The following is a 144,179-nucleotide window of genomic DNA, read 5'->3' on the forward strand; positions in this document are numbered from 1 at the left end:
CCTTTCATTCGGATTTTGCAACTCTAAGAAACTTCGCCTTTTTTAATTTTGCATATTCGGATCAGAAAGAAATCTCTCATCCCTCTTCACCCCCTTCTGCGACATAGGCTCCTCAAATTACTTGAGAGAGCAACTAGCGGGAAGGTTGATTATTGGTGTCGAACGGTTGAGAAGATCGCTGTTACCCGAGCGGGTTTGATTTACAAGGCCGCATCCTTCGCGTGGCCCACAGATCCGTTCGCCGTCGTAACAGTACCAATCGACGTTTTCGAAGCTTTTTGATGAAACTCTTAAAATAATGGAATTTACATTGTGTCCTCAAGGGATATCCATCGAAATGAATGAGCAAGAACAACAAGAACCTCGTATGTATTTTATAGAAAGAGCAGTATCCCTGGAATAATTGGCTGCGTGAACGGCACCCACATTAAAATCATCGCACCTAAAAACGACAAAGATTTGCATTATAACCGCAAAGGCTTCTTTAGCCTAAACGTATTGATGGTATGTAGAAAAAGATATGGATCGAAAAAGATAGATATTGCTAAAGTTGAACTGTCTTTCTATTTTAGATTTGTGATGATAAACAAAAAATATGATATGTTAACGCACGTTTTAGTGGTTCAAATCATGATGCACACATATGCGGCATTGATATTTTTTTTAAATCAAAATATGACAGTGGGAATAGAGTTTTTCGATTATTCCCGAGCCACAGAGCTGAGCGACTTCTGAAGGAAATGAGGGAAAGAGATAGCACATGAGCCTGCTTCAAACGTCATTTTGGTAGACAATGGGCCGAGACGTATGAAGCGCCTGGATGCGGGGTGGAAGAATGGTTGCCAAATTCGTATATGACGTGAAAAAAAGTAAACAAAATAGAAAAGCCCTAAAACAAACCGGTTTTTCTTATCACAACACATTGAAACCCCTTGTCTATTTAACCGATAATATTAATTTTCTTTACGTTGCAAGCACGTTTTGTGATTATGCAGCAAATATTTTGTTATATTTGTTTATTTTTAGGATATTTACGTCGTAAATAAGGTCTAACGATCACAGGCGAGACTGAAATACAAATCCGGAAAAGCAATATGGACACGTTTGGAAAATGAAGAATGAGAAGTAGAGAACGATTCAAACTAGCAAGTTCATGGTGAGTACATTTGGTGGTATAGATTTTAAAACAGTGCAATGAGGGCAATGTATTGTGCTTCAATGTGTAGTTCGTGTGTGCACACGTTTAACGGTCCAAATCCTCCAACCAATAGAGAAAACCGCTCTTTTAGGACCAGACGCAACAATATTATATTTTACCGTTTCAACTAATGCTTTCCAATGGGGTGGGGCGCGGGGTGAGAGAAGTCAGGGCCCACAACGACGGTCGTCAACGACTTAACAACATACCCGTCGTGGATTTAAGCTTCATTTGGACCGTCCCCCCGTAGCAAGGACTAATTATCCGATTGCGAGATAGTGAATAAGTCTCGGCATGTATGGCATGTCCATATAGGACGTTACGCCAAATTGAGCACGGCCCTTTCCCACCGTTGACAAAAAGTGTCTTAAACAAGTGGTCAGAATACGCGTTCTCCCAACTCTCCTCAAACTTAGTTGTTACATGGCTTAACAAAGCTCTAATCGCTCCCCCGGTCAACATCAAAGGTCCTACAATTTTGTTACCGTTAAGGACCCCTGGTACATGAAATTCTTATTTCTCATCATTTCTTACTATAAGGGTAAATGTTGAGAATATTGTAACAAACAATAACCGTGCTGTCTTGTATCCATCCATTATCCAATATTGTAACAAACAATAACCATGCTGTCTTGTATCTATCCGGCGCTACAACCGCTTTGCGGTCTTGGCCAGCCTCAGGAGTGTCCGAAACCACTTACGGTCTCGCGCCTTCGTCTGCCAGTCCGTTATCCCGGCCTTAATGGCGGACGCCTCCACGCCATCTTGCCACTTTAATTTGGGCCTACCACGACTCCTCTGTCTTTGTGGACGGCCTAAAAAGACTGTCTTGTATATAAACTTTTATTACATTAATTTATTTCTTTTACCTTTCACTGGTCAACCGGATACATCTAACATCAGTTATCACCTATGCACCTGCACATACGGACCTGACTAATTCAGCCCACAGACAACACGGCGTAGGGAACGAGACACCAGTGCATGCGTGGTACTAACGTGACCGAGCTTCCATCAGAACCAGAAAGATCTTACGATCGCATCTGCATTTTAACATCTAAATAGCTTAGCAAATATACAGAATTAGGCATAAGTTAGACACAAAACAATCAGGACATTTATGTATTCTATGTTTTGAGAAATATCATTAGATAGAGGAGTCTATTTTTATTTAGGTCCTTTAACGCACACATTTCAAGAGTAGCTAGCTAGTTAGAGAGTGCAATAGAAATAGGCAGAGAATAGCTTTATTTCGATATTTGAGTTTTTGTTTATATTTTTTTTCCTCATCAGTTGACTAGCAAATGCTAAGATACTTCATGCGTATCTTTAACTCCTATCCCAACTTCCTCGAGGTGCTAACTGGATTTTAATTGAAGCATGCAGATACATTGCTTCACAATTATTAACTAATAGAAATAGAGGAACTTTTTATTTTAATAGATTTCGTACATAAATAAATGTTGAACTTGATTTCATTGTTAGTTTAAATATTTTTTAAAAAAATTTAAATTTTAAATTTTAATAAAATATTTAAATAAATTTTTAATTTTTCAAATATTTTTTTTAATTTCCCTAATCATTATTTCAAACTAACGTTGGACTAATAAATATCTTAGCTTCTTAAGTTATGCAACTTTACGTAAAGTTTCCAAGATCCAAATAATGCGATTTTTGGATTTTTATTACCAATCCCTGACCAACATTTAGAAAAACATCTTTAGTAAACAATAGATCTATTTTTTGGTCTTCCTTTAACAAATTTTATATAATCTATCTATATTCAAAAGTGAGCTGAGCATCTCAGCCACATACGTGTTAGCTTCTAAGTTAGCATTAAATGCTTCTAATGCCTCTTCTGTATCAATGGCTGTAATGGCTGCATTGCGTGATGTTGTCCCAGTACCCATTGCGTAAAACATAATTTCGAGCCGTAGTCTGCTTCGATAGCTTAATAAGATTGTCCACTTGTTTTCGAGTTATACCACACTCATGTACACCGGATGATGAAGTATCAGGTAAAGACGGCAGACTAGTTGAGGATGACGATCCGGAAGAGGATCGCTGTCCCGGCATAGCTGACGAACCGGAAGAGAATCGCTGTCCCGGCATAGCTGACGAACCGGGCAAAGATCCATCGAAAAAGAACGTACCGGAAACATTAGTGATGGGTGGTGGTGACGATGGGACGATCAACAATGACGGTCCGGAAGAGGATCGCTGTCCCGGTATGGCCACCACCAACATCACATATGGGTGGTGGTGACGATGAGACGGTCAACAATGACAGTCCGGAAGAGGATCGCTGTCCCGGTATGGCTGACGAACTGGGCATAGATCCTTTGAACAGAAACGAACCGGACACATTAGTGATGGGAGGTGGTAACGATGGGACGGTCAACAATGACAGTCCGGAAGAGGATCGCTGTCCCGGTATGGCTGACGAATCGGACATAGATCCACCCAAAAGAAATGTACCGCACACATCACCGATGGGTAGCGTTGACGATGGGACGGTCAACATATCTGACGAAACGAATATAGGTGGTAGTGACGATGAGACAGCCAACAATGTCGAAGCAAGAATAACAGGAATAGCGGGCACGATCGATGAAACTGACGTCAGAGCAGAAAAAACCATTAGATAGGACGTAGTTCCATTATTTCGGTTGCGATGCAAATGATGCATATCCATGATCAGGATCCATGTTTTGCATTTTCCTAATAAGATAATTGTTTCGATAACCGTTGATTGATATAAGATTCAAACTTGATTCACAGCACCTCATCAACTTTCCTAGGTGTATAAGGTTCAGGACAGCCACAAAGCCGATATGGAGTGAAGTTTTCGTAAATATGCCTCTTGATAAAAGATTTTCCTAAATAAGCTTTCTTCTATTCACAGCATTGAAATGCGGCTAAGAGTCGGCACATATAGACACGTCATGCTTGATGGAGTGAATATGACGATGACTTCACGGTGGGGCCTATGTGTGCCTACTTGTGTGAAAGAGATAAAGGACGCCTCAAACATACAGAAACCAAAGTGCTCAAAAAGATGGGGGGTATGACTATGTTTTTTTTGCACTAGAGCATTTTTTATACCAACTGTCGTTTTTTTGAACTAGCGGCAGCCATGATGGAAATTGAGTGCCCAAGATGGCTTCAACTTGAATACCACTGAGTTCCCCCCGCGAAATAGCATTGCGGGGGATGTCACCGTAAAGCTGTCAAAAATCACTCATCATTGCGGCTCGGGTTAGGTATGTCGCGTATTTCAACCTGTTACGAACATAAATATAAGAAGACTTGTTCTTACAGCCGATTCTGCATATCCCACCAAGCATTAGTTAGTTACACCCACACAAGATCCAGACTTTAACACAAAACATGTGCAAGGAAGAAGGATTATGGAAAGGACAATTGGTGTCCTTAAGAATAGGTATAGATGTCTACTAGGCGCAAGACAACTTCACTATGATCCAGAGAAGTGTGGACTCATAGTAAATATCTGTTGTGCACTTCATAACATGTGTATTGCTAACATCCTAAAATTAGACGAAGATGATTATTAAAGATGTAATGTTTGAACACAACAAGAAAAAAAGATTTTTTTTATTTTTTTTTTTTTCATTTTAATCTCATCATGTGCTAAATCTATATAAAGCTCATATTAGTTCACAGTATTTATGTTTGTTGTTCTTGTCCAACGTTTCTATTAATTTGCGCATTAGATTGTTATGCGTCTGCAATGATAAAACAACGCGTTGTAATACTTCAAGTAGCTGGGTATTTTGTCAGACCAATTCTATTGAAGCTGTACTAGCTGGACTAGCTGTGCGTTTGCACGCAGGCCGTTCCCTAGAGACAGAATCCGATTTTTTTATTGAGGTAACAGGTATAGCTATCTCGTCTTCCTTCGCAGGTTCAATATTTTGTGATGTGCTTTGATGAGGTGTTGATGATGCAGATGAAATGCTTTTTGCGGTCGAGTTTGTGATTGGGTTTGGGAGGTTGTCGTCATGGAAGAGGGATTTTCTTCTGTATTGATAATGGCAGAGGATAGTGATGATTGTGGGATTCCCCAATCTCTTGTCCTGTTTCCATCCACCGGAATCTTCAAGTTAGTTAAAGCAGCTACTTTTTCTTCATTGTCTGAAAGAATTTTTAATCTGTATGGACCTCCTTCTGTTCCTGTAAGTTGCGCATGGTTTTCTCGCAGCTTTTTCTTAACGGAACATTTGTAATCGAACCACAGCTAAAAATATAATAAATTATAATTGTAATACGAACAGCAGGGAATATTCAATCCTTATTTGATTTGATATCATGTGCTATGAATGATTGTACGAATAGAAAGTCTTTCGCCATAGGCAACACTCACAATAGCGCATGTTTAACACGTTCAGCCCAATGAAAGGCCCCAGGACCTATCAATAAGCTTTTCCGTTAACGGTGGCAGGCCCTGGGGCCTGCTATTGGTCTAATGCTAAGGAAACAAGCAATATTGCGCACTAATGTACTCTGCCGAAATCAATAGCAGCCGGCGGAACGGAAAGTTGGTTAAAATCAGCGCCGGCCTGAACATGTTCAAACATGATTCAAAGGAGTAGTTTGGAAACGTTTTTAACAGTTTTCTAGAAAATTTACCCTTTTCCATGCCGCACAACCCTTGATTGGAGGACCAAGGCTGTTTAACTGCTCTTCTAAATCTTTCTATAACGCTGTCTGGTCTCCTTTGAAAAGTGCTCGTGCAATTAGAGGAGCACTTTCCATCGTTTCAACCATTTTATCCAACTGTGTTTTGTTGGTGCGAGTCTCACTGTAAAGTATAAGATAATTGTGAACACTCATGTTTTGAAACAACAAAAAGTTACTTACATGATTCCATATTAACATAAATCACTTCGAAATAACTTGGGTTGAAGCGAAATTAAATGCTAACGGTGAACCGCAAATGTGTACTTGCCATTGTTATTGAAACAATTGTATATGTTGTGAACGTCATTTTCAGGTTGCGTTTACATAAAGGATGAGGGATTCAAATTGTATTACCTTATATCGTTTCATAGAATAAAAACTAAGAAACATATGTGTCTTCTCTTTAAAAAAATGAATCAGCAAATGCACAACACAATATTTGAAAAATTTTGTTGAATCGTGTAATTTTAAAATCATAGTGGTGTTCAATAACGGAAACAGTCAAATTGAATATTAAAATGCTCAAACCGATAATGGTTAACAATAATGTTTGAGATCTAAAAATAACAATCAGGGTAATTGCTGTAAAAAACACGCCAGCCAACTAAATACAAATTGAGTAATGAGCAGGCCATCGAAGTGTATTATTCGATGGGTCTAAAACACATGTATGCAAAACTCTCTTCTTGTTTGGCACAACAACCGCTGTCGGTCAAGGCCTGCTTGAACCCACTAGTGAAGTGAGCTTGGCTTTCATTGACTTATTGTTACCATAGCAGGATAGTCAGTCCTATGTACGGGGGCACGGTCTATTCGGAACTTTAAACTTTTTAAACAATTAAATTTAACCTAACACTCACCCAAACACACAAAGCCCCCCAAACACATATGGCGCATTTTGTGTGTTGCTGGAGTCTTCTGGATCGCACACCGCCGCAGTTGTTAGTCCGATGATGTCGATGTCATCCGCGAAGCCAAGGAATTGGAAAGATCGGGTGAAAATCGTGCCCCGGATGTCGAAGCCCGCGCTTCGCAAGACACCTTCCAGAGCGATGTTGAACAGCAAAAAGGAGAGTTTGTCCCCTTGCCTGTCCCCTTGGAAGGTGGCACAGTCCAGCCTGTCGCCCTTTTTGTACACTGGGTGTATGACACCCAGTTTCCACTCGTCCGGTAGTTCTTCCTGGTCCCATATCCTCACAATCAGCCGATGAATGATGACGGCAAGCCGCTCGGGACCCATCTTGAACAGTTCGGCCACTAGACCATCGCTGCCAGCTGACTTGTTACACTCAGCTGTTTGATGGCACCAATGACTTCGTCCAAAGATGGCGGGGGCACATCGTCATCGTCATGCTGGCTGCCGTAGGGCTGCTCTCCTCTGCTTCCTGCTTGTGCTCCGGTATCTGCTCGATTCAGGTGTCCGTCGAAGTAGCACTTCCACCTGTCGATCACCTCTCGCTCGTCCGACAGGATATCTCCCTCCTCGTTGCGGCAAATAGCGGTCATGGGAGTAAAACCGCTTCGTGCCGCATTTTGCATCCTGTAGAACTTGCGAGTTTCCCCCGACTAGGATAACTGCTGCATGAGTTGCTCATCCGACTCTTCGAAGCTGCGCTTCTTGTCCTGGAAGAACCGGGTCTGCTGCCTCCTCAGTCGTCTGTAGTCTTCCACGTTTTGTCGGGTCTCGCGCTGGAGCATACGGTTACGCGCGGCGTTCTTCTCGGAGAGTGCTCGTCTGCACTCATCATCAAACCATTTCTTCCTCTGGTCACGGACCAATTGTTCGCTCGGCCGTGCTGCTGATGGCTTGCTCCATCATACGCCAGTGGTCATTGAGAGACATCTCCTCGGTAGTGGTGTCCTTCGGCAACGCTTCCCCAAGCGCGATTGCGAAGTGCCTCGCCACATCAGCTTGTCTCAGCCAGTCTGTGTTGAGCTTTGGGGTAGGCTCGTAGCGCAGTTTATTAGCCACGTATAGTTTTTGGCGTAACTTAACCATAACTAGGAAATGGTCTGAGTCGACGTTTGCTCCTCTGTAGGTCCTTACGTCGATTACATCCGAGAAGCGCCTTCCATCTGCGTGCTGGAAGAAGGTGCTGCGGATGGTCATGTGTTTGGAGGAGGCGAAGTTGACGAGCCGAAGTCCGTTGTCATTCGTCAGCTTATGGGCACTGAAACTTCCTATCGTCAGTTTAAATGCCTCCTCCTATCCGACCTGAGCATTAAAATCTTCTATGACAATTTTGATATCGTGTTGTGGGCAGCGGTCGTACTCCCTCTCAATCTGCACATCCGGTCATTGATGGGCCACCACCCGATCACTCGTTTCCGCTTCTCACCTATGACCAGGAACGCCGTACCGAGTTCATGCTTTTCAACACCGCTCTGGTATATCATGCAATCACTGCGATACGGGCGCTCCGTCACTCCTTTCCAGCGTCCTTTCCAAGTCGTGTATGACCTCATAAGACTAGAATAAAAATAACTTACGACTAAAAGGGCCCATCTACGGAACTCTGTTAAGACTACTAGTTAAAACCATTTCTAGACCTTTAAAACGTGAGGCGCAAATAAACTATCAAAATAACAACACATTGCTATGAATATGTTCTTGAGATGGCAATGAAGCATTGAATATGAAGTCATAATAATGGTTGAGAGTTATTTGCGAATTTTATGTTGTATTGATATTTTTCCTGATGAGTTCACTCGCGTATGAGCAGAAATCCATGCCAAGAAAATTTTACTGTTGAAATACATTACAATAATTTGAAAAATATTAAAGCGCTTTAATAATATGCTTCTTTTTTAATTAATATTCTATTATTTTAAAAATAAAAATTTGTTTGTAACGCCCACAATTTGCGCCAAAAGCTGTGTCAAAATAAACATGACATGAAAAGCGTTCTAAAAATTGCCATTTTTTTTCTTTGTCATGAACTAGTATGAATTTGTTTATCAAAATATCAACATGGCTGACACACAAATATTAATAAAAATGGATTCCATTGGCTTAAGATCAAGAGGAGTCTTCTGATCACATGTTCAGTCGATTTGTAGTGCTGTATGTGTGGCTAGGCCGGTCTCGTAGTACAGTCGTCAACTCGTGCGACTTAACAACATGCCCGTCATGGGTTCAATCCCCAAATCGACCGTGCCGCCATACGTAGGAATGACTATCCTGCTATGGGGGGAAATCAATAAGTCACTGACATTCGAGCCCACAAGGGGGGTATAGGCAGGCCTTGATCGACAACGGTTGTTGAGCCAAAAGATGAAGAAGAAGAAGTAGAAGAAGGATCCGGAGCGGCTTGCCGTCATCATACATCGGCTGATTGTGAGAATTTGGGATCAGGAAGAACTACCGGACGAGTGGAATCTGGGTGTTATAAACCGAGTGTACAAAAAGGGCGACAGGCTGGACTGTGCCACCTTCCGAGCCATCACAGTCCTGAATGCTGCCTACAAGATCCTGTCCCGAATACTCTTTTGCAGACTTTCGCCCCTTGCTACTGTTTTCATCGACAGCTACCAAACTGGATTTGTTGGAGGCAAATCGATCACCGACCAAATCTTTACTCCTATACCTACGATACCATAGATTGAAATGTGGTATGGAACACCATGCAGCAGTACGGATTCCCCGGAAAGCTGATACGGCTGTTGAGGACCACTATGGACGGAGTGCAGTGCAAGGTAAGAGTGACGAACATGCTTTCCGAATCGTTCGAATCTCACCGGGGTCTGAGGCAAGGGGACAAACTCTCCTTTTTGCTGTTCAACATCGCTCTGGAAGGTGTCTTGCGAAGCGCGGGCTTCGACATCCGGGGCACGATTTTCACCCGATCTTTCCAATTCCTTGGCTTCGCGGATGACATCGACATCATCGGACTTACAACTGCGGCGGTGTGCGATCCAGAAGACTCCAGCAACACACAAAATGCGCCATATATCGCACACTGATTCGTCTGGTAGTCCTCTACGGGTACGAGTCTTGGACTATACTAACGCAGAACGCCAATGCACTTGCCATTTTCGAACGGCGGGTGCTAAGGACTATTTTTGGCGGTGTGTGAGCAGGCCGTGTGGAGAAGGAGGATGAACCACGAGCTAGCTGAGCTGTTTGGCGGTGCTGATATCCTGACGGTCATCAAAGCCGGAAATATACGATGGCTGGGGCACGTGATGAGGATGCCAGACTCATGCCCCACCAGGAAGGTGCTCGTCAGCGACCCGTTCGACACGAAGCGTAGAGGAGAACAGCGAGCTCCTTGGCTGAATCAGGTGGAGTCGAATCTGTCGGAGACCGGATGCAGCCGTGGTTGGAGGACTGCAGCCCAGGACCGAGTTTCCTGGAAACGGATTGGCGATTTGGCCATGTCTACTAGACGTGCTCGTACAAGAGCAGGCCAAGAAGAAGAAGAAGAAGACGAGAGCCACGGTTAAGAAAAATAACGCGAAAACTGATATAAACAAATATGCACCAATCGTAACTACAGGGACTGATCCCAACGATGTGGAAAACAGATAAACTGTCAGAAGTGGTATTGAAAGGTTTTTAAAATATGTAAGCAGAAAAATTAGAACAACGTTGAATTTATAATATATAACCATTCATGTAAATGGAAAGTATGTAAATGGAAATCAAGCATTAGAGTTGGCTCTTCTAGAAATGTGCAAAATTGTGAAGAAATATGGAAGAAATAAGCTAGCATGGTCAGAAGAAGACCATTCATTCAAAGAATATTCCCAACAAACTATTAAGGAAATCGCCAACAGAGCCATTACCAAGTTTGAAATAATCCTGTTTACTCCAACAATATGGATAAAAACATAGATAGATAGGCTGAGAATAATTTCAGATTATCATATGACCCCTTCGGGAGGACATATAGCCCAGTACAGACTGTACCAGAAAATAAGGGAAAAATACAAATGGAAAAATATGAAAGAAGATGTCAAGAAATACGTACGAAATTGTAAAGCATGCATAGTTAATAAGACGATAAGACATACCAAACAAGACAAAGTTGTAACTACAAAACCGACAAAACCTTTTAACATAATATCAATCGACACCGTAGGACCTCTAACAAACCCTAACAAAAACCTGTTCGAGTTGTGCAATAACCATACAATGTGACTTAACAAAATACATCGTAATAATATACGTGAACAAAACAAAAATTTCGACGAAACCTTCATCGATTCGAATAGTCCAATGCAGATAAACGAGGTTTAATGCGATGATCGTACAACTTTACCTCGAGTAGCGTCGCGGTAGGTCAGTTTTTACTGACATGAGCCTAGGTGGAATAAAACATCGTTCGAGCGGACTTTTCAACACTTGATCGTCCAGGCGATCATAGAAACCTTTAGGAGGTTTCCCTTACTGGAAACTTTGGAGTTTAGAAGCCTTACCTAGGGTAGGGGGACATAACTAAACTCTTGGAATAAATTGGAAGGCGAAGTGTTAGGAAGCGTAACGTCCTATCTTGGCAGTCCGAACGAATCTGACTTGCCACGGTCGGAATTGGTTTTATTTATACTCAACAAGTTTCGTACATTTGGTTTCGGAATGTGTTTTTGTCCTAATTAAAGGTTATTGATATGAGGTGCAATTTATACATTGTATCGTAGTGAGGTGTCTGTCATTATGTGCCTATGCTGCGCTTTTAATGTTTTTCTGGAAAGTATAAACTGTTCTAGCTAAAGAACGAGTGCGTTCGTCGATCTTTGCCTACACTGCGCTTTTAGCAATAAGTTGCTATGCGTTCTCTGTTTATCCACTTTGCTGCAGTAACGCTTAAATTACTTATATTGCGCATTTCGGTTGTTTTCGATAAATGTGTCTCAATTGTTTTTTCTATGAACGGTATAGTCTGGGTATGTTGCTATGGTATGGATTGATTTGCTGATGTAATATAATGAATGTGTTGCAATAGTGTGATTTGGCTTTCCGAAGTGTGTTACAATGTCTCTATAGCTGATAGTGTGGTTTATACAGGGTTTACCAAGTCACTTTGCGATGTGAGCTGCATCATATATGAATAGAATTTTATCTTTGCTCCGCAGCAAAATTCAACCCGAAACATGAGTTATTCATTGAGTTATTAGCAGGTTTGACTGAGCAGGTTCAACTGCTTATAACTTAATGAATAATCCATTTTTCGGCTAGAATGCTACAGGTTCTACCTGAGATTCTGTTGGTGTCCCATTCCACCGCGCCCCACACGAAATAATCCATTGGATTAAGATCCGGGGTGCTGGGAGGCCACACATTCGGCGCGGTGAAGGCTCCACGGGATGCTTTAGCAAGTTGAGCAGCTTCTTGGCGTTCCCCAACCGACGCTCGCGGCCCTTCTCTGTCAACAACTGACCTCTTCGGCGCTTGTAAGAGAAGTACCGGAGGCAGCGGCGGGTCAAGCCTCTCCGAGGCCCTAGGCGTTATGGTAGACGGGGGCACCCTTCACCAAATGCATCGACGGGGGGGGGGGAGGGGGGGGCGAAATGGAGTACGAATCATACACTGCAAATTTTCTAAGTTTGCTGCAGTTACATTTTTTACTGAAAGCTATTGAGTAATACATGGTTTTGTCGTTTCACTGAATATCAGTAAAATAAATTACTGAAAATGCAGTTATTTATTCTGTCAAAACGACATGTCTGAGCCTTAAAAGAAAACATAATACGATGCCCGCTTGCTCGTGCTAAACAAAAACTTGATTTGGTAACCTCTTACAGACCCCCGATAAAATTTTAGGTGCGTAATCGGCTTGCGGGATTGACGTTTTGGTTGAGAAAAATCTTCACACCACTTTGCTGTTCTTGTTGAAATTTCGTGGTAACCGTGAGTGCATACCAAATCAACAAACTTGTTTCGACAAAATACAGTTTACATCTGTATAAAACTTTATGAAACAGAGATGAACATGAGCAGAATGGACTGCCACCCTGCGCATCTATAAAAACACCAATTTCAATTCCTGTTTTTCGCCAATTTTTAATTGATATCAATGACTAAAAAATCAGTAATATCAGAAAAGCTTTGTGGTATGTTCAAATTTTTGGGTAACGTGGATACGGTTTCGAAGCGGACTTTCGACACTTGATCGTCTAGACCAGGTATGTCAAACTGGTGGCCCACGGGCCGCATGCGGCCCGCGTCGATTCTGAATGCTGCCCGCGAGAGTATTTTGAGAATTGCTAAAAGCACTGCAAACCATAAATCTGTTATTACTATTTGTCAAAGTGTATTAAATTTTCCTGGCTCTGATAATGGCTCTGTAATGGGATGGGATCCGAAGCCCCTTTGAGGGATAATACAGGCTCTCCCATCCAACTCCTATTCCGACACGTCCTCGTCGTGCAGAGTGGTAACATGTGTCACCACATATCCAAGCTTGGGTACACGGGCTTGACCCAACCCCTTGAGCGGATGGTGTCATATGGCGAACCAGGAGGGGGGTGGGTATCCCGGGAAACTGGGTGCCTGAACGTCGGGGGGGGGCAACCCGACGCTAAACAAAACGGTCACGTGGGCGCGGGGCCAGTCACCCAGTCCCATGGATTTATAGACTACGGAAAGCACCAGGAATCATCGAAAAGGAACCAACGATACCGACCCTACGCAATGCCCCAGGACTACTCTTAAAATGGGCTCATGGAACGTACGCACTCTAAGCGAAGCCGGAGCCTTGAAAAAACTTGATGATGCCCTAGCCACACTTAGCATGGACCTCGTAGCTCTACAAGAGATTCGGTGGCTAGGGAACGGTGTGCAGAACAGGCGTGGTAAGCATTGCTACGACATTTACTACAGCTGCCACGACCGCCACCGCGTGCTCGGAACGGGTTTCGCCGTAGGTCCCCGGTTGAAACCCGCAATCATGGATTTCAAGGCTATAAACGATAGGCTATGCACCCTGCGCATGCGAGGCAAATTCTTCAATATAAGCCTCATAAACGTTCACGCCCCTACCGAAAATAAAGAGGAAGAGGAGAAGGACCTTTTTTACGGCCGCCTCGCTAGAATCGTAGATGCGTGCCCCAGGCATGATCTCATAATCATCCTGGGGGACTTTAACGCAAAAGTCGGTAGGGAGCCAATGTACCGCCAATACACTGGCTGTCACAGTCTGCATGACCACAATAACGGTAGTAATGGTAGTAGATTGGTCCAGTTCGCCGCAGCGAACAATCTGGTTGTAGGAAGTACCAAATTTGCGCGGAGGGACATCCACAAAATGACGTGGGCGCACCCGGATGGCGAATCCTTCAACCAGATCGACCACGTGTTAATAAGCCGCCGACGACAGTCGAGTCTGTTAAATGTCAGAACATATCGAGGAGCCAATATCGATTCCGATCACTACTTGGTTGGCTTAGTGATACGTTGTAGAATCGCCCGCCCCCGCGCCAATCGGGGTGGAGAAAACACGCAGCCTCGGCTCAACACGGACTCTCTAAGGGACATTACTGTCCAACAGGAATTCAAAACCGCTTTAGAAGAGTCTCTACTACCAGAAAACAGTTATGAAACTACGAGCGAGAGGTGGAACGCTCTAAAATCAAAAATAATAAACTGTGCAAGAAATATACTCCCACCACGTCGTGGCAACACCAAATCTGGCTGGTTCGACGATGAATGCAGACAAGTGACCGAACGTAAGAATACTGCATACCGAGCAATGCAGCAACGGCATAGAACGCGGGCATGCGCAGAGGAATATTCACGGCTCAGACGCAAAGAGAAAAGAGTTCACCGCTCCAAGAAGCATGCTTTGGAAGAGCAAAACATGCGGGAACTCGAGCAAACCAGAGAGGCGTACGGACCGACACGAAAGTTTTACCAAGCGATAGCAGGTCACCGAAACAACGTTGTACCTAAGGTAACCTGCTGTCGCAACAAGGATGGAGATCTGGTCAGTAACCAGCCAGAGGTCCTCTCGCGGTGGGCTCAGTACTTTGATGAACTACTCAATGACCAGTTTAGCGAACAGCTAGAAGCGCCACTAGCAGATGGTGACATGCTACTGCCACCTAGCATAGAAGAAACACGAAAGGCTATCCGTCGGCTGAAAAATAACAAGGCACCCGGAACCGACGGAATTGCAGCCGAACTGGTCAAGAATGGAGGTGCACGACTGGAAAACGAGATTCATCAAATTGTTACTGAGGTGTGGGATAGCGAATCGATGCCTTGTGATTGGAATCTCGGCATCATCTACCCCATATACAAGAAGGGAGATAGGTTGGACTGCAACAACTACAGGGGTATTACGGTGTTGAATACCGCCTATAAAATATTCTCCCTGATCCTTCAGGATCGCCTTGTCCCGCACGTCGAAGAGATAGTCGGAAACTATCAAAGAGGATTCCGAAACGGAAAATCAACCACTGATCAGATCTTCACCATGCGGCAGATCTTGGAGAAGATGGCTGAATACAGACACGACACATACCATCTCTTCATTGACTTCAAAGCCGCATATGATAGCATAGCCAGGGTAAAACTGTATGACGCTATGAGCTCTTTTGGAATCCCGGCCAAACTGATAAGGCTAGTTAGAATGACTATGACCAACGTCACATGCCAGGTGAGGGTGGATGGAAAACTCTCAGGACCTTTTGCTACCACCAAGGGTCTGCGTCAGGGGGACGGACTTGCCTGTCTCCTATTCAACTTGGCGCTAGAGAGGGCCATCCGTGACTCGAGGGTGGAGACTACGGGAACCATCTTCTATAAGTCAACCCAGATCCTGGCATACGCTGATGATATAGACATCATTGGTCTGCGGCTCTCCTATGTAGCAGAAGCCTACCAAGGGATCGAGCAGGCGGCAGAGAGCATCGGATTGCAGATAAACGAGGCAAAGACCAAACTGATGGTGGCAACATCAGCGGGCCCACCAACAAATAATCAGAATCTACGTAGGCGTGACGTGCAGATAGGTGAACGCACTTTTGAAGTCGTCCCACAATTCACCTATCTTGGGTCAAAGGTCAGCAACGACAACAGCATGGAAGCTGAGTTGCGCGCAAGGATGCTGGCTGCCAACCGGTCATTCTACAGCCTGAAAAATCAGTTCACCTCAAAGAATCTGTCGCGACGGACGAAGCTGGGACTATATAGTACCTATATAGTACCATTACTCACATACGCCTCTGAGACATGGACACTGTCCAAATCTGACGAAACCCTCTTAGCCGCGTTCGAGAGGAAGATGCTCAGAAGGATACTTGGCCCCGTATGTGTGGAAGGACAATGGAGGAGCCGCTATAATGACGAGCTATACGAGATGTACGGCGACCTCACTGTCGTACAGCGTATAAAGCTCGCCAGGCTCCGGTGGGCTGGCCATGTTATACGCATGGAAACGGACGACCCAGCCCGTAAAGTCTTTTTAGGTCGTCCACAAGGACATAGGAGGCGTGGTAGGCCCAAATTGAGGTGGCAAGATGGCGTGGAAGCGTCCGCCATTAAGGCCGGGATAACGGACTGGCAGACGAAGGCGCGAGACCGTGAGCGGTTTCGGACACTCCTGAGGCAGGCCAAGACCGCAAAGCGGTTGTAGTGCCGGATAAGTAAGTAAGTATTAAATTTGCCAGAGAAAAACAATCCTTCTGTTGGTATATTTTTCGAAGCTAACATGAATGTATCCATAGCATCTCATAAACTTATTCTACACAAACGTACATATCAATCGAGACCCTTAAGAATCATTGAATCGAATGCAAGCTCAGTCGTATTATGCTTCGATTAAATTCTGAATATTAGCATAATTTTGTGCACACTCGATTGCACATTCTGTATGGAAAAAAATTTTGCGTCAACTGTCTACAAACGAAAAAGGAATGAAAATAACTTGTTACACACACTAGGAAATTCTTCAACAACTAGTGATTGATTGTCGGAATCGCATCCACGACTCAAAACCATTTCCGATCATAGCTATTCCGACTTCAAATCCGGCCAAATCAAACCAACAGTTCCGTTCGGTGCCGTCCGAAGCCTATAGAGCCGTTTAGAGCCATTCGGAACCGTTGGAGTCATCGGTTGTCCCGCCGAATTTGACAATCTCCATGCCCCCGACTGTCGAGTAAAGGATTCATTCGGCTCCGAATGTTTTCCCACCTTAGAATGTTACATCATTGATATTCGATTGGAGCCTCTTCTGTTTCTTTGTCATAATCATGCCACCATAAATGTTAATAAAAATGATTTTAGCCAAGTTGGAATTATTTGTACCCAACATTCAGCAAGACGAATTAATGTAATTTCCAACCTCCCCAAAAATCAAAACCAAAATGATATGATTACGCTCAAGCCTAAAGGATTTAGATTAAGGATAAAAATAATCGAAATGCCTAAGCCTTGCAATACAAAGCTTATTAATAGATTAGCTCACACAGTCCTCAATTCCTCAATTCGCCAATCATCTCCCTTTAAGTGTCAAAAATAGAATTGCCGATCTGTATGGGATCACACACTACGACTCTTCGTGAGATAAAATTATCGTAATTTAAGAAAAAAGTTATTCGTAAAATGCGGGTTCTTGTTATAAGAAATGAATATATCACCAGAACACTTGGAACTTGGAAATTAGCGAAAAATAATGTTTCAACACGTGTTATTACAGTTTTTCTCTAGATCTGTCAAAAAATTGCAAGAAAATATTTTTGTTATTCATCCAGTGATGGATAGCTCGGATTGTTTGAAAAAGAATCACTGTAAGCTGCTAGACTTCTCCTACTTCAGTGACAAAGTGTGTTTGACAGATATTTTTTAGCAGAACTGCCGTAAGAGAACGCGAGTAATGAAAAATGTTCTATTTTTATAATAACATTGAAAGTACATTAAAAAAATTTCTTATATAAAAAAGAGTACATATAAAAATAATATCGCCAATTTGTACATAACAAACGATTCCAGATAAGAAGCGAGGAGTACTAAAAGACAATTTGTTTAACAATAAAAATCTAAAAAAGTATGTTACATAAACATTGGGGTATATTTTCCATTCTCAACTTTGCGGCCCGCGAAACACTGAAAATTTGTACTAGCGGCCCTCTGATGAGATGAGTTTGACACTGCTGGTCTAGGCGATCCTTTAGGACGTTGGAGTTTAGAGGGCTTACCTTGGGTAGGAGGACATAAGTAAACTCCTTAAATGAGAAATCGATAGATGATGGATGGGCTTAGTCCTATCCTGACAATCCGAACAAATCTGACCTGCCATGATCGGAGTTGGTTTTATTTATACTCAAAAGAAGTTAAAGGTCGGAAAGTTATCGTTTTCGCTAAGCTAGTTACGTTTATCTTTTATTTATTTATTTTACAAGAACGATGGTTCTAAACGATATTTTCTTTCCTACTTTACAGTTTCCAGCTCGTGTTTCATAATACGGATGATTTGATTTAAAATCGTCATCATGAGCATCACATGAAAACAATATTTTGCTTTTACGTTGGTGTTTACCTTTACAATGAATACTGAAGTACCGTCTTGCTTCGAATTGCGGCCACTTCATTTTTAATCGGTCAGAGCGATATTGCACGCGGGAAAAACAATATTTTCATTCGAAAGTAACTGGAAATACCCTGTATTGCAGTATGTTTGTCTCAAGTGATCCGCGGACCACAGGCTGGAGACCACTGCTTTAGATCAGCTGCTTTCTAAATGATCGAGAGTTGAGGGCCAGGAGAATGCATTTTTTACACATACATTATTATATTATTACAGTTAATACACAAAATAACTGGTTTATGATATTAAACAATGCGATTGGTTATATTGTTGTTTTTCTTAAAGTATTATATCATCCAAGCAAGTTTCAAATTCGTTATATTAACTTACAATTTCTAAAATTGATTGTAAAGATTCTACAATTAAGAGTCAGCAGCATAGTGTGCAAAAGTCATAAAAAGTTCCAAACAATTAAGCAAAATCGCAATATCGCTTCTCAATGTACCCTTCCTTCCATGTTGCAAATTTGTTTCAGGATATATCTGAAGATGGTACAAAAACCTTAACAGCTGAAAAATTATCGAGACAAACGTACAATCGTTCAGTACTATTATGAGGCCACGGACAAGTAAGGCAAGGTCAGACAAATTGATAGCGCATTTCCTTAAAAAATACTCCTAGAAAATCGTTGCATCCTTAAAAAGCAATAGTGTGTAACCATTGTTCTCATAAAATCAACAGTCAGGTTTTTATGGAATTATTCGTTTCTATTTTCTTATTTCTCCTCAAATTTGGCCATATTGATTGGTCCGACAATCCATGTTATGGTGATCAAATTTGGCAGAGTTCAACGATATGAATTGTCATATTAAAATATGTTCAGTTAATTTTTAATGAATAGGATCTTCCTATCTTTCAAAATCGGTTAAATATTTTCTCGGGCCGGACTTTGCCGACCGCTGCCTACAGCTTAATTAGTTCAAATTTTACGCGATCATTCATATCGATATTTCCTTTCCGTCGACCCTTCCAATTTTGACCCAAACCCTTCAACAGCTTGCCTTTCTACCATCACTTCGTCCAGTCCATAATTTTGACTGGGGCCCCAAAGGTTAGCCGGGGCACGAGTTCTTAGTTTTTGTGAGATAGGTTCCTTGAGTATTTTTATACCCTTCCCCCCTTCCTTCTAACTGAAACCTTTCCCATTTCCCCTTCTCTTCGGTCCACAAACTTGATGTGTTCGATTAGGGTCAAGAATGAAAATTTTAGTTTTTGCATTAAAAGACACACACAATCCACCATACCAGGCCAGGAATGTGAATACCATTTTTCGTGTGAAACAGCTGTCTGCTTTCGGCACACAATCGCAAAGCGGTAGCAGGGGCCCCGTATACAAGAGCAGGACGGTTCATCCCAGCCAAGAGCGCACACAATGACATCGATTTAACCATTTCTCGAATGAAACCTCAACCCACGAAGCACCGTTGACCAAACGACCTTCCTAGGCTTTTTAAAACGACGCGATCTTGGTGTCAATTTTTCCTGCTAATTTCTCCGGCTACGAGCCGGTGTATTGAAATTTTGTGTAGGGGCCTTTAAATTTTTGTCTGTGTATGATGTGTGCTTGTGGCTGTTGTAACGGGTTTTCTTTGAGGTTAAACGCAGCGTTCTGTTCTGTGTTCTGTGCGTTGGATTTTAGCAGCAAGTGTCTCCGCGTTTTTTTTGGTGAGCTCGTGCACGGGGCCCCTTATTGACGGGGCCTCCTTACCGACGGGACCCCTTCATCGAAGAGTCCACATAATCGTTGGGGCCCCGTAAACCACCTTTGAGTTTTGGCTTCAGTTTAGCTGTAACGGTTTTTTATTTTGTCTTCAAGCAAAAAGTTGTATGTAAATAGTGATAAAACATCATTTTAATATTAATATGGCCCAGTTCCTTTTTGGACATATGAATATCACCCCTTCCCGATTTCCCCTATTTGTCAGTTGACCACAAAAGTTGAGTAGGGAACCGCGTGAAAATTTAAGGTTCTGCGTTAAAAGCAGGCACGCTCCACGATCTCAGGCTTGAGATGTGAATACCATTTTTCGCGTGAAAACAGCTGTCTGTTTTCGGCACACATCTGCAAATCAAATATAGGGGCCCCCAGACAAGCACAGGCACGTTTCATCCAAGCCAAATTGAAAAGCGCACACATCGATATCGATGGAATCGTTTCTCGAATGAAACCTCTACCCACTGGAGCACAGTTGCTAGCTTGATGTTAGTCAATTTTTCCTGCTAATTTTACCAATTACGAGCCGGTGTATTGAAATTCTGTGTAGGGGCCTTTAAATTTTTGTTTTGGTGTGTTGTATGCTTGTGTTGTGTAACGGGTTTTCGGTGGAAGTTAAGCGCAGCGTTCTGTGCATTCCATTTTAGCAGCAAGTTGCTCTGGGTGGTTTTGGGTTTGGGTGTCTCGTGCACAGGCCACCCACACCAGCAAAAATTGACGGTTTCTCTCTCTGCCCAATACTTTGCGACAACGATGATGAGGTATTGATTTGAACTGTGCGCGCGTGTCGCAGCGTTCTTCGCTTGCGACTTTGGTGCAAGTATCGGCAGATTTCTTAGAACATTTAATGTGCTGCTTTGAGTAGTATGGGGCCCCGGTTTTGCAGTTCGGGACCCTCGACAAAATACAGTGAGTGAAGCGATGGGAAAAATGAATTAATTAAAAATGAGTCATTTTGAAATAGATGGTAAAAATCCCATCCAAAGGGGAGGGGGGGGGTAGAATCGATACGAAGTCGTACATCCAAAAGGGCGGGGCCCCCTAGATCGCCGGGGCCCCTGACGGCCGCCAAGTCCGCCCACCGTTTAACGCGCCACTGACCGGAGGTCGTCATTTAGGGCCATTTTCATCGTGGATGGTGCCACCTCCATCTCACGTGCCAACGGCCTAATTCCGATCCCCGGATTTTCCATCACGCGCGCCTGGAGGTCAGCCAGGAAAGCGTCGGTCCGCACGCAATCCCGCCGCTGAGAATGTGGTTTTCGTGCAGCCACCGCTTCGTCGTCGTCGCTGTTTTCGTGCTGCCACCGCTTCGTCGTCGTCGCTGTTTTCTCCCAGCTCACTCCGGATCGCCTTCACCGTGTTCAGCGAACACTGCACGCACTGCATGATGTCGCGGTTGTCGCGTCTGGCGCCGATCATCATGATGCATGTGATCCGCTTCCACAATTTACTCTTTTTTGTCATTTTTTATCACGGGATGTTTTCCTTCGTACGCATCTTGATACCGGTCGTTAGTTCAAACGGTGTTGTTGTCACATAGCGCAATACAGGTACTGAACGACCTGTATTAAACCAGAAGGATTAACGGACACGAAGCGCAATCCGATTAGGACCCGGAGTGACGAGGGAAAAGCCTATAAAAAGAGCGCAGCATAAGATTTGCACCCTTTTTCAAAGCACTCGTGAACTCTAAACACAAACTAAAAAAACTAGTTTTTCTAAACTTTAGTTTTGGCAAACTAAAAATATATCGTTTCGGCAAGAAATTATTCCGCGTTGGTTTCATTTTCCTACATTCCAAAAAATTTTGGTCTGATTTAAATTTTCTAACAATTAAACGTATCGTATTTCGTTTCGCGGATCGAAAAAAAGTAAATCGCGCGTTCGATTAAAAAAGTGTCCGTGCCCGGTTAAGTGAAGAGTGCAATGGAGCAGCGGTCTGCGCGTCGTATGCCGAGGGGGAACCAGCTACCCCAGGGGCATATCAGCAGATGGAGCACGAGAACGTTCCCAGCGGCCTCAGCGGGACGTCCACCCCAAGACCATTACGCGCGGCTGCATTCCCGTCGGAAGTAACCAACGCATGAGCCACTACCTCCTATGAGTGCGTTGAAAGTAAGGCGGCAATAATGCATCGGCACGAGCTCATCCCGTCGGAAGAAAACACCCAGAGGCGCATTCTCGAAGCAGGAAGTAAGACCCCTCATGCACCGGTGTGGAGTAAGATGGGTGAGTTGAAAGGGTACGGCACGGAGAGCACGATACGAGATAACGAAGAGACGTGGTCAGCGTCGGAAGGGGTCATGGAACGCGTCGAAGACGCTGCGATAGAAAGGGAAAGAAGACGCGTCGTGCGCGCCGCATCAGAAGGGGATATCGAACGCGTCGGGCGCGCCACGACGTCATGTGAAGAACGGCGTAGGAGGCGCCTTATTCTCGAACACGAGATGCGATTGCTCGACATTGAAGACGGTCTAGGCGGCGAAAGGCCCGTCGAGCAGCCTCTGGGAAACAGTGTACCCGCCGTCCGGCGGGAGGCCGAGTTTGAAGAGTGGGTCCGCGGTGTGGAAAATTATTTGGCCCGTCAAAAATATAGCCCTGTGGTGGGCCAATTCGCGAAGGGCCATCTCCTCTACGAGTGTAACACACGCTCACTAAAACACTCCGCAACACAACATGGTCATGCGACGTATGAGGCACCCGTACAGCAACAAGGATACACGACACAATCGAAGTACGTTACACCGTACGGACGAGTGACACAATTGGATTACGCGGCACAACCGGACTACGCGGTGCAGTCTAGATTCCGGAAACGGGAAGGATATGCGACCCATCCAGAAAACGCACTGCACTACGAGCATACGGCGCGCCATGCACACACTCCACACACGCGTTACGTTCGTATGACACACGGGGCACAGCGCAACACACACGTTTCACACGAGGGCTACGGCCACACAATGCACGGTACACAGTACAACACTCGGCCACTAATACACAGCACTACTCTGAGCCAAAGTCAGATAGCGGCCCGCCAGCCGGTACCGAAGGACTTACCAATATTCTCCGGAGTTGTAGATGACTGGCTAGTCTTTATAACGGCCTATGACCGCACAACAGCCTCTTGTGGTTATACGGACGATGAAAATATCACTGGCTACATGCACTAAAAGGTCCTGCACTCGACGCAGTAGGGCATCTGTTGTCCTTCCCAGACGAGTTGAATGAGGCTATTAAGACGCTACGTTCGCTTTACGGTAGGCCTGATTTGATCGTAGAATCCATGATCCGCAAGATCAGAGGAATGGCGGCTCCCAAGGTCGAGGACCTCTCCACTTTAGTGCAGTTTGGTTTCGCGGTGAAGCGTTTGGTTGGAGCGGTAAATGCGTCCGGGCTATTGGCCTATATGAATGACGTGACCTTGCTGAAGGAGTTGGTGAGGAAGCTGCCCCCCGTCTTATGTATCGACTGGGCACGAACAAGAAAAACGATGCATTAGGTGACGATGATTGAATTCGGAACTTGGATTGGTGAGTTAGCCAGTGATCTATGTGATGTCATCGATATGACGCCATCCCCAGAAGTGCAAAACGTAGCGCGGCGACAGCCGGAAACATCACTAAACCAACATCGGTACCAGCAGCAGCTTCAGCCCCGTCGTAGTCACCCCCAGCGGTTCCAGCCAGCGAGACCCGACCTACAGCGACCGTACGGTACAGGCCGGGTTCACCCTACCTACTGCAACGCGACGGTTCTACAAGAGGAAAGTGATGGTGTTTTGGACCCGATGAGTCAAATACAAGTGCCGACGACAGCTTGTGCAGTATGTGGTAAGAGCTGCGGATCCTTAGACCAGTGCGCCAAATTCCTCAACACCACTGTGGCTGCAAGAAGAGCCTTCGTAAATGAACGAAGAATGTGCAGGAAGTGTCTTGGTTATCATGGAGGCAGATGCAGAGCAGCACCGTGTGGCGTTAACGGCTGTAGCGTACAACACCACGAGCTACTCCACGCAAATGATGAACTTCCAGCTAGCACAATCTCGCGGGATTCCTCATGTAACAATTTGGGGATCGGGACGGGAAACGTTTTCACACATACAGGAGCAAATGATGGTGCTTTACTGAAGTACGTGCCCATATCTCTCCACGGACCTGCTAGGCGCGTAGACACGTACGCGTTCCTCGACGACGGCTCTGCATCAACTTTCATGGACCATGGGTTATTAGCAGAGCTGGGTTTATCCGGAATCCCCCCCACCCTCTGTGCCTGCAATGGACTGGAGACATAAGAAGAGAAGAGAACGAGTCAGTAAAGTTGTCGGTACGCGTATCCGCACCCGACGAGACATCTACCGTGCACGAAATGTCGGAAGTGCACATTGTGAAAGAGCTAGCGCTTCCAAAACAAACGATGTACATGACTCGTCTGGCCGCAAACTACGCTCACCTGAGAGGTCTTCCGGTGGACTCTTATGAAGAGGCCATGCCACGAGTTTTGATTGGTGTGGATAATTGCAGATTAAGCCTGCCACTGAAGAGCGTAGAGGGTAAATGCGACGAGCCGGTCGCCTCGAAGACACGCTTGGGTTGGGTCGTTTATAGCCCTTGCACCAACGTAAGATTCACTCCCGAGTCACAACGTAGCCTTCTTCACATATGTTCTTGCGATGGCTCGCCTGATGATCGACTCACAGCTGCGGTGAAGGAGTATTTTAAACTCGAATCGATCGGCATCAGCACATCGACCAACAGCCTGCAATCTAAAGACAACGAGCGCGCGTTGACCATACTGGAACGAGAAACAAAGCTAATAGACGGACGCTACGAAACGGAACTCATATGGCGCCGTGACGATCCAGATCTACCTTGTAACAAGGCTGTGGCCACGAAACGGTACGTATGCCTAAAACAAAAAATGAGTAAAGATCCTGTTCTATCCAAAGCTATCCAGGAAAAGATGCAAGAATACTTAGCTAAAGGTTATATCAGGAAGCTTGCAGACACCACCTCGATGGTACGGCAGAAGAACGATTGGTACCTTCCAATCTTTCCGGTTACCAATCCGAACAAACCCGGGAAAATCCGTATGATTTTCGACGCAGCGGCCAAGGTGCACGGAGTAAGCTTGAATTCCAGACTTCTTCCTGGACCCGACATGCTTGCTGGACTCGTGTCAGTGCTGATGAAGTTCAGAGAGAACCGTGTGGATATTGTCGGCGACATACGCGAAATGTTCCAGCAGGTGGCCATCAAGGAAACAGATTGTATGGCTGCAGTTGCTTACTTCCGTTTCGAGGAAGGAGGGGACATGCATATCGAATACACTCTGGAAGGATCGAAAACGCGTGTGACGCCGCTTAAATTTTTATCCATCCCCAGACTGGAGCTGCAGGCCGTGGTCATCGGTGCAAGGCTAGCGAAAACCATATCGCAAAATCATCGACTGTCAATCGGACGAACCATCTTCTGGACCGACTCTAAGAACGTCCTGAGTTGGCTTAACTCAGACCACAGGCGCCACAACCAATTTGTAGCATTCCGTATAGGAGAGCTGCTAGAAGGAACCATTCTGGATCAATGGCGATGGGTTCCAACCAAGCTGAACGTAGCAGACGAGGGCACAAAATGGAGCAAACGACCAGACCTGTTAGCGCAAGGGCGGTGGTTCCGTGAGCCGTCGTTCCTTTGGGAGCCGGAAAGCGCCTGGCCGAATCAAGAAGGGGTACCACAACGTACCAGTCAAGAGCTGGGGAAAGGAATAAACCATCACCTAGTACAGAAGCCGTTAATTCATTTGGTCGTTTGGCCGTTCAGATGGAACCGAGCGTTGAGGGCTATGGCGTTTGTGACGCGCTTCATAACAAACATGCGTCATCTAGTTAAGAAGGAGCTGAAAGTGAACGGGCCGCTGACGCAGGACGAGCTAGCGGAAGCGGAGCGTATATTAATACGATTCATACAGCAGAAGGCGTATCGTCGTGAGATGCAACAGCTAAGAAATCGAGAGCTGATAAAGCATCCGTGGAAGAAGAGGATCGACAAAGGCAGCAGTCTATACAAACTATCGCCCACCTTAGACGACCATGGGATTCTAAGAGTGGGGGGACGGCTAACCGAGTGCGTAGGAATCAGCGAACCTTCCCGGAATCCTATAATCCTGCCTAGGAAGGAGTACGGAACCGATCTCGTGATGCAAGCGTACCACGCCAGGTACAAACATGTGAATCACGGTACAGCTTTGGCTGCACTAAGGATGCGATACTACATCCCAAAACTCCTGGGGGAATACCATCGCATAAGGATAAGCGGCCAGAAATACAAGGAAGGCAACGCGCGCCCGGAACCGCCTTTAATGGGTGATTTACCGCTTCAGCGGGTCGCAGTTGGTCAGAATGCTTTCTCGTTCACAGGTATAGACTACTTCGGGCCCTTTCTAGTCGCCGTCGGACGACGGGTAGAAAAACGATGGGGGGCATAGCAGCATCCCTTAACACCGCCTCGTGTATCCTAGCCATCCGACGCTTCATCGCTAGACGTGGAACCCCGCTCGAAATCATCAGCGACCGAGCGACTTATTTCGTGGGTGCTTCGCGAGAGTTGGACGAAGCAGCGCAGGAGATTGACCACGACGCAATGATGACGGTATTTTGCGGACCGCAAACGAAATGGAGCTTCAACCCCCCCGGGGCTCCCCACTTTGGCGGCTGCTGGGAACGTTTAGTGCGCTCGGTGAAAAAGGTGCTGAATCAGTTCGTGTTTCCTAAAAGACCAACGGACGAAATTTTGGCATCAACCTTTGCGGAAATCGAACTGATACTGAACTCTAGGCCACTTACCTACGTGCCGCTGGATGACGAGATGACGGAGCCTATGTCGCCGAACGTATTGCTACTTGGGACTCCAGACGGAAGTAAGCCGCCGGCTGTGTTCTGCGACAGCCCCGCGGCTCTAAAATCGTCGTAGAAGATGGCACAGCACGCGGCGGATGTGTTCTGGAAGAAATGGTTGGCAGAATACTTACCGACTCTCACCCGTCGAACCAAGTGGTTCCAACCCGTACGACCACTCGAGGTAGGAGATTTAGTTGTAATTGCGGATAATAATCTCCCCAGAAACTGCTGGCCAAAGGGTCGCGTTATATCGGTAGTGGTGGCTAAAGACGGTCAGGTTAGGCAAGCTACTGTACAAACGGCGAACACTACCTACGTTCGATCCGCGCACAAATTAGCATTATTAGACATAGGAACGAAGAATCGTTTGACAGAGCAGCGCGATTGATTTTAAACAAAAGAAAAACTCTCGATTTCGCTCAAGCCGTAAAGAAACATAGACTAGATAGCACGAGGTTGCGAACAAACATAAACAAAGGCACGCGCTAAAGTGACAGGTGCGATGAGGAAGTGCTGCCACAGTTGATGTGAAAGTTGAACTGTGGAACACTTGGGGGGACAATGTTGTCACATAACGCAATACAGGTACTGAACGACCTGTATTAAACCAGAAGGATTAACGGACACGAAGCGCAATCCGATTAGGACCCGGAGTGACGAGGGAAAAGCCTATAAAAAGAGCGCAGCATAAGATTTGCGCCCTTTTTCAAACCACTTGCGGAATCTAGACAATTTTTTTGGCAAAAATATATCGTTTCGGCAAGAAATTATTCCGCGTTGGTTTCATTTTCCCGGTCTCATGGTACAGTCGTCAACTTGTACGACTTAACAACATGCCCGTCATGGGTTCAAGCCCCAAATAGACCGTGCCGCCATACGTAGGACTGACTATCCTGCTATGGGGGGAAATCAATAAGTCACTGAAAGCCAACCCCACAAGTGGGTTGGCAGGCCTTGACCGACATCGGTTGTTGAGCCAAACAAGAAGAAGGTTTCATTTTCCAGGTGTAATGTTGATTATTCTCTGCCTGCTATTGTTCAAACACTTTTGAACTCGCGCTACGTGCTTATACCATTCCTCCGGTTTCTCCATAGACAACTTCGTAAGCATTGGGATGATGATATGATGAACACGCTCAACTTGTCCATTTCCTCGTGGAACTCCTGTTGCTATCGTGTGATGCTCAATGCTTTCGTTTTCACAAAACCTGGTGAAATATCCTGATGTGAAGGCAGAACCTTGATCACTGATGGTTCGTCGTGGGTTCCCAAACGTACTCGTGATCACTTGAAGCTTCTTTACGACCTCTTCTGCAGTTGTTGATTTAGTCGTAAACAACTAAACAAATTTTGTGAAAACATCTATGACTGTAAGAATATATCCATATGACTTCTTCATCGACGGGATCGGTCCTAAGTGGCCAACGTGTAACATATCCAATGGTACGTCTCCTTTAGGTATCGGTTGCAGCTCACCTTCTGGTTTACCTCTTTTCTTTTCGCACGTTGATGCATGGAACACATGTGTCAATGCAACTCTTATTCTTTTCGTCTAATTCAACAATAAAATAATCTGCGTTGATGCGTTCTTTTGTTTTGCGGATGCCAAAATGCCCTTGTTCATGAGCAGCCCTTATTATGTCTATCTCCATTGATTTTGGAACGTATAGTCATCTTTTATCACCATCGTTTTCGTAAATAACGCCATCGTTCAAAATAAATCTGTCAACCGTATCTCCTCGTTCCAATGTTCCTTTAATAGCCATGGCTCGGTCATCCTTATTCTGAGCCATTCGTATCTTCGATAAGATGATTGTTGAAATGATCATCACATTAGCTCTTGACTGTGTCATCAGTCATTCCATCTCGAACGAATGATAATTAGCTTTCCATTTATTTGAGTTGCTGTCACAGAATTTTTCCTACAAAATACAAAAGCCTACAATCCTACAAGGCCAATCATAAAAAAGTCTATCAAAGTTACTCATCCATAAATTGTTAAAACCGCAACAACAATATCCTTTAAACTTAGGAAAGAACTCACCGCTTCGTCGTTCAGTTCAGTAAAAGGATCTTTCTTCAATAATTCTGATAACGGTCGTGCGATATCAGCAATTGATGGGATAAACTTTCGAAAATAGCTTGCCAACCCGTAGAATCGTTGCAGTTGCTTCAAGGTCGTCGGTTGTGGAAACTGCTTCATCTTTTCGATCTTCGCAGGTGCTGGTTCTATTTTTCCATCGTAAATTTTATACCCCCTGTTGCAGTCGGCCGAGACTGCAGCCTCTTTGCACACTCGATGCTTTCCGGGAACTGACAGTATTCGATGTGTAGCGGATATAGTTGTCCTTTTCTCTCTCTCTCTCTCTCGTGCATGATCCATTACGATCGGGGATCCTGCAATGTAACGAACACTCGGGATTTTATCTGCACTAGCAATAGACGTGGCTAGCGCGCGCGGCACCGTATTCCTTTCCTTTTATCATTTGATCGTTTATATTAATATGTTTTGTTAAAATAAAGCATAAGTCAACAACAACAACATAAAACCCCCAGTATTCTACCCGTGAATGTAGAAATACGCACTTTTTCCAGTTAAAAGTCAATCCAGCCTTCGCTGCTACTTCAAATACACGTTTCATCGCCCATCTTCTTCAGTTTTAGACGGAATGATTATGTCGGCAACAAACGCCAAAACTGTTCCATCTCGGATAAATTCTCGAAGCACATCGTTAATGAATCTACCAAACCCGCTTCCAGTAATGCACAGTTCAAATGGTACTCTTAAAAATTCATGCTGTCCACTATTTATTTATTTATTTATTTATTTCATACACAACCGACGGACCATCGTGTCTAATCGGAAACCTTATAATTAAATTAAGATATATACAGGGTGTTCGAGATAAATTTGACACCTGGCCTTTGGGTTTATATCTCAGGGTTGAGTTGACGTATCGAAATGATTGATATGTCATTCGATTGCTAAAAGTTCTGCGAAGAAGTGTAAAAATGTCTAGCTCCGTAAATATGTAGAACCCGTCCGAATTCTACAAGCGCGTAACGTGTGTTATGATAGTTCATGCCGGCCATACGAATGCCGAAATTCGGAAGGCGGCGATGTGTTCGGTGAATACCGTAAAAACAATACGCGTACACCTTGAGGAGTGTGGTGAAGACGTGGATAGTGATATTGCTCGCAAACAGGATTGCAGGCGGTCGGATTGTGTGCGGACCGACGCGTTCCTGGTCGGATTGCAGCAGCGGGCGACGGCCGATCCCGGCGTCGGCATCCGGGCCCTGGCGCGAGACGTTGGCGTGGCCCCGAGCACCGTCAAGGTGACGTTAAATGAGGACCTGCGGTACGCGTCGTACCGTGGTGAAGCCGTGGATTGAGACGGTGGCCAATGGGCGGCCGTACGTTTGGGAGCAGGATTCTGCACCATGCCATACGGCCGTAAAAACACGCCAATGTCTCACTGCCAATTTCGACCGATACACCAGCACCGACGTTTGGCCACCCAGCTTCCCTGACCTTTATCCTATGGATTACTTTGTGTGGGGCACAGTTGAGCGGGACACCAACAGGGCGTCCTGCAATACCAAAGCGGAGCTGGTGGTTAGAATAAAGGTCGTGTTTGCTGCCATCCCCAGAGGCATGGTTGTCCGGGCTTGCGCGCGGTTCCGGAAGCGGGTGCAGGCGGCCATCGACGTGGAGGAGGCGTACTTCGAATAAAAAATGCAGCAAACATGGCAAGCAAAACTTTGTAGAAAAATTTAATTTTTATATATTTAACATAAATTTGATAAAAATTCCTTTCCTATTCCCTCAGAAACTGTCAAATTTATCTCAAACACCCTGTATAACAATGATCATTTATAACATATAAATAGACCTCTAGTTATAAGCTAACATTAAATGTGACGTAGACGCAATTTCACCTTGAACGTAAATGTAGACATACTAAAATCAAACAAATCTAACACTTCATTGAACTCGAGGGACATACGTATAATGGGGTGTCCCTGGCTATGGTTGTTGCGGGTACGCGGTACACGGAGATGGAAATTGGATCTAAGAATCCGACAGGGAGCGAACAAATTGATGCTGGCTAGTAATGCCGTGGAATCGATCTCTCCGTTAAGGAGCCGGAATATGAAAAGGCATTGGGCGTATTTACGTCGAGAGCAGAGTGGTTCAAGTCCGAGAAGCAGACACCGCTGATGGTAGGAGGGCCGAGCGTAGTGGGATTGCCATGGAAGGAGTCGAACCGCGTACCTGGTGAGTCTCCGTTGAATGGCTTCGAGACGATTGATGTCACCAACGCCAAGCAGGCACCAGATCGGACAGCAGTACTCCAGGCACGACCTTACGATGGCACAGAAGATCGACTTGACGCACATGGGATCGGTAACCTCGCTACAGGTCCGCGTAATTGACCGAGTAGCTGATTTCCCTTCGCAACAACGCTATCAATGTGAGGGTGAAATGACATCTTCTGGTCGAGTAGCACCCCCAGATCACGGATACATGTCTTGCGAGCCAAAGCCGTGTTGAGCATAGTGTATGTAAACGAGATAGGGTAATGGGCTCTGCTGAATGATATACACTGACATTTATCAGCACACACTTGGAGAGCGGTTCTGCTGCACCAGCTGTCGAGAATCTCAAGGATCATTTGAAGACGTACACAGTCACTGTCGTTTCTAACTGGAGCGAATATTTTAACGACATCGGCGTACATTAGGTGTTGGCCTGGCGGTAAAACAAAAGATAGATCATTTATATAGATGAGGAAGAGTAGCGGTCCCAAGTTACTCCCTTGAGGCACTCCGGAGAAGCTGGTGAAGGAGTGAGAGTGATGAGATCCTATGCTTATGTAGTACGAACGACCAGTTAAGTATGAACGCAGCCAGGTGATGTGCCAGTCCAGGAAACCGAGTTTGTTTAGCTTCAAGAGTAGAATATCATGAGAGATACTATCGAACGCAGCCCTGAAGTCGATATATACTGCATCAACTTGAGTACCACGATCCATGTGGTCGAAGCAGAAACCAACAAATTCAGCATGATTTGTGGTGGAAGATCTCCTTGGGAGAAATCCATGCTGACTAGGGCTCATATAGTTTTGAACTGCTGTGAGTAGCGGATTGTATAGAATGAGCTCAAACACCTTTGCACAAGCGCATAGGCAAATAATGCCACGATAATTGTTTGCATGAAGTCGACTGCCTTTTTTATGGATAGGAACCATTCCCGCGTGTTTCCAGGACGCAGGATACGTGCCACGCATAAGGGAATCATTAAATATTTTGGCAAGAATGGGTGCGAGTGATTGACGACAGTGCTTCAAACTGTATGCGGGAATATTGTCAGGTCCAGATGATGTAGATGGTTTCATATCCCTGAGTGTGCGCGCAACTAGTGCTTCGTCAATTGTGGGTAAAATAAAGTCGATAGCATCCGATGGAGTATTGCGAGTGGCCTCAGCTAGTGTGTTAGGATTGTGAACAGGAAGGGTGAATGCATCAGCGAAACGATTGGCGAAAGTGTTGCAGATATCGGATGTATCGATACTAGTTTCGCCATTGTAGCTCATTGACGGCGGGATACTACTTATATTGCGCCGTTTGTTCCAGAAGCTCCAGATCCGTGTCGGCTTAGAAAACAGCTGCCTTTCAGTACGGCGAATGAAGGAGCAGTAGAGCACACGATTTTGTCGACGATAATTGTTCTGTGCATTGAAAAAAATTCTCCTATGCAGCGATGATCTCGTTCTACTATAATCCGCGTAGGCTTTTGATTTTATTTTTTTCAACCATCTTAAAGATACTATAGACCAATCGGGGCCAGACTTTCGTTGAGCAACAGGAACGCAGGAATTAATCGCTGAGCGCATAAAAACGCTAAAGCAATCGGTGGCTTCGTCAATAGTGGCAAAGTTGGAGCAGTCAAAATTGCGGTCAAACGACACAATAAGAGCACTCATACGTTCCACATTCGTTTTGAAGAAATTTCTATTGACTGTACTGCGAGTATGACTGTTGGTGGTGTGGAATAGTTGTACGGGATAATAAATCATCATATCCAATGAAGGATGATGAAAGTCCTCACTGAGAAGTGGAATACTACAGTGTGTTACGTATGGGAGGAAGTTCTCTAGAGCCGAAGTACCATTCACAGAGTGCAGAGGTGTGATTGAGTCGCACAAAATATTGGTTGCGGCAAGGTTTGCGAAGACCAGATCCAATTGACGCCCAGATTGATTTGCAATACCACTCAACTGAAATAATCCGGTACTATGCAACCCATCAACGAAATCGGTATTAGCCACGGAATTGCATAAAGGTGCATAATGCATGACATAATAACATGGATAGCAATCGGTGGCTTCTGATGTACTAGTCAGCTCCCATCTGATATCAGGTTTATTGAAATCTCCAAATACGTATAATAAATCGCTCTCTTTAATGCGGCTTGAAATTTCACGTACACTATCATGTAAAGCGTTCATCACTGCGGGGTCATTCGCATGACTAGGCGGAATGTAAACAACGCCGATGTAAACAGAGACACCTGGCAGTAATGTTTTGATCCAAAGTTGTTGCAGTATGGTATTAGGCGATGCGATTTCACATGTTGGTATTGAAGAGGAACATGCAATTAAAACACCCCCACCACGTTGAGCAGAGGGCACTGTTGGAAAGATTGCTAAACGCATGATAATGATCGTCAGTGAGGAGCGAAGAAGGTATGGACTGAGTAAGCCAAGTCTCAGTGAGAATGATAAAATCATATTCTGATTCTGATAGCGCCAGGCAAAGATTTGTAGTTTTCGTTCGTAGACCACGTACATTTTGGTAGTAGATAGAGAGACTGGGATGAGCTGAACGAGGTGCATCGCCGGATGCAGTGCAAGATTGCTATTCATCCGACGGGCCAGCGTCAGCAGATTCATCAGTCCGTTTAGCGTTTCCGCGTTTCGGTCTTTTTTAGGCGCGGCTAAGCATTCCGGAGGCGACCTGGTAGGTGTGGTAGTGACAAGCATTCGCTCATTAAGGTCTTGTTGTGGTTCGGTTGCAAACAAAGCTGCATCTGTTGTGGTCATATCATATGAAGTCGCAACAGGCTGCGCGGGCGGATCTGTATTGGCAGTTGGTATCGGAGAGCTCAATCCAAACCGTGGGAGAGGATTACGATGTGACGAGAGTGACAGTGTGATCGAGTGTAGGTTGAAGCATCGAATTTGTATCGGCGGCTGCGAGAGCATTAGTGTTATTATTATTGGTCCGGTAGTCACGGAACTCACGGTACGTTAGAGCGGAGGGCCATGTCTCAGGTGAGAGAGCCTTGCTGCGTAGAGTGACTGGTATGCCCACCTTAAATGAGACAAATGAGAGTGTACTGGTGTCAGCGCCAAATTTCGTCAGACGGTGAACGAACATATCCCGCTTCTCGAGTGCTAGACGTACTTGCACCATGTGTGAGATTTGCTCAGAGGTGACCGATGGGGCAAAACGTGTAAAGAATAGCCACATTCGCATGTCAGTGTGTGGAATGATATCCAATGAATCCGAGTCATGCGGCGATCCAGATCCTCTAAGTAATGGTGTTATTTATTAGGTGGTGTCATGGTAGTGTTAGATGACGGTCCGCTCGCACTTACACTAAGTGAAGCGGCCAAGGATGGAAACTGTTGTGACGATGTAATATTGTTGACCCTTGAAGTAAACAATCCTGGATTCGATGATGCTGGTTTGCGACGAATGGGTTGTTGTGACAGCAAATTAGTGGCGATGTTCGACGAAAACAGACCAGAACGGATCTCGTCCTTAAGCACTTTCAGGAGATCGCGCTTATTAACAGATTGGCTGATAAGTCCCCGGTCTGACACATGGATGGCGCCGCTAGTATTAAATGCATATTATTATTATTATTTATTTAATCTTCTTATCTTATATAGTACCAACCTTCAAATGATTCGTGTCAAAATTTGACGTCTGTATGTCAATTAGTTTGTGAGACAGAGCATCTTTTGTCAAGCAACTTTTGTCAAGGCCCCATATGAAGGAGAAAAAAGTGTTGTTTCACCAAGACAACGCACCGTGCCACAAGTCATTGAGAACAATGGCAAAAATTCATGAATTAGGCTTCGAATTGTTTCCCCACCCACCGTATTCTCCAGATCTGGCCCCCAGCGACTTTTTCTTTTTCTCAGACCTCAAAAGGATGCTCGCAGGGAAAATATTTGGCTGCAATGAAGAGGTCGCCGAAACTGAGGCCTATTTTGAGGCAAAACCGAAGGAGTACTACCAAAATGGTATCAAAAAATTGGAAGGTCGTTATAATCGTTGTATCGCTCTTGAAGGGAACTATGTTTAATAATAAAAACGAATTTTGACAAAAAATGTGTTTTTCTTTGTTAGACCGGGGACTTGTCAGCCAACCTGTTATCTGTTGTGACAACTCGCTACGCAGGCTTACTTTAAGGTCGGCTATGCTGGACAGTAGGTCGACAGAAGTGTGAGTGTGCGGAGTGGATGACCTCTACACGGCCGTAAGCGGATCCTTGTGAAACTTTACACAAGCTTTACAGGCCCAAAAAAGTTGTGCACAGGACTCTATAGTAGCGGACAGTTCCTCAGAAAGTCCGCTGCATGAGAAGTGAAAGTCAGAGTTGCACCAACCCTGACATTTCACAATGCGATCAGCAGCTACGATGTCGTTAGCGCAGGCGGAACAAATACCAGCCATTGCTTTGTGGATGAGCGATTGATTGTGATGTTGAAGCGACGTAATGATTGTGGGCCGGAAAACGTTTCCAGGCGATTGACGGAGAATAATCCAGTTGTTAAACAAAACCAGGCAATGAAGTCACCTACACCAGCAACAGGTTCAGCAAAGAAACAGGTTTTCACGGAATAATATTGAAAATAGTCGGAGCGCAGAGAATCTTCGACGAGTCACAGTGACGTTTGGAGTGATTAGTTGTGACTATTAGTTGGAGTGACTATCCGCCACGAACGCCGTATATTTCCTGCTACTTTCATCAACTGGTACGTGAAAATAGGAACTCTGCAAGTCGAGAGTGGTGTAAACTCGAGCTTCAGCGAGCTGATCGACGATCGAATTGAGCCAATCGTCGAGGGTTCTCACAAACAACATTCAAATCTGATAAAGTAATCGTCGGCTGATTTCTATCAGTCATATTCTTCTGTGACTTACTTACTTATCTTATTCTTCTGTGGCTTATAGTCTTCAATTAGCGTCATTACTTCTTCGCGGTACTTGGTTGGAAACAATAATTCATTTTCATCAATGTACCCTGTAATACGCCAAATCCATTTCGTCTTTATATCAATTGTCTCGTCTGTTCGATATTTCTTTATCATTACTCCTTCCGGAGTGATAGAATAGTCAACTGAACTTATAAATCCCATTCCAATCAACATTCATGAATCAATGGCTTCACACGGAACGACATAGAATTGAATTTCTAAAATCTCTTCGTCGATTGTTGCAGATATCGTCGTTTTATCACGTACTGAGCTTACGCCGCCTCCGTCTTCTTCTTTCGTTCTCCTTCAAGTTCGATTCATGCATCCGAATGTGGTTACTTTTCAATTCTTTAAAAAGATTAAATCTCATTAGATAAATATCGCTACCTGTATCCACAACTGCTTTGATTTTCCGTCTAAACAATTCCACCGATACACTGAGTTTTGCAATTACAGCCGCTTTCAGTACATTGATTCGAGTGTCATTGTGTTTCTTGTTCGTCTTTTGTGTTTTAGGACACTGTTTCGAAAGATGTCCAAAATCGTTGCATCTAAAGCACTTCGGACCATTGTTTTTCTTCGGACACTCTGAAGCAGCATGCGTGGTACCGCCGCAATTGAATCATTTACGTTTCAATTCACCTTTACACTTCCCTTCCAAGCATTGCCTTTCTTTCTTAACGTCAGCATTGTCATCGTGTCGATTCTTCTTAGCTACCTTGGTATTCTTTGTTGCCTTCTCAAAAGTGCTTAATTTCTCTTTCAGCCTTTGTACCGTATTGGCTTCATATAATGTGGAGCGATAAAATTCGTCGTCAGTAACGCCATCCACAATATACTCACATAAACTAGGTTCATCTAACTCAATAGGCAAAGCAATGCGCTGCTTTTCATACACGTAATCACGCATCGTCTCCGATAGCTTCTTCTTCCAATTAGCTATTGGAATTATCATTATTCCATCGTGCCGACCTAGAAATCATTTCAAGTTGTTTTAGTCATAATCGTACGTCATCACCTTCATCAGCACCAAAAGTGTCGATGCTTTCTTCCATGTCGCGGAAAGAATAAACCATCGATGCTCCATGAAATTTCCGTTCCTTCCTTGCCGCTGGGGTCGAAGTTCTGATCGCCGTTTGAAACAATAATGCCTTGTCATCATCGTCATCATCGTTGTTTTCATCGCCGTCATCGTCGGTGTAATCATCGTTGCCGCCGTCGTCGTTGTCACCAACACCATCATCATCGTATTGTTCATCGTCGTCGTTGCGTAAACATTTTGCACGCGCGCCGTCATTTTCTCGATTGTCGTTGTCGTCGTTGTGTGTGTGTAAATCGTCATTCTCACTCACACCGTCGTCGTTTTGTAGCACGGTGTTCTGTTCTCCAGCGTTCACGGCTTCACAAATTACTGAATTACTGATTCTGAAGATCACCGTCCTTCTCGTCGTTTGTGGCCATCGTCGTATGCTCAATGCGAGCATCCAAACGTGAGGTCCAAAACAGCCGAAGTCATACAAAATCATAAAAAAGTCTGCGCCCTTTTGTTCCGGTGACCTCCCAAAGTTAACCGAGCCGAACCGTTGTGTTCGATAAACACGTATCAGGAACAGTATCGGACAGAAAGATAGGACCCTGGTTTTTTCAACGCAGCATGCACTTGTTTTACTACGTTACTTGTGTGTGTGTGTGTGTGTGTGTGTGTGTGTGTGTGTGTGTGTGTGTGTGTGTGTGTGTGTGTGTTTGTGTGTGTGTGTCTGTGTGTGTGCGCGCGAGTGCGCGGGTTTTTGTCCGAAGAAACGTAGCTTGACATGGTTTCATATTGCGTTGAAAGCATTCTGATTATGTGTGTTATCATGTGAAACAGCGTGCGTTCACACTTGGATAAAAGCTAAAGTTTGCATCGATAGCAGCGAATGTTCTTCGGACGAGAATGCAGGTGTGCTGTTTCATGAATGTGATTGCGACAGCGGTGCGAAATGGAAACGCGCACAATAGCAATGAACTCGGCCTTCCCTCACAGGTGTTTCGCCAGTGCACGCCATTGAAAGGCCTGCGTGCATCTCTGCGTTGAACGTTGTGTGCGCATGGGAAACTTTGTGTGTGCATTGAGCAAGCGCGCAGGAGTTCTTTTCAATGGGCGTTTTGTTTCATGAGCGCGGCAGTATTCTGTTCTGGTTTTGAATGGGTAGATGCTCATTCGCTTACTCATTGATAGTTTTTATCCATACGCTTTTTTGCTGCTCGACAACGATGTGATTCATCTCGTATAAAAGCAGAACGCAGGCAGTGCACGGCATCAGTCGTGTCCAAGTTTTTAACCAGTGTGTTCTTGACAATCTAAGCAATCAATTTTTATTACAATGGGTCGAGGTAAACATTGTACCGATTATCAGCGCCATATCATAAAGCGAATGGCGGCTGCTGGCATTAAGCGCAGAACGATCGAGTTCGTGATGAAACGATCGCGCACTTTTGTGGCGAACGCGCTTCGGACAACCGAAACGCGCAAGTCACCCGGACGTCCTCGGAAGACCACGGCGGAGGAAGACCGTAAGATTGTGAACATATCGAAGAAACATCCGTTTAGCTCGGCACCAGAGATCCGAGGCAGACTGAAATTGGCGTGAACGCCGAGAACAGTTCAGCGAAGATTGGTCAGTGCTGGGCTACTCGCGCGAGTGCCAGTCAAAGTGCCCAATTTAACACCTGCGCATAAAAACGCACGGGTGCTATTTGCAATTGAGCACATGTTCTTCGATGAAGAGGATTGGGGCAGGGTTTTGTGGTCAGACGAGTCGAAATTCAATCGACAGGGGTCGGACGGACGCAGGTTGGTTCGGCACCCTGTGAATTGTGCTCTTGATCCGAAGTACTGCTTCAAAACTTTCAAGCATGGCGGTGGTAGTCTCATGGTGTGGGGATGCTTCTCCTACTATGGGATGGGTCCGTTGGTTCGAATCCACGGTAATTTAAATCGGTTTGGGTATCGAGACATTCTTGATACTCATTTGCTATCACATGCTATGAAAAACCTTCCTCGGTCTTGGATGTTTATGCAAGACAACGATTCTAAGCATACTTCTGGGACTGTCCAAACTTGGCTTGCTGACAACAATGTCAAAACAATGAAGTGGCCCGCCCTTAGCCCGGATCTCAATCCCATTCAGAACCTCTGGGCAATATTCAAGAAGAGGCTGGGTAAAAAAATACCGGAAGATCTGGATCAACTCTTCGATCATATGCAAGAGGTGTGGAGAAAGATTCCACCTGAAACGATCCAGAAACTGGCGATGTCGATGCGTCAACGCATGATAAATGTCATCGTGGGCGACGGCAATAAGATCAAGAACTGAGCCTATTGCATTTTTGAATAGGGATCACTGCTCGCGAGGGCGGTGGTCCTGCTAATTACAACAAAAACCTAACCCAAAACACAAAAAAATACTAACAAATCTATCCGAAACGACATACTTGTGAAACAGACACACACACCAATACACATTCAAACATGCATACACACACATATGCACACACACACACACACACACACACACACACACACACACACACACACACACACACACACACACACACACACACACATGCACACACAAACACATTCAACCCACAATAAACCAACGGGTGCATGCTGCGTTGAAAAAACCAGGGTCCTATCTTTCTGTCCGATGCTGTAGCTGAAGTTGTACTGCTTACCTGCCGTATGCCGCTGTAATACCGAGCAAAACGCATAGACAACGCGTCTAGAGAACATGTGTAGCCGTAAGGAAACTTTTCTACGTTTCTTTTGGCTTGTCCTTGCATTTAGATCCTGATGAGTGAAGTGCATACCTTTCGGGTAGGTTTGGGGTATAAGCTTATCCCTCGTACATTAATGATGAAAATATAATCGTTTGCTATCGGCTCTGCATTCGGGCATGGACAGGCCCGTGGGCGTCGTGTGGATGCTCGCAATAATCCTGTTGGCCATCTCCTGCTTACAGCCAGACGTCGCCAAGTCATGCTGTTGGGACTTGCGTGCGAGGCCGATTTTCGTAAGATTTTCGCACAGCTCTTCGATTGTCGTCATTTTCACTCTTTGTTTTTCGTCGTTTGACTTGATCACCGTACTACGCCCGATCCCGGATGAGCCCCCATGTAAGAAACAAGGAAACGAGCGGTGTAGGTGATTGAAGGAAATTCGTGTATTCAACTTCGTTCTGTTCACAGTGACGCTCGCGGTACGATTGTGGCGCCAATCGCCTGCTGTCATTCCCTCGCTATCAAACTGTCATTTAGACGTTTTCGGGGGGGGGGGGGATAATTTTGACAGTTACATTTTTGTTTATAACTCGTGATCGCGGCAACCGCGACATCATGCAGTGCATGCAGTGTTCGCTGAACACGGTGAAGGCGATCCGGAGTGAGCTGGGAGAAAACAGCGACGACGACGAAGCGGTGGCAGCACGAAAACCACATTCTCAGCGGCGGGATTGCGTGCGACCGACGCTTTCCGAAATCCGACGAAAATCCGGGGATCGGAATTCGGCCGTTGGCACGTGAGATGGAGGTGGCACCATCCACGATGAAAATGGCCCTGAATGACGACCTCCGGTACTTCTCTTACAAGCGCCGAAGAGGTCAGTTGTTGACAGAGAAGGGCCGCGAGCGTCGGTTGGGGAACGCCAAGAAGCTGCTCAACTTGCTAAAGCATCCCGTCGTGCCGAATGTGTGGCCTCCCAGCTCCCCGGATCCTAATCCAATGGATTATTTCGTGTGGGGCGCGGTAGAACGGGACACCAACAGAACCTCCAGCAACATCAAGGCGGAGCTGATGACGAAAATCAGGTCCGATTTCGCGGCCCTACCCCGCGAAACTGTTTCCCGGTTTCGGAGACGGGTGGAAGCCGTAACATAAGCCGAGGGTGGATATTTTGAATAAAATGAATAAAATACATGGCAAGCTACTATTTCTAAAACAAAACAAATTTCCCCGATGATTAATTTTGCCATTATTTTTTTTTCTTTCTCCGTAGGAAACTGTCAAAATTATTCCGAATGCCCTGTACATCATTTTAATTTCTAGGCGAACTTTCGAAGTGTAAAAAAATTCTTTTCTTTCTTTTGAGTGTGCTTTCATCACGGAAAAATGTTTGTTTTTTTTTCTAAATTTGTTTGTTTGTTTGAATTTGTTTTTGTTCTCCTAGTCTTGCCAGCTGTCTCAAAACTCGTTTATCTCTATTAACAGTTATTTTTCCGTCAGAAATTATACCTTTTTTATGGTTTCATCAAACACATTTCTTTTACTTTTAGTTTCGGTTAAGGTTAAGGTGCGACTCTAGTGCGTCGAACACAGTCGTCCTTACAACTTACCAGAAGCTACCAGGTTGATTGGTCGTAATCGATATTCGAGATCAGCTCGAAACCCAACCGCTGGTTAATTATTGCCTCCATGTGTAGACTGCCGCCGTATACTCTTCTGGTAGTTCGTATGAGATCGTTAACCAGGTTTCCTAGATGTTCGTTGGCTCCTTTTATGCACTCACGCTCGTCCACGGGAAGGTAAGGCAGCTTGGCCAGGTACTCCTCCTCTGGTGTAAGGCTCGTCGACTGCTCGACGATGTCGATCGCCTCCCAGGTTGCACGTCTTGCTACGAAAATCGCCGGGTCTTCCAAATCCGTAGGTCCGTCGAAGTCCGTGTTGGCTTCGTCGTCTATCCAGCCGTCGCTTGGGTACTTCTGACTTGACTCTTGGGGTGTCACGATATTTTTTTAAATACATTTGTTGATAACTGTTAGACGGGTTGATGTCTTCTGATGGCCTAATCGTTAATATACACTTGAAATCCCACTGCACTTTTAGTTTGTGTTATCTTGTTGCATATTATTTTAGAAACCTCGACTCAGCTGCATACAGCGTTGTCAAAATTATGCTTCGCTTCTGCTTATGAACGTTCTATCTACGCTCTCGCGGTCGCCATGTGGTAGGTTCGGCGCGCACTTTGCTTACCAGAATCGTGTGTGGTAATTCGATGCACGGATTGCAGAGGAAGAGTGAATGAATAAACGAAGCGGGGTATTTTAGCCAAAAATACTCAGGAGCGACGGGGCATCGCACAGGCAAAGGGTTTATGCTGGAACTGTCTCAATTATTCACAGCAAGTGAGATCGTGCAAATCCAAGTATTCTTGCAATTCATGCAAGAAACGCTATCATACGCTGCTTCATCAAACACCACAACAACCTACAGTCGCTTTGTCAATTCAGTCAGATGATGACATGGTGTTTTTCGAGACGACTATTGTTTTCATCGTGGACGATTATGGAGAGAAGTATGAGGCACGAGCGCTTTTGGATTCGGGCTCTATGTTCAACTTCATTTCGGATACGTTAGCTCGGAAGCTCATGACCCCTCGAGCGAAGGTATCAGTGTTTCGCATCGGAACATCAAAGCAGCAGATAGAGGGTTCGACCACAGCGATAATTCGCTCAAGGAACCTTCAATTCACCACTCCATTGGAGTTTCTGGATGTCTTCTGGATGAAACGCTAGCAGATCACGCGTATAACACCCCAGGCAAGGTCGATGTGGTCATAGGTGGCGATACGTTCTAGAAGCTTCATACCGGACGTACACAATCTCTCGGTTCGGGTCTGCCATGGTTGGTAGAAACGCAGTTTGGATGAGTGGTAACAGGGAACACAACGCATTCGTCTCAACAACATCGGGTATGCAATGTGGCAACAGGCAACAGTCCGTTGGAAGCCATAATGATGCGGTTCTGGGAGAGCGAGACCATCTTCGACGAGCCCGCTCTATCTCTGAAAGAAGACATGAGTGAAGTTCATTTCATCGCAACTATAACCAGAGATCTATCTGGCAGCTATGTCGTACGTTCACCACAAAATCCTTATTTGAGTGTAATTTTATAAGATTCGAAAGCAATCGCTGATCGTCGTCTCCTAGCGGTGGAACGGCGACTTAAGTCTATACCTGCAATGAAAGAGGAGTATAGCAAATTCATGTCGGAGTATGAGCGCTTAGGGCTCATGAAACTACTCACCGAGCCGGTGGACGATTCATATGAACACTACTATCTCCCACTGTGCAAAGCGACGGTAGAAATCATGGCGTTCGGAGAATTTTATCATGCCTTCTTTTTCCCTCCAACGGCAAATTTGTCAAGCAGCGTTTCAGAGCTACCCGTCCCTGGCTCCGCCTCATACCCCTCGCATGAGCACGCTGTCACAGGTTTAGATGTGTTGGTGCGCCACACGGCCAATCGCTGTCAACCGTCGTCCGTGCTTTTTCCCTCCATAGCGCAATTCTGGCGTGTGGTCAATGCTAATGAGTTGCTGTGACGCTTAAAAAAGCCGTTAACAAACATTGCGGCAATGCATTTGAATTTTCACAAATCAAACCAAAAAAGCGCAATGAGTTCAAATGCTGCAATGTAAAAATGACAACGGAATCGCTAGCTCACGCTGGAGGGTTTGCTGTGCAATGCGTAGAACCCTAATCTGCATTAACACATTCAACCCGGCGCTGATTTTCATCTACTTTCTGTTCCGCCGGCTTCAAGAACGCTAGGACATTGCGAAACCAGTATGCTGGTCCCTGGGGCCTGCCATCGAACTGAACGTGTTAAACATTAACCATAGCTTTGTTACCCTAAGCTTTTGCTTTCGTATGCTGTAGATTTGACGTTTAACTGTTCGGCCGCACTTTCGTCGCGCTCTGTGATTTTTCAGTAATTTTCTTGTGTTTTCTGCGTCGCATCGCATTGTTGCCTATTCTACGGACTATTAAACTGCTTCACATCATCGTTTCGTCTTGGCGAATTGTTTAGTTGCACCGCAACTCTGGTTTCCTGTTTTTTTCCTGCTCGGCTTAGCAGTGTTGTGCTGTGATTACGCGTGATTTCGCGATGGCGGCTATTTGCTTCTCGTGTGCTGAACCGCTAGAGGCCACCGGCTGCATCATCAGTTGTGCATATTGTGACGCTACGTTCCACCGCGGCTGTTGCAAACTGCCCCCCGAGCTGATTGACGCAGTACTGTCCAATGTCGACCTGCACTGGAGCTGCATTGGCTGCACTAACATTATTAAAAATCCGCGCTGCCGTTCGGTAAAAGAAATAGGCGCCCAGGTCGGTTTCCAAGCCGCCCTCACCTCAACTGTAGCAGCTATCGGCAAACTCGTTGAGCCTATTTTCGCAAAAGTTCGCAGTGGTTTTACCCTCCTTCAAACTGCATCCACGCCTCACATTCGGAATCCTGATCCTCGACCGGCTACTGGTAGAAAGCGGAGGCGCTTAATCGAGGATTCGGCATCTCCTGGTGTAAACAGAATTGTAAACAGTCGCGGTAACATCCTTTGTGCCGCGTCATCGCCAAACGCATACACCAATACCACGATTGCCGTCCAGCCGGCACCGACACAACCGCATGAACTGGTGGGAACCGATCCGTTATCATCACCGCTTCAAGCTGCACCTCGTGAGCCATTCACAGATAGGATATGGATCCGCCTATCCCGCTTATCAACGGCCGTCACTGTGGAACAAGTGGTTGCTTCTGTAAAGCGTCGCTTAGCCACCGATGACGTTATAGCGTATTGCCTGCTGAGAAGAGGGGTTAGTGTGGACAGCATGCATTGGCTTTCATTCAAAGTGAGAGTCCCGGCTATCCTTCGAGATGCGGCACTCACACCATCCACCTGGCCCGTCGGTATCGGTGTACGTGCGTTTTTTCCATCCCGTCAACACTAGTAATGAGTCAAGTACCACTTTTCACTGTGTGGTGCTGTGGTACCACGCACAGTCTACTGTGCTGTGTGTGCGTGGTAGCACACTTAATGTGTGGTCGCACAGTAGCTGTGTTCCTGCACAGTTTTTGTGCACGCACACAGCTACTGTGCGGCCGCACAGTTACTGTTTTATCGCACAGTTACTGTGTTATCGCACAATTAGTGTGCTTTGCACACTTTTTGTGCTCCGCACAGCTACCACACAGTTAGCACAGTTTGTGTGCTCCGCACGACGACACGAGCGGCTTTTAGATTTTGAATGTCTAATGAAAGTCATTTAAGTTTCATTTTGATGAAACTTATTCGATTTAATCTTACTTTACATATAAATGATGTTTTGAGTATACATATTAACATATTAACACTTTAGATTGCAAAAATAACAATGAAAACCTCGATTTATTCACTTGCACAGTTTCTGTGCTCCGCACAGTTTGTGTGCTCCGCACAGTTTGTGTGCTCCGCACAGTTTGTGTGCTCCGCAAAGTTGCATACAATAACTGTGCGTAGAACACAATAACTGTGCGGAGCACACAAACTGTGCGGAGTACACAAACTGTGCGGAGCACACAATAACTGTGCGGAGCACAATAACTGTGCGGAGCACACAAACTGTGCGGAGCACACAAACAGTGCGGAGCACAATAACTGTGCGGAGCACACAAACTGTGCGGAGCACAATAACTGTGCGGAGCACACAAACTGTGCGGAACACAATAACTGTGCGGAGCACACAAACTGTGCGGAGCACAAAAATCGTGCCGAGCACAAAAATCATGCGGAACACAAAAAAAAATGTGCGAAGTGTGGCACCACAATTTGATAAAATGTGCAATTGTGCTCGCACATTTTACTGTGCTGTGTGTGCGTGGTGGCACAGTGCTACTTGACTCATCACTAGTCAACACGACCACCAAACCTCGTCTCCTATAGCCACCCGAAACCGCTTTACAACACGCACACCAGCAACTGGTACCGATCACCGCTACACCACACGCACACCAACAACGACTCACCGTTTAGCCGCACGCACGTCTACTCCACCTGGTCCTGAAACAACATCATCACAACAGTGTCACCTCCCGGTGAATGATACCTTGGAAGCACCCAACTCTACTTGCACTTGCACCAGTCTACAATCGATCGTTTTTTTCTCAACTAGACGAAGTTCCGCTCATTGCACGCAACAAACACGCCAAGCCTCATGCTCTGACAACGCAGCTCAATTGACTTACCGTATACCCGCTTTATCCAACCGCCACAATGACAACGCTACCGCTGAGTATTTAAGCTGCTATTATCAAAACGTTAGAGGTTTGCGTACTAAAATAAAAGAATTTCACCTAGCAGTATCGGAGGCTGACTTCGACCTCATCGCCCTCACGGAAACTTGGCTTGTTGACAACATCTCATCTGCTCTTCTCTTCAACAACAACTTCTCTGTTTATCGCTGTGATCGCTCTCTCAGCGGCTCTAGCTATCGCGGTGGTGGTGTTTTGCTAGCCGTTTCTAACGCATACGAGTCGATAGAATTACCTTCCCGTGATCGTTCTCTCGAGTATATTTGTGTGCGCGTCGCCTGCAATAACGCACATCTGTACGTCATTACTTCTTACTTTAGCAACAAATAAATTTATTTCCGTTAATTTTCAACAACGGCGATTCGAACTTAATGCGCACGCTTTAAAATTTGTCCGGTCTCTCTCGTGTTTGCTTTCTAACTGCTTGCTGCTAATTGCGCCAAACTCGACCTTCTTTGACCCTTTCGCTAAGGTTTGCGACCTTAGCATGAAGCGCTAGTCATCTCGCTCTTATCACTGCCTAATCTCCTGATCGTACGCTAGCGCCAATCTGCGCTTGGTGGTGGAATCGCTCCGGTTAATCCGTTCGCTTCGCTGACAGGTGTTTGTTTACATCATACCGCGTGCCAAAACGTGTCAACACCCGACCGCGTCAATCCTGTGCGTTCGTTTAAGGGATTTACAAGATTTAAGCACGTTTTTCGCGAGTGAACTAGTAGGCCTACAACTAAAGTACTATTCCGCGGACTCGGTGATAAGCTATCTTTTCTTAAACTTCAACGTTCAGTACCGCTAATCTCACAACTGGTCTTTTTAGCCTTTTTCCTTGTGCGGTCCGCACGATGGCTTGACGTACCCTGCCATCCCTACCGGGAATCACCTCTTCAACTATCGCCCTCAACCAACTCTTTCTTGGACCCTCTGCAATAAACACCAAATCGTTCACGTTCAACCGGCTGGTGTCGTCGTGCCACTTTGACCGCGTGTGTTTGGTGGGCAAATACTCTTTGAGCCACCGATCCCAAAATGCATCCGTCAGCGCGGAGGCTCTCTTGTAGCTGCTTCGAAACGTTTCTGCTAAGTCTGGACATTCCCGCAGTTGCTGCTTTTTGCCATAGGAACTGCCCAGCAAGAAGTGGTTCGGTGTGATCGCCTCTACGTTAGAATCGCTTTGGAGCATGTAGGTGAGAGGTCGTGATTTAATGAGGCTTTCTGCCCCTGCTAACGCTGTCAACAAAATCTCGTCGTTCAATGTTCGCCCATCGTCAAGCGCTTGCATTGCATCCTTTACGATACGAACCATCCGTTCCCAAACTCCCCCCATCCAAGCGATTTGGCTATTTTTTCGCCGTCGCAGCTTTCAGCTGGCTTCCTCGTCTTCGCGATGGCTTCTATTGGGGTTTTTGGACACCTATTCTCCTTGGCTTCGCACTTTACCGCCTGCTTCACACATAAAATCGCACCTCCATATACGGGATTCAACTATCGCGGTGGTGCCGACACACGCGTATTGGTACCACTTATGGCATTTTTTGCACAGCATTATAGTCACGTTATTATGCCCCTCGCAGCCACCACGATTAAAACTCGTACTCATCGCGACGAACACTGGTAGGGACTTTATTTTCGAAGAAAATATTGAAACAATTTTTGAATGTTGCTACGGTTGTAGCTTAATGTTTCAGTTGCTGCTTCAGAATTTTTGCAACTGTCGCTCGCGTATTCAGGGTTCCGCCGATCAGTTCAAAAATTGGTCTGTCTTTGCTCCTGTATAATTTGCAACTAAGCGCCGTCTTCAATGGCGCTTTGTTTCAGACCAGCTGATCTACTTGACCCTAGGTAACCTCGCTTAGCGACCTTTGTCGAACTTTTCCCTTATTGGCCCTACTTAACAGCTCAGCCAGTTGTCTCATTTTGCGGATATCTGGTCGTCCTTATCTAACTCACAACGCCATCTGGAGTTTCTTTTACGAATTATTCGAGCTGTCCTTGACAGCTCGTTGTTTTGTAAATATTGCGGCAGCTCATTTGCACGAGGTGCACATCGTGCCAACAAAAAACGTTAAGGGCAATAACGACCTCACCATCGTTCAGACCCAAAACATACACACTGAAAAACACCAGGCACACGAGTTCAAACTTAACCTGATTTTGCCTCGGATCGCCTTGATTTTTATTGCAAAAGCGCTCAAAATAGTTTACAAAATAGCGAAAACCCAGGCGAAAGAACAAGCGGTAAAGATGTTGTCTTTACCTAAATTAATAGCGAAAAAACACATTAATGAAGTGATAATCGGATATAAAAGACAAAGTGCCGATCAAGTGTTCATCAGACAACACCTGCAAGCCGCTGCAGCCGCCTTCAAGGAAACGTACCCCGCTGCGAAAAGCGACGGAAGAAATCATGGAGTTCTGAGAATTTTATCATGCCTTCCTTTTCTCTCCAACGGCAAATTTGTCAAGCAGCTCGTCGAGCTACCCGTCCCTGCCTCCGCCTCATACCCCTCGCCTGAACGCGCTGTCGAAGGTTTGGATGTGTTGGTGCATCAGACGGACAATCGCTGTCAGCCGTCGTCCGTGCTTTTTCCCTCCATAGCGCCATCTCTTTCTCGCGTGTGGTCAATGCTCGCGAGCTGTTGTGGCGCCTAAAAATGCCGTTAACAAACATTGCGGCGATGATGTTGAATTTTCACAAATCAAACCAAAAAAGCGCAATGAGTTCAAACGCTGCAATGTAAAAATTACCAAGGAATCGCTAGCTCACGCTGGGGGGTTTGCTGTGCAACGCGCAGAACCCTAATTCGCATTGACACGTTCAGCCCGGCGCTGATTTTCATCAACATTCCGTTCCGCCGGCATCTAGAACGCAAGCTGATTGTGAAACCGGCATACTGGAAAGTCCACTGGCAGTCCCTGGGGCCTGCCATCGAACTGAACGTGTTAAGCATTAAGCATAACACTAAGCTGTTGATTTCGTTTGTTGTGGATTACATAGATATGCTAAGCATCCTGCGCATGGGTGTGAGTGTGCGTGTGTATGCAAAACTGTCGCCAAATGTAATTTCTTCCGGAATGTTATGATCCATCGGTCAAAGAAAGGAAGGTGTTCATGATAGTGGCGGATTAGGGGAAACGGGGTCCCTAGGCGGAATGACGAGTTGAGGCACCTCTAAATGGTAACTGATGACAGGGAGGAGGGGGTACTGGCACACAGCTGTTGGGAAATAGAACAGTATACTTATATTGCCGGCGGGGGAAGGGGGGGGGGGCTTCGACCATGGGACCCCTACGATCATCGTTCACCGGCCCTACAATTATTGCCGGCATGAGGGGGGAGGGGGGGTTGGCAAATGATTCTCTAGCCACGGTGCCACAACGACCATCTTTCCGCGGGCCCTTGTCGCTAATTCTCTTGTAAACATACATAATGTCCACTTGTAAACATACGCCATACTGCATACTAGAGATCTTCGGCGACTGCCTAGTCCGCCTACCGGTAGATCCGCCGCTGGTTCATGACGGTGTTTTTTTACTGTAGAGTGCATCCTTCCCCTGCCTGCAGCGTATGCATCGGGCAGGAAACAGTGTGGCTGTATGCAAGTTGCCCGCTGGATAGGAGCGATCCCGCGGCACCTCATTACTCCCATCTGCATGCCCGTCGTGGATTCTAACCGCGTATGAACCGTCCGCCGTAGCAAGAGCTGACTATCCGGCTACGTGGTACTCAAGTTCTGAAAAGGCCGGTATGATCGCGTAGGCTATAATGACAATAATAATAATAATAATAAGAAGAAGAAGAAGAAGAAGAATAAGAATGCACGGAATGCACTCGACCAAAACATGAACCTACCGATCCGAACTCATTCCAAGGCATTGCTGGCAATCGGCGTCATGATAACGATACAAACCAACAAGCCACCAGATTCTGGACGGACAGGTGCAGCACCATACGCGCACCGTAATAAACAAATCCAGAATCCTCTTTTGTATGGATGCATTTCAAAATGTTGTTTCCACTTGCGTCCGCTAGCTGAATTGGAAAGAAATGTGCTACATATCACACGCACGTTTGCTTAGATCGTGTGTCTTTTTAATACCCCCAACAGCAGAGCCGATCGCAAAGATGCCAATGCTAATGGTTGTGTTGTCGCTCAGGTAGCGAGATCGAAAATGCATGGACTTTGTAGCCGCAACGGATGAAAATGTACGCATCAGAATCAAATAGTTTTAGGGTTTCCAAACGCACACACACACACAAACACACAAACACGCGCACTCAAACTCACACACACACACGCACACATACACGAACACGCGCACGCCAGCACGCACGCACACACACTCGCACGCACGCACACACACATGCACGTATACGCGCACGCGAGCACGCACGCACGAAAGCGCGCACGCCAGCACGCACCCACGAGAGCGCGCGCTCCCGAAGTCGCGCACGCGATCACGCACCCTCCACCAACCCCCCCCCCCCCCTCCCCGCATGATCGATTACGGCTACCTTATCAGTAGAACGGCTGGTTCAGCTATCTGTTAGCGCATCCTCATTCAAAGCGCAGGGCGGGGTGGGGAATCGCGACATGATAGAGTGAACGGTCACTTTCCCCGCGCTGTGTGCGTGTGTGTGTCGAGACCCAAAAACTGGAGACAGATTTCGGCAAATTAAAAAAAAATTATAACCACTATACACTGTGCTACATGATGCATAGAAGGTCGTTGAAGCATCAAACATGTTCAAATTAAAAAATATTTGATTAGTGTTAGACGTTCTCCTACGCTTGTTTTAAATAGGCTTCTTCACCCTCAACTGGCAGGGGCATCGAATGGTCTCATCAGTAGCGGCACGAAATAAAATAAACCATCAATACACCGATAACACTTTGAATCCCAATCTAGCTTCTCCCACAGCGTCTCAAGGTCACACACAAATTAATAAATGCTAACACCCACCAATAACAATACACAACCGCAATGCACATATGAGTATCAACGCCATACACCGCGACAGCCAATCAGCTGGCGGCGGAAGGCACGGGCAGAAGCGCAAGTAAGGCAAGGTATGGTGAGGGAGGGGGAAAAAGCGGACGAGAAAATGGGCGCCAATAATTTTAAATTTTTTGACCGTTTTTTTTTTTTTGCTCCGCCGCCATAAATAGTTCGTCCATTTCGCCAACAGATGGCGCTAACCCTGCGCAGGCCTGCGCAGGAATCGCTGAAGTCCAGCGCGGGAGACCAGCCAAAATCTGCGCTGGCCAGCGCAGATTTTGGTACATTTCCTGCGCTGGAAACTGCTCGAATTTGCGCAGCGGGCAGGAAGACCAAGCCGCCCACCAGCAAGCCATCGCAGCCGCCACTAACCGAGGAGATGAGCACCTGGCACGGGTTGAGAAATTTTAACGAGGACGGCGAATACGTAGGACCATACATCCCGAACGAGAAGGATGTCTAGGATCAACGGATCGAGATCCTGGAGTTACTGAGGAACGCCGGCAACAAGGAGATAGAAAACAAGGTAGAACACATATACACTAGTTATAAAGAAAATAAATTAACAATTAGAAAGACATTCGAGAGAGCAACGGATGTCTCTCTTTTTCCGCTTTTAAATAGTCACTCTAAATACTTTTCGCAATTAGAAACTCAAAAAAGTCAATAAATAAATAAATAAATAAAATAAAATAAATAATTTTCTTCTTTTTTTTCAACATATAAAAGAAAGAAACTTTCCTCGACTCTCGAGGAAAACCAGATTTTATTTTATATAAGCTTTTATATAAAAATATAAGTCTGCTTTCTCTAGAAAAATTGTACTTGGTTTTATGTATGAATTTAATTTTTTTTCTCCACAATCATTAAAGTCCGAATCTCGACCATATGACTAAACTAAAGGAAATTGTTAGGAGACTAGAATTAATTTACAAAACCCTACAGCAAAATAAAGGGAATATTAGACAGTGTGCATTAGCCACATACAGATTACAAGTAAACGAAATATATTCCGTATTCAGGAAAGAAGTAGAGACCAACTACGACAAATACAGCGACACAGAAATCAAGTTCTATAAAAACATTATCCAAAATTTTATAACCAACATAATAGAAAAAGTTAACAACGAGACTATTAACACCGACAACAATACAATTGACAATTGACAAACAATTGACGTTTGACCGCGCGGCTACATGAGGTGAAATATACAGCGAAATGAACTATTTGACAGGCGAAATATCTGACGGATAAAGCATCACAGCAACCAGCTGATGTGCAATGTAAACAAATAACGTGCACAAAATCGTAATTAAATCCATTAAATAGCTTCAATATAGAGTACTTCGTTAATTTTCAGTCAACAGTTAATAATTTCTTCCAATTAGGGAATGTTCTGCTTGAGAAGATATTATTTTAAATAGAATTTCGAAAGCGGATGTTGTGTCTCCCCCAACCCTTTAGCTATACCTGTCAGATATTTCACCTGTCAAATAGTTCATTTCGCTATATATTTCACCTCATGTAGCCGCGTAGTGACGTTTAACTGTTCGGCCGCACTTTCGTCGCGCTCTGTGATTTTTCAGTAATTTTCTTGTGTTTTCTGCATCGCATCGCATTGTTGCCTATTCTAAGGACTGTTAAACTGCTTCACATCATCGTTTCGTCTTGGCGAATTGTTTAGTTGCACCGCAACTCTGGTTTCCTGCTGTTTTTTCCTGCTCGGCTAAGCAGTGTTGTGCTGTGATTACGCGTGATTTCGCGATGGCGCCTATTTGCTTCTCGTGTGCTGAACCGCTAGAGGCCACCGGCTGCATCATCAGTGCATATTGTGACGCTACGTTCCACCGCGGCTGTTGCAAACTGCCCCCCGAGCTGATTGACGCAGTATTGTCCAATGTCGACCTGCACTGGAGCTGCATTGGCTGCACTAACATTATTAAAAATCCGCGCTGCCGTTCGGTAAAAGAAATAGGCGCCCAGGTCGGTTTCCAAGCCGCCCTCACCTCAACTGTAGCAGCTATCGGCAAACTCGTTGAGCCTATTTTCGCAAAAGTTCGCAGTGGTTTTACCCTCCTTCAAACTGCATCCACGCCTCACATTCGGAATCCTGATCCTCGACCGGCTACTGGTAGAAAGCGGAGGCGCTTAATCGAGGATTCGGCATCTCCTGGTGTAAACAGAATTGTAAACAGTCGCGGTAACATCCTTTGTGCCGCGTCATCGCCAAACGCATACACCAATACCACGATTGCCGTCCAGCCGGCACCGACACAACCGCATGAACTGGTGGGAACCGATCCGTTATCATCACCGCTTCAAGCTGCACCTCGTGAGCCATTCACAGATAGGATATGGATCCGCCTATCCCGCTTATCAACGGCCGTCACTGTGGAACAAGTGGTTGCTTCTGTAAAGCGTCGCTTAGCCACCGATGACGTTATAGCGTATTGCCTGCTGAGAAGAGGGGTTAGTGTGGACAGCATGCATTGGCTTTCATTCAAAGTGAGAGTCCCGGCTATCCTTCGTGATGCGGCACTCACACCATCCACCTGGCCCGTCGGTATCGGTGTACGTGCGTTTTTTCCATCCCGTCAACACGACCACCAAACCTCGTCTCCTATAGCCACCCGAAACCGCTTTACAACACGCACACCAGCAACTGGTACCGATCACCGCTACACCACACGCACACCAACAACGACTCACCGTTTAGCCGCACGCACGTCTACTCCACCTGGTCCTGAAACAACATCATCACAACAGTGTCACCTCCCGGTGAATGATACCTTGGAAGCACCCAACTCTACTTGCACTTGCACCAGTCTACAATCGATCGTTTTTTTCTCAACTAGACGAAGTTCCGCTCATTGCACGCAACAAACACGCCAAGCCTCATGCTCTGACAACGCAGCTCAATTGACTTACCGTATACCCGCTTTATCCAACCGCCACAATGACAACGCTACCGCTGAGTATTTAAGCTGCTATTATCAAAACGTTAGAGGTTTGCGTACTAAAATAAAAGAATTTCACCTAGCAGTATCGGAGGCTGACTTCGACCTCATCGCCCTCACGGAAACTTGGCTTGTTGACAACATTCCATCTGCTCTTCTCTTCAACAACAACTTCTCTGTTTACCGCTGTGATCGCTCTCTCAGCGGCTCTAGCTCTCGCGGTGGTGGTGTTTTGCTAGCCGTTTCTAACGCATACGGTAGAATTACCTTCCCGTGATCGTTCTCTCGAGTATATTTGTGTGCGCGTCACCTGCAATAACGCACATCTGTACGTCATGGTAGTATACATTCCACCGCAGCTTAGCTCCGAGATATCGACTCTTCGCTCTCTACATCATTGTATCAGCGGCTTCACTCTCACACTGAAGCCTTCGGATCTGTTGTTTGTTATTGGCGATTTCAATCAGCCTGGCATAAGCTGGTCCACAGCTGATCCTTCGTCCTCGCCAGCATACTCATCAATCACGCACTATGAACCAACTGCGCGCTCACTGGCCAACAACACCTTTGTGGATGGATTTAAATTTAACGGATTAGTGCAACTTAATCACATCAATAATTCGCACGGACGCATTCTTGACCTGCTCTACGCTAACAATGCTGCAGCTAAATTGTGTTCGCCTGTCTTTCCAAGTGTTGTTCCGCTTGTACCTCTTGACTCCTACCATCCGGCGTTTGACTTCAATATACTTATTAACTCGTCGACCCGACGCAATTCGACGACTCGACAAAACTCGACGACAACTGGATTTTATCGTTATAACTTTGCTAGAGCTGACTATGTGAAACTGAACGACATGATATCAATGTTTAACAATAGCTTTCATTGTTCCAATTTTGTTTCACTTGACAAAGCAGTATGTTCATTCTCGTCCTTCATGCTGCAAGCCTTTGTTGTATGCGTCCCAGTTCAGCGTCCTAGACCTAACCCCCCCTAGGCAGACCGCACACTCAAACGATTTGTTGGAAATTAAATTGAATTGCATTGTAGTTAGTTTAGAAAATTTTATTAATTGAAATTGCATGTTTTCGTGAATTGTTTCAAATGGTGAAATGGTGAACTCTTAGGATTAGGATGAAAAGCAAATCAACTATGTAATGAAATGACAAGTGAATAAACAGTAGCAAATTGATTGGCGCAAAGGACACAACGGTTTATCCATTCTCTTCGGCTTTCGGCAATCCGTATTTTATAGCCAACTTTTTAGTGATAATTTATCACACGATTCAAAGGTGTAAAAAGAGCTGCTTATCGTCACTACCAAACGCGCCGCTGCCAAAGATCTCGCTCGATCTACTTTGACACGCACTCTTTATACTGCAGCTATAACAGGTTTCGATATCGCAGATATTTGAGTAAAATCCAACGTAACCTCTGCAGGTGGCCTGACTCGTTTTGGCGCTTCTACAAGAGCAAAACAAAATCCACGCATACACCGAAATCCATTACGTACAAAGGAGCAACAAGTGCCAACACTAATGAAATGTGCAATCTCTTCGCGGATCGCTTCGCAGATTGCTTTTGACCGGCCATGAATGATACCGATACCATTGATGCTGCTCTCGTCAACACTCCGGCTGGCGCAATTAACATGAGCACTCCTTTCATCGACAGTGAGATCGTTTTATCAGCCCTAATGCAACTAAAGCCTTCCTTCGCTCCTGGACCCAACGGAATTCCTTCTTCAGCACGCTGCCAAACGACAGTAGCACTTATCCTTGCAAAATTGTTCAATGCATCGCTAGCCAATGGCTACTTTTCCAAAACATGGAGGAAATCTTGGATGGTTCCTATTTACAAAAAGGGCGACAGGACAGATGCCATCAACTACCGGGTTATTGCATCTTTGTGTGCCATTGCCAAGGTATTCGAACTAGCGATATACAAACAACTGCTACATGCATGCCGCAGCTACCTAAGCCCGTATCAACATGGATTCGTGCCAAAAAAGTTGACTACCACGAACCTGGTTGAATTTGTAACCTATTGCACTAGTCAAATTGATGCCGGAGCTCAAGTCGATGCAATTTATACAGATCTGAAAGCAGCATTCGACTCTCTTCCGCACGCAATTCTTCTCGCTAAACTCGATAAGCTAGTATTTCCCAGCTCGCTCGTACAGTGGCTTAAGTCTTACCCTAATTACCTAATTCACCTAATTCATCGCACATACATCGTGAAAATTGATAAGTACATGTCCAAAGAAATTCAGCAGCTCGGGTGTGCCACAAGGAAGCAATATTGGCCCGCTTCTCTTCATATTGTTTATCAACGATGTTACCCTCGCTTTACCTCCCGACAGTATCAGTCTGTTTGCCGACGACGCAAAAATTTTTGCGCCTATTCACAACACAGGTGATTGTACATTCCTGCAAGACTGCATCGAAATTTTCTGTTCGTGGCGTAACGTCTGTAAGCGTAACGGACTAACTATCTGCATCGAGAAATGCTACTGTGTGTCTTTTAGTCGATGCAGGAGCTCAGTCACTGGGACCTACTTCATGGACGGCACTGCAGTTAATCGACAAAATCATGCCAAAGACCTGGGCGTTCTGCTTGACTCTAGTTTGAACTTTAAACAGCATATCGAAGACGTTGTAGCCAGAGGAAATCAATTACTTGGCGTGGTTATCCGGACAGCTAATGAATTCCGCAACCCCATGTGCATCAAAGCTGTGTACAACTGTATTGTTCGTTCGGTTCTGGAATATTCGTGCGTACTCTGGAGCCCAAATACCGCTTCTTCAATTGCTCGACTTGAGGCGATTCAACGTAACCTCACGCGATATGCCCTACGCCTACTTCCCTGGCAGGATCGCAATAATCTTCCTCCGTATGCTGCGCGGTGCCGTCTTCTAGGCCTTGAACCTCTTTCGGTTAGAAGACGCAATGCATAGTGCTCTTTCATCGCTGAATTGCTAAATGGCTCTATCGACTCATCGCCTTTGTCGCATCGAGTCGATATCTATGCACCATCCCGAACACTTAGGTCTAGAGAAACTCTACGGCTCGCTCAACCCTGTTCCAGTGCTGGTCGGTCTGACCCTATGTTCCGCATGTCGGCTGTCTTCAACACTGTCTCGGATTGCTTCGACTTCGACATCTCAACTCAGTGCTTCAAGGAACGTCTCCGGCTTTTGCCGTGGCCGCAGTGAATTGCGATGCAAATCTTGTTTTTGCTAGGTTTTTTTTTTAACTGTTACATCTTAATTAGGCCATACGGCTCGTAGAAGATGAAATAAATAATAATAATAATAATAATAATAATAATAATAATAATAATAATAAAAATACTAGCGACTTGAATGGAACATTAAAAACACACAACAAACTAACGTTAAAAACCACAGCTCACGTCATAATATCATGTTTATCTATATATAAAAGACAAAAACAAATCGTTCCGATAGCGAACATTGCCCACACAGCTATTTAAACAAATACAAGCGTAGACTCAAATAACAAACCAAACATGGATGCTTTAGAGATCCTAAAAACGGCCACCAGCCTCATACCTACATTTAGTGGTAGATATGACGAAGCTGAAGCCATGTTAGCTGCTTTAGAAACAATGAAAGAAGCAGTGGACGAACAGCACCACAGACTGATCATGCGGGTGGTACAATCAAAACTAAAGGGGAAAGGTATAAAAATCATCGGAAAAACGGTGACGAGCATAGAAGACGCTCTGTCAAAAATCGGTGCATATGTTAAGAAAACAGTGTCACCAGAAGATATTGCCACTGCGATTCATGCATTAAAACAAAAAACTATCCGGCTACGTGGTACTCAAGTTCTGAAAAGGCCGGTATGATCGCGTAGGCTATAATGACAATAATAATAATAATAATAATAATAAGAAGAAGAAGAAGAAGAAGAATAAGAACTTAGCATAGCAGTCCACACTCGGGGAAGGTTTTTGTTTTGACTATGGTGCTGCCGGGTCTACTGCTGTGGCACGACAAATGCACGGAATGCACTCGACCAAAACATGAACCTACCGATCCGAACTCATTCCAAGGCATTGCTGGCAATCGGCGTCATGATAACGATACAAACCAACAAGCCACCAGATTCTGGACGGACAGGTGCAGCACCATACGCGCACCGTAATAAACAAATCCAGAATCCTCTTTTGTATGGATGCATTTCAAAATGTTGTTTCCACTTGCGTCCGCTAGCTGAATTGGAAAGAAATGTGCTACATATCACACGCACGTTTGCTTAGATCGTGTGTCTTTTTAATACCCCCAACAGCAGAGCCGATCGCAAAGATGCCAATGCTAATGGTTGTGTTGTCGCTCAGGTAGCGAGATCGAAAATGCATGGACTTTGTAGCCGCAACGGATGAAAATGTACGCATCAGAATCAAATAGTTTTAGGGTTTCCAAACGCACACACACACACAAACACACAAACACGCGCACTCAAACTCACACACACACACGCACACATACACGAACACGCGCACGCCAGCACGCACGCACACACACTCGCACGCACGCACACACACATGCACGTATACGCGCACGCGAGCACGCACGCACGAAAGCGCGCACGCCAGCACGCACCCACGAGAGCGCGCGCTCCCGAAGTCGCGCACGCGATCACGCACCCTCCACCAACCCCCCCCCCTCCCCGCATGATCGATTACGGATACCTTATCAGTAGAACGGCTGGTTCAGCTATCTGTTAGCGCATCCTCATTCAAAGCGCAGGGCGGGGTGGGGAATCGCGACATGATAGAGTGAACGGTCACTTTCCCCGCGCTGTGTGCGTGTGTGTGTCGAGACCCAAAAACTGGAGACAGATTTCGGCAAATTAAAAAAAAAATTATAACCACTATACACTGTGCTACATGATGCATAGAAGGTCGTTGAAGCATCAAACATGTTCAAATTAAAAAATATTTGATTAGTGTTAGACGTTCTCCTACGCTTGTTTTAAATAGGCTTCTTCACCCTCAACTGGCAGGGGCATCGAATGGTCTCATCAGTAGCGGCACGAAATAAAATAAACCATCAATACACCGATAACACTTTGAATCCCAATCTAGCTTCTCCCACAGCGTCTCAAGGTCACACACAAATTAATAAATGCTAACACCCACCAATAACAATACACAACCGCAATGCACATATGAGTATCAACGCCATACACCGCGACAGCCAATCAGCTGGCGGCGGAAGGCACGGGCAGAAGCGCAAGTAAGGCAAGGTATGGTGAGGGAGGGGGAAAAAGCGGACGAGAAAATGGGCGCCAATAATTTTAAATTTTTTGACCGTTTTTTTTTTTTGCTCCGCCGCCATAAATAGTTCGTCCATTTCGCCAACAGATGGCGCTAACCCTGCGCAGGCCTGCGCAGGAATCGCTGAAGTCCAGCGCGGGAGACCAGCCAAAATCTGCGCTGGCCAGCGCAGATTTTGGTACATTTCCTGCGCTGGAAACTGCTCGAATTTGCGCAGCGGGCAGGAAGACCAAGCCGCCCACCAGCAAGCCATCGCAGCCGCCACTAACCGAGGAGATGAGCACCTGGCACGGGTTGAGAAATTTTAACGAGGACGGCGAATACGTAGGACCATACATCCCGAACGAGAAGGATGTCTAGGATCAACGGATCGAGATCCTGGAGTTACTGAGGAACGCCGGCAACAAGGAGATAGAAAACAAGGTAGAACACATATACACTAGTTATAAAGAAAATAAATTAACAATTAGAAAGACATTCGAGAGAGCAACGGATGTCTCTCTTTTTCCGCTTTTAAATAGTCACTCTAAATACTGCAATTAGAAACTCAAAAAAGTCAATAAATAAATAAATAAATAAAATAAAATAAATAATTTTCTTCTTTTTTTTCAACATATAAAAGAAAGAAACTTTCCTCGACTCTCGAGGAAAACCAGATTTTATTTTATATAAGCTTTTATATAAAAATATAAGTCTGCTTTCTCTAGAAAAATTGTACTTGGTTTTATGTATGAATTTAATTTTTTTTCTCCACAATCATTAAAGTCCGAATCTCGACCATATGACTAAACTAAAGGAAATTGTTAGGAGACTAGAATTAATTTACAAAACCCTACAGCAAAATAAAGGGAATATTAGACAGTGTGCATTAGCCACATACAGATTACAAGTAAACGAAATATATTCCGTATTCAGGAAAGAAGTAGAGACCAACTACGACAAATACAGCGACACAGAAATCAAGTTCTATAAAAACATTATCCAAAATTTTATAACCAACATAATAGAAAAAGTTAACAACGAGACTATTAACACCGACAACAATACAATTGACAATTGACAAACAATTGACGTTTGACCGCGCGGCTACATGAGGTGAAATATACAGCGAAATGAACTATTTGACAGGCGAAATATCTGACGGATAAAGCATCACAGCAACCAGCTGATGTGCAATGTAAACAAATAACGTGCACAAAATCGTAATTAAATCCATTAAATAGCTTCAATATAGAGTACTTCGTTAATTTTCAGTCAACAGTTAATAATTTCTTCCAATTAGGGAATGTTCTGCTTGAGAAGATATTATTTTAAATAGAATTTCGAAAGCGGATGTTGTGTCTCCCCCAACCCTTTAGCTATACCTGTCAGATATTTCACCTGTCAAATAGTTCATTTCGCTATATATTTCACCTCATGTAGCCGCGTAGTGACGTTTAACTGTTCGGCCGCACTTTCGTCGCGCTCTGTGATTTTTCAGTAATTTTCTTGTGTTTTCTGCATCGCATCGCATTGTTGCCTATTCTAAGGACTGTTAAACTGCTTCACATCATCGTTTCGTCTTGGCGAATTGTTTAGTTGCACCGCAACTCTGGTTTCCTGCTGTTTTTTCCTGCTCGGCTAAGCAGTGTTGTGCTGTGATTACGCGTGATTTCGCGATGGCGCCTATTTGCTTCTCGTGTGCTGAACCGCTAGAGGCCACCGGCTGCATCATCAGTGCATATTGTGACGCTACGTTCCACCGCGGCTGTTGCAAACTGCCCCCCGAGCTGATTGACGCAGTATTGTCCAATGTCGACCTGCACTGGAGCTGCATTGGCTGCACTAACATTATTAAAAATCCGCGCTGCCGTTCGGTAAAAGAAATAGGCGCCCAGGTCGGTTTCCAAGCCGCCCTCACCTCAACTGTAGCAGCTATCGGCAAACTCGTTGAGCCTATTTTCGCAAAAGTTCGCAGTGGTTTTACCCTCCTTCAAACTGCATCCACGCCTCACATTCGGAATCCTGATCCTCGACCGGCTACTGGTAGAAAGCGGAGGCGCTTAATCGAGGATTCGGCATCTCCTGGTGTAAACAGAATTGTAAACAGTCGCGGTAACATCCTTTGTGCCGCGTCATCGCCAAACGCATACACCAATACCACGATTGCCGTCCAGCCGGCACCGACACAACCGCATGAACTGGTGGGAACCGATCCGTTATCATCACCGCTTCAAGCTGCACCTCGTGAGCCATTCACAGATAGGATATGGATCCGCCTATCCCGCTTATCAACGGCCGTCACTGTGGAACAAGTGGTTGCTTCTGTAAAGCGTCGCTTAGCCACCGATGACGTTATAGCGTATTGCCTGCTGAGAAGAGGGGTTAGTGTGGACAGCATGCATTGGCTTTCATTCAAAGTGAGAGTCCCGGCTATCCTTCGTGATGCGGCACTAACACCATCCACCTGGCCCGTCGGTATCGGTGTACGTGCGTTTTTTCCATCCCGTCAACACGACCACCAAACCTCGTCTCCTATAGCCACCCGAAACCGCTTTACAACACGCACACCAGCAACTGGTACCGATCACCGCTACACCACACGCACACCAACAACGACTCACCGTTTAGCCGCACGCACGTCTACTCCACCTGGTCCTGAAACAACATCATCACAACAGTGTCACCTCCCGGTGAATGATACCTTGGAAGCACCCAACTCTACTTGCACTTGCACCAGTCTACAATCGATCGTTTTTTTCTCAACTAGACGAAGTTCCGCTCATTGCACGCAACAAACACGCCAAGCCTCATGCTCTGACAACGCAGCTCAATTGACTTACCGTATACCCGCTTTATCCAACCGCCACAATGACAACGCTACCGCTGAGTATTTAAGCTGCTATTATCAAAACGTTAGAGGTTTGCGTACTAAAATAAAAGAATTTCACCTAGCAGTATCGGAGGCTGACTTCGACCTCATCGCCCTCACGGAAACTTGGCTTGTTGACAACATTCCATCTGCTCTTCTCTTCAACAACAACTTCTCTGTTTACCGCTGTGATCGCTCTCTCAGCGGCTCTAGCTCTCGCGGTGGTGGTGTTTTGCTAGCCGTTTCTAACGCATACGAGTCGATAGAATTACCTTCCCGTGATCGTTCTCTCGAGTATATTTGTGTGCGCGTCACCTGCAATAACGCACATCTGTACGTCATGGTAGTATACATTCCACCGCAGCTTAGCTCCGAGATATCGACTCTTCGCTCACTACATGATTGTATCAGCGGCTTCACTCTCACACTGAAGCCTTCGGATCTGCTGTTTGTTATTGGCGATTTCAATCAGCCTAGCATAAGCTGGTCCACAGCTGATCCTTCGTCCTCGCCAGCATACTCATCAATCACGCACTATGAACCAACTGCGCGCTCACTGGCCAACAACACTTTTGTGGATGGATTTAAATTTAACGGATTAGTGCAACTTAATCACATCAATAATTCGCACGGACGCATTCTTGACCTGCTCTACGCTAACAATGCTGCAGCTAAATTGTGTTCGCCTGTCTTTCCAAGTGTTGTTCCGCTTGTACCTCTTGACTCCTACCATCCGGCGTTTGACTTCAATATACTTATTAACTCGTCGACCCGACGCAATTCGACGACTCGACAAAACTCGACGACAACTGGATTTTATCGTTATAACTTTGCTAGAGCTGACTATGTGAAACTGAACGACATGATATCAATGTTTAACAATAGCTTTCATTGTTCCAATTTTGTTTCACTTGACAAAGCAGTATGTTCATTCTCGTCCTTCATGCTGCAAGCCTTTGTTGTATGCGTCCCAGTTCAGCGTCCTAGACCTAACCCCCCCTAGGCAGACCGCACACTCAAACGATTTGTTGGAAATTAAATTGAATTGCATTGTAGTTAGTTTAGAAAATTTTATTAATTGAAATTGCATGTTTTCGTGAATTGTTTCAAATGGTGAAATGGTGAACTCTTAGGATTAGGATGAAAAGCAAATCAACTATGTAATGAAATGACAAGTGAATAAACAGTAGCAAATTGATTGGCGCAAAGGACACAACGGTTTATCCATTCTCTTCGGCTTTCGGCAATCCGTATTTTATAGCCAACTTTTTAGTGATAATTTATCACACGATTCAAAGGTGTAAAAAGAGCTGCTTATCGTCACTACCAAACGCGCCGCTGCCAAAGATCTCGCTCGATCTACTTTGACACGCACTCTTTATACTGCAGCTATAACAGGTTTCGATATCGCAGATATTTGAGTAAAATCCAACGTAACCTCTGCAGGTGGCCTGACTCGTTTTGGCGCTTCTACAAGAGCAAAACAAAATCCACGCATACACCGAAATCCATTACGTACAAAGGAGCAACAAGTGCCAACACTAATGAAATGTGCAATCTCTTCGCGGATCGCTTCGCAGATTGCTTTTGACCGGCCATGAATGATACCGATACCATTGATGCTGCTCTCGTCAACACTCCGGCTGGCGCAATTAACATGAGCACTCCTTTCATCGACAGTGAGATCGTTTTATCAGCCCTAATGCAACTAAAGCCTTCCTTCGCTCCTGGACCCAACGGAATTCCTTCTTCAGCACGCTGCCAAACGACAGTAGCACTTATCCTTGCAAAATTGTTCAATGCATCGCTAGCCAATGGCTACTTTTCCAAAACATGGAGGAAATCTTGGATGATCTTGGACGCCCTATTTACAAAAAGGGCGACAGGACAGATGCCATCAACTACCGGGTTATTGCATCTTTGTGTGCCATTGCCAAGGTATTCGAACTAGCGATATACAAACAACTGCTACATGCATGCCGCAGCTACCTAAGCCCGTATCAACATGGATTCGTGCCAAAAAAGTTGACTAACATGAACCTGGTTGAATTTGTAACCTATTGCACTAGTCAAATTGATGCCGGAGCTCAAGTCGATGCAATTTATACAGATCTGAAAGCAGCATTCGACTCTCTTCCGCACGCAATTCTTCTCGCTAAACTCGATAAGCTAGTATTTCCCAGCTCGCTCGTACAGTGGCTTAAGTCTTACCCTAATTACCTAATTCACCTAATTCATCGCACATACATCGTGAAAATTGATAAGTACATGTCCAAAGAAATTCAGCAGCTCGGGTGTGCCACAAGGAAGCAATATTGGCCCGCTTCTCTTCATATTGTTTATCAACGATGTTACCCTCGCTTTACCTCCCGACAGTATCAGTCTGTTTGCCGACGACGCAAAAATTTTTGCGCCTATTCACAACACAGGTGATTGTACATTCCTGCAAGACTGCATCGAAATTTTCTGTTCGTGGCGTAACGTCTGTAAGCGTAACGGACTAACTATCTGCATCGAGAAATGCTACTGTGTGTCTTTTAGTCGATGCAGGAGCTCAGTCACTGGGACCTACTTCATGGACGGCACTGCAGTTAATCGACAAAATCATGCCAAAGACCTGGGCGTTCTGCTTGACTCTAGTTTGAACTTTAAACAGCATATCGAAGACGTTGTAGCCAGAGGAAATCAATTACTTGGCGTGGTTATCCGGACAGCTAATGAATTCCGCAACCCCATGTGCATCAAAGCTGTGTACAACTGTATTGTTCGTTCGGTTCTGGAATATTCGTGCGTACTCTGGAGCCCAAATACCGCTTCTTCAATTGCTCGACTTGAGGCGATTCAACGTAACCTCACGCGATATGCCCTACGCCTACTTCCCTGGCAGGATCGCAATAATCTTCCTCCGTATGCTGCGCGGTGCCGTCTTCTAGGCCTTGAACCTCTTTCGGTTAGAAGACGCAATGCATACCCTACTAGCAAAGAGAATGTAAATGTGTGCGTCTTTCAGGCGAGGGGCATGTAGAAGCAGGGGGAGGCGGTTGGGAATACGGAGAATTACGCGGCGGCGAGAGCGTGTTTTGCTTTCTACACAGTTTTCGCACTTACACAATCACACATGTGTGAATGTGTGCGTTCACTTTCAGCCTGCGCGCTCAGTTTGGTTTTCTCGCAGCGGCTTGCTGGTGTCGGTGTCTCGCTCGCACTAGTGCAGCGAGTGTTCCTCGTGCGTTCCCTTTCTTGCTACCACACAAAATCGTCAGTACAGTTCAAGCCTTCGCAGCGTGAGGCCGCGCGCGTTTTAGCCTAAGTCCCGGGCGCTCGATGTAATTTGAAGTGAAGTGTTGAAGTTTTATTTATTTCAATTCACATTATTACGGCCTCGGTCGTATTTTCAAGTGTTGAAGTGTTGTGCGCATTGAAATAAAGCAGCGTTAATCTTTCATAATTCAACATGAATATGTAAATTATGCTGCTTTATTTCAATGCTTTTTTTACAGTATTCAACATACACAACATACAGGCAGTAAGGCGGGTGCTTGAAGTGACGATTTTTTTATTATTTATAATAAAAAATATGTGTGGTTTTGTGGCAAGATTGTGGTTAGCGATGTGTGGAACTGTGCCTTAAGTTTCAATAAAGTGTTAAAATATCAACCGAGCTTGATGTGTTTAAGTTTTATTTCGATGCATGCGATTTTATTACGCTGCAAATCAAAGTGAACGAAAGCGCACAGCGCACAACGCGCAACGAAAGAAACGAGGGGGAGGGGGTGTCCAGCGCTACGCGCAAAGTGCGGCAACAGCGCAGCGCAAACCGAAAAGAACGCGCGGGAAGGGGTGTTCAGCACAACGCGCAAGTGCGGCAACAGCGCAGCGCAAACCGAAAGAAACGCGAAAGAGCAAGAACAGCTGATCCGCGCATCCAGCGCAGCGGGAGAGGAAAAAACGGGAGGGAGGGGGTATCAGCTGATCAGCTGTTTTGTATCGCGAGAGCGCCCCGTGTAATTTGAAGGCATGCGAGAGAGCGCTGCGCGTGCTCACTCTCAATTCGGAAAAAAATCACTGCGGCTCGACTATGGCGGCCAATACAAATTCGACCGAACCCCTTCTCCCTGTTTCTACATGCCCCTCGCCTGTAAATTTAACTCTCTTTGCCTGTCGGGTAGTGCTCTTTCATCGCTGAATTGCTAAATGGCTCTATCGACTCATCGCCTTTGTCGCATCGAGTCGATATCTATGCACCATCCCGAACACTTAGGTCTAGAGAAACTCTACGGCTCGCTCAACCCTGTTCCAGTGCTGGTCGGTCTGACCCTATGTTCCGCATGTCGGCTGTCTTCAACACTGTCTCGGATTGCTTCGACTTCGACATCTCAACTCAGTGCTTCAAGGAACGTCTCCGGTTTTTGCCGTGGCCGCAGTCAATTGCGATGCAAATCTTGTTTTTGCTAGGTTTTTTTTTTAACTGTTACATCTTAATTAGGCCATACGGCTCGTAGAAGATGAAATAAATAATAATAATAATAATAATAATAATAATAATAATAATAATAATAATAATAAAAATACTAGCGACTTGAATGGAACATTAAAAACACACAACAAACTAACGTTAAAAACCACAGCTCACGTCATAATATCATGTTTATCTATATATAAAAGACAAAAACAAATCGTTCCGATAGCGAACATTGCCCACACAGCTATTTAAACAAATACAAGCGTAGACTCAAATAACAAACCAAACATGGATGCTTTAGAGATCCTAAAAACGGCCACCAGCCTCATACCTACATTTAGTGGTAGATATGACGAAGCTGAAGCCATGTTAGCTGCTTTAGAAACAATGAAAGAAGCAGTGGACGAACAGCACCACAGACTGATCATGCGGGTGGTACAATCAAAACTAAAGGGGAAAGGTATAAAAATCATCGGAAAAACGGTGACGAGCATAGAAGACGCTCTGTCAAAAATCGGTGCATATGTTAAGAAAACAGTGTCACCAGAAGATATTGCCACTGCGATTCATGCATTAAAACAAAAAACTACATTAAAGGATTTTGGTGAAGAAATACAAGCTCTGGCAGAAGAGCTAGAACAAGCATATCTTGGAGAGGACGTTGCACCAGCACTGGCAACGGCAAAAACCAACAAGATAGCAATGGCAGCCTTTGGAAAAGGGCTCAAAAAGGAAATTCATTAGGCAATAGTATTGTCCGGTACCATTCCCACCCTTGATGCAGCTATTAGAGCAATTATTAGCATCGATAAGACGAATCAAAACACGCAGGACAAAAAGTCAGACAATAAACAAAACGGACATGAAAATAAATATAGCTCGAATCAGCGTCAGACAAACACTCGTGGTATAGACCAACGTCAAAACAATAACAACTGGAGATCCCCACCCCAGCAAAACAATAACAGTTGGAGATCCCAACCACAGCAAAATAATAACAATTGGAGTTCACCACAAACACAAAACGGTAGACAAGGAGCCGGGTTCAACACCCGAAACAGGCAACCCGCCAGCCCAGTTTTTAGGGCAATGCGAACCGCAAAGGGCAATCCTTTACGCTCAAATGGAGATCCAGAACCCACAGGTGGACCAGCCCTCCACAAGCCATTACGGGCAACATACACAATAAATGTGCAAAAATCAAATTTTATTAGGACAAGATTAGGTCTAGCAGATTCAATATGCAACCTATTTGATGATTTTGGTTCCGACATTTCTATCATCAAAGGCAAGAAAGTAAGACCTACACAAACTTATAACTTAAAACCAAAAGATATAGTGGAGTCAGCTGCATTATGTAAACTAAAACTGTCATTTTGTCCAGGCCCTGATGGTATTCCATCTGTGGTACTAAAACGTTGTAATAATCTCGTCTCGCATCTAGTACATCTATGTCGTCTGTCCTTTGAACAACACACTGTTCCTAGCTTGTGGAAAACATCCCTATGTTAATCCCTATATTCAAGAAAGGTGATAAAAATGAGGCAAGTAATTACAGAGGAGTCACCTCTCTTTCAGCATGTGCAAAACTGATTGAAATAATTGTCCACAATGCATTGATAGGACCTTTAAAAAACTATATTGCAATTGTTCAGCATGGCTTTATGCCAAATCGCTCTACATCCACAAATCTAATTGAATTTGTCACGGAATGTACGAGTAATATCAGCAAAGGGATCCAAATAGACTGCATATAAACTGATCTAAAAGCTGCCTTCAACAGTGTATCCATTGATATACTGATAGCAAAACCCGACAGGCTAGGCTTCCATGCACACTTATTGTCATGTATTCGATCATATCTGATCAATAGGACTTACTACGTAAAGTTTGGAAAAGCTAGTTCAGATATCTTTACAAGCACATCTGGGGTTCCTCAGGGTAGCAACCTTGGCCCTTTATTGTTTTTAATATATGTTAATGATGTCTCTTTTGTTATACCTGACGGCAGTTACTTAATGTATGCAGATGATGTAAAAATATTTCGTCCAGTTAACACTCACGACCATAACGAACTGCAACGCGTGATTAAAATGTTTTCCGACTGGTGCAATCGTAATTTTCTTGTCCTTTGTATAGATAAGTGTGCTATTATCTCTTTTACTCGTGCCCGGCAACCTATTTATTATAATTATGACATAGATAGACAAACGATTAACCGTGTAGATACAATTCGCGATCTTGGTATCTCACTAGATCATAAATTAACTTTTACAAAACACATAGAAGACGTTGTTAGCAGAGCCAACAGGACCGAAATGACTCGTTTCGCGATTAAAAAGCTTAGATGGCCAAATGGTGAAACGCTACCCTATAGGACAAGATGCTTATTGTTAGGTGAAGAATCGTTAGAGAAGCGGCGTGAAAAGGCTAAAACAATCTTTATGGCCAAACTGATAAAAGGAGAAATTGACGCACCTCGCTTATTAAGCAAAGTGAACATACACGTTCCTCGATCTAGTCCACGTTCATCGTCCCTTTTGTATGTAGATAGGCATAACACTAATTATGCGGCAAATGAACCGATATCAGCAATGGCACGTAGTTTTAATTCATTCTATGCAGGAGTTGATTTTCACACATCTATGTCCACTATTAGTGAAGGTCTGCGCTACATTAATCTATAATAACTTACGATATCTTGTGGGGCCATCATTGGCGGACAATAATTATAAAATAAATAAATAAATAAATAAATAAATAAATAAATAAATAAATATCATAAGCGTAGGAGAAGGAACGGTAGTAGATTTGGGGCGGTCCCGTGGTACGTGGTCATCAACTCGAACGACTCAATAACATGCCCGTCATGGGTTGAAGCCCATGGACCGTCCCCCCATAGCAAGGATTGACTATCCGGCTACGTGGTAATGAATTAAGTCTCGAAAGCCTATACGGCATGTCCGCATGGGACGTTACGCCAAATAGAAGAAGATTTGAGGGAGTGTACATGTTCGACGTCCTGGGTTTAGCAACCCGTTTTATAGGATATTCTGTACCATACTTATCTGCTGATGACGACGGTGTATGTAGTATTCGAGGTGCTTAAGCACCAATAATGAGTATGGTTGGCTTTATTAACGATTCAATGAATTGGAATATCAACCATTTCACAATTAAGCTATCTTGCATAGTTTTCAAACATTTTTTTTAATATTGCCTTGAATATCTTGATTTATAATGGGAAGGGGTATGAGATGGGACACGTTATCATCAGGTGGCTATTTTGCAACTTTAATTATTTAAAAAAAAATCATTATATCCAATATCATGTGTTTTCAAATCGGTTTGTGTAAACAAAAAATCTAAGTAACTATTGCCCTCATTACCCGCGGGCTGGCAGGGTGGCATAGAGCAAATCCTTTCGCAGCAACGCGCGTTGCTAAGAGAGCTCTGCTCTCACCGCTTTCTCTCTCTCGCTGAATGTTTACTCTCACGTCATTGTGGCGATTTTCGATTTTATATATAGTGAGATAATTCTTATGAACAAGATATAAAATTAGAAGATAAAAGACCCGTGTACATACCAAATTACAAACAAAACCATTCCCAAGGACCAAAAATCAAAAAGCAAATTGAAAAAATGCTTCAAGATGATGTAATAGAACACTCGGGGTCACATTACAATTCACCCATCTTACTGGTTCCGAAAAAGTCCTCAGATGAGAAAAAATGGAGGTTAGTAGTCGATTTTAGACAGCTTAACAAAAAGCTGCTCCCCGATAAATTTCCACTACCTAGAATAGACTCCATATTAGATCAGCTAGGGCGAGCAAAGTTCTTTAGCACATTAGATCTCATGTCAGCATTTCATCAAATACCACTGGAAGAATCGTCTAAAAAGTATGCAGCTTTTTCAAGCACGAATGGTCACTATCAATTTAAACGATTACCATTTGGATTGAACATTTCTCCAAATAGTTTTCAACGAATGATGACCATAGCCATGACAGACCTCACGCCGGAATGCGCTTTTGTATATGTCGATGATATTGTAGTAGTAGGAGCTTCAGAAAATCACCATCTAATGAATTTAGAAAAGGTTTTTCGAAGACTAAGACACTACAATCTGGAGGTAAACCTTGAAAAAAGTTGCGTTTTCAAAAAAAAAGATACTTATCTTGGACATAAGATAACCGACAAAGGCATCCTTCCAGTTGATTCGAAATACAACAGCATAAAAAATTACCCGATACCACAAAACGCAGACGATGCGAGAAGATACTTAGCATTCTGCAATTATTACCCCAAACTTTGCTTTAAAAGCAAAACCGCTTAACAAAAATACCAAATTTGAATGGACACAAGAGTGTCAAGAAGCATTCGAATATTTAAAAAACACACTGATTAGTCCACAGATATTACAATATCCTGACTTCAGCAAACAATTTATATTCACCACAGATGCTTCAACTATAGCATGCGGAGGAGTTTTAGCACAGGAACATGATGGTATAGATATGCCGATATGCTTCACGAGTAGAACCTTCACGAAAGGGGAAGCGAATAAAGCAATCATCGAAAAGGAACTAGCCGCAATACATTGGGCTATAATGCATTTCAAGCATTACCTATACGGTACAAAGTTTACCGTTAAAACGGACCACAGACCACTAGTCTATCTGTTCGGTATGAAAAATCCTTCATCAAAGTTGACGGGAATGAGATTAGATTTGGAAGAGTTCGATTTTACAGCTGAATTTGTAAAAGGGAAACAGAACGTAGTAGCAGACGCTTTATCGCGCATCAAGATCACCTCAGATGAAATTAAATCCATCAATGTGATAACGAGAAGCATAAACAAACCTGTAACTTCCGATAATGTTTTAGGAAACACGTCAGAGTCTGATCAACTCAAAATGTTCCATGCCTTAGCATACGATGAAGTAAAAGACTTACTAAAACTAGAAGCATCAGTAAAGAAAACTAAACCTTTATTAGTAAAGGATTTCCAGAAAAGGAAGGAAAAATCCTCCATAGTGCAATTTATCAAAAATATAGAAAAGAAGCTCGTAATGAAAAGCATTACCCAGCTAGCAGTCTCTGAAACAGACGAAATATTCAAGGAGGTAAATCCGAACGAATTCAAACAAATCGCTAACAATCACCTGAAAAATATTCAGATACTAATATATACTAAACCACAAACGACTACTGACGAAAAGACGATAAATGACATACTCGACAAAGTGCACAACACACCGACAGGAGGACACATTGGACAGTATAGAATGTATAAGAAAATCAGAAAGGAATATGTATGGAACAAAATGAAGAAATCAATCAAAGATTTTCTAGACAAATGTATAACCTGTAAACTAAATAAACATCATATCAAAACTGTAGAACCTTTTGTTAAAACAGATACACCCAACATTCCATTCGAAGTAGTATCAATCGATACAGTAGGACCATTTCATAAAACAAATAACAATAATAGATATGCGGTAACACTTCAATGTAATTTAACGAAACACGTTACCGTTATATCAATACCTAACAAGGAAGCAAATACGGTAGCTAGAGCAGTAATAGAAAAATTTATGTTAATATATGGTACAAATATTAAAGAATTCAGAACCGATATGGGTACAGAGTACAAAAACGAAATATATAAAAATATATCAGAAATTCTCCAAATAGAACACAAATTTTCAACGCGATATCATCCACAAACGATAGGAGCTTTAGAACGTAATCACAGATTTCTAAACGAATACCTTAGAATTTTTACAAACGAACACAAAGATGACTGGGATTATTGGATAAATTATTATTCATTTGCATATAATACAACGCCTAATTTAGACCACAGTTACACACCATTTGAACTAGTTTTCGGAAGAAACGAGAAAATTTCGACAAATATAACGGAAAAATCTACACCATTATATAATTACGATGATTACTCAAAAGAATTTAAATACAGATTAAAACTAGCTCACGATAGGACTCGAAAACATATAGAACAAAAAAAATGAAACAACTGAAAGAGCAACAAAACATCAACCAAGTTAATTTTCAAATGGGAGATCAAATAGCATTGACAAATGAGAACAGAACAAAACTAGATCCGGTATATAAAGGACCGTATAAAGTAAAAGGGATTAACGGACCTAACATGATAATTGAAAACACCGATGGTGTCACACAGAATATTCACAAAAATAGAGCAATTAAAATATGACAGAATAACTTCATTTCATTACGTTATTCTTCCGAAGGGTGGAGGTGTAGCAGATTTACTGCTAACAGTAGGTCACATCTAACTTAAGCAGTGCCAAAAGCCAGGTAAAAAGACGTTAACCACCAGCAGCGCAAGCGCATAGCCAGCAGCCAGGTAAAGAAACGTTAAACACCAGAAGCGTAAACGGTCTCGTGTTTTACCCCAAAACTTAAATAAGGAAAACGCTCCACAGATAAACAATTAAACTTCCGTAAAAACCCAGGCATAAACAGGAAAACGTTCGCTACATCCACAATGCACGGATAGTTGATAAAACACAGACACGATAGGTATAATTTAAGAAACACCGGTAAAAAAATCCAAACCCGGAAAACCAAACGAAAGCTCACATTTGACAAACATCTGGTTACGGCAAATGTGTCACATCACAACAAATGTGTCACATCTTTCACACCATCTTTCTTATAAATAAAGCTTGAATTGATGGCGAAGTCAGTTCACCTTCCATAGACACGTAGATCACTTGTGTTCTGGTGCATCTCACCAATTTGCAGATTCCGCCGAAGGCTCTGCCCAATTTGATAACCACTTTTGGTTATCAGCTGTTCAGTCAGTTGACCGATCAGCATTACCCTCATCGAAGTAAAATGCACGTTTGCACTAGTTCCACCCAACTTCTCCCACGGTGTCCGATTCCGCCTCGGTCATCAACTCGACGCGCAAGGTCGATCCAGTCCGCGATTCTGCCGACGTAGCAAGTGCTTCTTTTCGAACACTTAGCGTAAGTGTAAACGGGTTGACGCAACCGATACACGACGAATGTGTATACATTTTGGAGTCGCGTTCCGTACGATCCCCTTCCTCGTTCCACACCCTTTCACTGCGCTCCGCGCATTGACTCACCGAAACGGTTTGAGAAGCGCGGCCGAACCTACCACACTCTGTCCACTTGTAAACATACGGCACAGACAGACTAGGGATCTTCGGCCACCGCCTAGTCCACCTAGGAACGGAAATAGTTTGTCTTGACTTTGTCGCCGGGTCTACCGCTGTGGCGCACGCACAACAAATGCAAGCAATGCACTCGAACAAAGGACATGAACCTACCGAGCCTTAACCATTCCAAAGCAGTGCCGGTCGCTCGGCGTCATGATACCGACTCCAAGCCAACAAGCCGCCAGATTCTGGACGGACAGGTGCAGCACCATACGCGCACCGTAATAAACAAATCCAGATTCCTCTTTTGTATAGGCGAAAGGCCATGAGAGTGACAAAATGTTGACAAATTTTTCAAAACGTGAGCTTTTGTCACTTTTTTGAGCTTTTGTCAAAACTTTGTAACCTGGAGCAGCCAGGAAATAAAGTTGACAAAAGTTGACAAAAAGTGACAAAATTTGACGTTCGCGAAAAAGCGTAAACAAACAGCTATTTGGCGCAGTTGTGACTTAATGCTATGATAATAATGCTACAATGCATGATTCTAATTGATTTATGTACCTATTTCGTGCTTCTTAAACAAAATATCGATGATATTCAGATGTTGGAGCTTTTTGTCATTCTTGTGTATGTTTTTGGTGCGGCCACGAGAAAAGCTCTTTTTTGCAGTTGACAAGCAATTTTGACAAAGTTGAAAAAATTTTCAACATTTTTTCACCTCCGTGGCCACGCGCTATATGGATTCAATTCAAAATGTTGTTTCCACTTGCATCCGCTAGCAGAAATGGAAAGAAATGTGCAACATATCACATGCACGTTTGCTTCGATCGTTTGTCTTTTTAATACCCCCAACAGCAGAACCGGTCACAAAGATCAAGGTTATTAGACTCTATACAGGTTACGACAGAGCGTTTGAGAGGGTCACCATTATGGATACCTTGTTTACAACTTTTCTGTCAAAATAGATGCCGACCAGCTGTTGCTTGGCACGAGCAACATAAATAAGTTTACAGAAGACGAAATTACTGCTACAATTATTCTTCATGCTAACTAGTTATATCATTTATAGAATATGACTTCTATGTTGGATTGGTTAATGCTAAGTCAATTTTGCTTACATGCCCTGGATATCGTCGGATTGTCTCATCAGTTTCAATTGTTCTACAGGTTTGGTATTGCTGTCCTAGCTTCAGTGGACGAGAGTTCATGCCGTCCAGCAGCAACAGTGTCCAAACTGGGTTATTGTGCTGTCCCAGATGCTGCCCCTCGTATGAGAAGTGGCCAGATCCCATGTCGCTTCGCGCATAACAGCTCGTCCTTTATTCGGATTGGAACGGACACGGAACAATTCAGTGAAAGAGTATCGATGTGATGACACCCTTTTGACGATGTTGGTCAGGGAACCTGTGATGATGTGGTGCAAAAAATGCTACCGGCATCACTTTCGTTCCGCTATTGCACTTGACCCGAACTAGGACCGCGACGGCACTGACGAACTTGCGGCAGCGGTGATGATGCGTATCCCTCCTTCGAAATTGCGGTGCTGAGATGATGATAAGGTAGAAGCTTGTGTGGTATGTCCTTACTAAAACACTGCTTAAGCTACACCCAAGGTGACATGCATTATCGTCCCCCACAGGAATAAGGCTGCAGCCAAAACGGAATGAATATTTGTTTTCTTTGAACTGGAACGGCAACAGTGGCAGCATAGACGATCGTCTCGAACATGACGACTGCAACGAACCGACATGGAACCGCGGACAATAACTTAAATAACAACTATGCATAAGCACAAATATACTTATAGTTTATTTCCTAATTATAATTGTTACAACAGGACCGTTCAACATTTACTCCCCGGCTCAGCCACTACTCTTCCTTCACAAGTGCTCTTCTCGGTGACCCTCATATTCATCTCTTTCTCCTTCTCTTTATCATATAATTTGTATGAAAAGTGAAATAATGTGGATAGGGTTTATCTGCCTCTATCAAACATGAAAAATATTATGACGTCATACATGTCAATACTGCAATCACATCGTGTGTTAGCTTCCACGAGAAGATATATTCGTTTTTTGATTAGGCTAGCATGCAATGCTGTCTCTATTGAACCGTTAGTTCGGAGCCGTTGATTCGTCGACGGCTCTGGAACAGTGGACTCGCAGCCGGCTCCGCAGTTGTTGGAATGGAGCCGTGAGTGCAGAGCTGTTAGTCCGGAACCGGTTGCGGAGCCCTTGGAGCGGAGCCGGCTACGGAGCCGTCGGAGCGTAGCTGGCTCCGGACCCGTTAGTCCGGAGCCGTTGGTGCGCTCCGAAACGCCCATCACTAGATCACAGGATTCCGTTCTTGGACGGAAAGAATCTCGTGTGATGAAATTCTACGAGAAATTAAAAAATAAAATTATTTCTTTTTCATTTCACTAAAATATGAATCAAATTACCACGTGCTGTTAGAGACTGGTTTGATGTTAATCTACGGTTAGAAACGTGTCGTTCGATATGATTTTTTTTATGTCCAGCCGCTGCATACATTTTCCGTCCAGCATATGCTCACTATCTGGCTACTTCATCCGCTTCTTTATCGGCTCTCCCTTATTGCTTATACACACATGATTTTGCAGCAAACTTAAGTTAATGTCCTGAGATCGTTTTCCGACGTAACGATTTTTCAACTCGTACATGTTGGGTCTTAATACGATAACACACGAATATTCATAGCGGAATCCCTTCTCCACTTTCTACACAAGTCCAGTAGAAAGTACATAATTAAAATTAGATTTACAATAATTGAACAATTCAACCTAAAACATCGTACTATTGCACGATTGCAATCCAGTTGCAATCAGTCGAATTGTAAACAAACCAGTCCAATTGTAAACAAACCATTCCAATTTGTCTGTCAAAATTTTTTCATTCATTTTTTATTGGAAATCGGCCAAAACAGGCTTTTGTCATAACCTGTATAGAGTCTAATAACCTTGACAAAGATGGTGGTGCCAATTCAACCCGGTAATCGATCGGGTGGTGTACAGTGCGTTTTCTGAGAATGCATGGAGTGTGTAGACGCAGCCGGTGACAATGCACGCATCAGAATCAAACAGTTTTGGGGTTCCCCCCCCCCTCACACACACACACACACACACACACACACACACACACGCACGCACGCATGCACGCGCGTAAGCGAGAACGCACCCCTGAACGCACGGACACGCACGATCGTTTTCCGCTACCTTATCGGTAGAATTGCTGGCTTAACTTGTAGCGCATCCTCATTCAAAGCACCGGGAGGGGAGGGGATCGTGATATGATAGAGTGGACTAGGCATGGGCAAAACGATTCTTTTCACCGAACGCGAACGAACTAGTTCGCTCACCAAAAAGAACCGAACGCGAACGACGATTCTTTCGTTCTTTGTTTCATGAGGTTTTTATTCACAAAGAACGCTCGTTATCTTTTTCATTTACCCACCATAGACGCATACTGTAGCCAAAGAAGTACTCATTCTGTGGTTGAAACCAATCATTTAAAAACATTAAACACTCGGCTGTCTGGTCAACACAATCCATCGCAAAACCGACCAAAAACTAGCATGTAAAAAAACTAATACGAACAAAAATGTCTCCTGAATATATTGTGCCCCATGCCTTATACACACTTAAGGATTCTATTAAAAAAAAACTACTTAAATATGGATCAACATCATCAGAATCAATCATGAAATAACATCATCATCAGAGCGCAATCAATTCAGTTCAGTTCATTCGCGAATAATGACTAATCCGTTTGAACGGGCTCAATCTATTGAATTGTATAGGTATAATTTCCATACCAACAGAACACAGATCGAACACAAATGAGCCAGTTCGAACGCGTTCGATGAATTCAGTTGTGTAGGTACGATTTATACACCAACAGAACACAGATCGAACACCAGTTCGAACGCGTTCGATGAATTCAGTTGTGTAGGTACGATTTACATACCAACAGAACACAGATCGAACACTAACGGATCAGATCGAACGTGTTCGATGAATTCAGTTATGTAGGTACGATTTACACACCAACAGAACACAGATCGAACACCAGTTCGAACGCGTTCGATGAATTCAGTTGTGTAGGTACGATTTACATACCAACAGAACACAGATCGAACACTAACGGATCAGATCGAAACGCGTTCGATGAATTCATTTGTGTAGGTACGATTTACACACCAACAGAACACAGATCGAACACCAGTTCGAACGCGTTCGATGAATTCAGTCGTATAGATACGATTTCCACACCAACAGAACACTGCTGGACAAATTCGACGGCGTTCGAGGAATTGAGTTGTATGGGTACAATTTCAACACCAACAGGGTACATTTTGATCTCTGACGACCCGTTCGCACGGTGCGAGAAAGAGCGAGAAAGCAATATGATTTTGCACGTTTTATTACCACATTTATGTGTGCCGTCGAACACTGAACGGAACGTTCGAACGCGTTCGGTGTAGTCAGTTTCTTCCAAAAGTCCTGGTCGTTCTTTTTGTTAAGAACCTCGTTCGTTCGTGCACTTTACCGAACTGTTCGAACGGTGCGATTCTCGTTCATTTTACACATGCCTAGAGTGGACGGTCACTTTCCCCGCACTGTGTGTTTCGTGACTAGAAAACTCGAGACAGATTTCGGCACATTAAAAAATATATATTTTATTGCCACTATACATTGTGCTACATGATGCGTAGAAGGTCGCTGAAGCATCAAACATGTTCCAATAAAAAAAAATAGATTAGTGTTAGACGATCTCCTACGCTTGTTTTAAATAGGCTTCGTCACCCTCGATTGGAACGGGCATCGAATGGTCTCATCAGCAGCGGCACGAAATAAAATTAACCATCAATACACCGATAACACTTTAAATTCCAAACCCGCTTCTTCCGCATCGTCTCAAGGTCACACACAAATTAATAAATGCTAACACCCACCAATAACAATACACAACCGCAATGCACATACAGGCGTCCCCCGAGTTACGACCCCCTCGAGTTGCGACGATTCGCAGATACGACGATTTTGATTTTGACAGTGAAAAGTTGTCATCGTGATGAAATTGATGTATATTTTTGAATTTATGAGCTGATAACCGTTACACACATTTCCAAAGATTCCACAACTACCCGTTATTGAATATATATATCGTGTAAACGACTTTTTGTGTAAAATTAATACATTATCGAACATTGTTTCAAATAAAAAACACGATATGATAGATTTCGACTCATCAACTTCGGTTATAAACTTTACATTGACAGATATTCGACATACGACTTTTTCGACTAACGCCTTGCGTTGGGACTTTTTTTCGGTCCCAAATACAGTCGTATCTCGGGGGACACCTCACAAGTAACAATTCACCACTGCCAAATTCACCACGATCCCTCTTTTTCAGCATTTGGAGGAACGGTTGGTTAATGTTTGCGCATGTCGAAAGGCCGATGTTCAAAATCCAAGATGGCGGCTATATCGACTGTCATGGCGGAAAAAATTTACACTGGTCTGAACAAAGGAAGAACCTTGTTTTGTACATGTTTACAATTGAATACATAAAAAAAGCGAACTTTCCCCTTCCTCAGCACTTGTTGTTTACACCCCCACCCATCTGCACTGCCTTGTATTGTCGTTCCAGTTGTCGCTTTCTTTCAACAGTGATTCTCGCTTGATATCGTTGCGTCGTGTCGCTCCTTTGGTGTTCCTGTGGATATAGATTTGAAAGAGGTTGTTATTAGAATTGAAATGGGACTGATTGATTGGTAGTCCGGTCTGTTAACCGCACGGCCATTCAGGTGTCCTGCCATCATGGGTGTTATTAATCAATATGTAATGGTATTGATTCATCATTTTAAGATTAGCGGATATAATAGAAACATGGCTGATAATAATGAGACACCCAATAATGAAAGAAACAGAGCAGTTCTACCGACTTCGTCTCGTGGCATCACCATCATAGACAACATATTGATAGTTCCGATAGTTCCTACAGTAGCACCAAAACCGGCAATAGCATCCAAACCACCAATAGCATCCAAACCACCAATAGCACCTAAACCATCAGTATCTGCAACTGATATCGCATATTCAAAGATGAATCGAGAAGAAAGGATTGAAAGGAAGATTGACATTGCTGTTAAAATGCTGGAGAAGTTATCACCGCAGGTTTCGATGATAATGAACAACGTGTGTAGAAACGAATATACCGTCCCTAGGTCATTTGAAGTAGACAGGATAAGCGATGAACATAGCCTAAACAAATTTGAACAATCGTTACAAAATGGTACGTATATGGTAAACCTAGTTTGTCAAATCGTGCATATATTAACGGATGTCACAGATTTTGACAAACGGTTAACAATTGTTCTCGATCTTTTTTTCGAAAAAGATTTTTTGAAGAAATGTTGCTGGACCGGAGAAGGCAAGCAGGGACCTAAAATTTGCTTCTCGAAGTATACGCAAATTTTAAGTCTACTAAAATTGATAGGAGGCAATCGATTGACAGAGCTTACTGACGCCTACGTAAAAACATTCCTAAACAAAAAATTTTACAATTGCAAGCCTTCAAAATCGAAAAGTTAGAAACGACAAAGAAACGAAGAATATCAGAAACGTAATTTTTATATCAGGGATATAGTTATTAGCTATAAGCTTTTTAGATATTTTTTTCCTTTCGTTATGATGAACTGTGATGAACTATACCAAATAGGGATAATAGGTTAAGTTTCTTTCAACTGTATTACGAATATCAAAACTGAAATTAAATGTGATAAATAATGGAACTCAAGGATGGGATATATCTTGTTTTATATTTTTTAAATTATATGTTATTCGAAAAGTTCTGTATTTATGGTAATAAGACTCCTTTCTTGAAATTATTTTTATTTGAGAGCAATACATGCATTCATGTGTAGGATGTAATCCAACTAGCCAGGCTACAGATCACTAAATATATGTTTTATTCCAATAAAGTATGCATGAGCGGACTAAAATAAAACGATTCGCCATCATCAACAGAAACCGCTACCAATTTAACTTTTACATTGTTTAAATCTACTTTAACTACGTCGGTTGGAATATCTGATACTCTACCTATATAATTATAAATAACTTCCGAACGGTTCGGATAACTAAATGCTGGTTGTGTTTCTGCTAATTGATGTCCTTCTATGATATACGATCCTGGAACCTGCTTAACGCTACTATACCTAATAAGCTTATTATCTTTGGTTAAAAACCAACCGTTCCTATCACCTTTCCTTAATTGAAATTTATCTGTTATGTACAATTTAACCTCATCTTTCTTATGTTTAATAATTGGATAAACCATTTTCTCCTTGCTTTCACTTGCTTCTAGCTCATTAAGTTCTGTTAACCTACATACTATTTGTTCTAACGTTCTATGACCTGTTCTAACTAGCCTTTTAAGAAAATTTAACCGGCTTTCAAAGGGATATGAGGATATTGTTGGAAGGGGTCCGAATTCACGTACATCTTCAGCTATGTGTAAAAGATTGTGAACATTACTGGTAATGTGAGATTTGCCATAAATTAAACCGAAATCCTCAACAAATTGTTTTAAAAGAGCTTCCGCGTAATCCCAATGATTTTTAAAATGATTGCTGGAAAACAATGTAATTGCAACATAAAAGAGTTTAAAATGATGATAAGCATCATCGTGAATTCTACCTCTAAGTAATGCTATGCTAATATGATTGAGAAATGTACGATATTCGGACCCCTTCCAATAAGCTAAATATTTCAGTGGCCTCATTGCCCTATTTATCTCTGCAGGTAACTTTGTCTTTGCTAGAATTTTAGAAATTTCCTCTCTATCTTCTTCGTTCCACTTCGGAAACGGTGCTAAACTACCTTCGGCATATCCTTTTCCTATTTTTTTTGCTATTCCTAAATGTAGTAAGTGTAAATCGTCTGCTATGCTTAAGATCTTAATAATATCTTTATCCTTAATATCTAATAACGGTGTTGGTCGTTTCTGATGGCTTATTTCATAATCTCCTTGCCTAAATTCCTTGTTTGTCCTCGGTTCAGCTGTTCCTTCAAATACCATTCTGTGGGTTTTTTTGTCCTTTTTTCCCACAATTTTACATTTTATACACCCGTTCGCTGCATTGAAATTCGCCACACCTGACAAATGAATAAAAAAAAAGAGGAATTTAGTAATAAACACTACAAATTAGATGTATACATTTTTCTTTGATAAACTTACCTTTTATGAACGCTCGGGCGGGAGAATCGGCGATGATAACACGAAGATCAATTCCAATTTTTGTTTTGTTGATTGTGACTCCTTGGTCCATAACACGATTAAGGTCGTCTACCAATTGACGAAGATAATCCTCCACGTTGTCAGGTTTCGACGAACCACAGAAAATGCCTAGCACCAAGACAGGCACCTCCGGAAGCTCGTGAATCTGCGCCATTATTGGCCATAATTGCGTAGGGCCACTGTTATGTAACGGAAGCCCATCTACGAAGAGATTTAAAGCAAATTTGTCCACAGTAGGCGTCGTGTTTCTGTAATAAATGAAAAAAAAAATGTATGTATATATCATTTGTGAGATGGAAAAATCATGTTACTTTAGATTTTAATTATTACTTAAAATGGCACTGAAGCGTCTTTTCGATCCCTTGGTACCATAGCTGTCCTCCTGCCACTGTGGTAATATTTTGTCTGACGTTCACGGGAGTTTTCAGAAACGTCCTTGCATCCATTGGAACGTAATATTCCGTTGTCTCGCGTATGATCCCAAGCAAATCATTTATAGCTGTGTGGGTTATTCGATGAGATAGGGCCCACATTCGTAATTTCCTAGATAATATGTTTTCAGATTGAGGATCCGTTACATAATTTTCTGTATGCTGATTATCTTCGCCTTCATCTTCGTCACTTTCGTTCAGCCATTCCTCCAACCATTCTTCTTCGGGCTCATCGTCGTCAAATACTTCTTCATCGGAGGCATTCTCATCAACGAATTCCGAACCAGCATGCGGAATTTCAATCACTGAAAGTGAAATGTAAAAAGAAACAGAACGTTAAACACTTAAGGGCCAGCAATAAGCATAAGTTATCTAAAATAGAAGCCACCGGCTTGTCACAGATGCATGTATGAACATTTTACCACCTTCCCGATATTGAAGGGTGTTAACACGAGGTCCCTAATTGACAGTCAAAGTTGTTATTGTTATTGTTGTTGTGGCGGTGACAGCTATTCGAACAGCATATTTTCGAATCATCCGTTCGAATGGCGCAAAGCTTTCGAAATGCTTCTAAAGTGAGACAGCCGTTGGATAGAAGAGCATAACCAGTTTGCGCATTAAAGGGACGAATCAGAAAATAGGTCGGCCGCGGTCAGCATAAGGGTCAACTGAGGTCGTTAAGAAAAAGGGACGCGCGCAAGCGTAAACAAAGTTAGTAGCAACATCAAGAGCAAAGGAGAAACTGCGGAAAACGTTTTTTAAAGTGTCGAAATATAAAACAGTTCCCACTATTAAAAGGAAAATTTCGCCAAGAGTTTTATTTAAGCCCTTTACTAGATTGATCGTTGCAACAATCTTTAAAAAACATTTTCATTACAATTTTCGATCTTTCTTGAAAATTTTGCGTTACAAAATGCCCGCGAGTAAGTGCGAGTGTGTGAAGTGCGATTCGCCAAACGACATCGATGATATGGTGCAATGTCAAGATTGCAAAAAGTGGTGTCACTTTAGTTGCGCTGGAGTTGGTGAAAGTGTGGCGGAAGAATACTGGGTGTGCGAAAAGTGCGTAGGAAAAGGGCCAGGACCGTCGATGAAGACGAGGCGCCCAAGGAGTGAGAAAGCGATGGCGGTTGTTGCAGGACCAAGCCAGCAGCCCGATCTTCCTAAAAGTTCGGAGAGATCGGAGTCGATGCCTGGTACAAGCGAAGAACCATCGGCTAAGCCTCTTAAAATTCCTACCGTCGCAGCAAGCCACTCGAAGAAAACCGCCTCCAACTCTTCGCGTTTGTCGGCTCAAGTGGCTCTCCAACGTTTGGAAAAGGAGCAAGCGCTGCAAAAGCAATTAATACTGGCAGAAAAACAGAAAATGGAGGCCGAGATTACGGCGAAGATGGCCAAGCTGCAGTTGCAACATGAAAGCCAACGCAACGCTTTGGAAGACGAGCTGGAGAACCTATCGGTTTATTCAGCAGCCACTAAAACCGACAGAACAGCTGAATGGGTGAAGCAACAAAGGCAGAAGCAGCAAGGAACATCATTAGCTCAAAGAGAAGTTGAGCCCTCATCGCAGCATATGCCGCAGGCAAGCTCGTCGACCCCGATAGTGACGCCGCGTGAGACTCCTGTGCGAGCGACAGCGCAGAGCATCGCGCGAGATATGTACCCGAAAAAGTTGCCTATCTTTTCGGGATGCTCGAAGGAATGGGCAGTATTTCTTAACTGCTACAACGAGTCGACAAGAGCATGCGGATATACGGACGGCGAAAATACCATACGGTTAGTAGAGTGTTTGAAAGGCCCCGCTCGAGATGCCGTTCAGTCAAAGCTAAGACTGCCCAACGCCGCACCTCTTATCATCAAGCGACTGGAGAAGCTGTTTGGAAAGCCGGCTCAGCTAATAAGGCAGCTTACGGATAGTGTGCGGAAGTTAGATCCACCGAAACCCGAACAGTTGAATAGCCTGATCACGTTCGGACTAGAAGTGGTGAACTTGTGTGACCACCTGACGCTCAGCAACATGAAAAGTCACTTTAACAACCCTGAGCTACTAGCAGACTTGGTGGAAAAACTTCCCGCTACGAGGAGGCTGGAATGGTCTCGGTTTAAAAACAAATTTGCCGAGCCAACTATTAAACACTTCGGGGAGTTCATGGAGGCTTTGGTGGATGACGCGTGCGACGTTACCGCGTATGTCCCCCCCCGAGCAGATCATCCAAGGACGTCTAGGAGTTTCCACTCACACGTCCACTCACAATCTGCCAAAACGGAAGCAAATACGAGTGTTTCGAGCGCCTCACAATTAAGTAACGTCAAGTGCCTGGTTTGTGACATTCGTGGACACGTTGCCAAACATTGTGAGTTGTTCAAACGGATGGATGTGGATGAGCGGTGTGAATGCGTATTAAGGCTACAACTCTGCTCGACTTGCCTTAACAAACACGGGTCTAAGCCGTGTAGATCACGATTTTTGTGTCGTGTACCAGGATGCAGCGGACGACATCATACTTTGCTTCACCGCGGCCAAAACACCCAGCAGGTGCACTACCAAACGCACCACGACTCTAGACAACCCGCAATTTTCCGCATCGTCTCAGTGACAGTCTACAACAAAGGGCGAGCCGTGGATGCTGTAGCTTTCCTGGACGAAGGATCATCCGTCACCCTGGTGGAAGCTGAATTAGCTTCAAAGTTGGGACTTGACGGAGAAGTGGAACCATTGGAGCTCTGCTGGACAGGCAATGTGACCAGGAGGGAATCTACATCACGACGAGTGAGCTTCCAGATATCGGCGAAGGGGGAAGGGCGGCGCTATTCTATAGCAGCCGCCCACACAGTGAAACAGCTAAGTCTACCGTCCAATAACGTAAATTACGACGCACTGATAAGATCCTTTCTACACTTGCAGCACCTTCCAACGTCATCCCTGGAGCACCGGAAACCATCGTTGCTGATCGGTCTCAATGATGTGGATTTGATCCGACCTCTGGAAACTCGGTTCGGTCTACCCCACGAACCCATCGCAGTAAGGAGCGCCCTGGGCTGGGCCATCTACGGGCCAAACAACGCAAAGACAGGAAGGACGATGCTGGGAATGCATCAAATTCCCCAGCAACTAGAAGAGAGTTCCCGCGGAAAAGTCTGCGACGAGGGAACGCAAGACGATCTTCTACAAGAGATCCTACCGGAGAGCTCCCGCGAACCCCATCGCGATGAGGGAGCTAACACGGATCTACAGGAGGAATTGGTGATTCCACAACAATCGGTGAGCGAAACACACTACCTACATACTCTACCGGTTAAGATAACAGTAGATAAATGTGCCCGCGATGTACCTCGCGACGAGGGTACAGAAAAGGTAGAAGTTGACCGCGAACTAAACGAATTGCTACGACAACAATTCTTGCTAGACGATGTAGGGACGTTTACTGGCCCGATTCCGGAGCCCAAAGATATAGAGAGAGCAAAAACTATTTTAAAAAGCACCTCATTTAAGATAGGCGGTAGGTTTATAACCGGCCTACTTTGGAAAAATGATAGTATTTGCTTCCCAGACAGCAGACCGATGGCCTTGAAACGACTGTTTGCTCTGGAGAAGAAGTTAGAAAAGGACCCTGAACTTAAAATAGAGGTACATAAGCAGATTAGGGACTATGTGGAGAACGGATTTGCCCATATTGCGTCACCAGAAGAGCTCCGTTCAGCTGATCCAAACAGAGTATGGTACCTTCCTCTTAACATCGTGTCGCATCCAAAGAAACCAACAAAAAAACGGCTAGTTTGGGATGCTGCGGCAAAGGTAGGTGGGATGTCCTTGAACTCACAACTCCTAAAAGGTCCTGACTTACTAGTAATGCTTCCTCAAGTTTTATGCACATTCAGACAAAGACGAATTGCGTTTGGAGGAGACATAGAGAAGATGTTTCACCAAATTCGCATTAAAAAGGAAGACACACATAGCCAGAGGTTTTTGTTCCGATTTGAAAAGGACCAAGATCCAAAAACATACCTCATGGATGTAGCCACCTTTGGAGCTACTTGCTCCCCCTGCTCAGCTCAATACATAATGCATCGTAACGCAGACGAATGTGCGAACGAATATCCGATAGCAGCTGCAGCCATAAAACGATCTACATATATGGATGATTATTTCGACAGCTGCGATACACGAGAAGAAGCCATCGGGCGTGCAAAACAAGTTAGATTAATTCATTCCCAAGCTGGTTTTAATATGCGAAACTGGGTGTGCAACGATCCCATCGTTTTAGAGCATCTGGAAGAACGAAAAACGAATCAAAACCCGATAGTTTTCAAAACTACAACTGATGATTGTCAGACAAGAGTACTCGGTATGGTCTGGGACCCGGCAGAAGACATTTTCCAATTTTCTTCAGCTTGGCACAAAGACTTAATCCCCTACGTGAATGAGGGGAAAAGACCAACAAAGAGAATAGCATTAAGGGTGATTATGAGCATCTTTGATCCCTTGGGAGTTCTAGCTCCTATGTTAATTCACGGTCGCTTGCTTATGCAAGATCTTTGGCGAGCACACATTAATTGGGATGAACAAATGAGCGATGATGAATTCGTCAAATGGACAAAATGGGCCGCTACACTTCCCAACATATTTGAGCTAAAAATACCACGATGGTATTTCAAAGGCGCTGGATCGATACCCCAAGAACCTATGCAATTACACGTATTTACCGACGCGAGCGAACAAGCCTATGGTTGCGTGGCGTATTTTCGAGTAAATGATGGAGGTAAAATCCGCTGCGCATTAGTAATGTCGCGAAGCAAGGTAGCGCCCTTGAAACACTTATCAGTACCAAGACTTGAGTTGCAGGCAGCCCTGTTGGGAGCGAAATTGATGAAAACGGTGTGTGAAAATCACGATTATAATGTGAGAGAAAGGTACATACACACAGATTCCCAAGTCGTACTTTCATGGCTTCGATCGCCTCCTCGGGAATTTAAGCCATTCATAGCACACCGAGTCGGAGAAATTCGAACACTCACCGACAATGCTAATTGGAGATATGTCCCTACAAAAGAAAATCCTGCAGATTGTCTCACAAAATGGAACAAGGACACAGAAATTAACGAAAAGGGTAGGTGGTTAAATGGTCCATCGTTTCTCTACCATCCAGAAGAACTCTGGCCGGAGCAAAAGACCGTAGAACCAACGATGGAAGAAAGAAGAATACCTATGCTAACCCATTCCATTACGCCTTCAACCATGCCTCTTATTGATCCGACCCGCATTTCTAAGTGGAACATATTATTGCGAACAATTGTAATTGTCAACAGATTCGTAGAGAACTGTAAACTAAAACTAAAAGGCGAGACTACTAAGGCACTAAAGGCTACCGAAAACCAAGCCAAGGTTAATCTAAGAGTAGAGCGAGCAACGATTACCCCGATAGAATCAGAGGAACTTCAACGTGCCGAAATACTCCTATTTAAACTCGCTCAAACAGAATGCTATCAAAAAGAGCTAAAAGACCTATCGCAACAAACAAATGATGAAGCAAAACCGGGCATAGATAAAACGAGTCCCCTATACAACACCGACCCGTTTATGGATGAGATGGGAATATTGAGAGTCAATGGACGAACCGCAAATGCTAACCATATTCCCTTTGATGCACGATTCCCAATCATTCTGCCTCAGCAACATGCCATAACGTCATTACTCCTGGGCCACTATCACGAAAAATATGGGCATGCTAATCGGGAAACCGTAGTGAATGAGGTTAGACAACGTCTCTATATTCCCTTTTTGAGAGCAGCCGTTGATAGAGCGATGAAAAACTGCCAACGCTGTAAGGTAAAGAAATGTAAATCACAAAACCCACGAATGGCACAACTACCTGCGCAAAGACTTACCCCCTTCCTGCGTCCGTTCACGAATGTAGGAGTCGATTATCTGGGACCAATAGACATTACTAACTTGCGCCGCAACGAAAAGCGATATGTGGCTGTTTTCACCTGTCTAGTAACGAGGGCAGTCCACCTCGAAGTAGCATATAGCCTATCGACTGAATCATGTATAATGGCCATCAGAAGATTCGTTTGCCGTAGAGGACCACCGACAGAGATTTTTTCCGATAACGGAACCAATTTCCAAGGCGCGAGTAACGAGCTAAAACGACAACTAAAGGAAGTTACTCTTACCTGCGCAGCCACCTTTACAGACACACACACTAAATGGAGCTTCAATCCTCCATCGGCACCACACATGGGTGGGGTATGGGAACGGATAGTTCGTAGTGTGAAAGAGGGATTGAACGCGTTGGATGATGGAAGGAGGTTGAACGATGAAATATTGATCACCGCGCTGACGGACGTCGAAAACTTGATTAACTCCCGACCTCTGACCTATATGCCTCAAACATCCGCGGATAATGAAGCGCTAACACCGAACCATTTTATTTTAGGCAGCTCAACAGGAAGAAAAGAAACACTGCGAGTGATACCAGACCTAGCAAACGCCCTTAAGAGCAGCTACAAGCGAGCAATCGTATTGTCCGAAGCAATGTGGGATAGGTGGCTGAAAGAATACGTCCCAACACTAAACCGCCGTACAAAGTGGCTTGAGCCGTGCAAGCCGCTTAAGCCGGGAGACTTGGTTTTTATCACGGAGGGACCGAGAAAAGAATGGATGCGAGCGATTGTTCAAGAAACGTTCCCGGGAACAGACGGTACAATAAGGCAAGCATTAATACGCACAGCGTCAGGGAAGGAATTAAAACGTCCGGTAGTAAAGCTAGCACTAATAAACGTAGAAGTAGATAAGGAACAGTTAACATAAAGAACCACAAGCACAATATCCCTACACAGTAAATTAGTGAACAACAAGTACGTGCAAGCAGACGTGTTCACGGGGTGGGGAATGTTAACACGAGGTCCCTAATTGACAGTCAAAGTTGTTATTGTTATTGTTGTTGTGGCGGTGACAGCTATTCGAACAGCATATTTTCGAATCATCCGTTCGAATGGCGCAAAGCTTTCGAAATGCTTCTAAAGTGAGACAGCCGTTGGATAGAAGAGCATAACCAGTTTGCGCATTAAAGGGACGAATCAGAAAATAGGTCGGCCGCGGTCAGCATAAGGGTCAACTGAGGTCGTTAAGAAAAAGGGACGCGCGCAAGCGTAAACAAAGTTAGTAGCAACATCAAGAGCAAAGGAGAAACTGCGGAAAACGTTTTTTAAAGTGTCGAAATATAAAACAGTTCCCACTATTAAAAGGAAAATTTCGCCAAGAGTTTTATTTAAGCCCTTTACTAGATTGATCGTTGCAACAAAGGGCTTTTAACGGTAATCACACGCGTTAATTCTGAGACAATCTGGCGTGACATGAAGGAATATAGTTGTCGAGTAAATTTTGCTTCAAATGCCACTTGTCATGCATTTAAACACACTGCACTGGTTGATCTTATTTAATATCACTGATACTTTTGAACACCATTTTTCTTATTATTTTTAAAGCATTTTATGAAGCTTTCACTTGGGGTTTTAGCTAAAGTGACGCCACAAAATAATAAAGAAAATGTACCTGGTGCTTCTTGGCGTCGGCTGGTTCCTGGTTGGTTTTCCGCTTCCCATTCTCGCTCGCACTCCTCCATTATCGCCTGCCCAAGCTTGCTTAGCATACCACTTTTCCTAGCACGCTTCACGTTCTCCATTTTCAATTAAAACACTTGGAATAAACTCTTATTTTGTTAACTGAACTAACAATGTTTAACTTGACTTGGCCGACAACGATGCTGGAATGATGATGCCGGTTTGTTTACGTTCAAATTTTACCGACTGTCATTTTCGCTTTCGCTCTTTTATGTGCCTGTCTCTTTCTCTCCACACATCATCTGAACGGTTCGAAGTCACCATACCCCCTCGCTACCTGTATGTCGATATTTCCCACCCCCGCTGTCCTAGATCTAGCTGTCAATTGTTACTTGTGCTGTATATGAATCAACGAATACGCCACAACACCCAATCAGCTGGCGGCGTAAGGCACGGGCAGAAGCTCAAGTAAGGCAAAGCAGGGTGAGGGAGGGAGAATAAGGGGACGAAAAAATGGTTGCCAATAATTTTAATTTTTTTACCGTTTTTTTTTTGCTCCGCCGCCAAAAATAGTTCGTCCATTTCGCCCACAGAGGGCGCTAAACCTGCGCAGGCCCGCGCAGCAATCGCTAAAGTTCCACGGGAGGAACGGGCCAAAATCTGCGCTGACTAGCGCAGATTTTGGTACATTTCCTGTGCAGGAAACTGCTCGAATTTGCGCAGCGGGAGGCCTCGCTACATGAATCGAAAAGTCAAAAAGTTTCTGTCAAAAGGTGGGGGGGGGGGGGGGGCAGGCGAAAACTTTACTTCAAAAAGATTTCAGAGCTGAAACCTCATCCGAAATCTTTTGGACAGGAACCCGTAAACTCAAAATGACCGCATTGTAGATGTGTAAAGGAAAAATAAGATCATTATCACAACTAAACAATTGTGTTGTCACGCGTACAACCCGGCAGTCAACCACTCTCTACATAATAAATGAGTATCTAGGATAAATGCACCTATAGTGGTGCTAGTACCAATAGTGGGGCCCTTTCCGTTTTAAGTTCGTAGGCTGATTTCAACCTATCAGCTGTTTGCATTGTATAGCAGTTTCCGAGCAGCTATCTAAGTGGGTATAATATATAGGTGGGCTTATCCCAAGGTGTATAAATTTAGAAAGCTGATTTTTATCGCTTCTTCTTTTGAATGAAGATTTTAAGAGTGTTTTGAGTATTCGTCAAGCTTACAGAAAGCCTGTTTGAGCAAAAGTTTTCACCCATCCTGTCAAAAAGTGATATTCAAATTTGGTCATAAAAACATGCTATGAGACTACCTGGACTACATACACTTTGATTCTAGATTTCATCACCAGATCTCTATAACGCACCTTGGGATGTAAACACCACCTTGTTTTGAAATTTTTCGAGCAGGTACTCGTAACTAATTCTAGCTTTGAGGCTTAAATAATCCAGACTGAAAATTGCAGGCTAGTTTTGTGTGTGGTTTTGTACGGAGTCCCGCTGCGCAAATTCGAGCAGTTTCCAGCGCAGGAAATGTACCAAAATCTGCGCTGGCCAGCAGCGATTCCTTCAGCGATTCCTGCGCAGGCCTGCGCAGGGTTAGCGCCATCTGTTGGCGAAATGGACGAACTATTTATGGCGGCGGAGCAAAAAAAAAAAAAACGGTCAAAAAATTTAAAATTATTGGCGCCCATTTTCTCGTCCGCTTCTTCCCCCTCCCTCACCATACCTTGCCTTACTTGCGCTTCTACCCGTGCCTTCCGCCGCCAGCTGATTGGCTGTCGCGGTGTATGGCGTTGATACTCATATGTGCATTGCGGTTGTGTATTGTTATTGGTGGATGTTAGCATTTATTAATTTGTGCGTGACCTCAAGCCGGTCTCATGGTACAGTCGTCAACTCGTACGACTTAACAACATGCCCGTCATGGGTTCAAGCCCCAAATAGACCGTGCCGCCATACGTAGGACTGACTATCCTGCTATGGGGGAAATCAATAAGTCACTGAAAGCCAACCCCACAAGTGGGTTGGCAGGCCTTGACCGGCATCGGTTGTTGAGCCAAACAAGAAGAAGAAGTGTGACCTTGAGACGCTGTGGGAGAAGCTGGATTGGGATTCAAAGTGTTATCGGTGTATTGATGGTTTATTTTATTTCGTGCCGCTGCTGATTGTAGGAGTTGAGAGGCGTAGAGCAGGAATTAAATATCCAAGTGTCGCGGAAAGGTCAGAAAATAGGAGACGGGAGGAAACAGTATTACCTAACGGGCAGCGCATAGAAATTTGAAATAAGGCGAAAGACGGAGAGAGAGAGAGAGACCAAACAAAAGGAAAGAGACCGAGAGAGAAGCGAGCGAAAACAAAAAAGCGCGGCATGCGGAATCTGACAGGAGGAGTTGAGTCAGTCTTGTGATTAATTGCGTAGAGGAAAGATCGGCAAGTGCAAACGAAAAATAAAATTGTAAAAATGAGCGAAAATCACGACAATGGCGCATGTCGGTAAGTGATTTTTAAGAATATTGATGGAATACGCCCGTGAGTGTGTAATAAGTCCCCTGCGAGGGTAATAAGAAGTCCCCTGCGAGGGTATTAAGAAATCCCCTGTGAGGGTAATAAGAAGTCCCCTGTGAGGGTAATAAGAAGTCCCCTGCGAGGGTAATAAGAAGTCCCCTGCGGGGGTACAAAAAAAAAATTATAAAAAAAAGTCCCCTGAGAGGGTAATAAGTCCCCTGCGAGGGTAATAAGAAATCCCCTGTGAGGGTAATAAAAAAAGTCCCCTGCGAGGGTAATAAGAAGTCCCCTGAGAGGGTAATAAGAAGTCACCTGGGAGGGTGATAAGAAGTCCCCTGTGAGGGTAAAAAGGAGTTTCTTGTGAGAATAGTAAGAAGAAAGTAACGCGTATCCAAGGAATGACAATCGATGGCGTGAGTTCTAGGTTTATTGTTCTCCATCTTCCGTGAGTCGAAACTTGTATGAGTGTGTGTGCGTACGAGCCATGTATATGCGCGTTTGTGTCGTACGTGCGCGTCTGTACATTTATATACATATATAATAACAAGTGGCACGTAGGGTTCAATTGTAATGAACAAATGCGTACCATCATATCACATGAACGATAAGAGAAAAAAGCGGAACAAAAAGCCCACACAGTCACACATAGCATCTTGATACCGTAGAGAAACGGCGTTGATTTCGATTATTCGTGTTTTCGGCCGCACTTAAGGCGGCGCTCTACCAGCAATCGAATACGACATCCGACACGAACAAACCCATATAATCATATGGAGGTGCACTGTCAAACACAAACCAACAAACAAGACAAACATGTCATATACCATACATTTTCACGTTCAATGTCGTGTTCCATTGGTGCTTAACCGTAGAGTTAAATCAAACCTACAAGAATTGAACCAAAAGTTATAGGGTTTTAAAGTTGACAACTTAAAGGTTAACAAGAGCCGCACACGTAACAAACAAAATCCTTAAGAGTTGGGCTTACTACCAGTGAGCTGGGAGGGTTCGAGCAGTTCACAAAATTAGGATTACTTAGTGACACAATTTCTGATTTTTGCGTGTTTGCTATTTAAGGTTGGAGGATGTGCTAAGTGGAATATTTTTCATAGATTTTTATCCTCATGAAATTGTAGGTGGTATTTTTTTAAAGGACCATAGATGTGTCAATTATTACTGGCATTCCGTTTTTATCCTTATTTATATTTTTTACCATTTCCAAGTTTATGAATTATGAAATAATAATGTATAAACAAATAAATAAATTAAAATAATTTAAAATTGTAATGATTATAATTAAATCAATACAATATTAAATAAATAACATTAGATTCACCCAATATTGGACACTTATCATACATCAATATTGCTAGACAATCTTGTAAAGTACAACGTTGAAATATTATACTCACTTAAATCAAGTAGCCGAACTTAGTAACATATAGGGCAAAATATAACATATACATTGCCAATATGATAGGTCCCAAATGAGTGGCACAACTATTCTCAGTGATGATTTTCATCAATTGCGGTGTTTTTTTTCTTTGGTGTACTGTTAAACATTGATTAATTCTTCTGTTTTATCCTTAAATAACCGTACGTTAATTATATTTTCAGTAGTAACAATATTTCGCACGCCGAAGCCTTAACTATGTTGAAGGCATTAATGGCAGAGAAGCAGAGAAACCGGTTTCTCGAAGCACAGATAGAAGCAACACAAAAACGGCCTAGCCACAAGAACGGTTGGTTTGAAGAAGATTCTGACGCTCAGTCTCTGGAGCCTCTGCCATGTTTTACTTCAACAACACGTGAGGTTACCCCAAATCCACATGGAGAACTATCAACAATGACGGCAATGTCCTTTGCAACCTTACAAATGTCAAGCTGCATCCCAAATCCAGGAGAAGAGGAAATTGATAGCAGTACGTTTCAAAGATGGAAAGGTCAGTTTGAAGCAGCTATGGATTTTGCTGGAATTTCAGATGAAACCATGAAAATGAATGCATTCAAAATGAAAGCTGGGTCCAAGCTTTTGGACATGTTGCTAATGACACCTTCCGATAGTTCACTTAAAGATGAAAAAGAGTTCCCATATTCAAATGCAATAGAGCGATTGGAAAAATACTACTGTTCGCACGATTATGTATTTTTCCAAAGACAAAAACTCCGATCTTTGGTGCAGAACAAAAACGAATCCGACTCATCTTACGTGAAAAGAGTAATTGAATGCGCAAAAATCTGCAACTATAAAAAAGATCAATTACTGGAGACAGTCGTCGACGTTACATCCACACACGCTACAAACGCAAAGGTGCGAGCAATCGGTAGAAAAGTTCTTCGAAAGAGCGGGTCACTTGTCGATTTTTTAGATCGTGTGCGTGCCTGCGAGATTGAAAGCATAAATGAAGAGACATTCGCTATAAAACATCAACCAAACAAAATAGGAGAAATAGCGGCTGTGTCTTATGGATCTCGCCCAATTGATTCGTACAGAAAAGGATACCAACACAGTAATTCGTATCGGCGGAGCTACTCGACCAGGCAACCGTCCAGCAGTTGGAACAAAGGAGAGTCATCACAACATACAACGGATCGTTTTTCTTCAAATCGTCGCGAGCGTTGTTGGAGATGCTCGGGAAATTATCATTTACCAGAGGATTGCCATGCAGCTAATAAAAGATGCCACAACTGCCAGGTCGTTGGCCACATCGAGAGAGCATGCCGGTTGATCCCGCAACACCTTGCAAAACGACGGGCGACGGAAACAACCGAACCAGCCCAGACAACGAAAATTCGGAAAATTGCGGCTATCTCGGATAACAACTGTCTAGATGGGTCGGAACACAAAGAAGGAGCAACGAATTTTAACACCCAGCCTGAGGTCAGATAATTATCTGTTTTTCTATCACTAACACAAATTCTTAACATTCAAGTTAGAGCTCTAACATATCGTACAATACAACCATTAATAACGTTTACATAAACACTTCTTAAAAATATAAAGATATATAAATGGTACAGTGGAACTTAAGCAATATAAACATACAAATAGTATTTAATTGTTTTCAGCCTTTTAATTGAAGTTTAGTCGAATTAATCACTTATTCAATTTTCGATTTTAGAAACATAAATCCAATGAATTGACAGACTTGGAGTCAAACAAAATAAAGGAGCGAAGTGTTTTAATAAACACAATGGTACAAAAGGAGTATGACGAATGCTGCGTAGTAGGCTATTTGGCTGGAATGCCGATCAACTTTTTGATCGACTCCGGTGCAGACGTTAACACGATCGACAAGACCAACTTCGACTGCTTGATCGGAAGCAATCTCCGAAGAAACCTGCTATACAGTAAAAAAACAGGCACAGATAGACCATTAAAAGCTTACGGTGTACAAGATGAAATTCCGGTAATCGCATCCTTTGTGGCGGAATTATATATTTCCGAGGATCGACCTCGTCTTATGGAAAAATTCTACGTGATCCCAAACGCAAGAGCATTGCTTAGCAGAGGCACTGCGATAAGGTATAGCGTATTGCAATTAGGTATGGAAGTACAAGTCCAGAACCGAGCAAAGAGTAACACTATAAATCTTCGGCCGGGTGAAATTTTAGCCGCGTTAAATGCGAGTGAATTCCCTAGATTCAAGGTCGCCCCCGTTATACTAAAATACGATAAGGAATTACCCCCGTCACGGAACGTCTTTACGAGCATACCCCCAGCGTTTAGAAACGAAACAGAAAGACGACTAAAAGACTTACTGTCGGCTGGCATAATAGAGCGCGTAACGGAACAGATGGATAGGTCATTTTGTTCCTCACTATTGGTGGTCCCAAAAGGAAAATCGGATATCCGACTCGTGGTTGACCTCAGAGGCCCTAATAGAAATATAATAAGGACACCATTCAGAATGCCCACACTAGAAGCTATCCTAGCAAAACTCAATGGATCACGCTGGTTTTCGACAATAGACCTAACAAGCGCATTCTTTCACGTTGAGTTGCATGAATCTTGCCGACATTTAACGAACTTTTTCGCTGGAGACGGAACCTATAGGTTCAAGAGACTTCCGTTTGGCCTTTGCAACTCTCCGGATATTTTTCAAGAGATACTCGAAACTATCGTACTGGAAGGATGCAAGGGAACCATCAATTATCTGGACGATATATTAGTGTACGGAAAGAGTAAAGAGGATCACGACGAGAATCTGCAAAAAGTTCTCCAGCGTCTGAGTGATCACAACGTCCAGCTTAACACCACTAAATGCATATTTGGGACAAAGGCTGTTAAATTTTTGGGTTTCAACCTATCCGGTGACGGGTGGAGGGTCGAAGACGACAAAAAGAAAGCTATAGAAAACGCACGTAGACCTGAAACGATTGCGGAGGTAAAAAGCTTTCTAGGGTTGATGAACTTTACCGAACGGTTCATTCCCAACAGAGCAGATAAAACTACAAGGCTAAGATCTCTGGCTAAAGCAGATTGCTTTTACTGGGAGAAAGAAGACGAGGACGAATTTAACTACCTTAAAAAGGAAGCCCTAAACTCTATCACAAGACTCGGTTATTTCGATCACAAGGACGTCACTGAACTATTTGTAGATGCATCCCCAGTAGGCATTGGAGCAGTATTAGTTCAATTCTGTAATAGCAGTAAACCACGAATAATTGCATGTGCGTCCAAAGCCCTTACATCCACCGAGCAGAAATACCCTCAAACGCAAAAGGAAGCGCTCGCAATCGTTTGGGGTGTTGAAAGATTCTCGTACTACCTCATTAACATTTTCTTTACAATAAGGACTGATTCGGAAGCGAACGAGTTTATTTTTAGTGGTTCACATCGTATGGGGAAACGAGCTATCACACGAGCAGAAGCATGGGCGCTGCGCCTTCTGCCATATCAGTTTAAAATAGATCGAGTTCCTGGACATTGCAACGTTGCCGACGCATTGTCTAGATTAATTCACAGATCACAGATAGACGACCCATTCGACGAAAGTAACGATAAACACGTTCTGTACTCACTGGACGCGGGAAGTATGAGTATCTCGTGGGCCGAAATCCAAGAGGCTTCAGAGAAGGACGAAGAACTTTCCGGAGTAAGATCGGGGATTCGCATTGGAAAATGGCAAAAAAACCTCATACGATACGAGTCAGAGGCAAAAAACCTGAGAGTTCTAGGTCCGTTGGTATTCAAAAATGATTTAGTCGTGCTACCTTCCGCTCTTCGCCAAACAGCTCTCGAGGCCGCTCATCGGGGTCACATAGGATGTGGAGCAACAAAACGAATATTAAGAGAGTTTTTTTGGTGGCCTAACATGGCAAAAGAAGCAGTTAATTTTGTTAATAGCTGCGAAACATGTATTTCTATTTCAAGAAAGAATCCGCCTATACCATTAGCAAGTCGCGAGCTACCGGACGGACCCTGGGAAATTCTGCAGATTGACTTCTTGTCTCTTCAAGGCTGTGGGACAGGGGAATTCTTGTTAGTTGTCGACACATATTCCCGTTACTTGCAAATTTCGGAAATGAGATCAACAGATGCCAAGAATACTAATTCTGCCTTATTTAAGCTCTTTTCAGTCTGGGGTTTACCCTTGATCATCCAGAGTGATAACGGACCACCATTTCAGAGCACAGAATTTATAGGATGCTGGGAAGATAAAGGGGTGAAAATTCGAAAATCCATTCCCTTGAGTGCTCAGTCAAATGGGTCCATCGAGAGACAGAACCAAGGCATAATTAAGGCGATGGCGGCGGCGAAACAAGAGGGAAGAAATTGGAGATCAGCGATGAACGAATACATACACGTGCATAACACACGAAGGCATCATTCTCGGCTAGGCGTCACCCCATTCGAGCTTCTAGTGGGCTGGCGCTACAGAGGAACTTTCCCTTGTTTATGGGACACTAAGGAAGCATTGGACCGAGTGACGGTACGCGAAGATGACGCGGCAGCAAAACTGGTCAGCAAACAATTCGCCGACGAACACCGAGGCGCAAGAGAGAGAGACATCAGTGCAGGTGATCGCGTCGTGGTGGCTATCCCACAAAGAACAAAGACAGATCCATCGTTCACCAGCGAAGAATATACCGTCCTTAATAGGAATGGAGCAAAAGTAGTTCTCGTTAGTGATACAGGCGTAAAGATAGCAAGGAATGTTAACGACGTCAAGCTGAAGGTAGATCGATTCAGGCACTACTCTCAACGTGACTCGGAGGAAGAACAATCGCTAACGGATTCTATACCAATACAAGATACAGATAAGGAGGTTAGAGAACTAGACAGACCAAAAAGGCTCGTGCGGATACCAGATAGATTCAAGGATTCAGTTATGTACAACATCACATAGGTTAGGAGATCGTTTATTTCTAGAATTAAATTGCGTATAACGTCAAAAGTGATATTTTTACTATTTATATATGTTCCTTAAGATACAATTCACTTAAAAAAAAAAAACATAGTTTTTAAGCAAACACTTGAAGAGTAGGAAAGGGGAAAGATGTAGGAGTTGAGAGGCGTAGAGCAGGAATTAAATATCCAAGTGTCGCGGAAAGGTCAGAAAATAGGAGACGGGAGGAAACAGTATTACCTAACGGGCAGCGCATAGAAATTTGAAATAAGGCGAAAGACGGAGAGAGAGAGAGAGACCAAACAAAAGGAAAGAGACCGAGAGAGAAGCGAGCGAAAACAAAAAAGCGCGGCATGCGGAATCTGACAGGAGGAGTTGAGTCAGTCTTGTGATTAATTGCGTAGAGGAAAGATCGGCAAGTGCAAACGAAAAATAAAATTGTAAAAATGAGCGAAAATCACGACACTGATGAGACCATTCGATGCCCCTGCCAGTTGAGGGTGAAGAAGCCTATTTAAAACAAGCGTAGGAGAACGTCTAACACTAATCAAATATTTTTTAATTTGAACATGTTTGATGCTTCAACGACCTTCTATGCATCATGTAGCACAGTGTATAGTGGTTATAATTTTTTTTTAATTTGCCGAAATCTGTCTCCAGTTTTTGGGTCTCGACACACACACGCACACAGCGCGGGGAAAGTGACCGTTCACTCTATCATGTCGCGATTCCCCACCCCGCCCTGCGCTTTGAATGAGGATGCGCTAACAGATAGCTGAACCAGCCGTTCTACTGATAAGGTAGCCGTAATCGATCATGCGGGGAGGGGGGGGGGGTTGGTGGAGGGTGCGTGATCGCGTGCGCGACTTCGGGAGCGCGCGCTCTCGTGGGTGCGTGCTGGCGTGCGCGCTTTCGTGCGTGCGTGCTCGCGTGCGCGTATACGTGCATGTGTGTGTGCGTGCGTGCGAGTGTGTGTGCATGCGTGCTGGCGTGCGCGTGTTCGTGTATGTGTGCGTGTGTGTGTGTGAGTTTGAGTGCGCGTGTTTGTGTGTTTGTGTGTGTGTGTGCGTTTGGAAACCCTAAAACTATTTGATTCTGATGCGTACATTTTCATCCGTTGCGGCTACAAAGTCCATGGATTTTCGATCTCGCTACCTGAGCGACAACACAACCATTAGCATTGGCATCTTTGCGATCGGCTCTGCTGTTGGGGGTATTAAAAAGACACACGATCTAAGCAAACGTGCGTGTGATATGTAGCACATTTCTTTCCAATTCAGCTAGCGGACGCAAGTGGAAACAACATTTTGAAATGCATCCATACAAAAGAGGATTCTGGATTTGTTTATTACGGTGCGCGTATAGTGCTGCACCTGTCCGTCCAGAATCTGGTGGCTTGTTGGTTTGTATCGTTATCATGACGCCGATTGCCGGCAATGCCTTGGAATGAGTTCGGATCGGTAGGTTCATGTTTTGGTCGAGTGCATTCCGTGCATTTGTCGCGCCACAGCAGTAGACCCGGCAGCACCAAAGTCAAAACAAAAACCTTCCCCGAGTGTGGACTACTATGCTAAGTTCTTCTTCTTCTTCTTATTATTATTATTATTATTATTATTATTATTATTGTCATTATAGCCTACGCGATCATACCGGCCTTTTCAGAACTTGAGTACCACGTAGCCGGATAGTCAGCTCTTGCTACGGCGGACGGTTCATACGCGGTTAGAATCCACGACGGGCATGCAGATGGGAGTAATGAGGTGCCGCGGGATCGCTCCTATCCAGCGGGCAACTTGCATACAGCCACACTGTTTCCTGCCCGATGCATACGCTGCAGGCAGGAGGAAGGATGCACTCTACAGTAAAAAAACACCGTCATGAACCAGCGGCGGATCTACCGGTAGGCGGACTAGGCAGTCGCCGAAGATCTCTAGTATGTAGTATGGCGTATGTTTACAAGTGGACATTATGTATGTTTACAAGAGAATTAGCGGCAAGGGCCCGCGGAAAGATGGTCGTTGTGGCACCGTGGCTAGAGAATCATTTGCCAACCCCCCCTCCCCCCTCATGCCGGCAATAATTGTAGGGCCGGTGAACGATGATCGTAGGGGTCCCATGATCGAAGCCCCCCCCCCCTTCCCCCGCCGGCAATATAAGTATACTGTTCTATTTCCCAACAGCTGTGTGCCAGTACCCCCTCCTCCCTGTCATCAGTTACCATTTAGAGGCGCCTCAACTCGTCATTCCGCCTAGGGACCCCGTTTCCCCTAATCCGCCACTATCATGAACACCTTCCTTTCTTTGACCGATGGATCATAACATTCCGGAAGAAATTACATTTGGCGACAGTTTTGCATACACACGCACACTCACACCCATGCGTAGGATGCTTAGCATATCTATGTAATCCACAACAAACGAAATCAACAGCTTAGTGTTATGCTTAATGCTTAACACGTTCAGTTCGATGGCAGGCCCCAGGGACTGCCAGTGGACTTTCCAGTATGCCGGTTTCACAATCAGCTTGCGTTCTAGATGCCGGCGGAACGGAATGTTGATGAAAATCAGCGCCGGGCTGAACGTGTCAATGCGAATTAGGGTTCTGCGCGTTGCACAGCAAACCCCCCAGCGTGAGCTAGCGATTCCTTGGTCATTTTTACATTGCAGCGTTTGAACTCATTGCGCTTTTTTGGTTTGATTTGTGAAAATTCAACTTCATCGCCGCAATGTTTGTTAACGGCATTTTTAGGCGACACAACAGCTCGCGAGCATTGACCACACGCGAGAAAGAGATGGCGCTATGGAGGGAAAAAGCACGGACGACGGCTGACAGCGATTGTCCGTCTGATGCACCAACACATCCAAACCTTCGACAGCGCGTTCAGGCGAGGGGTATGAGGCGGAGGCAGGGACGGGTAGCTCGACGAGCTGCTTGACAAATTTGCCGTTGGAGAGAAAAGGAAGGAAGGCATGATAAAATTCTCAGAACTCCATGATTTCTTCCGTCGCTTTGCGCAGCGGGGTACGTTTCCTTGAAGGCGGCTGCGGCGGCTTGCAGGTGTTGTCTGATGAACACTTGATCGGCACTTTGTCTTTTATATCCGATTATCACTTCATTAATGTGTTTTTTCGCTATTAATTTAGGTAAAGACAACATCTTTACCGCTTGTTCTTTCGCCTGGATTTTCACTATTTTGTAAACTATTTTGAGCGCTTTTGCAATAAAAATCAAGGCGATCAGAGGCAAAATCAGGTTAAGTTTGAACTCGTGTGCCTGGTGTTTTTCAGTGTGTATGTTTTGGGTCTGAACGATGGTGAGGTCGTTATTGCCCTTAACGTTTTTTGTTGGCACGATGTGCACCTCGTGCAAATGAGCTGCCGCAATATTTACAAAACAACGAGCTGTCAAGGACAGCTCGAATAATTCGTAAAAGAAACTCCAGATGGCGTTGTGAGTTAGATAAGGACGACCAGATATCCGCAAAATGAGACAACTGGCTTAGCTGTTAAGTAGGGCCAATAAGGGAAAAGTTCGACAAAGGTCGCTAAGCGAGGTTACTTAGGGTCAAGTAGATCAGCTGGTCTGAAACAAAGCGCCATTGAAGACGGCGCTTAGTTGCAAATTATACAGGAGCAAAGACAGACCAATTTTTGAACTGATCGGCGGAACCCTGAATACGCGAGCGACAGTTGCAAAAATTCTGAAGCAGCAACTGAAACATTAAGCTACAACCGTAGCAACATTCAAAAATTGTTTCAATATTTACTTCGAAAATAAAGTCCCTACCAGTGTTCGTCGCGATGAGTACGAGTTTTAATCGTGGTGGCTGCGAGGGGCATAATAACGTGACTATAATGCTGTGCAAAAAATGCCATAAGTGGTACCAATACGCGTGTGTCGGCACCACCGCGATAGTTGAATCCCGTATATGGAGGTGCGATTTTATGTGTGAAGCAGGCGGTAAAGTGCGAAGCCAAGGAGAATAGGTGTCCAAAAACCCCAATAGAAGCCATCGCGAAGACGAGGAAGCCAGCTGAAAGCTGCGACGGCGAAAAAATAGCCAAATCGCTTGGATGGGGGGAGTTTGGGAACGGATGGTTCGTATCGTAAAGGATGCAATGCAAGCGCTTGACGATGGGCGAAAATTGAACGACGAGATTTTGTTGACAGCGTTAGCAGGGGCAGAAAGCCTCATTAAATCACGACCTCTCACCTACATGCTCCAAAGCGATTCTAACGTAGAGGCGATCACACCGAACCACTTCTTGCTGGGCAGTTCCTATGGCAAAAAGCAGCAACTGCGGGAATGTCCAGACTTAGCAGAAACGCTTCGAAGCAGCTACAAGAGAGCCTCCGCGCTGACGGATGCATTTTGGGATCGGTGGCTCAAAGAGTATTTGCCCACCAAACACACGCGGTCAAAGTGGCACGACGACACCAGCCGGTTGAACGTGAACGATTTGGTGTTTATTGAAGAGGGTCCAAGAAAGAGTTGGTTGAGGGCGATAGTTGAAGAGGTGATTCCCGGTAGGGATGGCAGGGTACGTCAAGCCATCGTGCGGACCGCACAAGGAAAAAGGCTAAAAAGACCAGTTGTGAGATTAGCGGTACTGAACGTTGAAGTTTAAGAAAAGATAGCTTATCACCGAGTCCGCGGAATAGTACTTTAGTTGTAGGCCTACTAGTTCACTCGCGAAAAACGTGCTTAAATCTTGTAAATCCCTTAAACGAACGCACAGGATTGACGGGGTCGGGTGTTGACACGTTTTGGCACGCGGTATGATGTAAACAAACACCTGTCAGCGAAGCGAACGGATTAACCGGAGCGATTCCACCACCAAGCGCAGATTGGCGCTAGCGTACGATCAGGAGATTAGGCAGTGATAAGAGCGAGATGACTAGCGCTTCATGCTAAGGTCGCAAACCTTAGCGAAAGGGTCAAAGAAGGTCGAGTTTGGCGCAATTAGCAGCAAGCAGTTAGAAAGCAAACACGAGAGAGACCGGACAAATTTTAAAGCGTGCGCATTAAGTTCGAATCGCCGTTGTTGAAAATTAACGGAAATAAATTTATTTGTTACTAAAGTAAGAAGTAATGACGTACAGATGTGCGTTATTGCAGGCGACGCGCACACAAATATACTCGAGAGAACGATCACGGGAAGGTAATTCTATCGACTCGTATGCGTTAGAAACGGCTAGCAAAACACCACCACCGCGATAGCTAGAGCCGCTGAGAGAGCGATCACAGCGATAAACAGAGAAGTTGTTGTTGAAGAGAAGAGCAGATGAGATGTTGTCAACAAGCCAAGTTTCCGTGAGGGCGATGAGGTCGAAGTCAGCCTCCGATACTGCTAGGTGAAATTCTTTTATTTTAGTACGCAAACCTCTAACGTTTTGATAATAGCAGCTTAAATACTCAGCGGTAGCGTTGTCATTGTGGCGGTTGGATAAAGCGGGTATACGGTAAGTCAATTGAGCTGCGTTGTCAGAGCATGAGGCTTGGCGTGTTTGTTGCGTGCAATGAGCGGAACTTCGTCTAGTTGAGAAAAAAACGATCGATTGTAGACTGGTGCAAGTGCAAGTAGAGTTGGGTGCTTCCAAGGTATCATTCACCGGGAGGTGACACTGTTGTGATGATGTTGTTTCAGGACCAGGTGGAGTAGACGTGCGTGCGGCTAAACGGTGAGTCGTTGTTGGTGTGCGTGTGGTGTAGCGGTGATCGGTACCATTTGCTGGTGTGCGTGTTGTAAAGCGGTGGCTATAGGAGACGAGGTTTGGTGGTCGTGTTGACGGGATGGAAAAAACGCACGTACACCGATACCGACGGGCCAGGTGGATGGTGTGAGTGCCGCATCTCGAAGGATAGCCGGGACTCTCACTTTGAATGAAAGCCAATGCATGCTGTCCACACTAACCCCTCTTCTCAGCAGGCAATACGCTATAACGTCATCGGTGGCTAAGCGACGCTTTACAGAAGCGACCACTTGTTCTACAGTGACGGCCGTTGATAAGCGGGATAGGCGGATCCATATCCTATCTGTGAATGGCTCACGAGGTGCAGCTTGAAGCGGTGATGATAACGGATCGGTTCCCACCAGTTCATGCGGTTGTGTAGGTGCCGGCTGGACGGCAATCGTGGTATTGGTGTATGCGTTTGGCGATGACGCGGCACAAAGGATGTTACCGCGACTGTTTACAATTCTGTTTACACCAGGAGAAGCCGAATCCTCGATTAAGCGCCTCCGCTTTCTACCAGTAGCCGGTCGAGGATCAGGATTCCGAATGTGAGGCGTGGATGCAGTTTGAAGGAGGGTAAAACCACTGCGAACTTTTGCGAAAATAGGCTCAACGAGTTTGCCGATAGCTGCTACAGTTGAGGTGAGGGCGGCTTGGAAACCGACCTGGGCGCCTATTTCTTTTACCGAACGGCAGCGCGGATTTTTAATAATGTTAGTGCAGCCAATGCAGCTCCAGTGCAGGTCGACATTGGACAGTACTGCGTCAATCAGCTCGGGGAGCAGTTTGCAACAGCCGCGGTGGAACATAGCGTCACAATATGCACAACTGATGATGCAGCCGGTGGCCTCTAGCGGTTCAGCACACGAGAAGCAAATAGGCGCCATCGCGAAATCACGCGTAATCACAGCACAACACTGCTTAGCCGAGCAGGAAAAAACAGCAGGAAACCAGAGTTGCGGTGCAACTAAACAATTCGCCAAGACGAAACGTTGATGTGAAGCAGTTTAATAGTCCGTAGAATAGGCAACAATGCGATGCGACGCAGAAAACACAAGAAAATTACTGAAAAATCACAGAGCGCGACGAAAGTGCGGCCGAACAATTAAACGTCAAACGTTATCGTTATAGTAATGGGTTATGGGACAGGCAGTTCGGTGGAACGACATACACATACACTTATCGACAGATATTAGTAGGACATTTTTCTCACACCAGTCGGAAAAGCAGTTCACTGAACTTTCCAGGGAGATAGCATCGGATGCTTGACGGATTGGAAGGAATAGCTTAAGATCGTCCGCGTAGAATAAACATTCAGAGTAACTAACAGCCGAAGTAACGTCATTGAAAAAAAGTAAAAAGAGTAGTTATGTTGTTTTTTCTGTTTAATAATTCGGTTCAAGTTTGATTCACGTTAAGTTTGTTTTCAAGATAGAGCGGGAGTGCGTAAAAGCGAAGCTTACCCCGAAGGCGCGCCCGAAATTGACAGAGGTCAAAACACGGTTGGCGAGGTAGCGCAATAATTCCCAACAGCAGGTTGGACCATACATAACATTTCCTCCCTTCTTAAAGAGGAACTACGGCGAGTACCTCAGAGGTGGGCGGCGTGCCCTGTCGCTGCGACGTAGTACTGGTGGAGTGTTTCTAGCAATTGGTTCGGGGCTGCTAATCGCTGTTGCGTACTCTATACTCGATGACTCGGTTCCATCGGTGGACATGTCTGGGGAATCTTCTCCGCTGGATCGTAGTTGTGTCGGTTGGGTGTTGCCGTAGTAGTGCCTGTGTTGATTTTCTCTACCTGCTCGGGTTGTCTCCAGTTCGTTCGTTACTTAGGTGGACTGATTGTTGCTCAGGAAAGATATGATCTGGTCTACATGTCGCTTCAGATGTTTTCCTTGATATAAAACATCGTAATGTAGGTCTCCTAAGCGAGCATGCACCGTTGCCGGCATCCACTTATTCATTTGCGAGTTACCAGATAAGCAATAGATTAGTTGTCCCGGCAAGAAAGAGCGATAATTTGCTTTGAATTCCATATGTTGCTTTTCAGTGAGTCTAGCGTGTGTGTTTTGCGGTCGAACTAGATCTAAGCGTGTTCTGATGTTTCGACCCAGGAACAGATTCGCTGGTGATTCTCCTGTTTCGTTATGAGGTGCTTTGCGATATTCTTGTAAGAAGAGATTGAGGTTTGCCTGTAGGTTATGGCTTGATGTTCCCATCGCTTTCAATGCACGCTTCACTGTCTGGACGTAGCGTTCAGCTTGTCCATTCGTCGCCGGGTGGTACGGTGCGGATAGTTTATGGAATATTACACCACTTCTTTGAAGGAACGATTTAAACTCGGCGGATGTAAATTGGGTTTCGTTATCCGACACTACTGTTACTGGCGCACCATACGTAGCAAACAGTCCTTCTAGTAGATCAATGGTGGCGGCAGATGTTGTGGAGTGCGTTATTTTTACTTCGACCCACTTGCTGTACGCGTCAACCACCAGCAATAACATCGCTCCTGATACGTGTCCAGCGTAGTCGATGTGTATTCTCTCCCAAGGGTTGGATGGGTACTCCCAATGGTGACTACTGAACTTCGGTGGTGCTGTCGCTTGTTGTGCGCATTGTACACACGATTTGGCGGTTCGCTCGATTTCCATATCTATCCCTGGCCAGTAGACATAGGAACGTGCCATCGATTTCATTTTTACGATACCAATGTGCCCAGTATGTAGGTCGTTCAGGATCGCTGGGCGGAGGATTGTTGGGATAACCACCCGGTGTTCAAATAGCAGGCAGCCAGCTACCAATGTATACTTTGCTTCTGGTGCTTTGTATCCAGCGTGTGCAAGACTTCGGCCCATTTCGAGCTCCTGTAAGATTTTCCCGAGGTTAGGATCTTTGCGTGTCTCGTGCGCGATGTGTTCTGCTCGTACTGGTAGCTGTTGGATCTGGTGCAAGACAAAGCTCTCAAACTCGTCTTGGGCATTTCCTCCCTCATGAAGAGAAAGGCAATTGACATCAGATAGTGTAGATGTACTTGGGATACGGGAACAATAGTCGGCATTGGTATTTTGGTTTGTTGGTCTGTATTCAATTGTAAAATTGAAGTGTGACAAATAGTCGGCATAATTCGCCATCCGACTGATGCACAGGGTTGGTAATGATTTTTCCGGATAAAAAATTTGAGTCAGCGGTTTATGGTCTGTGATCAGTATGAACTTGCGTGCGTACAAGTAGTGAAAGAATTTCTTAATGGCCCACACGATTGCCAAAGCTTCTTTATCAATGACCGGATAGCGTTGCTCGGTTGATGACAAACTGCAGCTAGCGTAGGCGATTGGACGTTCTGTTCCGTTACTCAGACGGTGAGAAAGAACTGCACCTTAGCCGGTTTTGCTCGCATCTGTAGCTAGAATTAGCGGTAAGGTTGGGTCGTATTGCATGAGGACCTGTGGTGATATTAATGTTTCTTTCACGTCTTGGTATGATACGTCTGCTTCTGGTGACCATTCAAAATTGCTTGTTTGCAACATGTAACGCAGTACTTTCGTTCTCGCAGAGAGATTAGGAATGAATGCCGAATAATAGGTTGCTTTGCCTAAAAAAAGTTGCAACTCTTCTGGTGTTCATGGTCTTGGTGCATCTCGTATGGCTTCAACATGTTTTGAGGACTTGTGCAAACCTTCTTGGTCGATGCAGTGTCCCAAACACTCAAGGGATCGTACCGCAAACACGCATTTTGATCGATTTAGTTTTAGACTACTCTGTTGCAATCGACTTAATGTGGAATCGAGGGCTACTAGCAGTGCTTCGAAATCGGCAGCGAAAACAATAATGTCGTCATAGAAACTCACTACGTTGGTTAAGCCGTGTAGTACTGTTTCCATTCGGCGCTGCCAAATAGCAAGGATATTTGCCGCGCCATACACAGCTCGTGTCGGAAGTATGAGTCCATGCGTGGAGATATTCAGGGTGAGGATTTTACGAAACTCTTCATCGATTGTCAAGTGCGTGTACGCATCGGTTAGGTCTAAGTGGCTGAAAAGTGTGGCTCCCTTCATACGGTTGAAAATGGTTTCCACTCTGGGTATAGGATGTTCGTCAATAATCATTCTTGGGTTTACTGTGGGCTTATAGTTGCCAGTAATTCGGATATTACCATTTTTCTTAGCCACAACGTGGGTCGGCGAAGCCCACTCGGAAAATTCCACCTTTTCGTAAAACCCTGATTTGAGTTTTTTTCGATTTCTGCTGCGTACTTATCGCGTAACGCCAATGGCACATCTCGGGCTTTAGCAAAAATTGGCGTTGCATCAGGTTTGAGATGCACTGATGCTGGTGGTCCGGTCAATTTACCTGGAACGTCGCTAAACACGGAACGGAAACTGTCGAGCAACGAATTAAACTGGGTTTCGTGTTCTATCGTGAGCTTCGAGCTAGTAACAGCGTTGACATGTGTGTTTGGAGCTATCATTTTGCCAAGGTCTATCTGATCAACGAATTGGGCGATCCACTCACGACCGAAGAGGGCGTCTGTTTGTCCCGCTACTATGTACAGGTTTAACCGACGGGTTACCGTGCCAACAGACACGTTTACGGGCAATCGGCCCAGACAATGGATGCGGTGACCGGTGTAGCTGGTAAACTGCCTACCTGTAGGAAGAAAAGAATAGTTTGTTTTTAGTGACCGTAACGTGGTCTCCCCCATAATCCCACACGGTGCTCCCGTGTCGAGTTCCATGCTGGTGCGTTTTCCATCAATTTTTATATCGATCATCAATTTGGCAGCGGGAGCTGAGTTGCGTATCGTATTAATGGATAGTACGGGATCGATGTTGAAATCCGCAACCTGATCAATATTCGATCGTTTGCGTGGTGTGTTTCCTGCTCGGCAAACCTGCGAAAGGTGACCTTTTTTGTTACATGTATGGCATAGGGCGTTGCGAAAGCGGCAAAGGCTTCTTGGATGCGGCCCACCACAGCCGTTGCAGGGCGTAGCTGCAGTGTTGTTGCTTTGTTCGTGTGTCCATCTGGAATGTGAAGCGAACGTTTTGGTAGGAGGTTCTGCTCGACGGAATGGTTGTTGCTTTGTAGTCTGAGGGTTTTCATAACCCAACTTATTGGTAGCTTCTGCTGACGCCGACGGTGTCGCCGTGGAGATATCACGAACTGTATTCCGTGTGGCTTCGAGCGTTAATGCGATATCAAAAGCTTCTTTAAACGTGCTGGGGTTTTTTGCGATGATTTCGTCACAAATGTCGCGTGCTTCCATGCCGTGGAGCATTTGTTCAATCAACATTCTGTCGAGAAAATCGTCATACTCACAGTAGGCAGCCCCTTGTTTGAGTCGCAGAACAAATTGAGAAATCGTTTCGCCCCTTTGTTGCAAAATGTTACGGAATTTGACACTCTCGACAAACTTGTTCTTCTTCTGGTCGAAGTGGTTTTTGAGTGTTTTTTGAAGCTCTTCGTAGGGAATTTCCTCTGGCCGCTTTGGGGTGACGAGAAATTTAAGAGCATTGTTTAATTCTGTTCCCATGTGCACGCGCGCATAGTCCGCGTATTTATCGGTGGGGATATTGCTCAATTTTAGCGCCCACTCCAGTCTGTTAAAATAGTCTTCGACTGTTGATTCATCCGACGCATGAAAAGCCGGGTGCGAGAATGTTGGCACTTTTGGTTGGGGAGCAGCGTCGTCTCTATTCACCTGCGCGTTGGGTGTACCTATTGCCGATTTTATCGCTTGGGCGATCATTGTCGAAAGCTGTGTCATAGATTCGTGATCAAGCTGAGCCATTGTTTTTTCAATCCGTTTCACTTTGTGAGGAAACCCACTTCTGACACCAATATGTTGTTTTTTCTGTTTAATAATTCGGTTCAAGTTTGATTCACGTTAAGTTTGTTTTCAAGATAGAGCGGGAGTGCGTAAAAGTGAAGCTTAACCCGAAGGCGCGCCCGAAATTGACAGACGTCAAAACGCGGTTGGCGAGGTAGCGCAATAATTCCCAACAGCAGGTTGGACCATACATAACAGTAGTGGTGCCAGGTTGCTACCCTGTGGAACGCCAGAAGAGCTCTCAAACACGGTAGAAAAGAAGCAATCAACTTGTACACGAAATAATCGAATAGAATAGACATAAAGAATAGACAACGGCGCCTGCGACGAAAAATAGCTCGAAATTTCACTCCGTGTAGATCAAAGCAGCTCGTTTGACTCAGTCAATTAACTAAATAAAATGTGTTCAAATCTATTTTTTTGCATTTGGCATTAATTTGGCTCGTAAAAAACTTGATAATCCCACGACTTTTTGTTGTGTATGTGTTGTTCAACATACACCAAGTCATTCTCTGCAAATGATCGCTTGACCGCTTCATGCCGTTTGTTGAATTGTTCATTTTGTTTGTGATTAACGGCTGCAGTCGGAGGAGATGGTTTCCTCAACAAATCCAACGTAGTGCGCATCGTTCTTTTTCAAAACGCTTCGGTTGGAGACGTTCCCTTAGGTGTATTCCGGTTGGGTGTTGATCGGTACACTGAAAGAAACGTCTGTAGACGCTGTAATGTTGGTGATTCCCCCTTACCTAACTTCTTAAGGCCGCGTTTGAGGGAATCCACGAAACGTTCAGCTTGGCCATTCGACTGCGAGTGGTATGGAGCAGTACGAATATGGTTGATGCCATTCTCACTGCAAAACTGTTGAAACTATCCGCTCGTAAACTGCGTTCCGTTATCTGAGACTAGCGTGTCTGGATTGCCGTAACGGGAAAATGTTTCACGAAGCAGATCCAAAGTTGTTGTCGTGGTGGCGAAAAATTTCGGGCCACTTAGAGTAGGCATTTACAATTACGAAATAGTTATGTCCGTCGATTGGGCCAGCGAAATTAACGTGTACTCGTTGCCACGGCCGGTCCGGGAGAGGCCATGATTCCAGAGCCGCTTTCGTCGGAGCCTTCGCTGCTTCAGCACATGCATTGCACTGACGAACGAATTTCACCACATCGTCGTCGATATTCGGCCAGTAAATGTAGCTGCGTGCCAGAGACTTCATCCGCTCCATTCCTGGGTGTCCACGATGTAGCTGGCGGACGATTCACTTCCAGAATTTTGATGGAACGACGATTCGATCGCCGAACATGACGCAGTTATCGACGACTTGAAGTCCCTCACGTCTGACGAAGAACTTCTTCACATCAGGATCGGTGATTAGCTTCACGCTTGCTGGCCATCCTTCATCGATGTAACTAATCACTTGCTGCAGAACAGCATCCTTACGTGTCTCAGCCACTATCATCTGATGTGTGACTGGCAGATTGTTTATGGAGTCTTTGAGAATCGCCTTTCCTTCGGATTCGACATAGACGGCAGCTATGACGTAATTTTCATCTGGTCTGCGCTGTAATGACATCAGCCGGGACAGGAAGTCTACGTAGCTGAAATTCATCGTCGAGATGTGTTGGATCTCGAAATCATACAGGAGAAGTATTAAAGCCCATCGTTGCAGACGATTGGCTGTGTAAACTGGTATACCTTTTTTCGAGCCAAAATCTTTGAGCAGCGGTTGATGATCGGTTTGGAGAGTGAAATGCCGTCCGTACAGCATCTGGGAAAAGGGAAAAGGGTGACAGCGAATATCAACGCCAATGCTTCCTTTTCCACTTGTCCGTAGTTCATTTCCGCTGCCGTCAGTGAGCGATGCATGATGACAGCGCCTAGACCATACTTTGATGCGTCTGCCGCGACGATGATCTCCTTAGATGGATCATAGTGAGTAAGCAGCAGGTCGGAGTGTAAAATGGTCTTGAACTGCTCAAAAGATTTCTGACACTCTTTTGTCCAGTTCCAACGAGCATCCTTTTTCAGCAGGTCATCCAGGGGAGTCCTGAGGTGCTTCATCTGTAGAACGAATCGACCATATTAGTTGATAGCTCCGAGGTAGGAGCGAAGTTGCTTCACGTCCTTCGGGGGGGCATCTTGGCAATGGCTTCTGTTTTGGACGGGTCAGGCCGAACACCGTCCTTGTCCACGATCAATCCTAGGAAACCGATCTGGGGAAGCGCAAAACGACATTTTTCAAGGCGTAAATGGAAACCATACTCACGGACGCGTTCGAGAACAGCATAAAGGATACGGTCGTGCTCCTCTTTGGTAGGGCCAGCAATGAAGATATCATCGAGGTAAGATTTCACTCCAGAGATGCCAGCCACCATGCTGTCAATAATGCGTTGGAAAGCGCCAGGTGCCGACTTGACTCCGGGAGGAAGTCGGTTGTACTGGAAAAGGCCGCGATGTGTGTTCACGGTAAGCAGCTTGCGCGATTCCACCTCGACCTCAACTTGTAGATAGGCGTCTGATAAGTCAAGATGTGTGAAATAGCGTGCCTTAGCCAACTCCGCGAAAAGATCGTCAGGATGAGGTAAAGGATGACGGTCACATTCCCGCGCGTTGTTCAGCCCCATAGAATAATCACCGCACATACGGACCGAAACATTGCCCGATTTCCGTACGACGACTATTGGTGCTGCCCAGTCCGAGAATTGAACTGGAGAAATTATACCGTTTGTTTCGAGCCTTTCGAGTTCCGCATCTACTTTTGGAAGAGCCGCATACGCCACTGGTCCCTTCGGACAGTAGCATGGACGGGCCTCAGGCTTCAAGTATAACATCACTTGCGCTTTTGTGCATCTACCCAGCGTGCTACGAAATACCTCCGGAAACTGGTGCTTGAGGCGATCAACGTATTGGTCAGAGTTTTGATGTACGACGTTGACCAATCGGTACGGACCACAGATCAAACAGATCCATAGTATCGATTCCCAAAACGTTGAGATCGGCGCTATCAGAGATGAAAATGCGCCCTGTCTTGGTCACGTTATTGATAGTGATTTCGACTTGAAACTCTGCGAGGAGATTCAAATCACTACCAGACGCTGTGACAGCAGATTCATCGGTCGGTTGAGTGGGTGTTCGTCCGATGGTAGCCCATGTTTCGTTCGAAATGATGGTGATGTCGGACGCCGAGTCGTGCTGAAGCTTGACTGCTACCCCGTTGAGCTCGACCGAGACGAATTTGCGTTTCCTTCCGACGTTGCGAACATTGTAAATGCCATTCGTCTTCATATTCTCTTTGGGCTTCCATTGCTTGAAAGGCTTTGATGCAGCGGGCTTACTGCTTGAACAGTAGCCTTCTTTATGTCCTTGCTGCTTGCATCTAGTACACGTGTGTGATGCAAACGGACATTCACGAACGTAGTGCAGTTCCCCACATTTCCAGACAGACAAATCGGAGAGCTTTGAATTGATCCGACGTAAGCTTGGAAAGTTGAAACGCTTCGCAGTGTTTGTTGACCATGGCAGCATACGAATTAAAATCATTCGCGTCACTCTTGGCGTATTGCAGGCACTGGTAACGAGAGTGAAAAACCGACTTCTGGCGACCAAACAACTTCTTCAGTTTTGTAACGGTCTCATCCAGAGAGAAATCGCGAGGATGCTCTGGCAGAATAGTGTTCACGTACTTATCGTGCAGAGGAGTGCTTAATTTGCGTAGAAGCAATCTCACACGGGCGATATCGTCTAGAGAATGACCATCCTGAATGAAGACGTCTTCGTATCTAGCGTACCATGCATCAAAGAAAACTCCTGCTTCCGGATCGTACAGGAAATCTTGGATTCCATTTGCCAACGTGTTGTGGACAGACCGCTGCCTCATCCTGAGGGGTCGCCGTTGACCATCCTGCAGGGCTGTCATTTGGTGACGTCCTCAGTGAGGATCGCGGCGCGAGCAGGACCAGTCGTCCTCTCCCCGCATTGCGTGTTATTGTGTGTTATTAATTATTATTGTAAACAGTTGAACATATACCAAAGATAGTGTTAAAAATATATTCTGTTTGTGCCGTACACCACCGTCTTTATGTTTGTTTTGTGCGGACACAACAGTGGCGACGAGGATGGGATCCTCCTCGCATAGGGGGGGGTCCTACAACGAACCGACGCAGCACGGAGACCACCATCGCGGTTCTACCATCGCGCAAGATGGGCATGCTCGGGACTTGCGCGAAGCCGCGAAGGGATCCTCACTCCGCTGCAGCGCTATACCGGACAAGGCGAGGGGACATTCCTCTTTGGACCGTCGACACACGGCATCTCCACCACCCGCTGCAGCGTCATCGGACACACTGGTGCAGTATTGTCGTGGCGGCATCACGGTCGCCCCTGCTGCACCAGCATCATCATCGAGCCCGGTGAGCAGGCACAGTGCTGAGGCATATCGGCTGCCCCCTGTGCATCTTCATCGCCGGCGCTCCAGCTGCACCGGTGCATCTCGACGGCGACACCACTGTCGCCCCTGTGCAGCAACATCGTATGTGTCCCGGGTCACAATCGTCGTGCGCGGCATCACGGTCGCCCCCTGTGTACCCTCATCATCATCGTCAGCGTCATCATCATCCTGCGCGTCCTGCACAGCAGTTCACCGGCAGCGACATCACGGTCGCCCCTGTGCAGCGATTCCGGCTGAGCGGACGAAGCGCGTGCGGCACCACGGCCGCCCCCTGCTCAGCCGCACAGTGACGCCCCATCGGCAGCAGCATCCGGGAGAGCTGCCTCATCATCATCGGCGTCCGCTTCTGTTGCACCATCAACAACAACACCAGCAACAACGCAACAACACCTACAACAACAACAACACCACAGCGGCTGCAACAGAACGAGCGAGCGCAGCACATCGGCTGCCCCCTGTTGCAGCCCGCAACGCTCATCCCGCTCGAGCGTTAGACACGGAGGCCGGTCAGCACTTTCCAATGTTTTACACAGCGCCACTTGAGCCGTACGCTGGCCACGCCGGTTTTAATTACAGGACCAGTCGTCCTCTCTCCGCATTACGTGCGTGCGTTATTGTATGACCCATACCAAAGAATAGTAATAAAATACATATTCTGTTTGTGCCGTACACCACCGTCTTCATGTCCATTTGTGCGGACACAACACAACGACTCGATTGTCTTCTCGCTTCCGCTAGCAGCCGTCGAAAAAGTTCGATTTGCTAAATTTTCGATCTGCTGCTGCTGCTTCGCGACGAGATTCGTGAGCTGGACGAAGGCGTTTCGCAGATCCTCTTGGGACATTTTCGTTATTTGATGATTTCGCTAAAAAGACCTTCAAGATGCTTCTGATTTTTTCCGCGTCGCCAAATGTTACAGTTCAAACGGAGAGCAAATAAAAGCAAACTTGCTTGTTTGATGGTTAACTAAGAACTGATTTATTACTAAAGAAGGCTACTATGCCTAGGAAGCGAAATTATGCTGAGGCAAAATCCACTGTTTGGTAGTTGTCGCGCACACGTGTCTTTCGGAGCAGCAGCTTAAGACAGGCACAGTACACGCCGACTTAAGTACAATAATAAACGCACCAACTGGCTCTTGGCAAATAATGCATTCATTAATTTATTCAATTGATTTTATACTCTAAAATTGCTGACCGTCGTCGATCAGCATATTCTTCTTCAGTCTATTCTTCTTAGCCTGTTTTTCCATTTAATTGTTAAACCAGCGCGCATCGCTGGCGCGTTGCATAACCTACCTCCCACATGACATACCTCCCCCCGTAAATCCTCGTAGGGGAGTTACAATTCTAGGTCAAAAGTGGGTGGCCTGCATGGCGGAGGACCAATATTTTGTTTTAGATATTTCTTGATTAACATCTCGGAAACCAAGATGTCCGTAATAGAAACACTTAGTATGGTTATCGAGAAAAGTACATAGTTACTGGTTACCGATTCTACTTCGTTCGACTTATCTTTTTTTGATATGCTTAAATTTAACATAGGTTTGAAATATGCTCTAACCTGCTCAGATTTTATTAGCATCGTCGGTTGTATTTCGAACTTGCTCGTCAAAATGCTGCAGTCTAGTGACAAGGTTATGATTCCGATTGAGCAGCTTGGGGTAGTGAGTGTTTTATTACATTTTAGTATTATCTTATCATGGTTGGTAGAGAAGAACAGAATACTGTTTGGATTTGTAAGTTGTATAAATTCAGTGACTTCTGACCCTATTTCCTTTGAGCTACATCTGGTACCACTTTCTGTGTGTAGTAATGCTGATGCTATGCAGTCTGGCTCTCGTTGTATTATTTTCTCAGTAGATATGTAGTGCGATTCGTTCAGTTTAAAAATTTCCTTCGGGTATAAGTAACTAGTTTCGTTGATGGCTATTGTATTTTCGTGTATATCTAAAATCGTATGATTGGCAAGGTTTGGAATGGCTATGACTTTAAACATCTCGTAATTTTCTATCGATACAATTATGTTTTTGATAGAAAAGACTATTTCACCCTTTTCTATCTTCCTATTGGTTATTTCCGAGTATTCTAAAACGTTATAATGACTTACCATCTTTCTTCGTATAGTTTGTTTTAACATCTTTTCGTCCTCTAAATATAATTGGTTTGAATCTATTTCATAATACTTATTTATCATGTCTTGTACTAGAGCGGTTGTAAGCATGATCGTTTCTTGTATATATTTTGTTAGAACTTCATTTTTGTTATGCTTAAATTCTTTGCTGAGAACATCTATACCATCATAGAGTTTGTCTATTCGGTGACTTAAATTGTCTGTTAACTCATTGTGTGTTTTGTTTGTTTGGGTCAAACGTTCGGATACATGTGTAATTTTTGTATCCTCTGCTGCTCCGAAGGCTGCTAATTGCTCGTCTATGTCGTCTCCCCCGAACATGAAATGTTTTAAGATACCAAATATCCCCCGGGAGCGTTTTGTCCTTTTATGACTTATTCCTTGAATTAGTTGAATTGCATGGTTGCATTCGCGTTGAAGTGTAACTTTCAGATCTGAGAGTTCGGAGTCCGTACTATTAACGGAGTTCAGTACTGTGGTTAAGTGTTTTTTCAACGTTTGTAATATATCTGTATCATTTGCCGGGCGTGTCCCCGTATGGAATGTCGTGCTCCTTTTTTCAATAGTAGTGTCCCAATATGAACAAAGTATATTCCTGGTTCAGGGATAGGTACGATCGATAAGCATTCGACTCTAAACAGAGCGGCTATGTATATTGTTATTTTAAGGATGAGCTCCATGATACGGGCCTAATTTTGAACTTTTTCCTTTTTGATATTTGACTTGCTGAGCAAAAGAACTGCTTTAGCTTTTATAACGTTAAGATTTGTTTCCTTCCTTTTTCCTCAATTTGGAAATGTTTGATGTCGTTTTACCTCGAGTACTGCTGGTTTTACTGTTGGCCTATTGGTAAAATTAAGGCTCAGCCCTCTACGTTACATAGGAGAAGCGTTACATGCCTTGAAATATTCCCAAGCAACATTTTTGCAAAATGCTGCTTTGGTTTGTGGTAAACTGGCGTTACGCGTAACGCTAGCGTAACGTAGAGGGCTGTGCTTTACTTTTACCTGCCTATTGACTTAATTATCACCTACTTTGATTCGTGCTGAACGAGTTTGTCCGTCTACGCCAGTTACCCGCTCGCAGATTCGGCCTTTAAACCACTTTCCTTTCCTTTGTTCATCGGGAAACGTGACAATATCGCTGTGGCGTACCTCGCACGCAAGCTGCACCACACTATAGTTGCGCTAATACACCACACCTGCGTTACACCACACTTGCGTTACACCGCATGCAAGCAATCGGCTTAATTCGGTAATCGTACCGAACCGGATAACTGCACTACCGTGCATCGGAAATAAAATATAAACGCTCTCTTTCATTTTGACCGCTAAGCGAACCAGACGTGAGTAGAAGTCATTCCGTACATCCGAAGTAGATAGTAGTTGACACGCATAACCCTATAACTGGTGACCCCGAACGCGAAAACCGAAAAAGTTTAGTTTCGATCGCAAAAATTACAACCGTGTAATTTATCGCCGCGAGTGTTCGACCGCGTACTCTACTTCCGCGAAGTGCCATCGATTTTATACGGATCGAAAATATTCCACGCGTTGCGTTAACAAGTTCAGTGTTTCGCTATATAAGAATCGCGAGTGTAAGGACAATGACAGACCCCGCACCAGCACCGGTGATGGTTGCGCCAGCGATGGCAGCCCAGCATTCGCCTGCACCGCTACAGCCAGCGCCTATTATCCGACAGCCGAAACTAGAAGAGGCAGAGATCGCGAGCTCATACGCCAAAATACGCTTTCCCGAATTCGACTCCGAAGATGTGGAAACATGGTTCGTTTGCTTAGAAGCGGCATTTTACGTTAACAACGTTGCTTCCGATAAGCACAAGTTTAACGCAGTGATCGTTGCACTCGGTACCCGTGCAAAATTTTTTCACGCCGCCATTGCAAAATGCAACAAGTCGACCTTGGCTGATAGATACTTTACCATAAAAAAATCGGTCATCGATTTTTTTCTGCCGTCGGAAAACCAACGCCTTACAAGCTTACTCTCGGGCGTTTCGCTAGGCGACCGGAAACCGAGTATGCTGCTTTCCGAGATGCGCAGAATGGGAGGAGAAGGATGTTCCGATAGCATCCTATCTAATATTTGGTTACGCGCCTTGCCAACCACCGTTCGTTCCATCATCGCTGCAATGCCATCCGCATCGCTTGATGATCAAGCCAGCGTAGCGGATAAAATCCTCGAAGCGCCTAGCAATGCCATTTGCACCGTTAATGAGATCAACACTCCTGCCGCAGCCTGCAGTTTAGAAGCCCGCATCGATGCACTCTCTCGCCGACTAGATGAAGTCCTAACAGCTGATCGATATTCGTATGCAGATAGCAACACACATAGAAGTTCTCGATCCAGACAGCGTCATCCGTCTAGCCAACCATGGGGGCAACGAACTTCTAGCGCCATGCGATCACGCACACCATCACGCGCACCGCGCCGCTGGATCTGTTGGTTCCACTATCGCCATGGAAACAAGGCAGAGAAGTGTGAGAAAGAGCACTCTAATGACACAAACACTAAGTGTATTTTTTTCAACGAGCATCTACCGGTTTACTCCCGAAAAAAGTAGTGCGTTTCTCTCTACACTCTCACACTCATCTTGGCCGAGACACTCTCATCAACCCAGCCGAGACCGTGAGCACCAGCTATAACGCATCCTCACCGCAGCAGCGCAACAGCGACAGCTCACCACTACAAGCAAGCACCACGCTAAACACCACCAGCACCAGCATCAAGCTGAACCCCGGTAAGGCCGAAGTAATCGAGCGCATCTATGTGAACGACAGCAGAACCAACAACAGATTCCTGATCGACACCGGCGCCGAGATTTCCGTCATACCACCATCCAACAAGGACAGAATGAACCCGATGCCAGCCAGAAAACTCTTCGCTGCAAACGGCAGCTCAATCGGTACGTACGGCACAAAAAACTTAACCCTAGACATCGGTCTTAACCAATCATTCACATGGCCATTTACAATAGCAGATGTAGATTCGCATATTATCGGAGCTGATTTTTTAAAACACTTCGATCTACTCGTAGATATCAAACGCAACAAGCTAATTAAAAACAAAACACACATAACTAATACACTACCAGCACAAGTATTCGCATGTAGTTCAAACGATAGCTTCTCACATCTCTTAAACGAATACAAAGATATCACGATACTCGATAACACACGCAAAGCAGTCAATACAAACGTAACACATCAAATCATTACCACCGGTCCACCCGTCTTTTGCCGTCCACGCCGTTTGGACCCAGAAAGGTTACGTGAAGCAAAAGCTGAATTTGACTTTCTCATAAAAAACGGCATTTGTAAACCATCGAAAAGCTGTTGGGCAAGCCCTTTACACCTCGTAAAGAAACCAGATGGAAAATGGCGACCCTGTGGGGATTATAGGAGCTTGAATGCTATCACCGTTCCTGACCGGTATCCCGTCCCTCACATTCAAGATTTTTCAAATATTTTGTATAACAGAAAAATATTTTCTTGCATCGACTTGCAACGTGCATATCATCAAATACCTGTGGCTCCTGAAGACATACCCAAAACAGCCATTTCAACACCATTCGGGTTATTTGAATTTAATTTTATGACATTTGGCCTTCGAAACGCAGGACAAACGTTACAACGGCACTTGCATTCCATCCTTGGCGATTTAGATTTTGTTTTTCCGTATGTTGACGATTTATGCGTCGCCTCCGAGAACGAAGAACAGCACCACCAACATTTGCGCATACTGTTCGAACGTTTGAGGCAGAACGGACTAACAATTAATCCAACAAAAAGTCAAATCGCGCAAACAAAAGTAGAATTTCTTGGTCATCTTGTAACCGCAGATGGTATTAAACCAAAACCCAGCAAGGTTCAAGCTATTTTTGACTTTCCAAAACCAACCATAGCCAGACAAATGAAACTCTTCCTTGGCACGATTAATTTTTACCGGCGTTTTATACCGCATGCAGCAGAGCGCCAACAAATTTTGCACGGTATGATGAATGGCAACATAAAAAATGACTCCACCATACTTACCTGGGATGAAAACAGCACGCAAGCATTTGAACAATGCAAACACGATCTGGCAAACGCAGCTTTATTAACTCACCCTTCACCAAATGCAAAGCTCGCCTTAGATGTTGACGCTTCAAGTCATGCTATAGGAGCTGCACTAAATCAGTTATCTGACAAGGGTATCGAACCTCTCGCTTTCTTTTCTAAAAAATTGTCACCTGCACTTAAAAAAGCCAGCACTTATGATCGCGAACTTTATGCTATATACGAATCGATAAAGCATTTTAAAGACCTTTTGGAAGCACGTGAATTTATCGTATACACGGATCACAAACCGTTAACCACTGCATTTGATCAAAAACTTGAAAGAGCCAATCCCACGCAACAAAGAAGACTGCTTTTCATCAGCGAGTACACCACCGATATACGACACGTGGCCGGCAAACACAACCTAGTAGCAGATATGTTAAGTCGTATAGATAGCATAAACACGCTCATCGATTATAACCAATTAGCAGATGCACAACAAACCGATAGCGAACTACAGCATTTTTTAAACAACCCACCGAAAACATCATCACTGATATTAAAATCACTGGCTATACCGAACTCCACCAAATCTATTTTCTGCGATATTTCCACTCAATACATCCGACCTTTCATTTCCAAAGCGCACAGAAAACTGATCATCTCCAAACTGCACAGCTTATCGCATCCTGGTATTAGAGGAACAACACACCTAGTATCGCAACGCTTTGTATGGCCATCAGTTAGAAAGGAATGCAAAGCGTTCGTAGAGACGTGTATCGAGTGCCAAAAAAACAAAATAATACGGCATAACAAGACACCTACAGCCGCTATAGCCACACCGAACGCACGCTTCACACACGTACACATAGATTTAATCGGACCACTACCACCATCAGAAGGAAACGCGTACTGCTTGACGATGATCGACAAATTTACGCGATGGCCTGAAGTAATACCGATCCCCAACATCACGGCCGAAACTGTTGCACGTTCCTTTATTACAGGATGGATTTCGATATATGGTGTTCCCTCCAAAATAACCACCGATCTCGGAAGGCAGTTTGAATCGGAAATGTTTCGTTCATTGTCCGCAACGCTCGGAATCGACCACCTTCGAACAACACCTTACCACCCCCAATCAAACGGCCAGATCGAAAGGATGCATCGACAGCTAAAAACCGCTATCCTTTGCCACAAAAACGCTCGTTGGACGGAAGCACTCCCAATAGTGTTGCTTGGTATGCGCTCCACCATAAAAGAAGACATCGGTGCAACAAGTGCAGAACTCATCTATGGTACAACACTTCGATTACCTGGTGAATTTTTTGACGAACCATCGAATTCACCTAACATCACGCCTGACTACATAGCAAATCTAAAAAATATAATGTCATCGTTGAAGCCGTCCCCCACATCGAACCACAACACGAAAGAAAAAGTATATGTACAAAAACAACTAAAGTCCTGTTCCCGTGTTTTTGTCCGCATCGACGCCGTGAAACCCGCTTTAACCCCTCCTTATGACGGTCCATTTAAAATATTAAAACGTAACAAGAAATCTTTCGTTTTAGATATCAGAGGCAGGAAAAGTGAAATTTCCATCGATCGTTTGAAGGCCGCATTCATGATGAATGATGAGTCTCCGATCCAAAGCACCACCCCCGTTGATGAGGAAAACAATCTGCTCGCCAAAACGACCGACCTACTTGCGACTCGAACTGCCGTCCATCAGACGAGATATGGTAGGAAAATTTATCTTCCAGATAAATTTTAAATAAAGGGGGAAGTGATGTGGCGTACCTCGCACGCAAGCTGCACCACACTATAGTAGCGCTAATACATCACACCTGCGTTACACCACACTTGCGTTACACCGCATGCAAGCAATCGGCTTAATTCGGTAATCGTACCGAACCGGATAACTGCACTACCGTGCATCGGAAATAAAATATAAACGCTCTCTTTCATTTTGACCGCTAAGCGAACCAGACGTGAGTAGAAGTCATTCCGTACATCCGAAGTAGATAGTAGTTGACACGCATAACCCTATATCGCCTATTTGTAATGGTTTGGCCGGTTGAGTCCACTTTTCTCGTTTAGAAAGCTTTGGGAGATACTCAGCTATCCACCGTCGCCAATATTGTTGTGTGATTGCCTGGGCCCTTTTCCAATCGGACCGTCCCAATTCTGTTTTGGTGATATCTGAGATATTCGGCTCCACCTCGCCGGAACAACCTAGCAAGAAATAAGCTGGAGTTAGGGGCCCGTCATCTTCTTGTTCTAGTGTTAAGTGAGTCAATGGTCGATTATTTGTTAGGAACTCTATCTCAGTTAGTATTGATTTGAGAACGTGTTCTTTATAACTCTCAGCCGTGGGAAGCAGACTCTTGATTTCTCCAACCATTCACTCCCATGCACCTCCAAAATGAGGGGCGACTGGTGGGCTAAAGATCCATTCTATGCCTTCTGAGGCACATCGATATCTGATTTGTTTCATCTCATTGTCGGCTCCGACAAGTTGGTCCCATTATCGCTGTTTAGGAAAGATACGTTACCTCTTCTGTATTGCATATTTTTTAAGCAAACAATAAAGGAGCTTGCCGTTAAATCAATGGCTATTTCTATATGGACTGCTCTTCTGGTTAAACACGTAAATATAACACCCCATATTTTTTCTGACCGTCTGCCTATCGTAACGAATAGGGGGCCGAAGTAATCTACTCCACAATGCGTAAATGGTTTTTTAAACACTGCTGTTCTACATGTTGGCAGAGGTGCCATTATTGGTGGGATTGGTTTAGCTCGTGCGTTTTTGCAGTATTGACATTTATTTACTACATTCTTAAGACTGCTTCTGAGATCTATCACCCAGAATTTTTGACGAACTGCAGCCATCACTGATTCGCTCTTCTGGTGATAGTACCTCTCATGGTAATGTTGTAGGATAAGGTTTGTAATGTGATGCCCTTTTGGTAGGACAATAGGGCTACGTGCGTTAAATTGAAGAATTAATCGGGTTCTTCAATGAGAGTTGTATCATCTCCGTTTGAAAGCTTTCCCATTGAGCCTTTTTTATTAAGTGGCGCTCAGCTAGGTCAAGGGTAGCTTTATCGATTGCTGTCGAAAATGACAGGGATTTAGCCTTACTCTTTAACCAATCCAAGTACTTTAGTGCGTACGCTACCGATCGTTTTAGACGGTGCCAGTTGGAACACCATTCGACGGAAATGGCGTCATAATCTATTCTTTCCACTGTTTTCGAAGTGTTTACCCTTTTTCGGTCTTCAAATGCGTCCGGAATGTTTGGTGTTAGTGTGTTTATTTCTACATTTTTGAGAAAGTCGGGTTTTTGTAGCTTCGTCAGCAGGGTTTTCTGCAGATGCTACCCAGTTCCACTGCTCGGAGAGTTAAACTCCAAAATTTCTCCGATTCTCAGGGCTACGAACTGATTATATGCTCGAGGCTCTGAGTTAAGCCAAGCTAGAACTGTTTTTGAATCGGTCCAAAAGAATTCCGTTTGAACCTTTAACCGCAATTCCCTCTTGAATGCTTCGTTTAGGCGAGTGCCTAGCATTGCCCCTTGCAATTCAAGCCTAGGGATCGACAGTGGTTTGGTAGGAGCGTCTCTTGATTTTGCGGCCGCGATACTTATGTCGATGCCTAAGTCGAGGACTGTCCAAAGATACGTAACTGCGGCAAAGGCCTTTTCTGACGCGTCTACGAAAGTATGGAGCTCCCTGATCTTTACGTTGTTTCCAATTGAAAAACATCTAGATATGGATATGTTAATCGAGTTTTCGATTCGGCTTATCCAGTTTTCCCATTTTTCCTTCATTGCTGTGTGACTTCGTCATCCCAGTCAAGTTTAGTTTTCCAAAGATCTTGCATCAAAAACTTACGTTCAACAGTAATGTTGGCAAGATGACCTAGAGGATTGTAGATTTTCATTATATATTGAAACATCTGACGTTTCGTTTAATTTTGTGTTTTAATTTCTGCCTTTTTAAACTTGTAAGCGAAGACGTCCGACTCTTTGTCCCATACCAATCCCAACACTTTGTCGAAGTTTTTATTTTTCTCCTCTATGCCAAGTATCCTTTTCTCGGATAGCCTGTTGGTTAGGATGCTTTTCTCCACTTCTTTTGAGTTTATATGTTTATTGATTAATCCATCGGGATCTTGAAGATCCTACATGAATGTACTTAAATTAGTGCTTATAGACTATGTAAGGTACATAAATCGATCGGGGAGAACAGGTGCACAAGAATAGAAAATGTATTTTGAAAAAAAAAATTATTACGTAAGTTGTGTCCTGAGTCTATCTCTAAAAACATTCTGTGGCATGTTGAAATCAAATAAATCAAAGTTATTTATGAAAGTTCGACACATAGCTGACATAGGATCAGACTGGCCAAAACGAGTTCTATAACGAGGTACGGATATGAATTGACGTGTACGTAGATTCCTAGATGGCGCGTTAAATTCTATCGTAGCTAGTAGAGTAGGAGCATCAATGTGGTGGTTAAGTAGTCCTGATATAAAAAGGCATTTAGCTATCTCACGGCGATTTTTCAACGACTAAATCCCTAAAAGCAGACACCGGGAATGGTATGACGGTAACACATCGCCCTGTCGCCATGGTAAGAGTCTTACAGCATATCTAGTCGCTTTTCTTTGGATGGCCTCGATTCGATTACTCCATTGTTCGGTACAGGCGTCACTAACAATACTGCCATATTCTAACACAGATCGAACGTAGGCACAGTAGATGGTTTTTATGGTCATAGGATTACGGAAACCTTGCGTTGATCGAATAATCCAACCCAGTAGTTGGTTCCCTCTAGACACTATATTCTCTAGGTGATCGTTAAATGTTAAACGTGTGTCGAGAATGATCCCAAGGTCGCGGAATGTATCGGTGCGTTCAACGGATATGTTATCGATCTGGTAGTTAAATCGTGTGCAAGACCGAGAACGGTAAAAAGACAAAACACGACATTTTTCGATACATAGCACCATTGCATTATCACGGCACCATATGCTAAACAGGTTGATGGCACGTTGAAGATTGATGCAGTCATTGGTATCGTTGATAGGAGCGAACAGCTTAACGTCATCGGCAAACAGAAGAAAACGGTGTTTAGCTAGCAATTGCCCTACATCGTTTATATAAAGAATGAAGAGCAGCGGGCCCAAATTGCTGCCTTGAGGCACCCCTGAGGTGCCAAGCACCTCTCTAGATGTATGATCGTTTACCTTGATCTTGTATGAGCGTTCTGTGAGGTAGGAATGCAACCACTTAACTATTTGTTCCGAAAACCCTAATTTGTGCAATTTGGCGATTAAAATGTCGTGTGAGATGAGGTCGAAAGCAGCTTTGAGATCGTTGTAAATAGCATCCACTTGACCTCCGGAGTCGAGATTACGTTTGCAGAAACTAACGAATTCAGTGAGGTTCGTTAATGTTGAACGTTTGGATACGAACCCGTGTTGGTTATCCATAATATAATTCGATGTAGCGGAGAGCATAGGGCTGTAAAGCAGAAGCTCAAAAGCTTTTGACACCGCACAAAGTGATGTGATACCGCGATAGTTTGAAGCACATGAGCGATCCCCTTTTTTAAATATTGGTACCATCCACGAGGTCTTCCATAAGCGTGGGAAAATACCGGAGCTCAATGACGTGTTGTATATGTTTGTTAATATAGGTGCTAGGGATTGATAGCATTTACTGATGATGAAACTCGGAATGCCATCGGGACCAGGAGCTGTAGATGGTTTAAGGCTTTTGAGGCACTTTTTTACTGTGCGTATATCAAACGTAGGAATGGTGTAATCAATCATGTTTAGAGGTGTGTAAGATGTGGCCCTTGAGATCACCGTTTGATCTACAATTGGGGTGGAGAAGGCATCGGAAAATCGTTCAGCAAAAATGTTGCAAATATCTTCGGGTGACGTGCCCACGGAATCATTATATTTGATTGTGCTTGAAGCTACGTTTGAGCGTCGTCTGCTGTCGATGAAGCGCCAAAATTTTCGGGGATGTCGGAGAAGGTACCTTTCGATTGAAGATATATATTGCTTATATCTTGATCGGTTATACTGACGGTATGCATGTATAGCGTTGTTACGATTTTCCCTAGTGATATTACTTCTCAAAAAACGGTGTCGACTAATGGCTTTGTTTTTGGCTCGTTTGAGGATGATAAGCCTGTTATTACTCCATGCTGGAGAGCGTTTCTGGTGCATAATTGGCGTACAGGATTGTAGAGCATCTTTCATGAAAATCGTGAAAGCATGAACAGCGTCGTCAACAGACGGAAAGTTGGAGCAGTTAAAAGTAGAACCGAATAGAAATATTCTTTCCTCCAGTTCGACAATATTAGCCTTTGAGTAATTTAATCGTTGCTGATATGTGTTGCTTGGATGGGAGCTAGACGCATGATGATCATAGTGACGTATTGACCATTCAAGTGCAGGATGATAATTATCGAGCTCGAGCAGGGCCGGTTCGAATTTAGACACGGCAGAACAGATCTCAGCGGCGTTGGAGTTAGCAAAAATTAGGTCGAGTTGTCGGTCCATGGAGTTTCTAACGTTGCTTAATTCATAAAGGCCGTTTGCTGCCATACCATCGATGAAAATATGATTATTTCGAGACTTAGATGACGGTTTATAGTGCATGAAAGTGGAGCGCAATGGTACATCCTCGACATCGGCTGGATTGAGTTTGGACCACGTAATGTCCCATTTGTTAAAATCTCCAGCGACAAGCAGAAGATTGTTATCTCTCATGCGTGATGAAATTTCGCGTATACTTTCCAGATGTTTGTTAACAATTATGTCGTTATATGCGTTGTACGGTGGAATATACATGGCACCGATAAAAACAAAAATATTGCCCAATCGAATTTTGACCCACAACTGTTCCATAGTTCGATCCGTCGGTGTAATTTCGCAAGATGAGAGAGAGCGAGAGCAGGCTATTAGAACACCACCACCGATGGAGAAAGTGCTGTTAGTGGTGGTTCTATCGCATCGGTAAATAGAATAGCGATCGTCGTTGAATAACTCATTGTTTATGTTATTGTTCAACCAGGTTTCAGTTAATATTACGATTTTGTATTCAGTTTCTGAAAGTACTAGTCTAAGATCATTCAGTTTTTTACGCAAGCCTCGAACATTTTGGTAATACATTGGTAGGTATGTTGTTGTTGTGTTGTTGATATTCAATTGCTATTCATCTGACGGACCGGCTTCCGCAGAATCATCAGTCCGTTTAGTGTTAACTCGTCGCGGTCTTTTTTTAGGAGCGGCTAAGCATTCAGGAGGAGATCTGATAGGTGTAGTGGTGACAAGCATTCGCTCATTGAGATCCTGCTGTGGTTCAGTTGTAAACAAACCTGCATCTGTAGTGGTCATAGCAGGAGAAGAAATCGGACTAGGCTGCGAGTGCATATCTGTAGTGGTGTTTGATATCGGAGCGCTTATTCCGGACCGTGAGAGTGGATTGTGATAGCTGTCTGCAGCGAGAGTGGCAGGGTGATCGTGTGTGAGTTGATGTATCGAGTTAGTATCGGTGACGGCGCGTGTATTGGGATTGTTATTGTTGTTGTTCCGGTAGTCACGAAACTCTCGGTATGTTAGAGCGGAGGGCCATGTGTCAGGTGATAGAGCCTTACTTAATAAGATTGATGGAAAAGATTTAGAATATTAGTTCAAGCGTTTATTTCACACTTCACGTAGTTAGGTTAATGAGTCGAATAAGAACATACAAAAGAAAGAGTTAGAAAGAGACAGAACGTGACGCTACGAAAAGCGCGGACACACACACTTCTGTCAGTTTGAAGTCCGGTTGGTTGCAGGTTTATGGAGTCGGGTTAAAGGATCGAAGTGTAGGATATTGTCAATCCTAACACCCCCGCTCAATATCCGGAAGGTGCCATCCCCAGTTTGGCTCGATGCTTCTGGAACACACCGGATGGCAAGCCCTTGGTCATCATGTCAGCAACTTGTTCACCGGTCGGGACATAACGAACAGCAACACGCCCCCGCTGAATCTCTTCACGGATGAATCGATGTCGAACATCGACATGCTTCAAGCGCGCTGTATCTCGCTCCTCCTCGACAACCCTTATCGTCGACTGGTTGTCTTCGTAGTAGACCACCGGACCCTCCGGTTCCATCGAAAGCTCCTTCAGTAAACGAACCAGCCAAACTCCATGGCAAACAGCGGTGCTCAAGGCCACGAGCTCCGCTTCCGTCGAAGACAACGATATGGTGGACTGCTTCTTAGTCAACCAACTGACGGCACCGCCGCATACTCGGAAGACGTATCCAGTGATAGAGCGTCTATCCACCAGATCATTCGCCCAATCTGCATCGGCAAATGCTTCCAGTACTGGTACCGGATCCTTCGCTGAAAACACCAAAACCAAGTCCAGCGTTCCTTTAATGTACCGCAGTATCCGTTTGGCATGTGTCCAATGCAGTTCCGTTGCACAGCTTTGAAACTGACTCATGTAGTTTACCGCGGCACATAGGTCAGGTCTTGAAGTTAGAGTTACGTACGTGAGACAGCCAACCAACTCTCGGTAAGGTTTCTCAGTACGCTCAGCTTCTTCTCCTCTTTTTAAGTGTAGGCGACACTCCATCGGTGTAGATGCTGGTTTGCACTCAAACATGTTGAAGCGACGAAGCAGGTTCTCGAGAAATCCCCTCTGGCTGATGCGAAGGATTCTCTCTTTAATGTCTCGGTCAATTCTCATACCGAGAAATGTGCGTACCTCTCCGATGTCCGTCATTTCGAATTCCTTCCAAAGACATTTCTTCACAGCTTCTATCGGCTTCAACTGACGACCGACAACAAGTAAGTCGTCCACGTACAGAACTAGGATAACCTGGCTGCTTTTGGAACCCTTCACATAAAGACACGGATCACTCAAGCTTCTGGTAAATCCTAGACGCTGTACGAAACTATGGAATCTTGTATTCCAAGCTCGCGATGCCTGCTTGAGACCATACAAAGAACGGTTAAGACGACATACAAGATTCTTACCTATCTCGAATCCTTCTGGTGGAATCATAAAGATCTCCTCTTCCAGTTGCCCATTTAGGAAGGCCGTCTTGACGTCCATCTGATGAATTATCATCATTTGCTCATTAGCGATACTCAATACTGTTCGCATAGTATCAAGACGCGCAACTGGCGACTCGCCATAGTCAAAACCTGCTTTCTGGCTGAATCCACGTGCTACAAGTCTCGCCTTGTAACACTGCTCACCATTTGCTTCGTTTTGCTTTATTTTGAAAAACCATTTGTATGTGATAGGTACACGCCCTTTAGGAAGTTTCACTAGTGTCCACGTTTCATTTCGCTCTAGAGAATCCACTTCTTCGCGAATAGCTGTTTCCCATAGATTCCAATCAGGACGTTTCCTCATCTCAACCAGCGAGCTCGGAAGATTATCCACAAATGCAGTTGCATTCATGGCATAACCAGTATATCCCATGTCATACTCCGCTCGCCAGCTGGGATGCTTTCGGTCTCGTTCCGATTTCCGAACATCGACCATTTCGTCTTCAGCTTCATCTGAACCCTCTCCAGGATCAATTCTGTCTGCACAGCTGTCGAAGGTCTCATCCTCATCCGCATCGTTTGTCTCTGCATCATGTACAACGCCTGATGCCTCCGAGACGCCGCCTGAATCATCGGGAACATCCTCGTCGTTACTTTCTGCCTCGGACTCACTTTCGGATTCGTAACGATCTCTACGAATCGGGAACACATCGGGACTGCAGCTAGGCTTCGGACTATCTTCCGAAATAGTTGTTGTGTCACCTTCTAGGAAGACCACATCTCGAGCTACGACGATCTCCTTGCGATTAGGGTTCCATACTCGATAACCATTACGAGCATACCCTACAAAAACTACTTTCCAGGATTTTGCGTCTAGCTTCTTCCTTCGCTCCTTTGGAATGTGGACAAACACAGTTGATCCAAAAGCTCGCAAGCTTCGGACATTTGGTTTTCTTCCCTCCCACATTTCAAACGGTGTCTTACGCTGATCAAGCGCACGGGCAGGACTGCGGTTTGTCAAAAACGCTGCCGTCTCTATGGCAACTCCCCAAAATACTTTGCTGATGCTGCGGTCCTCTAACATGGATCGAACTTTCTCGACGAGAGTTCTGTTCATGCGCTCGCTCACGCCGTTTTGTTCAGGAGTGTAGGGAACTGTCCACTCGATCTGGATTCCTTTTCGCTCGCAAAAACTCCTAAATTCGCGACTGATGTATTCTCCTCCATTGTCACAACGCAGGCGAGAAATACATGAACCAAACTTTGCGTTTACCAGCGCTTCATACTTACGGAAGTTGTCGAATACTTCTTCCTTTGACCGCATCAGAAACACCATCGCAAACCGACTCCAGTCGTCGACAAAAGTAACAAAATACTTTTCGCCTTCTAGCCCTTCTGGCGTCACCGGGCCACATACGTCCGAATGGATCAATTCGAGCACTCGCGACGATTGTCGACCCTCGCGCGCGGAAAAGGGTTTACGCGTTTGTTTCCCGATGAGACACGGCTCACACACGAAATCGCCACCCGATTGTGAAACTTTCGCATTTAATCCGCAAACCATGTCATTTCCGATTAACACCTGAAGATTTTTCGCACTGAGATGTCCATATCTACGATGCCACAATTCGAGATTCTTTGGCACTCGTCCACACGAATATAACGCTGTACACGACGTTTCGTTAAGATGGAAATCTATCATGTATAGTTTCCCGCGACGCATCCCGATTGCTATAACCTCAGAATTTCGCTCGATCTTAACAACACCATCTGCGAAAACAACCTTCAAACCGGCCATCTCCATCTTCCGAACGGATAACAGATTTACCTGCGCTTCCGGAATGAACAACACATTCTTTAACCTGATCGGAAACGACTCGCCATTCACTTCACTTAGCACACAAATATCACCATATTCCTTAGCGACAATGAACTGCCCTTCCTTCGCCACTGCGATACGCATCGGTTCCTTCATCGGGTAAAGCTTCTCGAACAGCTTCCGATCGTTGGTCAGATGCTCTGACGAACCAGAATCAATTATCCAGCTCATTTTCGATGGTTCATCGTACTCACTACTAAGGAAACAAATATTTTTGCTAAGATGTGCACTCGTTTGCGACGTGTCGTTCTTCTTCTTCTTTTCCGGACAGTCAGCGATCTTGTGCCCTTCTCGTTGGCATCCGTAACACTTCCAAACTTTCTTTTTCTTTTGTTGCTTCTTCGCTCCACCAAACGATCCGCCAGATCCACTGAATGCAGCCGCTTCCACTCTCAAACCACTCGATTTGCTGCTGCCTTCGCCGCTTCGCTTGATCTCTTCATCAAGTAATCTGCACTTGCAGAACTCCAGCGTCAGCTTGTCTTCCGGCATCGTTTCTAGGGCTGTAATTACTGTCGCATACGCTGGCCCAAGCGTCAAAAGTAAATAGCAAACGATATCGATTTCCTCCAGCTTTGCTCCGGTTGACTTGTAGTCCCGGACGATTCGCTCAAAGGTTAGGAAATGATCCTGCAACCTTCCTCCGTCATGCCGTAGTGTGAGAAGCTTCTTTTGCAGGTAAAGTCGACTGGCGATGCTTTTTCGTTGAAACACCCGTTCCAAGGCCAACCAAATAGCCCTGGGTGTCTGCTGATCTTGGATATACTCAAGCATGTTGTCACCAATCTGAGAAATCAGCAGCGACTTGCAACGCCTTTCCTTCTTTAACCTCTGCTCGGACAATTTCACTGCAACCTCCTTGACTTCAGCACTGTCCTTCTCGTTTACCGCAAGCCGATGATCATCCGCCGCTTCCTGCTCCACGCAAGACATGAGCTGGTGCTCCTCCAGTAGCACCGACATTCGGTACTTCCATTGCGGATAGTTAGATCCATCGAACAAGGGTACACGCACATATTCCATCTCTTTATCCATCCTTATACGCTTTGTTATCACCAGCGAATACCTGGGCCCATAACCTAATAAGATTGATGGAAAAGATTTAGAATATTAGTTCAAGCTTTTATTTCACACTTCACGTAGTTAGGTTAATGAGTCGAATAAGAACATACAAAAGAAAGAGTTAGAAAGAGACAGAACGTGACGCTACGAAAAGCGCGGACACACACACTTCTGTCAGTTTGAAGTCCGGTTGGTTGCAGGTTTATGGAGTCGGGTTAAAGGATCGAAATGTAGGATATTGTCAATCCTAACATTACTGCGTAAAGTGGCCGGTATGCCCGCTTTGAATGAGATGAATGAGAGTGTACTTGTGTTAGCGCCGAATTTCGTCTGGCGGTGAACAAACACATCCCGCTTGTCAAGCGCTAAACGTACCTGCACCATATGAGAAATTTGCTCAGTGGTAACTGATGGGGCGAAACGTGTAAAGAAAAGCCACATACGCGTATCAGTGTGTGAAATGATATCCAGTGTATCTGAAGCAAGCTGGGATCCCGATCCTCTTAGTAGTGGTGTTTGCAGGTTGTTAAGTGGTGTTTTGTTGATGTAGGATGTCGGTTTGATTGCACTTACACTAAGTGAGGCCGCCAAAGATGGGAACTGTGTTTGTGTTGGTGTAATGGTATCGGGAATATTGTTAATTACTGAGTTTAACAATTCGGGGTATGATGTTGCTGGATTGCGATGAATGGGTTGTTGAGCGGGTAAATCGGTAGAGGTGTGTGATGAAAGCAAAAAGGAACGCATTTCATCCTTCAGCACTTCGAGGAGATCGCATTTAATAACGGCAGTGATTTGTTTTGGCAGCTCACTATGGAGGCTCGCTTTAAGGTCGGCAATGCTGGACGATAAGTCGACAGTGGTGTGGGTGTAAGGGGTAGACGACCTAAGCACAGCCGAACGCGGATCTCTATGAAACTTTACACAAGCCTTACATGCCCAAAAAAGTTGTGCACAGGACTCTATAATAGCGGACAGTTCCTCAGAGAGTCCGCTGCATGTGAAATGAAACTCGGCATTGCACCAACCCTGGCATTTCACAATTCGATCAGCAGGTACGATGTCGTTGGCACAAGCGGCGCAGATACCGGCCATTGTAAAATGGTACAGCATTGGTTGAAATGGGGTATTGATTGTAGAGCAGGAAAAATGATTGTAGGTGATTGCAGATGAGCAATTTCCGACTGTTAATGAAAACCAGGTCTTGAGGCAGTCAGCACAAGCAAGCAAGTTGCGTTATGGATAAGTTTTCACTGAATAATTTTATAAGATATCGGAGCGCAAAGAATTATCGACCAGTCACTATGACGTTTGACGTTTTTTTTGAGTTGGAAAAAAAGTTTCTCATAAAGAATTTAGCATCATCATGTATCTTACACACCTCCGAGATAGTATTTAGGGCTGTATCAATATCTGGATAACTATCTGGGTAGTCATCTACGTAGTGATTTTCAACAATCGCTCTTACTGCCTGGGGATAGATATTTTTGTAACGTAGTGCGTTCTCGTTCTTGACAAACTGAGCACAAGTTGGTGAGCAAGTTGCCCCAAACGTCATTACTTGCATAACGTAAACTTGAGGCAGGTCAGAAGGCGACTCTCGAAAAATAAAACTTTGAACGTCTTGATCTTCCCGTCTTACCTTTACCTGGTGATACATTTCCTTGATATCTCCTGAACAGCCTATTTTGTGTTCCCTGAAGCGGACTAATACTCCGAACAGGAGATCTGGGCCGGAAAGAAGTTGAGAGTTAAGGGATATATTTTGATCTTTTGCAGCCGCGTCGAATACTAAACGTGGTTTGGGAATGGGTTTATTATGGTTTATCACGGAATAGTGGGGAATATAGTTTATTTTCCCGTTCAATTGCAGCAGTTCCATTGGTGTCGCCTTACGCGCATATCCCTTTTCAACGTATGCGTTTATTTCTTTATGATACCATGATTTTAAGTTTGGATCCCTTTCCATTGCCTTTTCTTGGTTTTTTAAGCGCGTAAGCGCTTGTCCGTAACTATCTGGCAATTTAGGATTGTCAGTTTTCCATACTAAACCAATTTCGTTTCCGTCGCCAGTGTTTTACGCGTGTCTTTCATAATCTTTAATGCTCTTTTTTCTTTTTCAGAGGCACGGGTTGGAGTAGGTTTAACTCCAAATACCTCTGTAAAAAAGAAACCACGCAAGATTTGCATCATGTTCTTGTTTTCTTCTTCGTACGTCTCACAACGTCATCACAAATGAGTTCTCTGTGACATTTGGCGTATTCTTTCCCCCAAAAATGACCCAACCAAGCCTCGTTTCATGGGCAATTGGTTCGTTTGGTCTACCTTCTCGATATTTTGCATCATGGCAAAGATTTGCATTAAGCCGGTCTCATGGTACATTCGTCAACTCGTACGACTTAACAACATGCACGTCATGGGTTCAAGCCCCAAATAGACCGTGCCGCCATACGTAGGACTGACTATCCTGCTATGGGGGGAAATCAATAAGTCACTGAAAGTCAACCCCACAAGTGTGTTGGCAGGCCTTGAGCGGCATCGGTTGTTGAGCCAAAGAAGAAGAACAAGGCAAAGATACGAATGTGGAAGGCCTAGTAGCACGGTAGGCCTCGCATCTGCATAGCTAGAGATACTAATGCCTTTCAAATGTTTAAAATTTCTTTGCAAACACGAAGCATCTATGGTTTGAACAGGAAGGTTAAGTTCCCTTACACTCCTGAGACCTTTAACTTGGAATTTTCTTTTGTTAGCACCCTCTACTGTTATGGGAACTATCCTACTTTCTGTCTCTTTTTGAATGCTTCCGTCCGTCCAGGAGAGAGTTAGCGGTCTTTTTGGTCCGTGAACGTTTAGTTCTTTTCGGGCACTTTCCAAAATGAGGCTAGTTGAAGAGCCAGGATCCATGAATGCATAAGTTTCGAATTTTCTATCATTATGGTGCAAAGTGATGGGCACGATCTGATAGAACAGATTATTCTTTTCCTGATGGCAGTTTATTTTGTTTGTAGGTTGCCCTTCTACCGGATTTCTTTTATGAAACATACTATGATGCCTTTTGCCGCAACCGTACACACTACATTGTGGTGGTAGGCGACAGTTTTGAGCGTTATGGTTGCTGTACTTGCAGCAATTGGTGCAAATTCTATGCCGAATGAAAAGAGATAATTTTTCATCGGGCGTCTTACCGTTCAATTGTCGGCAACGAGTGGTTTCATGAGGAAATCCACAAATTAGACATATCGTTTCCTTTTCTGGCCCTTTATGACGATGCGGCATGTTTTGACGGTTCGACCTTTCTTGTTTGGCTACTCCTTCGTTCGCGGCCAGTATAATGGCCAGTTCTTCAGAAGGTTTCAGCCATTCTGATAGGTCTTGTAGCGTAAGATTCTTGTTATCTTGTTTCCTACATAATGTAGAGAATAGAATAAGAAATAATAAAAAATGTATAGGCATGTATAGGCAAGTGTCAAAATGATAAGCAACCTAGGACGAGAGACGGAGCCAGAGAAAGGAAGCACAAAGTGCAGAGAAACGAGAGCGGGAGAGAAACGAATTGGAGCGATGACCACGAGATACGAACGAAAATCGGAGAGAGCTTTGGGGACGACGGAGAGAGAGAACGACACAGCGATCAGTTTTTGGACGAATGTTGACGAGAGCGGTCATAAAGCACCATGCATCCTAAGCATCTGAAGCACGAGACAGCAGTAAAAAAAAAAGAGATAATAATAAAAGTAAAATGAAAAAAGCGAATGTTATAAGCGGTGAAGAAAGTTACGGATATCACGACAAATGTGTGTTTCAATCATTCGTTCCGAAGTTCGGTTGAAAACCTTGATGTCAAATCGTTTAGCAACCTCTGGTCATTCAAAAATCCTTCTTGCTTCAACAACACCATGTTGTCAATGAGATTGCACAAAACGTTGGAAATTTCTAAAAATGCTGAGGGATTATCTGTCGTTATGTGCTTTACTACTAGTAATTCTAACAGTAAAGACTTGTAAATGCTTTCAGGATTCCCAAATATTTTGTCGAGCCTGTTTAATACAAACGGAACGTTTTTTTTTTTTTTTTTTTTTTGGTTAAGCATTAACCCGTAAAAACCGCACGAAGTGCTTCGCCTTTCAGATGCTTTTGCAGCCTATTCATGTTTTCTAAATTTGAAAACTTACTGTTGAGGACAGACCGCTGCCTCATCCTGAGGGCTCACTGTTGACCAAGGTGGATTTAAAAATATCAGGTGGTGGAATCTAGTGCATTTTGACAATTCGTCACTTGACGTAAAGTCCCCAGGATTCAAAAATTGTTTACATTTTTTAAAATGGTTCATTTAATTTATCTAACACATCGTTTCGATTAAATATTTTTTAAATATATATTTTGGGCTTTGCGAGTTCTTATTTAACATTGAAACATTCATTTCAGTGTGTTCTTTCTTGTTATTCCGTAAATTTATTCTATAATTCATTGTTTTTTTTTACATTTTTGAGGATAAAACTAAGAAATTATATTTTTTTGTAATTTTCACGTTAATTACTCATTATATACGAACAGCATGGACAATTTACGTGAGATTCGAACTCTTACTCACATGATTTTACATTTCGTGCATAAACAAATCATCAAATCTTTTATTAATATATCATTTTTTTCAATAAAATCAATAGAAACACAAAATTGCACGTAGTAACAAAGCAATCTTTTCTATTTGCTATGCTTTGTGTGCGGAAACCATTGGTTAACGGTTTTAAAATGACGTAAAGTCCCTCAGCTATGGCGACCCCCAAAGGCCCTTATCCACCACCTGATATTTTTAATCCACCTTGATGTTGACAGCAGGGCTGATCAGTGACGTTCTCAGTGAGGATCAAGGTGGATTAAAAATATCAGGTGGTGGATGAAGGCCTTTGGGGGGTCGCCATAGTTGAGGGACTTTACGTCATTTTAAAACCGTTAACCAATGGTTTCCGCACACAAAGCATAGCAAATAGAAAAGATTGCTTTGTTACTACGTGCAATTTTGTGTTTCTATTGATTTTATTGAAAAAAATGATATATTAATAAAAGATTTGATGATTTGTTTATGCACGAAATGTAAAATCATGTGAGTAAGAGTTCGAATCTCACGTAAATTGTCCATGCTGTTCGTATATAATGAGTAATTAACGTGAAAATTACAAAAAAATATAATTTGTCAGTTTTATCCTCAAAAATGTAAAAAAAAACAATGAATTATAGAATAAATTTACGGAATAACAAGAAAGAACACACTTAAATGAATGTTTCAATGTTAAATAAGAACTCGCAAAGCTCAAAATATATATTTAAAAAATATTGAATCGAAAAGATGTGGTATATAAATTAAATGAACCATTTTAAAAAATGTAAACAATTTTTGAATCCTGGGGACTTTACGTCAAGTGACGAATTGTCAAAATGCACTAGATTCCACCACCTGATATTTTTAAATCCACCTTGGGTTAGAGCAAGGACCGTAAAGATATCAGGTCAAGTTCAAGGTGGAATGTATAATGAGGTGTAGCTATAGCGCTTTTGGCGATCCCCCCCTGGGCTACGGGGCTTTTGACTGATGGTTTCCGCTTGTATATGTATTGATGGATTGTTTACGTTTTGCATGGTCAATATTTGGTGGAGATCAATTTGGATGAATATTTTAGTTTATTAGAACACAGCCCGTGATTTAAAATGGAAATTTTCCTTCGAGAACTTGAAGCGTTCGCCAAACGCGGAAAACTAACTGTCAGTTTTCTTCGTCGATTCTTCTTCCACCTAGCTGTCAAAACGGGCTTATAACGACCTGATATCTTTACGGTCCTTGGCAAGGACCGTAAAGATATCAGGTCAAGTTATAAGCTCGTTTTGACAGCTACGTGGAAGAAGAATCGACGAAGAAAAGTGACAGTTAGTTTTACGCGTTTGGCGAACGCTTCTTGTTCTCGAAGGAAAATTTCCATTTTAAATCACGGGCTGTGTTCTAATAAACTAAAATATTCACCCAAATTGACCTCCACCAAATATTGACCATGCAAAACGTAAACAATCCATCAATACATATGCAAGCGGAAAACCATCTGTCAAAATCGGAGCCCAGGGGGGGGATCGCCAAAAGCGCTATAACTACACCTCATTATACATTCCACCTTGGGTTAGAGGCGAAAGAACTCGGCAGGCGGCAAAGCCTCTCTAAACCATACTAACAACAACATTCAGTTTAATGGTATGAATGGTATAGATTGGAAGAGTTCTTACTTGTTAATCCGTGATTTTGAAATTCATGAAAATTGAATTCAAAGTAAACTAATAACAAACGCTGAAAAGACAAACACTAAGTTCATTTTGGTATCACAATTGATGTGTGACTGCTAAACATGCAACATACAAGATTTGAGGTGGTTATTTTCTACTTCATTGCACTCGCAACAAAAATGCAAGTTTCTAGTGAGAAATTACCTATTGTTTTGTGGCATGGCATGGGTAAGTTATGCAAGAAGGTGTGTTGGTTTTATTTATTTTTTTTTTTGTAATTTGTATTTGTTTTTTTTTAATCTTCAGGGGATACATGTTGCTTTCCGTTCAGTTTGGGCGGTGTGACAAAATTTCTAGAATCTGAAATCAATGTTTACGTAAAATCGATTGAAATCGGGAATTCTATAACTGAAGATTTTAAAAGTGGTTACTTAATTCATCCCAATCAACAGGTAACATTCGAACAAACAGTATTCCCAACAAATTAATCATCGCACTTATATACAGGTCAATATGGTTTGTGAAGATTTAAGCACGGATGCCCAATTGAAGGGTGGATTCAATGCCATTGGATTTTCTCAGGGAAGTCAGTTTTTGTGAGTATTGAGTTGTATGTTTGTAATTCATGTCACGCCCGTCCCTTAATTATTCGTGCATGAAGGCATGTATATAATCCGACCATTACGGGTGAAATTGGTATCTTCCAGGCGAGCACTGGTGCAAAGATGTTCAACTCTACGCATACATAATTTGATTACATTGGGTGGTCAACATCAGGGGGTTTTTGGATTACCAAATTGTCCCTCAATAAGCAGTCGAACATGTGAACGGTTTCGGCTGCTTCTTAACTATGCCGCATATACAGATTTGATGCAAAATTTTCTCGTTCAAGCAACGTATTGGCATGATCCGCTGAATGAAAGTAAATACAGAACTTCTAGCACATTTTTAGCGGATATTAATAACGAGCAGTTTATCAACAAAACCTATGTGAAAAATTTACAAAAATTGAATAAATTTGTAATGGTTCAATTTAATAATGATAGCATTGTTCAACCATTACAAACCCAATGGTTTGGTTATTACAAACCTGGACAGGATAAAGAAATACAGGGCCTCAAGGAATCCAATATCTATATCGAGGTAAAGAAACAATTACTATTCGCTCGCCACAAATCTAACTCTACTTCCTTTTTTTTCAGGATCGCCTTGGTCTAAAAAAGATGTACGATCAAAATAAAATCGTATTTCTCGAGTGTGAGGGCAATCATCTTCAATTTACAAAAGAATGGTTTAGAGAAAATCTCTTTAGTTTTTTGAAATAACCGAATCATGAGTAGGATTTCAATGTTGAATATAACTGAAAGCGAAATTGTAGATTGTATCGTTGAAAATAAAATACTTCAGTTATAATCTGTTAAATGTTTATTAGTTCATAAATGGGTTTATCAACTATAAATCACTTACCACTGTTGAAACATATTTGTAAGATACATACCATTTATAAAGAAGAAAAACAAAAGACCATTTCATCAACATTCCGTTGCATACATATATTTTTTACTTCGTTGTTGGAGAGACCACTATCATGTAATGATTTGGCACGATCGTCGGAAATACTATTTTAGCAAATTAATGGCCAGTTGTTCTGTATCATTTAAAGACAATGTTTGAGCATTTTGAAGTACACGCATTCTTTTGATTGTATCTTTAAAATCATAGCTGCCTGAAGCGTGTTTACAATCAACATTTTTCCCATTCTGTTTTCGTTTTCCATACACTTTATCCGGATCAGGAAGCCAATCAAGAGAAACGCCATCTTCGCTTTCGCTACCAAAATCATCAGCCAGATCACAAGAATCGTCAACATGCCTTTTACGTTCCTTTTCTTTTATAATCATTCTTTTAGCTTTCTTTAATGCTCTATAACGCTTTTTATCCTCCGCATCCTGTTGTTCTAGTCTAAACCGTGCCGCTTTCAAATCGTAGAACTTGTTCGATGGCTCATCGTTTGTATTAACCGGTGCACCATCTTCACCAAATACGATTCGTTTACTCATATGTAGGGACTTTTTTACTTGCTTGACCTTAGATATTCGTTTTTTTTGTATCTTTTTTACACCTTCCGATACAGTAGTAACATTGAAAGCCTGTAGATCATCCGATGCGAAACTATGTGAACTATTATGAATGTGTTTAATTCTTAGAAAATCATCCAGATCTTGTTCATCATCGCTGCTATCCTTAGTTTCGATGCCAGTAATTTTGATTTTACTTTCAGAATCGTAAGTATTTAAGATTTTCTTTCGTTTCCTTTCCAACGTTCGAGAAACAAAACGAACACGCGGAGTGTTACTCAACCCTAAAGAGTTTGCAAACTCATCTAAATTTAAATTGTGCAATTGAAACACTTCCTTATTCTTCATCAGCGCTATTGATTTGATGTATGCAACAAAAGCCCGTTTTGCACTCTCTTTTAATTCTGGGGATTGGGCAAGCAGTGATTGGATTTTCAGCAGTGGTGAAAATAACTGACGTTCATCAATTTTAATCTGCTTAATAGGTATTTTATTCTTTTCTAGAGAATCTAACATTGGATCTACCTCGTGCGGAAGCAAAACGAGTAAATTTTCACCACTTGTATTCAACCTTGCAGTTCGTCCGGCTCTATGTATGTACTGGGCAACGTCTTCAGGGCAGTCGATTTGAACCACCCAGTTAACCTTAGGGAAGTCCAGCCCACGCGATGCTACATCTGTGGCTAACAAGCATACATTTGTTTTCTTTTTGCAAAAATCAGCATATATTTTGTTACGCTTTTCTTGGTTCATTCCCCCATACAGGTGTAACAGTAACGAGGTAGGACGAAGCTTCTTAAATACCTGGTAGAAATATTTCACCTGTTTGCTAGTGGCAAAAAATACTATGACTTTTTGTTTAGGATGGGTTTGCAGGAATGACCAAAGCATGGTCAGTTTGTTGGCAAGATCAACTACAACGTAGCTTTGCTGTAATTTCGCCGGTGTGGCGATTTTTTCATGCTCGTGTGGAGCAATTTGAACAGGGTTCACTAGTTTCACTCTCGCTAAATCACGAACAGAATTCGTTTGAGTTGCAGAAAACAATACAGTTTGTCGTACTTCAGGAAGATTTTCGATGATGGAATCCATTGTAGCCGAGAATCCCATATCTAAGCATCTGTCAGCTTCATCCAGCACCAATATTTTCAAGTTTGTGGTATCAAATAAAGGATTTTGATCCATATGTTGTAACAGACGACCGGGAGTGCCGATTATTATGTTCAGATTGTGCAGGCGATTTCGTTCGTATTTGAGGTTTTGACCTCCAATGAGAAGACCAATGGTAAAATCGTGATGCCGTCCAACCTGTGTCATAGTTTCGTAAATCTGTACAGCCAGTTCACGTGTTGGCGTTATTATGAGAGCTCCTAAACCATCCATGCGGGTCCATTTCTCCAAGAATAATCGTTCAAGGATTGGGATGATAAAAGCTAATGTCTTTCCACTACCCGTTTTCGCTGCCGCGAGAATATCTTTACCAAATATAGCAGGCAATAGAGATTCCCGTTGAATTACGGTGGGTCTAGTGAAATCTGCTTCGGCTAATCCAGCTAAAGTTTTTTTTGAGAGCGGAAAATCTGTGAACGTTTCAATACCTTTAGAAACTGTGATTTTGTCATTGTAGCGTCTACGCAGCATTTGGATTTCCTCTTCCTCGTCCGTAACTGTAATATGCATTGTAGAGCGTTTCGATTTTGTTTGATGAGGAAAATATTTTTCATTAGCATCTCCGATAGAATCATGTTTTGAAACACGATTATTATTTACTTTGAACACATTACACTTGTTTCTTCTAGCAAAATTTGTATATTTGGTATTCGACATAGCGGTGTTACAATGAAAACGTGGACTTAAGTATGGAACAGCTTTAAACATCACACCGAGCTCTGGCAGCTAATAAAGATTAATCATTAGGCGCGGCGCCACGGAGTGCCAAATGTTGACAATTTAGAAAGGGGGCCATGGGAGTGACAACATGCTGACAAATTCAAGGTGTATGGATATTAGGAGGTAAAGTGCTTCAGAGCAAATTGACATTTCACGACTTGACATTACAGTACTACCCAACCAAGGTGTGTTTATTTACCAGGTGAATTATTAGCACGTTTGACAGGCGCCATCATAGAGTATTGTTATGTCAAAACACTTACAATTTTCTACACCTCCCTCCAGCTCTTCTCGATTTTAATACCAGAGCACCAAGTATTGTTATGTCAAGTCGTGAAATGTCAATTT

At 44.2% G+C, this 144,179-nt stretch overlaps 5 protein-coding genes and 4 long non-coding RNA genes across 11 annotated transcripts; 3 read left to right on the plus strand and 6 right to left on the minus strand.

The window, feature by feature from the left end:
- Positions 1 to 42,971: 42,971 nt before the first annotated feature.
- LOC121590964 lies at positions 42,972 to 43,469 on the minus strand. The gene is made up of 3 exons (XR_006004498.1): positions 43,384 to 43,469; positions 43,215 to 43,313; positions 42,972 to 43,141 (listed from the first exon to the last, which is right to left on the minus strand). It is a non-coding gene; the product is annotated as an uncharacterized LOC121590964 (long non-coding RNA).
- Positions 43,470 to 65,736: 22,267 nt separating this feature from the next.
- Positions 65,737 to 66,206, plus strand: LOC121588965. Its single transcript, XR_006004253.1, has 2 exons — positions 65,737 to 65,871; positions 66,046 to 66,206. It is a non-coding gene; the product is annotated as an uncharacterized LOC121588965 (long non-coding RNA).
- An 8,867-nt stretch (positions 66,207 to 75,073) lies between these two features.
- Positions 75,074 to 76,009, plus strand: LOC121590263. Its single transcript, XR_006004397.1, has 2 exons — positions 75,074 to 75,764; positions 75,830 to 76,009. It is a non-coding gene; the product is annotated as an uncharacterized LOC121590263 (long non-coding RNA).
- Positions 76,010 to 76,108: 99 nt separating this feature from the next.
- On the minus strand, positions 76,109 to 77,129 carry LOC121590264. Its single transcript, XR_006004398.1, has 2 exons — positions 76,631 to 77,129; positions 76,109 to 76,567 (listed from the first exon to the last, which is right to left on the minus strand). It is a non-coding gene; the product is annotated as an uncharacterized LOC121590264 (long non-coding RNA).
- A 3,891-nt stretch (positions 77,130 to 81,020) lies between these two features.
- On the minus strand, positions 81,021 to 89,850 carry LOC121589027. 3 transcript variants are annotated; one of them, XM_041907588.1, is made up of 6 exons: positions 89,782 to 89,850; positions 88,832 to 89,087; positions 88,575 to 88,765; positions 82,845 to 83,250; positions 82,455 to 82,762; positions 81,021 to 82,372 (listed from the first exon to the last, which is right to left on the minus strand). In XM_041907588.1, the coding sequence occupies exons 4-6, from the start codon at positions 83,045 to 83,047 to the stop codon at positions 81,183 to 81,185; spliced, it is 1,701 nt and encodes a 566-aa protein (XP_041763522.1). In that variant the 5' UTR covers positions 83,048 to 83,250; positions 88,575 to 88,765; positions 88,832 to 89,087; positions 89,782 to 89,850; the 3' UTR covers positions 81,021 to 81,182. The 3 variants fall into 3 exon arrangements, with proteins under 3 accessions (XP_041763522.1, XP_041763523.1, XP_041763524.1); XM_041907589.1 differs by having other exon boundaries at positions 88,575 to 89,087; positions 89,808 to 89,830; XM_041907590.1 differs by lacking the exon at positions 89,782 to 89,850 and adding an exon at positions 89,120 to 89,376 and having other exon boundaries at positions 88,575 to 88,983.
- Positions 89,851 to 109,057: 19,207 nt separating this feature from the next.
- Positions 109,058 to 110,855, minus strand: LOC121589202. Its single transcript, XM_041907925.1, has one exon. The coding sequence runs from the start codon at positions 110,639 to 110,641 to the stop codon at positions 109,223 to 109,225; it is 1,419 nt and encodes a 472-aa protein (XP_041763859.1). The 5' UTR covers positions 110,642 to 110,855; the 3' UTR covers positions 109,058 to 109,222.
- A 719-nt stretch (positions 110,856 to 111,574) lies between these two features.
- LOC121600803 (uncharacterized protein K02A2.6-like) lies at positions 111,575 to 112,160 on the minus strand. Its single transcript, XM_041929562.1, is given in 2 exon segments — positions 111,575 to 111,911; positions 111,913 to 112,160. Coding segments are annotated over 2 exon segments (585 nt in total).
- Positions 112,161 to 139,722: 27,562 nt separating this feature from the next.
- Positions 139,723 to 141,343, plus strand: LOC121589229 (palmitoyl-protein thioesterase 1). Its single transcript, XM_041907979.1, has 5 exons — positions 139,723 to 140,091; positions 140,170 to 140,315; positions 140,371 to 140,459; positions 140,571 to 141,006; positions 141,066 to 141,343. The coding sequence occupies exons 1-5, from the start codon at positions 139,986 to 139,988 to the stop codon at positions 141,186 to 141,188; spliced, it is 900 nt and encodes a 299-aa protein (XP_041763913.1). The 5' UTR covers positions 139,723 to 139,985; the 3' UTR covers positions 141,189 to 141,343.
- Positions 141,344 to 141,401: 58 nt separating this feature from the next.
- Positions 141,402 to 143,953, minus strand: LOC121589228 (ATP-dependent RNA helicase DBP4). Its single transcript, XM_041907978.1, has one exon. It carries the CDS (start codon positions 143,817 to 143,819, stop codon positions 141,483 to 141,485), a length of 2,337 nt encoding a protein of 778 aa, XP_041763912.1. The 5' UTR covers positions 143,820 to 143,953; the 3' UTR covers positions 141,402 to 141,482.
- Between the last annotated feature and the right edge of the window lie 226 nt (positions 143,954 to 144,179).

The sequence above is a fragment of the Anopheles merus genome, chromosome 2R (assembly GCF_017562075.2).
Source record: "Anopheles merus strain MAF chromosome 2R, AmerM5.1, whole genome shotgun sequence".
In the NCBI taxonomy this organism is placed as follows: Eukaryota; Metazoa; Arthropoda; class Insecta; order Diptera; family Culicidae; genus Anopheles; species Anopheles merus.

What these genes read in the sequence shown, in the direction of transcription:
- LOC121589202 (XM_041907925.1), bottom strand. Translation starts at nt 110,641, where the DNA reads ATGGGAACAGAATTAAACAATGCTCTTAAATTTCTCGTCACCCCAAAG.
- LOC121589027 (XM_041907588.1), bottom strand. Translation starts at nt 83,047, where the DNA reads ATGTGGGCCCTATCTCATCGAATAACCCACACAGCTATAAATGATTTG. An exon ending in ACGCTTCAGTGCCATTTTAA is followed by an intron (nt 82,763 to 82,844) that starts GTAATAATTAAA and finishes CATTTATTACAG; the next exon opens with AAACACGACGCCTACTGTGG. An exon ending in CGCCCGAGCGTTCATAAAAG is followed by an intron (nt 82,373 to 82,454) that starts GTAAGTTTATCA and finishes TTCATTTGTCAG; the next exon opens with GTGTGGCGAATTTCAATGCA.
- LOC121589228 (XM_041907978.1), bottom strand. Translation starts at nt 143,819, where the DNA reads ATGTTTAAAGCTGTTCCATACTTAAGTCCACGTTTTCATTGTAACACC.
- LOC121589229 (XM_041907979.1), top strand. Translation starts at nt 139,986, where the DNA reads ATGCAACATACAAGATTTGAGGTGGTTATTTTCTACTTCATTGCACTC. An exon ending in TAATTCATCCCAATCAACAG is followed by an intron (nt 140,316 to 140,370) that starts GTAACATTCGAA and finishes ACTTATATACAG; the next exon opens with GTCAATATGGTTTGTGAAGA. An exon ending in AATCCAATATCTATATCGAG is followed by an intron (nt 141,007 to 141,065) that starts GTAAAGAAACAA and finishes CTTTTTTTTCAG; the next exon opens with GATCGCCTTGGTCTAAAAAA.